General features: G+C 40.4%; 1 protein-coding gene across 5 annotated transcripts; it reads right to left on the reverse strand.

Annotated features, from left to right (window-relative positions):
• Nucleotides 1-821: 821 nt before the first annotated feature.
• LOC127620210 (protein CBFA2T1) lies at nt 822-95991 on the reverse strand. 5 transcript variants are annotated; one of them, XM_052093349.1, is made up of 12 exons: nt 95567-95991; nt 67038-67068; nt 33132-33269; nt 29843-30084; nt 28382-28471; nt 21782-21963; nt 17532-17782; nt 16204-16301; nt 15197-15398; nt 14537-14605; nt 8102-8292; nt 822-4747 (listed from the first exon to the last, which is right to left on the reverse strand). In XM_052093349.1, exons 3-12 carry the CDS (start codon nt 33244-33246, stop codon nt 4469-4471), a joined length of 1719 nt encoding a protein of 572 aa, XP_051949309.1. In that variant the 5' UTR covers nt 33247-33269; nt 67038-67068; nt 95567-95991; the 3' UTR covers nt 822-4468. The 5 variants fall into 5 exon arrangements, with proteins under 5 accessions (XP_051949309.1, XP_051949307.1, XP_051949306.1 ...); XM_052093347.1 differs by lacking the exon at nt 67038-67068 and having other exon boundaries at nt 16213-16301; XM_052093346.1 differs by lacking the exon at nt 67038-67068.
• Nucleotides 95992-144179: the final 48188 nt, after the last annotated feature.

A 144179-nucleotide genomic window follows, 5' to 3' on the forward strand; every position in this document is an offset into this window, starting at 1 on the left:
TGAGCAAGGCACTTAACTCCAGGTTGCTCCGGGGGGATTGTCCCTATAATAAGTGCACTGTAAGTCGCTTTGGATAAAAGCGTCTGCCAAATGCATAAATGTAAATGTACTTTTGTGATCTAGTTACTACCCAGAACCGAGTTTTAGTTCCGGCCACATTTGTGGTTAAAGCAGATCAGAATTAATTGAGCTTACAATGCTGAAATATGCATGATTTTGAAAAGGATAGTTCAATCAAAGATGACAATTCTGCCATTATTTACTAACCCTTATGTTGTTCCAAACCCATATGACTTCTGGAACACAAAAGAAGTAAAAAAAAAAAATATGCTACTCTCTTTCATACAATTAAAGTGGATGCAGACCAAAAAGAAAAAACTAAACAAAACAAAAAACAATTCAACAAGTCATCCATATGACTCATGGACAATATTTCAAGTCTACTGAAGCTATATGATAGCTTTGTGTAAATAATACCCTAAAGCCGATTATTTACTGAAAATCTTGCTTGACAATCAAAGTCACCTTTCAGTTTCATCATATGGAAAAGAGCAGCTTGGACATTCATCTTAAAAAAATTTCTTGGTGTTCCACATAGGAAGGAAATGCATTCGGATTTTGAAAGGAATAAGAGGGGAAATATGATTACAGAAATTTATCATTTTGGGTTAAAGACTTGATTTAAAATGTTCTTAATTTCCATAAATCTTCCATGACTGTAGGTAACCTAATTCAACAAATGGGCAGAGGTTTTTTTCCTTCACTGGATTTTTTTTTTTAAGTTTCTGCAATAACAACAAATTAACTGTCACCAATGCAGGTATGAACATATTTATTACACAGTAAAGAGAACAACAATACAAGAATCATACTGCAAAGATTCACAGACTGACAGATCATGTACTACAGCCCCCAAAAAGGAGAGAATAAAATAAAGAAAACAGATTAAACAAGAAACCACAGTTCTGACATTGTAGACTCAAAAAACCCTAGAGAATACTGAAAAAGTGTGATAGAGACCACACCCTCCCAGTCCACACCTTTAACCTGTGGTTCACGTTTCAGTTTAGTATTGCACAACGACTTTCATGAGTTTTATTTTCACAATAAAGATTTCAAAGAAGCCTATGACTGCCCTTCCCTACACCCAACCCACACAATTAATTTCACTTTGTGCTTACACTGTCCCTTTATAATCCCAAAGTTTTATTCACTTTACAAACTGGAAATGCAAGAACAAGAGGCAAGCTCAAATTCATCAGCTGTTCCTTTTTGCTCATGTTCTGCATGAATCCCCCATAAACATGAACCTTAATGACATTAAACAGCCAAGAAGGTCTCAGAACCGAGGAAAAGGGGGTGTAGGAGAAGAAGATGGCAATAGGAATATATCACGTCTCATCTTTGACAATTAATTGAATTATAGTGTGTCAAATGGAGTCAACTCTCTAAAATCATCATCATCATCATCATCATCATATAATTTTTTTAAATTAGAGTTGTGACACTCAAAATGATCTTGTACAAGCGACAAACTTAAAGGAATGTAAATTTTTTTTTCCCCGCTTTTTTATCTTACGTATTATATTAATTCCGTTTTTTTTATTTTCTCATGAGGTCTGCATTGTTACCAAGTAGTGATATGGTTTGCAGCTGTATGAGCTTTTACCTTTGGGTTAAAGTCCTGTTCTCTTGTGCCCATTTGGTTTGACTAGACCAGTGTCCGCTCAGCGACTGGTGCTCCTAACATGCTGTCAGAGGTAGAGTGAGACTTTTTGCCACCGAGGAAAAAGATTGTAGCAAAACAGACGTACTAGTAGTGGGAAAAGAGGAGAAAGAGCCTTTATTGAGTTTCTTAATGCTTTGCCCATGCTTATTTTATTCAGGTTGCCCTGATCAAACTCACTACACTAATTGTATACATTTTTCAAAAATAGTACACTAGTGTTTCAAGACAGCTTAGCTGGCAGGTTCTGTGGAGTTGTAGACAGGTGTCTTACACCTTTTTTTTTTTTTTCTTTTTTTTTCTTATTTAACCATAGCATCCTAAGTGGTCAAATGTGCAGTGTTTAGCACCATGGTTTGGGAATTGTGAGCCGTAAGTCTGTAGCTAAGTGCTCATTTAGTCCCCTCTTTCTCTTAAACATTGACAAGGTTGTTTTGTTTAGTTTGTTAACAATAGTTTTAGAAACAACACATTTGTTTCTATCTTAGATGGCTTTATATCATGAGCAGAAGGTTTGGTTATGCATTGTTTATGAACACGAACAGCTTCGACTGGGCTATTCTGAGTACAGCATTTTGGGGTGACATTCTTTCGAAGAATGGTACGTAAAGAAAACAAAACAAAGATGAAATTGTCGTAAAATATACTTCACAGAAAACCTTGCCCTGAAGGATCGAGATATCAGATCCACCTTCGATTATTGCTCAATCCTTCAAGACCAAATCATTCATACGTGAACCGTCTTTCAACAGGAACTGCTACATGGTTTTTAGGTGGCTTCTCCTCCCTATGAGCTGAACAGGGCTGGTATTGGCTCTGGACAGGGGAGAATTAAAGGTTTTCAAATGGAAACATTGCTCAATGTGGCTTCCCCTGATAAACACTTAAATAAAACAAGAATGCATTTGAGTGAATATCTTTTGTCAGGTTTTGGTCCTTCGTGTCTGTCTTTGGCTGTCTTCCATGTTAATTCATTTGTAATACTGTGTATCCTGGTGCTCTGCGGTGTTAAAGCTGTCTGTTTGTAACCTCTGCATTTGGAAAGTTAGTTTCTTAGTCTTTTTTGTACATTTTTCAAATTTTCTGTATAAAACAAAAACAGCATATACCATAGCGTTCAGTATGCATGTGCATGCACTATCCTTAACTATTCAAAGCAAAAGTTATGACTTTTTGCCATTATCTTTAGAAAAAATGTTAACAAAAGCAGATAGTGATACCTCTGTTTTGTATTTTTTCCATTTTCTTCTTTTTTTTTTTCAAATTTTTTTTTTTCAATTTTTTACAAGAAATGAAAATCACAGACATGTAACGAAGCACTCCAAAGATAACCCATGAAGTGAGGCTCCCTACGGGAAAAACATGAAAAAAAGCATGCCGTGAGAAACCATGACAGTGCAAATACATTTATGTACGTCCCATGTACAAACACATTTATGTTAGCATTCCATGTAACATGCTAGATCTCAGAAAAAGATCTGAATGGGAATGAAGTAGCAGCTCTGAGAGATAGCGTTTGTATTCTTCTGAGGACAATGGGGAAAAAAAGCATTTGCCTTCTTCTTTGAAAACTACAAGGAGACTACCACAAACACATACCTATAGAAAAGCAGCTTGCAAGAGCGTGTGAGAGAGAAAGAGAGAAAACAAGAGAAAATATGTTGTTGCACCTAGAAAGTCTAGAAAGTTGTCACTGTGGTTTAAACTATTATGCATTGTTACAATTGTCCAGCACATATACAATAAATAACCATTGGTGACGGCACAGGACATGAGTGTTTAACACAATGAGATCAAGTAGGGGGAAAAAAGAAGCAAATAACAAGAATTGATGGCAGAGTTTGAGATAGGTAGGCTATCTCAAACTGGCTCCAATGGCGAGGAACTCGCCTTTGATTTATGGATAATTTCAGCGGCTGTCATAGTGAGGCTCTGACAGTCCTGCTCTGGTAGGCTGATGACTACACTTCCTTTTTGGGAGCTGATGGAGTGCATTGGGGATCCGGGCTCAGAGCGCATCCTTCATTATGTCGTGTGGTACTCAATGTCCAACAAAGGCAGGCTCACTTTCCTCCTTGCCCTTTACATTCCTCAGAGAAACGGCTTTGTATTTCTCAGACTCAATGACCTGGATATTATGTTGCAGAAGTATGATAAAAATAAATAAAAATAAAGCAAGAGGGATAAGCATCTGCACATCTGCATTCTGCGCTGAAGGTCTGCAGAGTTCGTCCATTGTCTACTCCACTATGTCCAACACAGATGCCCTTCATGGCATGTTTTTTTTCGCAACAACTATTTTTTGTCTTTACAAGGAATCATATTTTGTGTCTTTGCTTACATCTGTTTGTATGAAGTATTTCCTTGGTTTTGTTGTTTGATAAAGTGTCTTTTAATGAGGTCAATAGCATGTATAAGGAGCTTAGAGAACCTAACAAGACTCATCGAGAGGTCTCAGCTGTCTACTCCATTTCTTTTTTCATCGTATTTACAAGAATGTACGAGAGCCACAACAATAAACAACATAACCAACAGTAATCGATAATAGCTGAAGTAACAACAAAGAACAATAAGCATTTAAAAACAAAGAATATATTTGCGTTCTCTATCATGGCAAGTCAATATGACCTGATATGGACTTCCTGTGGGTGATCGCTCTAAATACTTCTTTCTTTGCCAGCATCAGTATTTTTGAGCGAGTGAGGCAGGTGAGTCAGTCTCTGGTAGGCTTAAGCATCTGTTCTAGCGCGGCGTGGTCTCTATGGTGGAGGGCGTGCCGGGCGTGGCCGAGCGGGGAGTGGCGGTGGAGGGCGTATCCACAGGGCTGCCGGTGCCACTGCTGGGGGTCGCTGAGGAGCTGACAGTGGCAGGGGTCTCACCCTGCTGCTGCGCCTGAAGAGTCTGGCCACATACGTGGTGGTGCTTTTCCCAGTCCTTGTGCTGGCAGAAGGAACCACAGTAACGCGCTGTGTTGCACCCGCTGCAGGTCTCGCTCGCCTTGCGCCCGCAATTCCAGCAACTCTGCACAGAAAAATGGGGGAGGTTTAAGGTACAAAAATAATTAAAACAATCACCCACTGAAGATCACTTGAGTCGACATGTGCATCAAAAGTGTCATAGAAACACCAATAGCTTCATCAACTGCGTTTTCTGATGTGAAACTAGCTTTTTATGACACTTTTGGTTAGGTTTAGGTTTAAGGTAGGGAGGTAGGTAGGTTTTCTTGATTTAAAACTCATTAGAGCAATAACCTAAAAAACTTGTAAAAATCTATTTTGTAATTATAATTTTTTTAAACGCTTTTAGCACCACTCAGTGGACATTTCACTTCACAATTGTCGCAATATGCGAAAAAGAGCCACGTAATATCACTTTGCCAAAATGTCACCCCAGTCACATTTATTTTTCAAGACTCCAAACAGTTCTCTCTCTCAATCTGTGTGCTCGTTTCCATGGGAATTTTCACAATTAAGAAACAATAGATGTACAGACCTTTGAGACAACCAAGAGAAAGTCTCGGCTTATTAGCAGCAAACATTTCCCATTTGATTTCAAGTCTAAATAGAGAATTCTGGTTTATTTCTCTTTGGATACCTCTGCTTTCAAAACATGGAAATAATGAGCTAGCTGGGGAAAAGTAACATTAAATGGAGTCATTTTACTGAGCTCCACATGGCGCTATGTGAGAACACATTTGTAACAGGTTAACTCCAAAACGTTCAAAGATCACACATACACTCAAGTTACCACTGTGGCCTCTTTGTGTTTGTCTCCAGGCCAAATAAGAGCAATTATCGCGAAGTCCTGAATGTGTACCATGAGACGGGAAGCCGGAGTTAAAAACGGCTACCGACGCAATCCTCCGGGGAGACGTGTGCATAAACATGGCTCGTGCAATTAAACTCAGATGCGTGCCGCATTTCTCTGCTAACTGATTAAACAAGCCGTCCCCCCGTGGTGCACAGACAATCTGCGCTCCCTTCCCAATTTCCCTCATCCAAATCAGTACCACCTTAACTGTCCACATGTTTCATTTAAAGGAAAAGCACGTCTCTGCCTGAGGTGATAAATGCAATGCTATTCCTCTGCTCCACATGGCACCGGCCTGCATGAGGAATTATCTGGGACACCCTTTCTCTTCCCCCTGTTCTTTTCATATTTTCATTCATTCTCTGTGTTTTCCTTAGGATAGAGTTTAAGGAGATAAGAATATGCTACAGGAATAAAACAACCAAACGTACTAAATCAAGATATGTTAACATAAATGGAATGGACATGTTCAGTGGCCACAAAAGCATTTTGACACTTAAACCACACCTGTACACAGTAAATGTATGAACGTCATTGCATTAGATAGGAAAATACCGAACCAAGCAACTATGCCACAAAAAAAGTTTGTTAGATTTTAAATAATAAATAACTTCAGAATTAAGATAAAAAAGTATTTTGACTCTTTCTTTTAGTCAGACTTGTGGTTTGGACACCCGTGTGAAATTACTTAATACGTCAACTAAGTATTAACTTGAAACCAGTTTGTTAAAAGTAATTATGGAAGTTTAAGTAGTTCTGAGCAGTGGTGAATTCTCAGGGCCAACCCTTCTCTGCTGACCTAACATGCCAAATAAATAAATAATTTTCATCCTTTCATTCTCAATCATCTTTTTGCCTATGTATTTTTAATCACTTTCCACTCTTAATTAATCTACAAACAAATAGGGAAAATGAAAAGTTTATCCAGTCAGAATATATTCCTTGATGCAAGGTGCGATAACTGTTTCACAAATCACTGCCTGAAGTAGAGAGTGAGTTTGAGATCCACCCCATCAGGTCTTCAGAATTTCTTCAGAATCTCTCGACAGTCCAAATGAATGAGCAACTAAATTCAGATTTTCAGATTCATCAGCCAATCAGATTGATTAATTTGTTCTTGGTGGGTGTGATCTTGAGTGACGCAATCACACTTTGAGTGATGGACATAATTCAAGAGCGTAAAGCGTAAAATCAAGCTGTCTGACGAGTCAGCTATCATCACTGCCACATCACCACTGAGAAAGAGATACTTATGGATTTAAAAACACGAGATGTTCTGAATGATTGTGCGATTGATTAATTGAACAGGAAAGGAGGACTGATTTTCACTCCAAAGTAAATAGGTAAGTGCTTTTTGCATTGTTATAGCAACATCAGGAGTTCTCTAAGTGTAAACAAGGCTGCTTGAGCATTCATTATCAGATCAAGTTTTGAAAAGTAGTGCTGCGCTCCATTCAACTCGGAAAGTCGGATTTTACAACTTCCTACTAGGAAAAGTGCAATGAAATGCATCTTTAAGTCAGAATTACAACTTGTAGGCTTATGCAGAAATTTTAAACTCCGAGATATACAAAGTAAGTGATAAACATTCACTTTATTAAGTAATATCGATAAATGAGTTAGTTTCCACATTACATTATATTTTAAAGCTTGTTTAAAAAACGCCTACAGAAACAGGTGTATAAAACATTATAATCTCTTTTGATAATCATACACCTTTAGCACAAATGCTAGCGCTGCAGCATTGTTTATCAGTTGGGTTGCTAGGAGACATCGCTAATGAGAGTGAAACCCCTGTTAAGCTAACAGAAGCATTGCAGTTCTCAATAACGGGAAATGGAATGTATTTATGGTGGGAGATATCAAGTATGAATATCCCACATCCAACTTGAATGGAACACAGCATAACCGTGTACCCTGACAAAATGAAATTTAAATCGTAAATATTATTAGATAGATTTTTTCCAGGTATTATAGACCTCCTTGGTAGATTCATAAGAAAAATCATGATATATGAATGTCTGTTCGGGTGAAGTTCATTTCACAAAACAGTCATGCTGCAGTTAAAATTAGGCTTCCTTGAGCATTATGTGTCATTTCAAGTTCTGGCTTTCATGCATGGACATGTTTATAAATGTCAATTGATAATACTAGTTAGCTGCGACATAATGTATGATGCCCAAAGACAATGGGTGTCTTAATCATTGTGAAACTGTGTTTTCTTAATGGCATAAATCACACTGAAGGCTTAGACTTTTAATGCACGCCCCACCACTGGTTCTGAGTAAAGCTCTTTAGCATAACTTTGTTTGCAAATCCCACTAATTTTTATATTTAGTTATTTTATGCAATGACATTCATACATTTTACTGTGTGACTTAAGCGTTGTTGGGGCTGCTGTATATTTTAAAATAAAATAAAGAAAATCCACCAAACCCCAAGACAATATGTAATCCAAAACAATAATAATAAATGGAATATATTACCATCCAAATGAATCAATGTAGAGTGTATGAATGTTACAGCTGTTCAGTAATATAATGCAGTAAGCATACAAGCTGTTACCTCACTAGAGTCCTCCTGCTGGTTGATGACTGATAGCGCATCCTCCGCTGCTTGTCTTTTGGCCTCGGCCACTGTGCGTTCCATCTTGGCTCGCTCAGTGCTGATCATCTCATGAGCCTTGCGCTCAGCCTCTGACACGGCTTTCTGCAGCTCAGACATGGCCTGCCTCTTCACTTCATTAACAGCCTCTTCTGAAAGAAAGGCTACAATGAATTTACAAGCCTCCCACATGGTAATTTATTTTATTTTTTATTTTTTTGTCAGGTAACCTAACAATGAGAATTTATCTAAATGAAATGGTTTTTATTTAAAGGTCAAATGTGTAATTTGTTTTCCAGTGTTTCATATTTTCTTGCATATGCAGAGACAACAATAAGTAAGCCATTTATATGTTGATTCCCTGAAAAGTGTAAACACGGCTGCTCTGAGGCACAATCAAAATATTGCTATGTGTTTGAGCAGTCTGACCAGTTTAACACAGCAACTTTGGATCAATCAATGGTGTGAGTTGGGGCATTTGTTTGACCAATAGAAGACAGGGGGAGTGTTCGGGAAACCTTTTTGAAAACAATCATTATTTGTACAATTCTGTTTGGTGATGTTAATGGAGCAGAAATAACTTAAAATTTAAGTAAAAAACATGTAAAACATTAAGTTTGTCAATTACATGTTTGACAAAGTTTTGACAAGTTTGCCAAAGCTCTGAATTCAAGATTTCAATTATCGGCCATGCAATTCAGTTTCAAAGGTTAAAATAATCAGTTAAAAACAATATGATTTTTTATCTAATAGGCTAATGAGAAAGTAACCCAATTGCTAATTAATGCACATTTTAAAAACTATTTCTACTATGTATGATCCAAGATGGCCGCGCGGTAGCACGCAGCGGCCGCTCCGGATCCAAAATGGTGCTATTGTTGTTAGTTAGCCCGACTTTTATGGCCCATGGACATCGGAGCAATCAGTGTTCGTGTTTACCATCGCCAGACACTACTAAAATATAAGATTCATGCAACAACCAAGCTGCATGATGATCTGCAGGAGAAGCTGGCGTCGTCTGATGCCGGTGACCGGGGAGAGGATGTCGTAAGCGGTGTGCGAGGAAGCGGAAGTGCAGCAAGAGGGCGGGCGTCCATGCTATGTTAAAAATAAACCCTAGCTGGCCGGCTCTCCCGTCTATCCTGCTCTCAAATGTTTGCTCCCTGGACAATAAACTAGACTACATCTGACTCCAGCAGACTATGCAGCGTGAGTTTAGAGACTGCTGTGTCTTTGTTTTCACAGAGACGTGGCTCAGCGACAGAGTTCCGGATGCCACCATTCAGCTAGATGGGCTCGCCTCGTTTCGTGCCGAAATGCAGCTCTGTGCGGTAAGACTTGCGGTTGTGGCTTGTGTGTTTACATCAACATGGAATGGTGCAAGAACTCTGTGCTAGACTCTAGCTACTGTTCATCGCTGTTGGAGCTTGTGACTGTTAGATGCAGAACTTTTTATTTACCACAGGATTTCAGCACAGTCATAATAACTGGAGTTTACATTCCCCCCAGCGCTAATGTTATGGAAGTTATGGAACTATATAGGGCTATTAGTGAACTGCAGAACGCTCACCCTGACAGACTGTTTATTGTCGCCGGAGATTTCAACCATGCGTATCTCAAAACAGTGCTCCCTAAATTCCATCAGTATCTGGACTTTGCAACGAGGGGCGAACACGCTTGATCTTGTTTACACAAACATCCCAGGCGCTTACCGGGTGGAGCCCCGCCCCCACCTCCTCTACTCAGACCACATCTCTGTTATGCTAATTCCAGCATACAGACAGCTCGTCAGATACACAAAACCGCTCCAGAAGCAGGTGAAAACCTGGCCAGCAGGAGCCATCTCTGCTCTTCAGGACTGTTTGGAGTGTACTGACTGGAACAAGGAGTTCAGGGAGGCTGCAACATATGGTGACTCTACCAACTTGGAGGAATAGACAGCATCAGTGATCAGCTACATCAGCAAGTGCATTGATGATGTCACTTTCTCCAAGACCATCACCACACGCTTCAACCAGAAGCCATGGATGACTGCGGAGGTGCGTGTGTTGCTGAGGACCCGAGACTCCACCTTCAGAGCAGGTGACAAGGCAGCCCTAAGAACATCGAGGGCCAAACTGTCCCGGGCCATCAGGGAAGCAAAGCGCGCACATGCACAGAGAATCCATAGTCGCTTCCAGGACAGCGGCGACACGTGGCGCATGTGGCAGGGCATCCAGGCCATCACCAACTACAGGACAACATCAGTTGGCTGTGACAAAAATGCCTCCCTTCCAGATGCGCTGAATGACTTTTACGCTCGGTTTGAGGCGCAGAACAACGTGGTGGCGAGGAAGACCACCCCTCCTCCCAACGACCAGGTGCTGTTACCACGGCTGATGTGAGGAAAACTCTACCGTCCCATCGCACGCACACCCATCATCATGAAGTGCTTCGAGAGGGTCGTCATGAGGCACATTAAGACCCAGCCGACCCCTCTCTAGACCCACTGCAGTTTGCGTATCGTCACAACTGTTCAACAGACGACGCCATCGCCACCACCCTCCATCTGGCCCTCACCCACCTAGATAAAAAGGACTCATACGTTCGAATGCTGTTCATAGACTTCAGCTCAGCATTCAACACAATCATTCCTCAGCACCTGATTGGAAAGCTGAACCTGCTGGGCCTGGACACCTCCCTCTGCAACTGGATCCTGGACTTCCTGACTGGAAGACCTCAGTCAGTCCGGATTGGTAACAGCATCTCCACCACCACCACACTGAACACTGGGCCCCCCCAGGACTGTGTGCTCAGTCCACTGCTGTTCACTCTGCTGACTCACGACTGTGCAGCAATGCACAGCTCGAACCACATAGTGAAGTTCGCCGATGACACGACCATGGTGGGTCTCATCAGCAAAAACGACGAGTCAGCATACAGAGAGGAGGTGCAGCGGCTAACGGACTGGTGTAGAGCCAACAACCTGTCTCTGAATGTGGCCAAAACAAAAGAGATGGTTGTTGATTTCAGGAGAGCACATAGTGAACACTCTCCGCTGAACATCGACGGCTTCTCTGTGGAGATTGTCAAGAGCACCAAATTCCTTGAGGGACTATTGAGAGCATCCTGAGCAGCTGCATCACTGCCTGGTTTGGGACTTGCACCGTTTCGGACCACAAAGCCCTGAAGAGGATAGTGAGAACAGCTGAGAAGATCATAGGGGTCTCTTCCCTCCATCAAAGACATTTATATAAAACGCTGCATCTGCAACGCAACCAGCATTGTGGATGACCCCACACACCCCTCACACAAACTCTTCACCCTCCTGCTGTCTGGCAAGAGGTACTGAAGCATTCGGGCCCTCACGGCCAGACTGTGTAACAGCTTCTTCCCCCAAGCCATCAGACTCCTCAATACTCAGGGACTGGACTGACACGCACGCACGCACGCGCGCACACACACACACACACACACACACACACACACACAAACACACACCATTATTGTTAGAATAGACTTTAGATTATTTTCTGTGAACAAAAATAAACAAGCAAAAATGCCCCACAAACCAAAAACTTGACTGTAGTGCACAAGACAGATTTCACATAATCCTTGATATTTTTCCATCTGAAGAAGAAATTTATTTCCTTGGACTCTTTATCTATATTCTTTATATTGTTATCCCATTAACCGTAAACACTTCTGGCTTGAAAACTCATCTCAAGAACAGAGTAGGGCATTTTTTTTGTTTGTTTGTTTTCATTGTTTAAGGCTGCAGCCTGACTAATTGCATATGCAAATCGGGCAATTTATATTTAAATTATGCATTTCAATTGCACCCCCAAAGGCCCATGCAGATCGGAATATGGCACAGTGCAAGAAAAGGGCTTGAATATTCATGACCTACTGTACCCAAGTTTCTAAAAAAAGGATATTCACCCCTTATTGCATTGCTGCCACTTACTAAGAGGCAATTCTGAATCTTTAGTGAAAAAAGCACCATTATTTTGCTCTTAGCTTGGGTTGCGTAACCATCAAGGCTTAAAGGGAAACAGTAGTTCCCCCCAAAAATGAAAATGCTAAAATTCTGTCATCATTTACTTACCCTTATGTTGTTCTAAACCTGTATGACTTTCTTTCTTCCATGGAGCACTTTAATTGCATTGGACAAAGATGCAATGAAAATAAATGGTGACTGAGGTTAACATTCAGCCTCACATCTCTTTTTGTGTTTCATAGAAGACAGTAGGTCATACAGTTTTGGAACAACATGAGGGTGAGTAAATTCTAACAATATTTTTTGGTGAACTATTCTTTTTAAACATTTGAAATAGACCAAGCTGTTATGCCTGATAGTGCAGCACCCTGTTGTTATGAAAACATGGATGGTTGCGGCCACAAAACCCCTTCTCCCCTGACTTAAATATAAAGGATTATAGCCAGGGACATTTTCATCAGGACTGGACTGAATTGTGAAACCATTGTGGTTTGGTACATAGAGTCTTCCTCTTGATGGGCTGAGGTTACGGAAAATGCACCGTGTTCCCTTATATGTTTAACTTCATTTATATTCCTCTATTCAGATGGAATTTCAATCTGCAGTGATTTGTTTAGGGTGGTACTGCAGATGTGTTGCGGTGGCAATGCCTCATCTGAAACAAATGGTCTAAGAGCATCTTTTGTAGCAATTTTCACGGTGAAAGGTGTGTTTGCTCTAATAAAGCCCTTAGGTAAGAGCACACAGACAAACTGCTTTAACAGATGCATATGTCATGTATTAGTGAGCAGAGGCCAAAGTAAACAATCTGCTATAATAGAATCCATCACTTGTCATATTTCACACATATCAGCTGCTCTTTAAACAAAGCCTTTTAATATCTTTATCCATCCTTTAAACAGCTCCTCTACTGTAAAAAATAAATAAATAAATTTGCTGTGAAGAGCCAGCCAGTTCTTGTTGCACAGCTAATGACAGGAGTGCTAAAGTGCTGTAAAGGCTGGGAGGACTTATATGTCCTGTTCAGCCAGAGCAATAAAAGAGCTTTATTTACGACCTTACATTACTGTTGGAATGTGTAGAGGTGCTTCCAGTGAAAGCCACTCACTGAACTGACCACTGCTGAGCTCAAAGAATATTCTAGAACTCATAGAATGTTCCACAAAAACAAAAAAACACTTCAAAGCTCATTCCTGGACTCAAAGACTTCCACAATAAACAAACAACCCTTTCAAATCTTGTTCTAGAACTCAAAAAATATTCTGCAAAAACAAACATTTTCAAAGCTCATTCAAGAACTTGACACAAAAACAGACAAACTTTTCAAATCTCATTCTAGGACTCAAAGGACATTCCACAAAAACAAACAGACTTTTCAAAGCTCATTCTAGAACTCAAGAATATTCTGCAAAAAACAACAAAAAAAAACATTTCATTACTTACTAAAGCAGACATTAGGCCTACTACAACTAATGCAATCGTTAGATTTATAGACATGAATAACTCAAATTGTGTGGCTTATTGGAAGTTCAGATTAACATACAATTTTGTCTGCTGGACAACATGCAATAAACATTAAAGGTCAGACCCAAGCTATATCAAGGAATGAGAAGATCATAGATATATGAAGGTAAGCTCTTTTGACTTTCAGTAAAAAAACCTAGCAATGCTCTAGCAACCACCCAGAACACCCTAGCAACCACGTTGCAATGCCCTGCTAGCCCCCCACTACCATCTAATGTTGTGGTGATGAGACTATATATTGTTAAGATCACAAAACTTTTCACAAGAAAAATAAGTTGTGACCTCAGTACATGGAATTACTTGATCACAAAGAAAGTTGTGATCTTGAGACAACAAAACCGGTGAGTGGTGGTGGCATAGTGGCTAAAGCACAGGGCTGTTAATCAGAAGGTCGCAGGTTCGAATCCCACAGCCACCACCATTGTGCCCTTGAGCAAGGCACTTAACTCCAGGTTGTTCCGGGGGGATTGTCCCTGTAATATGTACACTGTAAGTCGCTTTGGATAAAAGCGTCTGCCAAATGCATAAATGTAAATGTAAAACCAAAAAATAATAGGCGACATGGACATGGCCTTTGTGGGCTTCTACAAATCTCATAATGCAATGATCCTTTTGAACCAAGCAAGCAACAATACCAAGATGCACAGAATATTCTAGGACCTCAGATTGACAATATGCCAGTGTTTGGTGTGACACTAACCAAGTTCTCAGCTGACTCCGCAGTCCTGCATACAAATAGCTAACTGACTGACTGATTGAATTTCAGAGAGCTTTTAAATTACAGACAGGCTTTGAAAGTGCTCTGTCTGAATACATTTGCTTTGATTTTCCACCTGTGCTTCTGAGTGTGTTTGTGCATGTTTTAAAAAATGGGACATAAAGAGCATGCTAACCAGCTTTCTTCCAGATCTCTTCAGGTACGTATCCAGATGCTGGCCTGTGAAGGAGCTCTCTATGGATGTCTGGAGGAGAGAGAAGAAAGGTTACTTCATTTAAAATGAACTAAACTCAATAAATTGTACAACAAAAATGTCCACATAAATTATTACATCCATTGCCAGGAGTGTGTTTTCATGCAGACCAGGGGTTCACAAACTTTTTTGTTAGTCAAACCCCTGTGACCTAAATGTACTTGAAGTAACCTACTGAGATTTCAAGAAATGTTGATAAAATGTTAAAAATATAGATTAAATCTATAGATAAAATATAGATTATGTATATAAAATCAGAATAATATGATACATTTTATTCGTTTTAATGTTACACATTTTATTTAAAAAAGTATGCACTTTTATTCAATTAAATTTGGTATTGGCCCCCCAAAAGCCTAAGGGTTCATTGTTTACGTGTTGTTAGAATGTTTGTGAATCTACTCTTTTTAAGATCTTTGTAGACAAATGATAAGCATATTATAGAACAAAATGCTTTTACAGATGTTTTGGCTATGTACATGTGCTTACATGGGAAGTTTGTTATGTATCCCATCTTATTTGAATTCTGTGCTGCAGTAATAAATTACACAGTGCATATGCTGAGTGTGTTATATACAGTACCTAAAGCATTGTTTTCCGGGCCGGCGGGGCTCTGCTGCCTGGACTGACTGCTGCTAGAGCTGCTGGTCTTCTTAAGGTCCTCTGCATCACTGTAACGACGGATCCAGTAGTTGAGCTCCTCCCGGTCAGCCTCCTGGCACCTCCGCAACACCGTCAGGGAGCGACGTGTCTTCTCCACCATGTCCATGATGCAGTTCAGCAGCTGGGGAGGAGACCAAGATAGAGTGTGACCAAAATCGCTCTGAATTAACCAATATAGATATAAAATACAGAACTCACTTCATATATTTAAAGTTACTAAAACACTAATACCAACCCAGAGAAAATTTTTAATGGTCAGGGATTGATTGCTCTTTATTTTTTTTATATATCTCTAAAAAGATTACTTCATCTCCAGGGTATTCAGTGGAGTTCTTAGTTATGTTTCTTTCAACAATCAACTTTGTCTCAGATATTTGTCCAAAAACAACTTGGGAGAAATTAAAATCACTGTTGACATACAGTAAGTGTATAGTGTTATAAAATGAAGACAACAGATCATTTGTATTTGGAAGAATTTAATGAGAAATGTTCTCATTAAATGTTTAATGAGTTTATTTAGAAATATCTGACTTTTAATTTCAGACTTCAGACTTCACTTCAGACTTCAAACAAAATCTGAGCAACGTTTTTGAAATTGATGAGATCTCTTCTGAAACTCTAGAGAAGACACATGTGAGATTACCGGGGTGTTTTTCTCAGGAGCAAAATCTGAAAAGTGGGAGACTTGAGCGAAAGTCCCCATTTAATCTCATGGCTGCCTAGGAGAAACAATCGAGATATTACAGAGATCTCCTTTTTGATTTTTCTTTCCTAAGACAATAAACATGCAAACACAGAAATGTAATTGCAAACAAACTTTTCATGTTATATTCTCTCTCTCTCTCTCTCTCTCTCTCTCTCTCTCTCTCACTTGCTCGCACACACAAACACACATAAACTTTGGATAGTAATAAAAATGTTATTACTTTTCTTACATGGTCAAGGTGCTTCCACTCTTCTGCCCATTCTCTGTCTGTGAGTCTGTGATCTATGACCTCCTCCTGGCGTGTGCCGCCGTGCATCCCTGAAACACAAGACAGCAAGAGAGAGAGAGAGAGTTAAATGTGTTACTATTTGGGCCCCGGTTTCTCCATTTCTCTTGCTTGCCCTCATGGCGTGTCGTGCCCGTCTGTTTCACAGCCATAGCTCACCAGATTCCTGACACCATCCATCACTCACACACTCTTCATTCCTCACACGCTCTCATTGCTCACTCCGCTTTCCCGAACTGCCTGCGGGCACACTCTCTCCCTCTCTACATGCCGCACCAGACAGAGCTGCCAGGCTCGTACGTATCTTGTGCATATATCACCGGCTAATGCGCTTCAGTATTTTTAGCAAATTTAAGCCTGTTATGGTGAATTGGTTTTATGTAAACCTCAAATCATTTTTAAAGGAGTTTATGTTCCTGATCCAACTGAGGCTTGCCTGATTTAACTTCTAAGAGTCTGAGTGGCACGCAAAAGACTTGAGAGGACTTGAGGCGCTGGTGACTACAGCCATGAAGAAAGCAGCTTTGTATGTGTTTTTCCTCTTAATCATGTTTTCCATGCAGAAAACATGCATTTTTATCCTCAATCAAATGAATTTGCCCCATGATATAATTTTAATTTATTATTCATTTATAAAGATATAATGTATGAATATATAAATTATTAGATATTTTATAATATATTTATTATATATTATTTTATTGTTATAATATGTACAATATTTTTATAGTGATAATATTTTTATATAAATACTTACAAATTATAATAATAATATTTAATACCCTTTCTTCCCAAAAATAAATAAATAAATAAAATTGTGACATCATTTATTCCAAACAACAACTGTATGACTTTATTTATTCCATAAAATACAAAAAAGGAGCTGTTAAGGCAGAATGTTAGCCTAAGCCACAATTAACTTTCATTGCATTTTTTTTCATACTATAAAAATGAATAGTGAGTGAGGCTGTCAGTCCCTAACATTTTGCCTGTATTCCACGGGAGAAAAAACTACATACATGTATGCAACAAGAGGGTGAGTAAATGATGAGAGAATTTTTATTTTTCAGTTAAGTAGCCCTATAAACTTTTTTTTATTACTTTCCAAATATATCATATTTATTTAAAACTTGAAGATCTAAGCCATTGACGACCGCAGCGAAGGAGAAAATAACTCATATTGCATGTCTGCGGCTCAAATAATCATTCACAGCAGAGTAACACTTTCATTAATTATACTTATGTAATGTGCCCTCTCTTACCCAGAGGCCGAGGGCGGTCGCGGAGCTCACGGTGATTAGGGTTGCGGTATGAGTCTCTGTAGTGGTGTGCAATGGCCATATCATCCAGGCGGTAGTGCTGTGGAGGGGGCTGAGTAGGGTGCTGTAGGCCGTTGGGCTGGTAGGAGAGCCCATTGGAGGGGCTGAAGCGCTGGCCTGGGCTCATAGTGCACGGCCTTTTACTGGGGTGCTCGGGGTGGAGTGGCTCCCGCTCAAAGCCGTTCTCTTTGGTTCTGAAAAGAAAGAGAATAATCCAGAGTGAGGAACATAAGGAAACAAGGAGGGAAAAACCTTTTTCATGCCATCTCCATCATGTTTTTCAAGCTCCAAACAAGTCTTTGTTTTCAGTTTCCTCAATCAAATACATTTCCTGTAATGATCATTTTTATTATTTACCTTTATTTATGTCATTTACATTTTTACTAAAGTAAAATAAAATAATAACAGAATAATTGATTCTGATTGCAAGGGCCTGTAATGTAGTGATGCCCTATTTGGAAAACTGTTTGTAAATCACTCAGCTGAAAGTGAGAACTTGGTTTGGGAGTAAAAATGTGAGGTTAGTAAACCATTAAAACCATAAACATCACAGGTTTAGATTCTACAAAAATGAAATGTGAGTGATGACTCAAAGTAATCTGTGAATTTCTTTGTTGAAAAAGTTAATTGACTTGAACCTTCCAAACAAACATATTCTCTAAGCATTTACAGCAAACTCTACATCTTAATATAAAACATACATTTGTTATATATATTTTTTAAATAAGCATGTATGTTACTACAAAAATTTGACAGAAAATACTGCACAGGGACTTCTGGGAACACATTTGTGTGATGACTAATAACCATTTAAATAAATCATCCAAATGATAATATTCTCTAAGCACTCAAATTAATCTCTTTAACTTAAAAAGAAAACACAGCACAAAAATAGCAAATACATAACTAAAAATATATTAAACTACAAAAATGAAACATATGGGTATCTACCATATGGGGATTTCTGGGAACACTTCTGAGTGATGACTCAAATAAATTAGTGAATTGTTTGGTTGTATGGTTTATGTTTTTTTTTAAACCTATTTGAAAGAATTGTGAACTATTGCAATATTTAAAGAAGCATGCATGTTCCCACAAAAATGAAACGTAAAATGGTGCACAGGCACTTCTTAACTGCCCAAACGAACATATTATCTAAGCACTTAAAGCAATCTCTATAACCTAAATCAACATTGCAAAATATAGCAATAACTACACATGTATTTATCTACAAAAATGAAACCCTTCTAAATAGGAACACTTCTGAGTAATGCCTCAAATGAATCTGCAAACTGTTTGTTGAACAAGTTCATTGAACTGAATCATCCAAATGAACTGAATCTCTAAAATGAATCAGACTTCCCAATGTTACTCTAATATACTTTCTCTCTGCTATGGGTCGGGAGTGAAACTACTCCTGGTTCATTAAGAGACTGTCATCTCATTTGCTAAGTACAAAAGCAGTTACAATGCCTCCATCAAGTATGGTGTTGTCAGTAAAGGGAGGTCTTGAAAGAGCACACATGATGACCATAAGAGATGTGCTTTACACAACAGTCAGTGCACCCAACCCCTCTCACACTGCTCTGTACTTCACTTTCATGTGTCATGGGTCCAGGTGTTCACAGATGCTGGTACTCGAGTGTGTGCATGTGTGTGTGTGTGTGTGTGTATGTGCGTGTTCCTTGGTAACCTCTGAAAGAGACTGAACTTCCTAATGAGCTGCTTTTATGAGTTGCTAATGCGCATCCATCACCGTCCATATGCTCCTCAAAGCAACAACCTCTCTCCTCCACCCACACCTCCAAAACACAACTGCCTTTATTTTACCCCAGTCTCATGCATTTTAATACCAATTCTAATTCTATACACTTTTGCAAAATACCCCTTAGGCTGATACATGACCCTTTTGTGCCGCACATTTTGCAATAATGACTTACTGACTGTACACTGAAAAAAGAGGTACTCTAAAAAATATGCTTCATGTGGTCAAATCTAAATTGGTTTCATTCAAGTCAAAATATTTCATTCAAGTCATAATATTATGTCTGACTCAACTTGAATATATTAGGTTACACCAAAAATACTAGTTTTAAGGGTAAGATCAAGTAGAAATAGCTCAGGGTAACAATTGCAGGTTACCACTTTTTAGTGTACATATCCCTGCTTAAATTCAACATTTCCTCCCAAAAAGCCTCTTTTACCTCAACTATCAAAATGTTTGGGGTACACTGAGAAACATAAGTTGAATTGAATCCTCATTTTATTCACCTTTTTTATTTGCAAATATACACTGTAGGGGTTGTGCAGCACAATGGAATATTTTATTCAAATAAGTCTCTGCACACATTTCTCTTCTAAATGAGATGAACGCTACTAAGCATGCATTCTCAGGTTCGCTCATCTCTGTAGCCGTAGCTATCCGATCCTTTGATATTAATCAGACTGAACTGACCATACATTGTGCTCTGTGATTAAGGACAGCAAAGCTCCCTTTCAAATTCCAATATTGCTTTCTTTCTCACTCTCTTTCACCTCCTCATTCTGACAGCAGAGAAGCCGAGCTTAGCAGAAACAGAAGCGCTTAGCCAGCTGTATCTGAGCTGAGGTTCATCTGTATGTGTTATCAGCCATGTCCCCAAGCTCACCCAGCAATGCTTTAGAGCTCATGCAAAATATGCAGGTATTACATAAAATAAAAAGATCGAAAGAGAGAAAAAAAGAAGACTGTATACTTGCCTTTAATAACCACAAGGATCTGAGCTGATATCTTTGATATAAGATCCTATACTCCAAAATTATATTTCCACACTGAAAAGGGGAAATGCAGAGCTATTGGGAGTGCTTTTATTTATAACAGCTTTTATTTCTCTTCTCTTGTTCTCTTGTGGAAATCCACTGAGCTTTCTGCAGAATTCTGAGGGTGTAGATTCCGTGTGGGCCAACTCATGTCCATTTCAGTTGACTGAGTACCAAATGTCTACAAGAACAGGTTTATAATTCCCTCTCTTTCTTGCTCTGTCTCCAAAGTATTTATCTGCATTCTCCAGATGTGTCTGGTTCTTTCAGGTTCTGCTCCATTTAAGGAACCACAGAGAACCCAAATGATGCATGACAATATAGACACTCATAACCTGCTGACACATTTCCATTAGCCCTCCGGCTGTTTTAAAAGTATCTATTCCTAAAGTTTGAACGCACCTACTTAATCCTTATTTTACTATTTTCCACATTATAGAATAATAGTAAAGTCAGCAAAACTATGAAATAACACAAATGAAAATATGGTGGTTATATAGTCCAAGTCATTGAAAAATGTCAATCAGATCAAAAACGATCTTATATTTTAGCTTCAAAATACCCATTATTTGCCTAGATTACAGCTCTGAACACTAAGGGTATTCTCTCAACTAACTGAAGTATCATGAATTATCCTCCTGAGATGCTTTTTTTCCTCTCCTTTTCTCCTCAATTTAGAGTGCCCAATTCTCAAGGCACTCTAGGTCCTCATGGTGGCGTAGTGATTTGCCTTAATCTGGGAGGCGGAGGACGAATCTCAGTTGCATATCTGCGCAACTTATCACGTTGCTTGTTGAGCGCGTAAGCACTTAGACATAGCGTGTGTGGAGGCTTCCTACTATTCTCTGCAGCATCCATGCACAATACACAACGTGCCCCACTGGGAACAAGAATCACGTTATAACGAGCATGAGGAGGTTACCCCATGTGACTCAACCCTCCCTAGCCAAATTAGTTGCTAAGGAGACCTGGAGTCACTCAACATGCTCTCCTCAGATGCTTTTTAAACAGTATTAAAGGAGTTCCCATGTACCTGGATACCTATTGGCTGATTTTACTCCACTCTCCATTATAACTCACCCATTAAAAAAATATAAAAAAGAAAATATTACTTTTATTAAGAAATGTATACGTAAGCACAATCTACATTTGTCTACAAAACTAATTTCAAGCATTTAAGCATGTGTATTTAGATAAAGTTTTTATCTTAAAAAACGAATTCAGTCAAGTGTGTCCAAACTCTTAACTGGTTGTGAATGTTTATCGCTAACCTCATCTGAGAATTGAACTACTATGAGCACTTGTTAGACTAGCATTTATTTGATCCAGCTAATTACCCACCAAATGTAAATCAATACGATTGTTAAAACCATGAATGTTCAGTTCACGCTCACCTGTCTGGCGTCCTCCTCTTGCCATTCTCATTGACATCCATTAAGAGTTCGGATGAGTCGACGGGTGAAGTGGTGCTGGTGTCTAGCAGGAGCTGCTCATGTTGGGCAAGATACTGTGCCGGGTTCTGCTTGGCCAGCCGTGCACAGTGCACCAGTTCCCTCTGCAGTAGTGGCAGGTTGGCCTGTAGGGAGAGATAGAGGTCAGGCTGTTCTAAGTAAGCGCACAACTACAAAGTTGTCGAAGCATAAGTGGCTCTAAACACTGCTTTTTGTTTACTCATTGTTATCATTACAGGTACATTCTTCCGAAATAAAGACACTCTTTCACTGTTTCGAGCAGCACTTTATTTTGACCCGAAACATGCATTAGTGCCCTGGGCCCTTGATATGAGCAATCATGGTCAACATGGAAAGTGCCATCTTCAAAGCAGATGGTTTTGGGGGGGAAGCAACGTTCGCTTTCATTCTCTCTCATTTCCCTCTTCGTCTCACTCGTGATTACTAGCTGGCCTGGCTTTCTCCGAAAGCACTTGGAGGCCTCTGCACTTCAAAGACACACTGAGGAGCATTTTCATGGCAGATGAAAGGTTTTTGTGAATCTCCATGCAGCAACAGTCGGACTATTGCAGCATCTAAACAGCAAAGGTGTTAGTACTGGCCTATTTTCTCTCTCTGTGCTTTTCTTTCTCTGTCTCTTTGTTTTCTTTCTTTCTGCCTGGCCCTGTGACTCTGATCTAAGACTATAATCAGACATCTTTTCAGATCGGGAATATTCTTTAGTCCGCTCTCACAATGTGCCATTTCAGTGATGTAATGGCTAAAATTAGAAGCAGTGTGTTGTTTGAATATCGAGTGAAAGCAGAACTAAAGCAGAACTAAAGCACGAACATTCTTAAAGTGTGTCAAAAACATTTGCCACTTGTTATGAACAAAAATAATTTAAAAAGGAAAAAATTATTTTAGATTTTGATCAATTTTAATGATGAAAATGAGGATTGTTTAACCTGTTGAATCGCACCCCCTTTTTGAGCACAAACCATGAAAATGACATACCTCAACTTAAATGGTTGTATTTTCTGAATCCTTTGGAGTATGGACGCAGTTGTAGTATCTTTTGAAAGAAGAAACTTTGGGCTTTATTTACCAAAAGTTATTTTTTTAAAGTTATTTTTTTAAAGTTAGAGAAGCTTAAGTTCATAGTATTGGAAATATTTTGTGCTGAACATGTATTTATAATGTAAAAAAACAATAATAAAAGTGCCAAGACAACCCAGAAATACAATGTTCTCAAGGCCACACGTCTAAAGAAGTTATGTTTCAAATTTTAAAGATGATCTATCAAAAAATGAGGTTCCTGCAAGCTTTTTTCTCTGAAAATCGCTGCTGGTGTACAGAGTAAAATTAATGCTCCACGTTTCAAGACTATGAAGATTATGAATAAAACTATGCCGCATTTTATAATAGACTTTGGAGACAGGCTCATTTTGTTTACAGGACTCTAATATATAAGATCATATACAGTTTTACAACATGAATGCTGCTCATAGTTTGTTGAAGAACGATGACAAAGTGTAATTCTTTCAGGCGAGATCGCAAAGTGCTATTGGATGTTTTTCAATGAACGCTTGACATAGACAATTAACCCAAGTGTGCTGAACTGGATTCATCTGGCTATCGCGTTTTCATAACAAAGGTATGAAGTCCCGTTTTGATATTGCATGTTTTCATTTGTACTCCTGGTACAAATAACTAAATTGCTGTTTCTGGAGCATTGCTATCATGAAACAGAGATCAGATATCAATGTTGAAACCTTAGACCTTTGAAAAGATGTATAATTTGTTAACATTAATTACATTTATAGACGGTAAATTACATTGTACCACGGGCGTCGGACTGGGGGGGGTAAAGTGTACCGAGTACCCAGGGCCCGAGGCAGGGTGGGCCCCTTAGAAGTCAGTTTTCTATACATACATATTTGGTACGGGGGCCCAGCAGTGCCGTCACTCCCGAGTGCGGTGAAATAGCGTATCAACAGGTTAAAAAAGGACCTCCTGGTTGCTAACTGTATTATGTAATGGTCTGTTGCTATTTTATGAGGGCAGTGAAATTACTTTGACCCCCAGTGACCTCAGAATATTATTATTATTTTTGTATTATTTTCTCCCCTTTTTTCCCCAATTTGGTGTGCCAAATTCCTAATGTGCTCAAGGTCCTCGTGGTGGTGCAGTGACTCGCCTCCGGGTGGTGGAGGACGAATCTTAGTTGACACTGCGTCTGAGACCGTCAATCCACGCATCTTATCACGTGGCATGTTGAGCGATTTACCGTGGAGACATAGAGCCTGTGGAAGCTCATGCTATTCTCCGCGGCATTCAAGCACAACTCTCCACGTGCCCCACTGAGAGCGAGAACCACATTATATTGACTATGAGGAGGTTAACCCAATGTGACACTACCCACCCTAGCAACCGGTCCAACTGGTTGCTTAGGAAGCCTGACTGGATTCACTCAGCACGCCCTGTATTCTAACTTGATCCATCTACACTGGTCGCTTATTTCATTAATATGGAAAGGAAGATAGCGAGAGTAAGAGATGGGGGTGGGGGGGGTGTTAGACAAAGAGGCGGGGGAACGGTTAGGCTGGTGTGCCGTGTGTAAAGGCTGTCATTTATGAGGCTGTCAGATGACTACCTCATAAATGTTTAGATGTTTAGAAGGACCTCCTGGTTGCTAACTGTATTATGTAATGGTCTGTTGCTATTTTATGAGGGCAGTGAAATTACCCCAGTGACCTCAGAATATTATTATAATTTTTTTATTATTTTCTCCCCTTTTTTCCACAATTTGGTGTGCCCAATTCCTAATGTGCTCTTGGTCCTCGTGGTGGCGCAGTGACTCGCCTCCGGGTGGTAGAGGACGAATCTAAGTTGACTCTGCGTCTGAGTCCGTCAATCCACGCATCTTATCACGTGGCATGTTGAGCGATTATTTATTAAACTGGAAAAGCTAGCGCAATGTAAAATCATCCAATTTAGGTTGTTCATAACCATTCTTATATACATTTTTATATACAATTCCATTTGACAATTTACAGTACACATAATGCTTTTACAATATGCAGAAATTCATTCTGCTTGTGCTTCATGAAGGAGGTCTTGTATTTATTTTAATATAATTCCATAAACAAATACTAGGGGTACGCCTTACCGTACGTTCACACCAGAGGCGGCGAGAGCGTCAAATCGACCGGAAATCATTCTTTTTCAATGACAGCCAGCGTCTCTCTGCGGCGAGTCTTGGGCGGCGTGGGCGTCAGATGGAAGTTCAAGTGCAGTCAACATTATGGTAATGAGCTGTGACGCGGTTCGGCGGCAACCAATTGGAATATAGAAGTGCTCCGCTCTAGCGAAGTCGAGAACACAACCGTGTAAACTTTGGTTCCCACCAAACATTCGTTCCGAAGATAAAATGTAGAAACGAATTATTGCCGTGACGGGTTTCCCTGTAATATATGACCAAGACCACAGTTATTATTACAAAAGTATTTTATATTAATAACAAACAACTGTAATTTTAATTACTTTCTGCCATCGATCGATTTCTTATTTTCACATTTTAAAGAGTTCATGAGGATATACGCTACTTGTGATCGGTCGGCAAAATGTAAATGGTCGACATGTCTGAATGTTTAAACTGCGGCCCCTTTAAATATAGTTCACAAAACAAAGCATTCTGAACAAACGTTGCCGCTTATTTCAACTACGTCAGAGCGTCCACGAGCATCCTTGAGCGTCGAAGGCAGGGCAGCCAGAGCGAATTTTGACGCTCTCGCCGCTTCTGGTGTGAACGTACAGTTATGGTGTGACACTATAATCTAAAACCATTTCAAACAGCATTTTGCCAATTCTTTTATAATTACTACACATACAGCTTATGATCTTAAGTTAATTGAGAGATTATATGGAATATTTTTCACAGAGCAGGGCCACATTAATGAACTAGTGAAGGCATAAAGTTGAATAAAATGATGAAAAACATAGTTCAATTATACATACATACATACATATATATATATATATATATATATATATATATATATATATATATATATATATATATATATACACACACACACACTCACACACACACAGATTAGGAATGTAAAAAATTGATTATTGATTATTGTTTGGCACGTTACTTTATCTATATATTTTTGAGGGCATGCTTTCAAATTCACAGATGGTCTTCTGTTTATATAGTATGGCGTAATATAGTTGGGAGACCACAATGGGGTGATATACCATTTACTGATGAAGCTAGGAAAGGCACAGGTACAGTATCACACAAACTGTATTGTAGAGCTCCTTGAAACACAGGAGGAGCAGATGGGGTGCAGCAGATGGCAGTCCAAAGTTACGAAGATATTTGTACTTCTCCAAGAATTAACAAAGTGACGTAAATGAGTTTGCAGGTCAGTGTATGAAACTGGTGTAACTGCGCAAACTGAACGATTAGAAATGGTGATGTTAATTATGCCTTATGCAATAACTCTGCATGTAGAACTGAATAGGTCTTTCACTCAAGCTGCCAAACCACAAAACTACTTTCTTGTAATTGAAAATACATTGTGTAGGCTATATGACAGATACATAGACACAATATCATCCAGTGATGGCTAGAGTAAATAATCTTTGTCCTTTGATAATGATTTGGGTCGAATTCAATGGAAAACTATGCGAGTGGCGCTCTGTGGCGCTGCAGAATTTTGAAGCTGAGCATTGGTGGTGTGCACACCTTTGTAGAAAATAATTGTTATGAAATTTAGATGTCATCCACCAGAAATGTCTGGTAAGAACCCCACTTTAATTAACCCTGCAGCTCACAAAGTTGTGTTGAGAAATATGTTGGAAAAGACAAAGACTATTGTGCAAAGAGCAACCTTATTTACATATGAAAATAAATCCCAATAAATGATATATCGATAATCATCAGAAAAATATTCCAATTATCAATGCATGAAAAAGATCCCAAGCTTAATGGATATACATTTATAGTTAATTTCCCTTACACATTGATATAAAGTTTAACTTAAAATCTTGATAAAATGTTGCTAAAAAAGTCCATGGACGGTTATGCGTCAACTACCGTAAACATATGCAATGACTTGACAATTGTACAGAGCGGATGATTTGGTAATGTCAACGTGCATTCTCCAGCCCTTTGTTCCTGTGTGGTCCATTAGCACACAGCTAGTTGGAAAGTTATCAAACACAAGCCGCAAAGTAGTTTGCCACGTATCTCTAATCCTTACTTCCTCTGCACGGCTAGCATGTGGTGAAGCACTGACTATGTCATGCTGAGTATGTCTCAGAGCAATGAGGCACAGAGCCATAGAGGAACGCATGTGATTACAGGCTTTATGGAGCCTGCTCAACAAAACTGGTGAAATATTAAAAGTTTATCTGACCAGAAATCCATTTAGAGATCTTAAACAAAAGACATCAACACAAAGGCGTTGAGTCCAGATTACATCATTAGCATGGCACACACTGCCCTTCCTGTAAACACTTCCCCGCAAACCCAACTCTGACGGGAGAGTTGCTAGACAATATTAGCCTAATGAAAAAACGCTGCTAATGCATATTGTTGCAGCTGCACTTCTGCACACTTACAAAAGCCCCTGTTCCCACAGCCATATGGTATTTGTCATTAAAGGCTCCTTTGAGGAAAACCACTAAAATTAGACAAGAGGGAGAGAGGGAGTGAGAGAGGCAAAAAAACACAAGTTGCATCTTTGATACCACCCCTCCTGACTGGATGAAACAGTAACCATATGGCGCAGAGCTGCGAGAGAGAAAGCCGGGGAAGTGTCCCTGTATGCTTCTCTGTATCCGTCAGCGGCTGCCACAAGCCCTAATGGGACTAATTTCTGCAACGCACAGCCGCCCAGGACAAGCAGTGGACAAGATGAAATGCCTGAGAAAGCTAGTCCGTGAGAATGGGGCCACATTCAGACCACATAAACTGGAGAGACCTCATTCCATCATGTTCTAATGGAGTAAACAACACAGATTTGATCCATCTATCCTGGTCGCTTATTTAATTATTATGGAAAAGAAGATAAAGATTGTAAGAGATGGGGGGTGTTAGACAAAGAGGCAGGGGAACGGTTAGGCTGGTGTGCCATGTGTAAAGGCTGTCATTTATGAGGCTGTCAGATGACTACAACAGCTCCTCTTACTGTGGTAATGGTTTCAGATGTGCCCTGCCCTCTGGAATTTAGGCGTCCATCAATGCATATGAATAAACAGAGATGATGGGTGCTGTAGGATGGGCCCATACAGCACTTTTATACTGAACAGGGTTATGAGGGTTCACGTCATGTTCCCACATTTAAAATATTACCAAAAAAATAAATACAAATAATGAATTAAATATGGTCCCAGTAAACAGGAAACCTGATGCCTTGCTGTTCATGGGGAAACCAATGTATCCATTTACCCCTTGCTTGTGCTTTAGAAGTCGAGGGCTGGGAGAACTATGCACATCTGTGCCTCAGTTGTTTAAATGTTTTCCAGATTGCTTTGTTTGTGCAATACCTTCAGAAACGGGATGACAAAAGGTCGGAGAGGGAAGTTGGTCGCTTCTTGCAGTTTGGAGTGGAATTCCTCAATTGTTAAAGTGGAGTTCTGCGGGGAAAGGGAAAAAAGACATACACCGATGAATACATGTGGAAAACTTTATGTGATAGTATTACTTATTGGAAGCAAAACTATATCCAGCAGCAGATTGAATGATTTGAAGACTTTAATAGGCGGCATATGGACGACTGTGGTAAAAGGCCACATTTGGGGAAGTTTGATCTGCGTTTACATGTGCCAAAGCTGACCGCATCATCACAAATACAAACAAATACACACACAAACACAAACACACACACACACACACACACGCATACACAATTACAGCTCAATTATTACACCACACAGATAAAACATGGCATAAACATCATAACATATACATATCAAATGCAAAGCACATGATGATGGAAGATATTCAGCTTGATCAGTTTAAAAAACATTTCTTGTTCGCTGCCGAACTGGCATGTACAGTGTCTCACCCCCTTTAAACTCAACACTCATCTGGCAGTGTAAACACATTTCTATCTACCCTCCTCTCTGCTCCATCAACTTTTAACAGACTGATTTGATGGTGACACTATTTTAAATTTTCTAGATGTTATTTCCGAGAGAGGAAAAGAGAGCGGGGAGTTGTATATTTCAGAAAAAATACACAGCCTTTTTTTCTCCCCTCATTTCCCAGACCTGAATTTTGTTACATTAGACTTACATCTGTTCGTCCAGATTGCGGCGGACTGTTTTGACAGCCAGAAAGCCTCCTGAGCTTTTCTCCAGCATCGGCGGTGCTAATTAAGTGTGTCACTCTTTTCAATAAAGCAGAGTTGGGAGCGAATTAAAGAGAGCCACGGAAACCAAGGGGACACAAAAAAGCCTCTGCGTGTAGACACAGCAAAAAATAAACAAATGCCCACCTAAAAAAAAAAAAAGCTTTCTTTTAGAATGCTAATTTAAGCAGCCCTCTTCTAGTACTGGCAGGTATTTTGCCATTGTTTATTCCATAACTACATATTAACGCTGTTACAGCTCATGCTTCATGTCTTGTTGTTTGAATTTTATTTCAATGCAGGTTATGTCTTAGCAACAGATGTGTTCATTTTATTTATTGTTGTTGTACAAGCCTTTATTCTCTCCAACAGCTTTTTGATGAAGACCAAACAAGATCCTTTTTGGTGGTCAGAAAGCAAAACAAATCCATTTCTTTTGTCTGTACGGGGAGCAATTTTATAGGTGACACAATAATCACTTGTCTCCTGGCAGAGAAATTTTGAGTCAGGATACTTTAATACTAGGATATCTATCCCCTTTCCAATTAAGAAGACAGCACTTTAATTTGCGGCAAAGGTCAATGAACCTAAACGTACAATTAATGTGGGCCAAAATTCTACATTTTCATCACAGATTCATTGATAACAGACTTACCACAAGCCCCAACACCAGCGTGCGCACACGTTCTCCTATCTCAGGTGAGATGTCATTGCCGAACTGCTGCAACGTCGTGAGGAAGCGTTTCAGCTTGCTGAGCTGCCTTGCACCACATGCCGGTGGGAGCTGCTGATTGGCCAGTGAGGAAGAAGAGGAAGATGAAGGTCCATTGCTGAAGCCATTGGGTGGAGATGGAGCTCCGTTTAGCGCGGTGGGAGAGAGACTGGTGCCGTTTGTTACTGAAAAGCAGAAAATAAATTATTTTATTTACCATGGATACGTCACCATGGGAAATTATTTTTAAAGGAATGTTTCATGTTCAGTACAAGTTAAACTCAATTAACAGCATTTGTGGTATAATGTTGATTTCTAAAAAAAAAATATTTTGACTTGTCCCCTACTTTACTTACAAAAGCGGTTACAGTAAGGCCCTTACAATGGACCCTGCTGAAAAGACCAGCTTAACCAGCATGAAATTCCCATGCTGGTCTTGGCTGGTTTATGCTGGTTAGTGCTGGTTTGGTGCTGGTCTAGCTGGTTGACTAGCATAGCCATGCTTTTCACAAGCTAAACCTTGCTGGTGAAGCTTGTTGACCAGCATGTTCTTTCTGATGAAGCTGGTTAAGCTATTTAAAAGCCTGGGGGGAGGGACACAGCACACCAGCATCCCATGCTGATCTTTCAGCAGGGGAAGTGAATATGGGCAGTCCATAAACCTTGACACATCTTTTCAGAAGTACACAACAAGACGAATGATTTTAGTGTGATTAAATCACTTACTGACCTTATCTGTATTAAGTTATAGCCAATATTACTAACTTTGTTATAATGACAATGAAACCCTATAATTCCGACATTGGACAAAAATGAAAACAGATTATGTTTTTTTTACATGTTTATATATGCTAATAATAACACAGTGTGCTTTGCTTTAGTTGTAAAATAGCTAGCATTGTAAAATGCTCTCTGAATTGTTGTATCTTTAAATTAATTTCCTATTGCATTAGTTGTATTTTTAAAAACGTATCACAAGACCTCAGCATTCTGTTCCATGCTGTTGGGCTCCGTCTAGCTGTATTTGAATGGAAGAACGCATTTTACAAAAACAACCTAGAAAACATGTCCAGTCAGTTTCCGATGAAACTAGCCTAATTATCTTATATAAATGATTATGATTTGTTGAGTCGTAATAAAGGCAACCCAACGACCAGTCCATTTTGAAAATCTGTGGTTTTGCACATTGCTAATTTTTAACTCAAGTGTATGTATTTACAGTGAATCATTTAAATCCCAAATATCTCTATAATGCACTGCCAGGAAAAGCCCTCAAAAATAAGCACCAACAGGAGCCTTTTTCAAAAATGACATTGCTGTTCTCAGTATGGCTGTGAATGACAGTACTTGAACGAGGCTCTTGTGACTGTTGAACATTTGTTTTGAATCAGCCATGGCAGCTTTGAGAAGGAAGCTATGCATTCTTGCTTCCATACATCAGACTTAAGTCCAGAGAAGAAGAATACATGTGGTCGAATGCGCCCCGTACCATGATGAGAAATAAATGCGGTGGAGGGATGCTTGGAATCAATGTCTCTCTAATGAAATTAGGCTGCATAATAGCCTAGTTTGCCTGGCATCCCTCCAACAGACCAGAAACGAGATACTTGAGCTGCATCTGGTAACAATTACATGGAGGGGAAATCAAAGCACTTGCTTTGTTAAACCTTCAGAATGTATAATTAGAGCGTGCCTTTAAAAAAATGCTTCAGATTGCTTCAGACCCCGCTTGCCTTTTGTCTTTTTTTTTTTTCTTTCCATAAGCGCTAATTGCAGAGTCCAACTGATCTGCTTTTAGGGATGTAACATCAGAGAGAGGAATGTGTTACTGCTGTTGACAGCACACCAATGCTCAATTACACAGACATGTTGCTGGGAGGCTGTTGCACGGATGGCTTTGATACTGAACAACTCTAGATGTCCGCTGAGTTGGCATGTGTGATGATGCTCTTGGAAGCATTAGCCAGTGGGCATACAGAAAAATCTGCAGGTTAGAGAGAATAGTGGCCAGCAGAGCAACAATAGGAATGTTAGGAATTTTTACTGTAATTAGGGATGGGTAAAACTATATATAAGTCTTAAAGTTTATATGCTGGGTTTAATATTTGTTGCATAATGTTGATTACCACAAAACATAATTTCAACTCCTCGAGTTAAACTCATGTATCATGTGAGCTGTAAAGTTTAAATCAGTGTTTTTCAACTGTTGGGCCACAGGTCAGTTCATGTAGGTTCACAGGTCTGTTCAGATAGGGTAATGGACAGCAGCGAATGAACAAGGTCAGGGTTATCCCTCCAATGGAAATTTTACCGGCACTTTATACATGCTAAATATGCTTCTCATCTGTAATGCGCTATTTTTGGGGTGTGATTTAAGCCTTGTTTTTAGTAAAAGTCGATACATGATCTGCTCTGCTCTGAACCTACTGTATCTGTGGAGTGCTTGTGAATCAATTGCCTTGCCTCAATTTCACAGTGCAGATCACAAAACTGATGCAACCCTTTTGAATTCTAGTGAGAAATTTGGAGGAAGTCAAACCTATCAAACAGTAGACAGCCCAGAAATATTAAACAGCACTGAAAAGAAAAAGATACAACTCTGTCCCATGTGCAAAAATAAAGTTTTTTTTTTTTTTTTTACAAATTACACATAATCATCCTTACTATTTATCAAAATTTGACAGCAGTGATATATAATTCTTACTATGTTGGCTTGCCACTTTATGTCCAATGGGAAATCTGGGTCCAGAAGCAAAATCTAGTAAAAAATGAAGTAAACCACTACTTTAAATCATCATTTTAGGGTTTTAGGGTTTACAGTGTTATTTCATCATGGCAGCAAAATTTTAAAATTTGATAGAAATGTACATAAAAAAGGTTATTAAGTTATTTTATCACACTAAAATCATGTTAACACATATTGTTTACATCTTGTGGTTTATGTTTAAAACAGTGAGAATTTTAATGTTTACGGATCGCTCCATTTACTTCCATTGTAAATAAAATTTTCTTTATTTCGTGGAACACAAAATGAGTTGTTAGGTAGAATGTTAATGTCAGTAACTATTCACTTTCAAATCAGAAAGTCAGCCATACAGTACAGGGTAAGTGAATGATGACAGAATTATTATTTTTGGGTAAACTATCCCTTTAAGGCTGAAAACTTGTGTACATATTCTTCTTTTGCATTGTTTTTTTTTTAAGTGTAGGCCTAAGTTTGATGTGTACTTACATGCGGTGGGGGTGAAGGAGCTTGTCCGGGGAGCTCCCTGTGTGGTGGGGGGAGGAGGCATGGTGGGCGGAGTTAACCTGGACTGTGTTTTCACATCAGCAGGTGAGTCGGGCATGGTGGAGCGCTTCTCAGTGCGATCTGTAGGTGAAAAAGTAGAACAGTTCTTGTGAGACCTCAGTGATATCCAAACAGCTGCCTTTTCTACAACACATGAGCTCCTGTAACATTTAAACTCACATACCTACATACACTATATATGCCTTTAGAGAGGTCTTTGATCGTAACAGTGGTCAAATTCCAGCTGTCATCATCTTTGCCCTAATACTCAAAGACACCAGCAGAACTCTCTTTAAGAACAGCTTCTCTAGCTAGCTTCTTCCACTATGTACGTAGGAAAATGTGAGTGATGCTAGGGTGTTATAGGTGGGTGCCAGGGTGTTGCAATTCTGTTGCAAAGGTGTTTCTTTTTCAGCTCGATGCTATGCAGTTGCAAGAGTGTTTTGGGTGGTTGCTACATGGCTGCTAAGTAGCACGAGTCAAAACAGCAAAGAGCAATCCCCCAAGTTTCTGTAATATTCTGGTGCCTTGATATGGCTCAGTTCCCTTATCAAATTTTTTTGCAGTTGAAAATCGTAAAGGAATATTTCGTGTTCAATACAAGCTAAACTCAATTGACAGCATTTGTGGCGTAATATTGATTGCCAAAAAATATATATTTCCCTCAAATCTGGGTTACAATGAGGCACTTACAATGGAAGTGAATGGGCCCAATCAGTAAACGTTAAAATACTCACTATTTCAAAAGTATAGATACAAGGCGTAAACAATATGTATTAAATTATGTAAGTGTGATAAAATTGCTTACAAACCTTTTCTGTGTAAAGTTATATTACATTTTACAAATAAAACTTTACAGATAAAATAATACACAAGTTTTAACAGAAAAATGTATGTACATTAAGTGCTTATATAAAATTATAAGCTTCACATTTCTGCCTTTAAATTCTCTAAAAACTGGCCCCATTCACTTCCATTCTAAGTAACTTACTGTCACCTGGATTTTTGCTTTTTTTAAAGAAGGGAATGGATGGGGTAAGCCAGGAGCCCCTACTGCTATCAGAGTCAAGGGACACCCAGGACAGCTGTAATCCGGAAGGTGATGATACACATCCCCGGCACAGGGCGGCTGTTCCCCCTACACACAATGTTCCCACAGCTGGTACAATGTGTACATGTCTATCTGTGTGTAAGAAACAGAGAAACTGGGGATGCGTATGGTAAAGTACAATATTGTATCAGACATTGAAAGTGTACTAGGGTGATTGTGATATTGAAAGTAATTGTGCTATTGTAAGTCTGTTATATTAGCAGGGATTTTAAAAGATCACCGCGAAAGCAGCAAAAGGACAATGTGACCCTGACCCCTGTCTTAGTCATAACCTTCTGAAGCAAACCTATCTACCTAGATGTCATGGTGTGTGCTGTCATATTTACATTTATATTTATGCATTTGGCAGACACTTTTATCCAAAGCAATTTACAGTGCACTTCTTACAGGGACAATCCCCCCGGAGCAACCTGAAGTTAAGTGCCTTGCTAAAGGACACAATGGTGGTGGCTGTGGGGATCGAACCAGCGACTTTCTGATTACCATTTATGTGCTTTAGCCCACTACGCCACCACCACCACTCATAGTCATATCTATGGTTTGACCCTGGTCTTGACCTCTGAGTCAACCCTGACCCTTTTCTTTCTCTTATGTGTTTTATGCATTTTATTTCTTTTAACATTTCTTCTGTTCTTTCTTTTAACTCGATTTTTATCAATTATCTTATTTTTTAGTGTTTAATTTATTCTAAGTATATGACATTTATGTTTTTATGTTTTCTGATTCTTAAACCAAAGACTTCTAGTAGATTTTATAACAGTATAACGTCTATAAATAATCAACTCGTTATGAAATATCTACATTCTAAATATTCCTAAACCTGTAGTAAAAGGAAAAAAGTTTTGTGAATGGAGAAATACAAATAATAATAAAAAAATGGGTGATGAGTGTTATTTCCCCAATTGATCACTAGTTTTATTATCTGCCAGGTAAAAAAATAATAAGTGTGATTGCTTAGAATAGCACAACTCTCTTCAAGCATTTGAGGTATCATTCATGTCTGCAGCACAAATGGTGCAGGGCAAGTTATTTGTCAAAGTTCAATACAAAGGATTTGTTCAGATATGAGCAATAGTAATGGTAATGCTAGCCAAAGCAAACACCTCTAATTCATGTTCTCTGACATGTATGTTCAGTGGTGGTCTTACACTAAAGAAGATCTCAGTTTGACAGAGGTCCCAGTACAGAGCCCTGGGGGATACCCACAAAATCATTCTAGAAGAAAGGTGGTTCCCCTTTGAAAACCAGAGTATGACAGAGAAGCAGAAGAGATAAAATAGGGTGGAAATTTCAGCTCTGTATGGCATCCATTCCCTAGGTACCTCTGTGGCTGTGAGTGTGTATGTAAAAGATCATAAACATACAGTATGTGTCTGTGCAGGCTTAATCTGAGCCATACATGCTCGCCATGCACTCTTAATCCTCTCCCCAATTTATAACAGACTCAAACGGGCAGCCAGCTCTCAGACTAAAAACTTATGCAGTACAAAGCCACAGAGCCATCCAGCCCTACTCGAGCAAGCTATTTTATCAGATGAATAAAATACAGAATAATCAGTGGGAGTCTTTAATCTTACACCTTTACTGATCAACCATTCTATATCTTCATTGTCAAAAAAGGCCTTTAAATAAAGAATGGTGAGATGATGGAAGCTGGACCAGACCGAAAAACAAAAACAAAACAATGCTGGTAATTTCAATGCGAGATATAATTATTTCAGTGGAAAAAAATAGTAAGAAGACAACTGTTTTCTGCTTATGATATTCAATCAAGAATACAATGATTATTTTCTTTTTTATCAAAGATTCTCAAGCTGGTGTAAGAGACATTGATTCAATATTAAAATCTCAGTATGGGGCCAGTTATTACCTTTGAAATGTTAACAATGTGACAAGTCCAGGCACTATAATTCACAAGAGCCACAGCAAGAGACTGAAATTAATAAAATAGTTCAAGTCCTCCATTAGGATGTTTCAGCACAGATGGGCAGGCATGACATATCCATTATATATATTTCCCTCACTGCATTCAGCTGTAATATTACACATCAGACAAATTAAAACCATTGCATTTCCACAGAGCATGTCATCCTGTGTTAGAGTGAAAAACTAATCACCATAATACATCTCACTTTTATACTAGCAGGCAACATGAATTCCATACAAAATTGAATTAACAACTGTAAAAAACCCAAGCAAAGCAAAGAAAGAATATATAAAACTGTTCTCTACTCTTTATATTGTAATTTCACTTCATAGACTACAAGTGAGTGTCTGAATAACAACTAGGTATTACAGACATGGAGAGTAGAGTGAAGATGTTCAGTCAAACCTTTATGTACTATCAGGCAAGACTAAAGGATAACCAATAAATGACATCACACCAGTGCATTAAACCCACCTAAAAGTGGTAGACTGCATGGTAAAAAGCAAAGCATAACTCAATTCAAATGAATTCACTCTTGCAGAAAAAGGTGTAATTTAGCATTTTTTAAACAGGCTCAAAAAACATACTAGAGTGCACATCCATCCTGCCCTGAATTCGTACATTTAATAGGTGCAGTTAATGCACAGAGTGCATTTCGGTTACCTTGCCTTTCAGTACGGGAAATTGGTGGAGGAGCGGCACAGATGAATATTAGGTGGGTCACCACGGATATTGATGCAGCAAGAGATTTAATGTGGCTCCCAGGAAGGACGATGAAGTGCTTTCCATTTTCCTGTTGGGCAAGGTCTTTTATTGCTTTTCAAAAGAGCTCTCGAGAAATATGGATCGCCATTAAATGGCATGTCAAACTGAGCATTAGAAAGCACAGACTCGCTCATCTTCACTCCACGTCTGGGCATTTTTCATGACCTGACAGTGGCAGTGAATATCTTTTCAGTATGTGACTGGCACTCCTACTTGCTTTCCTTATATTTGTTTTCCTTATATTGGCAATATGCATGCCTAGACACAGCAGAAGTCAAGGAGGAATTTTAAACTTTCATACTATTTTTAATGAGACCACCAAACCAGAAGCAGCAGAACTTGTGTAGTACTGAGTCACACCCTCACATTTATGGTCAAGTTAGTTAGCCTCTAGAATCAAAACTGTTAGTCATGCATGCTGTTAACATAAGATTTTTATGTTCACGACTGGTAAGGTGAATCAAAGAGCAGCTCGGCGGTCAGCTAGATATTGATCCTCCAAGTAGCACTTCTGTTGAATTATATTTACAGCATGGCCACTTTTCACAAACCAATCAATTCCAGATAGATAAAATATGCCTTTTTTTCATGTTTAATATATTTCTGTCACATTACAACAATAAAATGGTTTGAAAATGGTAAAATTCTAGTTCTTCTTCTTATTTTTGAATAAATATTGTGCACAAATATTGTGTATTGTGTGTGGTTAATTTAATATCAACAATTCTGTATGGCTTATATATCCCTTACATCACTCACTGCACAGGCGGCAATGTTCAGCTTATTCTTGGGTGGTGAAAATAGGCATCTGTGTGTACACAAGCTGCACATGAGAAAAAGGGTCAGAAGGTCAGAAATAATATATTTAATTTGTCTTTTTAGGGAATTACAATCCATGTAGGATGTTTCTGAAGAAACTTTCCCCACATTCAAATGCTTTGTGAATTTAATATCGGGATCTCTCCAGTGCATCTTTGCCTTTGTGTCATTTTAAGACGATAAAGTTGAAACTTGATTCATCCTCCTACACAGCAGATAGAGCTTCTAGTTGAGTTAGTTTAGGAGAAGCTTTGTGAAATCTAATCTGCTGTGATAATTAAGCCTTATATCAGACTCAACTATTTCAGACTATTTCTGTAATGCCTGTGGTAATGCAGAAATCCACACAGTTATTTGATTTCAGGATTTTTAGCTTGCTGAAAAGACCAACATGGCATATGTTGTATTTTGGATGCTGGTCCCAACTTGGGATGCTGGTATGCTTTGAAAGTGAACAGTCAGTGAGTCGTTCTGCCTTACTATTTCTTTAATAACTTATGAATTTTGTTTCTAAAGTATATTTCTCTTATTTTTAAAGATGCAGTCCACCAGAAAGACCATGGTCAACCAGCTTTACCAGCTACATTTTGTTGTTTCACTGGCTAGACCAGAACCAAACCAGCATTAATCAGCACATTAGTCCGCCTGGACAAGCATTGAATTCATGCTAGTGTCAATTCACAAACACATAGGAATGTGCCTTGGAGTGAAGTAGACACTCTGCTCTTTAGAGAAAAGCTGTGCCCACTAATGTGACGCATGATGTGCCATAGCCACAGGAAGCAAATCAGCTGCATGCTAATGCTGAAAAGACAGCTGCTTTTAGCCTGCTCCCCCTCAGAGGTGGCCAAGACTCTTCATTTACTTATCAGACTGAGGGTTGTGAGGTGATGTAAGCAAGATAAGAGTGCAAATTTCACGTGAAGCCATCTAACTGGACAGACAGCAGTGTGAAAAGCGATGGCGACGGTGGCTGTTCACACCAAATAGAATATTGAGCTAAGAAAAGATAAATGCAGCACAATGAATGGAACAGAATGCAGGTGTCTTAAGACGCATTTTAAAACTTTTAGTTCTGCGCGACGTGCAGAATAAACAGTGACATGCGGCAAAATTGTCAAAGACATCCGTCCAGCACGTTTACAAAGAAAAATAATGGAAAACAGCAGACGGACACACACACACACACACACACACGTGTTAAGTGTGAACGGCCCGTTAGTAATGTGGCGAGTAAGAGACAACATTGACTCTTCGTATAATTGGAATTCAGATGGTGTCGCAGGTAACCGAGGCTGAGGGTGAACGGGGGGAGGGAGAGAGCTTTGCATCGGCATGAATACATTATGAACTTGTGTGCGCTGATGCACCATGCAATCATCTCCACCAGATGGAAAGGTGCACTGAGCGTGGCCCATCAAACCCTGCTTGCTTGTCAGGGAAGATGTATGGATGCCCCCACCCTCCTGGACCTAATTTCCGGCACTTATTCTGCTCATTCTCCCAGCAACACAGCCTGTCCCTTTGGACTGCTTTTTTACTCTCCGTCTCATTCTCTCCCTCACTCACTCTCCCCCCCAGCCCTCAGTTTTCAAGGTCTCTCCCCAAGCGCAGTTGTTTTCCAGGCCAAATCAGGTGGTGTGCCAACGTTCCATTCCATTCCATCAAATGAAGCGCATACTGAAGGGACCTGCATCAGTCTGTGCTTACTCAAGAGTTACCAAACCACCCACCCACCAGTCGCTGCTGTGCACAGCAACCTGTGCAATCTGATATTTAAAGAGAATGCTCTTTTCAGTCAGCTCATTCCTCACCATTATTCCCCCTCTTGAAGGTTCCCATAAATTACATTTTAGGTTACCAACAGTGTTATAGTCAATATTAGACTCTCCAATATCCAAACCAATACCAGACCCCCTAAGAGCCAGATCCAGACAAAGACAAGACCCTTCAAGACCCCTCAGGCTACTCAACAAGAAAACAAGACCCATATTTGTCTTATCGCATTGGCAAATAATTTTTTCTTGTTTATAGCACAATCATCACAAAATTGGCCAGATTCCTTTAAAAATAAGACTTTATATCATGTTGCTTGTCAAGTATATTTATCTTGTTTTAAGGATATTTAGATATTTTTACTGGAAAACAAGACAAAAACACTTTTTGCATTGTGTCTTGTTAAAACATCTAAAATAATGCCCCATTGGCATAAGGCCATCAAGACCAGCCCCTTTAAGATGCAGACCAATACTAGACCACCTAAAAGCCATATACAGACCAAAACAAGGACCCTTTAAACCCAGATTCTGACTAAGACTAGACCATCCAAGGCGCAGATGCATACAAAGATCTAAAGAGACTAAAGAGACACAGACCCAGATCAAGACCAGTAATGAGACCACAAATCTGGTTACCAACAGTGGTAACCTTTAAAAGAAAGTAATTTCACACTATAGCTACCCACTTTGATGACAGTTGTGTTGGTCTAAGTGGATACTGTTACTTTTACAGTTTGCCAATAATGTGGTATAATGCGTTCCCAGTGTAGGCATACAAAACATTTCAGCAGTAAATACGGTGGACTGGGAGCCATCTGCTGATCAATTTCAAAATATGGTCTTGCGTCAAGAAATAAGACTGACCAATAAAACAGTGTTTAAGGGCTGAAGACTCTTTTTTCCTCTTCTCCTTCAAAATGGATTTATCTTAATGTCTGTTTTAACCATCTGTTGAAATAAGGCCCTGTCAGCATGAAGAACAGAGGAAGAAAACAAGTGAGGAGGAACAATAAAAGTGATTCACTGCTGCAGTTATGCAGCGGTTGAAAATGCACAGATTTGTGCTGTGTCTTATTGCCAGGCTTAAAAAAGGTAAAGAAAAAAATTAAATGCTGTGAAAGAGTAAGACCTCATATGGGATCTCACAAAAATGAAAATTTAAAAAAGCACTTGTAATCTCCACTCCTGCCTCATCTACAAACAGATGATCATAATTGAAATGGTAACATAGAAGGTTTTGCAATTACACTACGAGCATAACTGCAATTTCCAGCATCTTTTGAACAAACAGTAAATAATTATTTACCAACTTCTTATCTAGAGAGGCAGAATTACAGTATTTTTCTATAAAAGGCCTATTATACTGAGATTAGTGCTCTCAAGCACTAGTATGAAGCTCTTCCAACTCTCAAGTCAATGACTCACTCAGCTTCCTGGCATGAGCAGATGCCAGCTGAAAAGTGGGGAGAAAGAGAGAGATAGGAATAGAGAAAGATGCAATATGGCTCAGCACCTAGACACATGGCTTTAACTGGCTATTCACCAACACGTCTGTGTTTTTTTTCACTGTGTCCCTCATTAGCAGCGTGTAGGTTAAAGTCACACATTGAATAAAGTTTGTTAGGTGAAAACAATAGCACATAAATAGAATGTCACATGGCCAGAAAAAGAAGCCATTAACTAGAGATGCACCAATAGATTGGCCACCGATCGCAATTAGCTGATCTTAAATCTGTGATCGTTGATCGTGCCTAGATTTTAATTGACGGATGCACAAATTCACACTTTGGGCAAATTCCAATCGAAGTTATCATCCCTATGCCCTATTCAATCTGAAAGACAGAGCTCTGTATGAATGCGCCCTTCGCTAACAGTCTTGTGGAAGGGCCCTTCGTGAAAATGTTTTATCTGGAATGACCCTTCGAGTGGCGTGCACTTACTGCAGTGACCTTCAAGGTTGGAAAAATACTGTTTGGAAAATGGCCATACACTGCTACGCTAATATTTAGCATTTGCTAATTTAACAGTTTTAAAATATCATTGATATGTATCGATCTACAATTTCCTTATCAGTGCATCACAGAGCCCCAGACTGCAACAAACACAGTGTGAGCCATGATATTTAGATATCCCAGGAGATCAGTAGTTACAGAAATATTCAAACCAGCCCATCTGGCACCAACAATAATGCCATGGTCGAAATGACTAAGATAAAAAATTTTCCCCATCCTAATGGTTGATGTGAACATTAACTGAAGCTACTGACCCATATCTGTATGATTATTGTAGTTAACAATTGGCTGATTAGATAATCACATAAATAAGTAGGTGTACAGGTGTACCTAATAAAGTGGACGGTGAGCGTATGTTTATGTGTACCCTGTATAGTCAAGTCAAGTCAATTTTATTTGTATAGCGCCTTTCACAACACACATCGTTTCAAAGCAGCTTTACAGAATATCAGCATTAACAGACGATAAAACTGTAATGTCTATAAAGTCGATTAATAATCATTGTGTAATTTAGATAAAATACGATTTTTAATAGTGTTTAAAAATAATTAAATGATAATTGTATTAATAATAAGTATTAGTATATATTTATATATATACATACTGCATATACACACACTTCATATACTGTATATAATATAGGTGAGCTGTCCCATCATTTTGGGTCACTTCTGGGACAAAGTGACTCAAAATGATGGAGCAGGTCACATACATAGATTTTTTAAAACCATTGGCGGCTTAATCAGATATCAGCTGTCTTTTATTATTCTTCGACTTATTGGCAACTTAATTTGGCAACTAAAAACAGCCATTTGGCTCCTAAATATTTCAGTTTTGGAGCAGAGGTTTCTCCTAATGTTCCTTAAGAGAAATAAAATAGGCACAAATGACAGTTGTTGACATACAATAAGATTACAAAGCAATACAATGAATGCATAAGATAGCTCAGATACTTTGTTCTTGGAAAAATTTGATGTCAAATCAAATTAATTTTAAAATCTCTGACTTTTGATCACAGACAGATCAAGTATCTTGGAAGATTTGAGCACAGTTTGAGATATTTCAGTTTAGCAATTTTGTGTAGCAATTTCACTTGCCATCATTGAATTGTATATACAGTATATCAGTCACTTGCCACCCTGTTCTCTTTAAAAAAATAAAAATAAAAGCCCATATCGGTCAAGCACTATTTACACCTAAAAGTCAAAATTGAAAACCATTGAAAGATCCCACATCACAACGTACTCATGAGAATACTGAGAATCATTTGAATTCAAATGTCAAGTTATTCTACCATTACAAGAACCAACAATAAACCTGAGTGAACAGAAAGAACATACATTAGATACTTCAACCATATCCATATACAGCTCCTGTCCTCTCCTCCAACTCAAGCAGACTGCAATTACCTCTGCTCTCTGCTCATTGCCCTTAGCACCACTCAAACCTGCAAATTGCAGGCCTTTATCAATTTATTCACTTTATTCATTTCAGCCACTTATTCTCACTGGCTGCCGCAGCTATGAATAGACGTCTCTCCACGCTTGGCATCAATCGCTTGGCGAAGTCTCTGATGCTAGGACGAGTCGAGCCCATGGCGATGGATGCCAAATCAATTTTCAGCAGATAATAAAGAGGCTCATGTTTAACATTAACATAACGCTGTTTTACTACACTCAAAAATGTGAGCTAATAATATATCGCTCTCTCTAAATGAAAACACAGCTACGTGATGACGGAATAACTGACAGGCAACGATGAGGGGGGGAGGAGGGTTCGAGAAAAAGACAGACCTGGCGGCAAGATGACAGTTTATTTCTGCTGGGACCTCTGTCTGCAGTGTTTTGAAAATATCACATGACAGAAGCCATGTGTTCAAAATTAGAGTGAGTTAAGTCCACTGCGCAGAAAAATATGTCGATAATTTATGAAACACAGTTCTGGATAGAGATTTACTAAGTAGAACCAGATTTAAAAAACAACTAGCCTAAGCCTTCCCCTTCCCAATTACTGTGCAGATACACAAAACTCTCTCTCTCTTTCTCCCTTCCCCTCCGAGAGACCTTAAAATGGTTTGAGTCACATCTGGCAGGCAGGAGATGCAGAAGTTAGTGGTGAATGACCTAACATCAGGGCACTTCCACCCATTCTGTGTGTGTGTGTGTGTGTGTGTGTGTGTGTTTGCGTGCATTATTGTGGCACTGGCCGCAGTTTGCTAATGGCTTTCAGTACAGGGAACCGAGGCGTAGCTCCAGGCAATGACTGCACCCTCAACCGACTGGCTGCCATCACTGAGTGGCTCCTTAATGACTAAATACACTCTGGAGAGCCTGTCTTTAATGCTTAAACTTAGGTCAAAGGTTTACATACTATCCAAAAGAGAACAACCTTTATTCTTGTTACAGGCAAATAAGCTGCAAGTGAAATACAGATAGATAAATGCAGAGTTAGAAACACGGTGTTTGAAAACTTGAGATGATTGAGAGTCATATTTCCATACAGTAATACCCAAGAAAACAACAATAAAGTAGCACAATCTGCAAACAACATATTGCTAACTTAGATGCGTTAAAAACGTATTGTACAAAAATAACTACTCTTCTTAACAAGCATGCAACAAAATGGAGAGCCTTGCTTCCATACTGCTCAAGAGAATTACCTTATCTCTTTACAGTAGCATAACCTGCAAGCAAAATATTGTGAATGGAGAAAGTGCATTAGAAATGTTTAGATCGATAACACTCGCCCTAACAGAAAAGTGACAAACTGCAGACGGAGAGGAACGAGCCAAGCTCTGCTCTGCGTCGAGAGCTCCAGTCCCTGTCACAGATGGACGGCACAGTGTTTGGCACGCTGCCAGTGAGTGAACAGATTGTCTGTGGCGGCTGCCTGGAGGAACGGTAGCTCCAGTGAAGATGGGTGTCCGAAATAACCCAGTGTCAGTTCTGCTCAAGTGTCCCTGACCTGGCACACGTGTCTGCTTAAAGCTGCTTCTTCCACGGCTTCCCAGAACAATTATACACATACTCACACAATGTATAAACACAAACTTTACACAAAGCCACATATTAACAAACACGTTTTAAGCACCCATTTGAAAAGTAAACATTGTGAAACCAGACCACCACCACATTGAAACCAGACCACCAGCTGCCATGCATTGAATAAAAATAAATTAAAACTGTCATCATTTACTCAGCCTCATGTTGGGAAAGGTGAAATGTTTGGGACTGACAACCTCAGTCCCCATTCACTTTCAAGGCATCTTTTTTCCATACAATGAAAGTAAACTGTTATTTTGTCCATCATCTTCTTTTTGTGCTCTATGGAATTCATAAGGGTTTTCAACAGCATGAGGGTAAGTAAATTATGACCGAAATTACATTTTTGGGTGAACTATAACTTTAACACATAGGGAGCACAAATTCAGAACTGAAGAACTTACAGTAAAAGTAACAAGTCAAAAAGAAACAACAGTAGCATAGTTCCATACACAATGTTACATGTGCAAATTTAGATGCAAACAGAAAGAGAAACAAGGAGTGGATGGATGGAGAGGGGAAGACGGAGAGCTGGGCACCAGACGGGTAGGCTGGCGGAGAGGTAGTGGCCAAGGCACACAGGAGAGCAGCAGTGCCAACAGAGCTTGCCTCACAACACCATCTGTGAAGAGGAGCACTGCAGCCTGCACACACACAGCATGCCAGCTGCCCTCTGCAACTCTTCTCTCATACTTTCTCTCTTTCAGTCTGTTTTCTTCACTCCTATTTTTCTCTACTTTAATTTTTTTCTTCCAAAAACAGACCTCTGATGTTCCTTAGAAACCACTTTACAGTTAGACAGGTAGAGATTGCGTTCCTCTAGCCAATCAGAGAGAGGCCTCAGCTGTATATGGATTGTTCACATGAAATACTTTTGGGACTGTTTACATGTGTGACATGCTAAAATCCATCTAAAAGTATTTAACCAGCATTTTGCATTTTGTTTATGACCTCATATTAAAGTAACTGAAAGACTACATGGAATATGTTTTATATATATATATATATATATATATATATATATATATATATATATATATATATATATATATATATAATTTTTTTTTTTTGTACATTTAAAATGACCTATGCAAGGCAAACATTTATTAAAAATGGTAATGTGCATGGTGACCAGTTACAGGTCCTAAATTATACATGTTCCCTTATACATTTGTATACAATTTAAACTAACATCTTGATATTGATTAAAAAGAAAGTTCATGGACATGTTATGTCAACTAACCACATACAAAACTTCAGCGGATCTCACACAACTCATAATCAAATCACAAATGCAAACAAGGAAAAACAACAACAAAACAGCACATTATTGGAATATGTTTTCTGCAGATTTGCTTCTTTTTCCCATCAGCAGCCAACAAAAGCAACAACAGCATTAAGAGTTGTAACAATGTTCATTTGGTTCAGCATTTAACATTGTATAGTATTATTTTGTACTTCCACATACTTGCATCTAAACATACATGTGTACACAATTTCCCTCAGTCTTACCCTTTCAAAGCTTTCCAATCTCACCTGGCATCATAGATGATGGGACCAAACCAGATATCACAGAATTCCGGTTATTCTCTCTATTTCTGCCTGTTTTCTTGTAACTTCATCTTTTTCCGTCTTTCTCTGCTATGTGACCAATTCAAAATGTGGGAGAAAGTCAAGCCGCCTGTCTGCCTGCCTTGAGAGCCGGAGAGGGGCCAGATGGAGACCTGCCTCTCGCTCTGCTCTGCTCTGCTTCCAGGGATGCCCTGCACTAACGAGGGCACGTGTGGCCGCTGGGGCCTCGCGCAATCCTGCACACTTACTCACGAAGCCTGTGGACTGAGACAATGACAGCTAGACCTCATGCAAATGTGCACACATGCTCCACGCCTCCTCTGCTGACCCCTCCCAGCTGACGTGCGGCAGCCACACACAACACAGCATGCATAAGAGAGCAAGAGGGTTTGCAGGATAGATAGACATACAGACAGACAGGAAGGTAGACAGACAGACAGACAGACAAATAGATAGATTAATGTATGGTGTAGGTCAATGTGCTATGAATGTCTCGTCTCATATGTTCTGAATTAAGAATGCTCTTGCAAAAACAACTCACTTCTGGTCACCTGGCCAATCTGAGTTCAAACACATCTGTTTCTGCTTAACCAGTTTCAGTTCTTACTTTACTACTCCATTTAGATCAAATGAGAAAATTTTTATCTGAGGTTGACAGTGTGTTTGCTCATGTTTGAGATTATCAGCTTCACTTAACAACCTCCTGATTTATCTATCTAAACATTCACCATGTTGATGCTCGAATGCTTTATATTCTTCCAAAATAATGGCATCCGGCAGCCCTGCCTGCATCCATCACCCTCCCTCCATCCTCTTTGTGCAAGAAACGGCGGGAACAACCTCATTAAAAACAATAAAAATCAATTTGGAGAATCCAACAAAGGCATGCATCTGTGCTGCTGTGTTTTAAGTCTCTAGAGTAGCGATCTTCCCCCCTCCCTACTCTCACACTAGTTCTTATTCTGCTGTCTTTCTCAGATTTGCTGTTTCTCTCTCCCCTCCCAGACTGTCATCACCGCATGTGACTAACATATGTCTGGGCTTTCAGGCCCTGTCAGGTTGGTGGCATTTCTCCCAGCCTCCTTAAACAGCAGATGAGCTCCATGTGGAGGAAACACTTCGGAGAGTGAAAGGAGGAGGATGAGGACGAGGGGTGGAGAGACAGATTTTCCCTCTTTAATGGCGAACCTTCTCTGTCTTTCTGCATCTGCCACCAACCCATCTATCCACACTGGGGGCTGGACTAAGTGTGGCTTTAACATAAAAAGCGTTCGCAAAGATGCATTTTGTCTCACAGAGATGGACAATAACACAATACTCAGATTACTTATAATTAAAAAAAATGTGTCTACCTTCAATAAAGAATTCTTACTGGTTCTGTCAAACAAAGTTGATTTGTTTAACTGGTTAATTACAAATGTTACCAAATCTCTAACAATGCATCATTTTCTCATTAGCTTTCTTCCTGGAGCTTTAAAAACTGAAGTTAAATGCAGTGCAGTTATCAAAATGATAGAAGTTATATTGAGCTACAAGGTCTAAGGACAACAACTCTGCAATACAGACTGATACTTTCAAATGCATATTATTTGCCCTGCTACAAATCCAGGCTGGTCTATGCTGGTTAGTGCTGGTTTGGTGCTGGTCTAGCTGGTAGACCAGCATAGCCATGCTTTTCGCCAGCAAAAACCTGTTAGAGTCATCACCAGAGCAGCATCCCTTGCTGGGGGACAAGCACCCAAAACCCAACATAAGCTGGTGATCAGCAATGCTGGTCTTTTCAGCAGAATTATGCTCACTATTCTTTCAAGAGCATAAACATAATTGAACAATTCTAGAACTATCACTAAAAGCTTGGGCCACATCTACACTAATTCATTTTCATTTGAAAACATTTCAGTTTTGTTACGTCGTTTACCAAAGTATGCGTTAATGGAGAGCATTTCCAAATGTTTTGATGGAGGAAAACAACGTTTTAGTGTCAATGAGATGGTGTAAACGACCTGAAACGGTCTTCAAACTACATTTTTTGACGTGGACATTTATCTTAGTACAGCAAAAGTGGTGATGGGCTTACGGTGGTGAAAAATTTCCATGCGCAAATTTTATATGGGGTTCAAGTTTGGTGAACTCTGACAAGCAAATTTGTAGCATTGAACAATGGTAATTGCTTGGCTTGGCAGTGACCTTTGTGTTGGCAGTGTTATGTAGCTACACTGAATCTTCACAATGGATGAGCAGATCATTGTAGCGATGAGGTTCTTTGTAACTTGACTCTTCCATTGTATAAAGTGCATAATAAAAAAGGCTGCTTAACAAGTAGTTTTTGAGGGTTTTCAGGGTTTTCAATAAAGCCAATCCCTGTCTATTCCGCTTGCATCTTAGCAAGTACATTTCCGAAGAGCTGCTACATCCATGATTTTATTGAGAGGCACATAGCAAACTAAATATTCAGGCTTTTCTGGGATTCTCTTCCATCCCCTCCCTCCTCTTAAACCAATCTGACAAGCCTTTCAGAGTCAGTGTGAAGAGAATATATTTTCATCCCTGCTTTAAGAGTTGGCTGCATTAACAGACTGAAAGAGTCGAAAGAAGACAATGCGAAAGAGCGTGTTGAGGGGATTCCATTGGAACAACTGTTTTTGTTTAGCATTGGAGGAGCAAGCAAAGGAGCTAGCCAGCAGCACCAGAATATGTGACATCTTCGAAAGCTCCATGAAAAGCTAATAATCTGCAGGTTTATTCAGCAGGGTATTTTCCTACAAGGTGAAGGTCCCAATGGGAAGGGCGACAGAGTTGGAGACATGTAGTGTCCCCACTCACCCAGCACTTTGACCTATTCTGGGAGTTGACAATGGGGGAACCGATGTCTTTTTTAGAACACTGACGCTGAAAATAAATCTCAAATTATTCTTGTTTTTCTTGTGCATTGTCTAATCCTCAACCCAACCTAAAGGGCTTGATTTTTCACACAGCTGGAAGCCATTAGAGCTCTCTGATGATCAGTTCATAAGCAGGGTGGCTGAGCTGCAGAGGCAGAAATGAGCCCGAAAAATAGAAAGAGAGAGAGGGAGAGAGAGGCAGAACGAGGACGCAAAGGAACTGTGGAAGGAGAGATGGTCATTAGACCAGCCAGTATGTTGCTGTCTCTCACAGAAACCCCAAAGGTCACAACTGCCCAGTAAGAGGGTACGAATTGATAGAGTAAATTGTTAAATTACTGTCATAGCCGCAACACACTCAGACAGCAGAAAACACATGAAAATATTAAATTCAGGAATGAAACACAGGAAACATATAGCGTTCAGAGGTGAAACATTCAGATTTCATCATGTTTGATATGAAAGTGGTTACAGTATGTTTTCATCTCATGTTGACTGTACTTGTTGTCAACATGCCAGAATCTTCCATGGTAACTTCCTCATCTTGGTGCTATTCCCAAAAGCAAGTTCAGCAACTAAACCTGGTAAGTTTACTCAGAATGAGTGGTAAGGATGTCAAAAGTACCAGTATTTCGGTTCAAAGTAGATCCTAAAATAAAAAAAGTTGTCACAATACCAGTGTTTATGCAGTACCAGTAGTACTGAACACCGACTCAATACGATACCGGCATGCTGTCTGACAGACACAAGACTACTTTCAAATGCTTACACACGTATTTGAAATATTTGGGGAAAAATGTCTGCACCATTAATCAATTAAAATCTTGATAGGTCCTAGTTTGACTATCAAACCACAAAAGAATGCAATTTAATTAAATATTCTGTCGGCATGTGCTGCGTGCTTTACAGTGAATGTGTGAAGCCGCTAAAATTACTGCATTAAAATTATCAGTTGTGCTGTGCGTGTTGTACAAGGTGACAGGACAGAGCCCTTATTCACTGTGAAGTGTGTAGTGCATGAAGAGTATGTTTATATAATTAAATTGCAGCAATTTCCACGTTGATAATCACTGGCCCATTTCAACAACTGCTTATCCGGAGGATTGAAGCTACCACCAAAAACACACAAACTGAAAAGCTTGATTCAACTTGTGATATAAATAGAGTATGCTAATACTGTATAGTAAAATGTATTATTCACATATATTTAAAATAATTTATATATTTAAAATAATAATCATTATAATAATAATGTTTAAGCAGTTTCTCAAAAGCAAGAGTGCCGTTGAACTAAATAAAAGTTTTATCAATGCTTTAATTTATTCTGTTGAATTTAACTTTAAAACAAAAAATAAAAAAACGTAAGATTTGGGGAAGAAATCACATTTATTTAAATGCTTTTTATTGGTACCTGACCTCTGATTTTATGATATATGTACATAATCCAATATAATTTTATATGAGCAAAAACCGGCACATGCAATTATTATGGCCTCTTCTCCCGTTTCATATTGCCTGTAAACTTTACCAGTGTTGTATCGAATTATGTTCCCCCATCGGAATCTGTTCCACCCTAGCCCCGATGAATTATGGGGTTATGGTAGGTAGGGTAGTGTAGGTTAGGTTTAGGATAGGGTAGGGAAGGGTTATGCTTAGGTTTATGCATGGGGGAACACATTCTGACAGTGGAGAATGTTACCGTCAGATACTGTTCTCCCTACACAGGGGGAAACAGAGTTCAACACAACATCAGCGTTATTACCAGCATATAACAAGTGTTGTGCTCATACTGGTTACATTTCGACATTAAACCAGAGAATAATAAGCATGTTTTTGTTACTTATGAGCATTTTGCTCAATTTGCTCATGCTCTGTGTTGTCTGGGAGAGGCTGGATGTTAAATACAACTTTGATGCTGCTGTTTCTGAATCGCAAATCCAACGATTTGTGCGATGATGTCAGCGTAAATAAAATGGCTTGTTTGATGTACTGTAGCGCTAGGACATGACACCGTTGTTTAGCAAATTCAGCACACTGTAATGCTACTTGCCGTTTTGGAGAGGATATTGATGACAACTGTCGGAGATCCTACGTATAATTGAAAGAGGGTCTATTAAAACAAAACTCCTTCAGCAACTGTGGGAAATGGAACATGATATGATGCTTAGTTTTTAGAAACCCAAATGTTAAACTGGTTACATCAAATGGTATTAAAAATGAAAGAACTGTGGGAAAATAAAAGCACAGTACACGGTAAAATACCAGAACATTTTTCCTTAAAATAAAACAAATAATGTAAACCTATCTAGGCTTTTATTATATTAATAGAATATTAAGTTTAATACCTATTATGAAGTGCAAACAAATAATATAATGGCCAACCTATTCAACAATAATGTGGGCGAGAGAGGTCTAACATAAATGTTGAATTAGGCTTTTACAAGTACTGTAAAATGTTTATAGTTTTAAGTATTTAAAAACTCACTCATTGATTCAGTATGCTTTCCGCCAAACAAACTCTCAGCCCTAAACCGATGCAGCCCTTATCACTATTAATGCTCATTGGCAGTAATTTTAAACTTCAAGTTCTGCGTAACTGCAATATTTCTTCTTAAAGTCTGTTTCAATGGTGACTCATGGATTCTGCATCTGCTGAGAATACCTTTCTGAGTGAATATGCACAAACTTTGAGTTTCAAACTCAGGGTTGAGTGAACTAACCCAAAACTGGTATTCTGGAACCAGTAACCAATGCTTGGTTTAATAAACCTAGAGTTCAGAGTTTGTGTCAGGATATGCTAAACTTGCTTTCTGGAACAGCCTCCTGCTTAACATCTTAGAGAGTTTCTTCTTGCCACTGTTGCCTTTATTTTGCTCACATTTTGTAAGACACTATTCTTTCAAATGCAGCTCTAGAACAATATATTCTTTAAAGTGCTATAATAATTAAAAGAAACAAATTAAGGTGAAATGTGTAATTTTACTGTATTAGCATCACCAAATAAAATTACAAAAATAAACATTGTTTCCTATGTTACGAACCTTAAAAGGTCTAGGGCAGATACCGTAACATTTATATATTGACGTACTGCTGAAGGTGAGATGTGGTGGAAAAATACATGACAGGGTCTTATTGAAGGAAAAGATAAACTGGACTTAATTTACAACAAGCCGAAGCCACTGAATCCAGTCAAAGGAACAACAATAAGGTGTGCTATGTACAAAATAAGTAGGTGAACAAATAAACAATAAATGAGAAAAGAACGAAATGTAACAAAACAATCCCTAATCTAAACCTGATCTATCCAAAGAAAAGGGTAGAAAATAAACCGAAAACTTCGGTGCACACGGCACCCTAGTTAAACTACCTAACAAAACAAAAATACAGGGGTTGGTGCTCACGTCTTACCTGGTGTGTCTAGACAGTCATTTGCTACGGGTGCAGTGTATATCGCGATATACTGACCTGCGTTCTCTTCCCACAATGTCCGTTGTTAAACGATATCTCAAGCAAATGAAAAGGTAGACATACACATCAGAACTAAGCTCACATAACATGTCTAGTACTAAAAGTACAAAGAACAAAACACATAGCACACCACTCAAGTCACAGGCAGAGCCATACACATACTCATTTCGCTACAGAGAGAGCATGAATGAACGCGCCATCCTTTTAAAACCAGCCAGCGGCCTCCAATTAGTTCTCAAGTGCCGCCTTAACGATGACTGACGTTCGACTCAGCCAATTACAGCAACCTGCGAGCAGAAAGAGGGAGCTAGAGACAGAGAGAAGACAATGAGCACAACAACCAACACGTGCAAAGTACACTAACGTGCACAGAACAATGAAAACGAACACAAAACATGCGTGGAACATAACACCTAATACACCCTCCATCTGCCATTGGTTGCTCAAACAGATAAACTCACACTATGTGTTAAGCCAATGGTGCTGTGTCGAGGTGGCCTGGATCGTTCAAACAAACAGATCAATATTTAAAAGCGCCACAGAGAGCACATGCCAATCACAGTGTTTACAATTTTTGGGGAAATCTACCTATGAATGGTTTACTTCTAGTAGTCTCTCAATATTAAGGAATAGGAGAATGTATTTTAACATTAATAGAAAAAATTACACTTTAAATTTAAAACAAATATTTCCAGGCAAGTCACATGAGCAACTTGCCAATTGTGAGAGCTCAAAACTCAAAAGAAATGTCTCTGTTGATCAATTACTCCCACTCGTGATTAATGTTTGCACTTGTAATCTAAAGCCATGGTGAAATCTTCCATAAACTGGAGACAGCAAAGTAAGAATATGTTGTATGATTATAAATGGACATGTATGTGGAAACAGGGTTATGCATAAGCTAATGTTCCATCCGGTTTTCCGTATGTGAACCAATATTTTGTGTGTTTTAATATTTGTAGCAAATGGTGCATGTAGGCACCATCACTTTTGAACTACCTTAGTGTTGTAGGTCTGCATCATGAAGAAAAGAAAAAAAGCAAAGCAAGAGTGTGTGTGAGTGTGTGTATGTGTGTCCAATCCAGGGCCATCTGTCCATTCTGCTGTACCTGAGTCCCAGAGCAAGCTGTGGCTGAGGCCGGGGCCAGATCTGTGTACCGCAGCTATTCATGACTTTCCCAATTCACCTTTTCAGCATGGCAGCTCCACAGAGTACATGCCAATCAAGCTCAATGGTCCCCCTTCGAGCCCCCCATGATGGCAAAATGATCCCCCTCTCCAAAGACCAGACCTAACGTCCTTTAAAGGGTGCTACTATCATCCATATTGGTTCACCTATACGTTATTTTTAATAGCTAATCTAAAGAGCACGGTGGCCAATGGCCAAAATAGGCTATAAATAAAATTTAATGACAGCAGTTAAGATGTACACAATTGTTTTATTTATTTAAATAAACATTAATTTATCTATAAATTTATCGATAAACTGTCTTTGACATTGACATTGATGTTAGTAGATTTGGAACTGACCACTTTTGTCAATTGGCCACTGGGACACAGTTACGCCAATAATGCCAAATGGACAAAAATCGGGCAATTAATTGGCCTGGCTAATACTGTATATCAATCTATAACTGAATTTGTGGCTTGTTTGAATTGTATTGCAGTATAGAGTGACACAGGGAGTTGTGCTGATTCATGAAAAGCATGTCGTCACTCACAAATCAGCCCTTTCATTTGGACCAGTGCCAAGCCTTGCTCTCAGCCCAGTCCACAGCTGTCTGACAGCCAAGCTGCTTTTCCTCACTGCAGAACAGAGCATGTTTCACTAGGCACATTGTATATTGTAAAGTTTGATGATATTTTTAATTCTGTATCATCTCATGAATAAAACAGAGATGGATGTGAAGATGTTGGTGCTTGGCCAATCCCTTAGTTTTTGCACACTAGGTGGTGCTAGTAATACATACTTCAGTTATTACACCCTAATAATATGCAAAATACAAAAACACATAGCGAGTGACAGATTCATTGTGTCTGTCTGGTTAGACATTTCGATAACGAACAAGAACTCCCGCACACCTACATCTCTGTCTAGCACGTTTCTAAATCCTGATCAGGAGCTGTTCAAATTTCAGAAGAAAGTCCAGATGCTCAAACTGACAGATCCAACAGCAAACACTGAAGAAAAAAAAAAGATGTTTCTGCTTTAGAAGGGTTTTGTCTCCTTTTTCAAAAGGGAGGACACCAGCTGTCCCAGCATATGTTAGATTATGTAATGCAAACATATTGTAGATACAACAAAATAAAAAATACAAATGTATTTGCATTTGCTCACAGAAATACTAGTGCTTGCAAGTCTGGAAAAATATAGGTCCCACTTTATATAAGGTGTCTTTAACTACTATATACTAACATTAAAATCCATACAATACAATGTACTTAATGTGTAACTTTGTGTTGTTGTACAAAATTCTTACAAGATTCACATTTTCTGTCACTGAGGTTGAGGAACAGGTAGATTTAGGGTAGAGTAAAGGGTTTATATTAGGGTTAGTGTTAAGGGTAATGGTTGGGTTTCACCTAATATAAAGTGGATCCAATATATGTTTAACTTTTAGGTAAATTCACCATCCCCTGGAGTTGCGAGTTTGAATCCAAAGTGTGCTGAGTGAATCCAACCAGGTCTCCTAAGCAACCAAATTGGCCCGGTTGCTAGGGAGGGTAGAGTCACATGGGGTAACCTTCTTCATGGTCACTATAATGTGGTTCTCGCTCTCGGTGGGGCACGTGGTGAGTTGTGCGTGGATGCCGCGGAGAATAGTGTGAAGCGTCCACACGAGCTATGTCTCCACAAAGTTGAGATACATTTTCAGATTTTTCAGAAACTTTTAATGTTAAGTGCCTTAAAGAGTAGAATGTTTACAAAAACAAAATAGATAGCACACATATGGATAAAATTATCTACAACAAAAAGTTAGAATGGACTCTGTACAGTATGTTGTTGCTGAATTAACTGCAGAAGTTTCATTCTTCTGCATGTTAAAACTTACATTGGTTTAGAACAATCCCTAACCAGAAAGTTTGAGAAATATACCAATTCAGTGCTGCCTTGCAAGCATGATAAAAACAATGCACTCTCATTAATTTTGTTGTTACTTTTGGTATCCTTATGACTGAATAGTACAAAGAGAGAGAGAGAGAGAGAGAGAGAGAGAGAGAGAGAGAGAGAGAGAGAGAGAGAGAGAGAGAGAGAGGGAGAGGGAGGGAGTGAGAGCAAAACAAAACAGGAGGAATTTGTCAGTGGGACCGGAGCTGGCTGAGCGAGAGATCGAGCCCAACAGGAACCAGTCATTCCTGGCCCAGCCCTTTTCCACACAATGGCCTTTAGAATGGAAGGAACCACAGGCCCGGCAGAGATAGCCCACTGTCAGGAACCAGGACGGACAGGGCCCGGCCTCCCCGGGCAGGATGTCGCTGCCATGGTGCCTTTGCGGCCCTGGTATCCACGTTCACACACTCTCCCCCCTCCAGTGGGCCGGGAAGTCAGAAGCCCTTAGGGTAGACAAGCTTACGGTCTGACCTCCACTGTCCTGGTTCAGAGGCCGGACCCACTATCAGGCTTCTGCAGGATCCGGCAAAGGAATCAACAGGCCGCCGCTAAACATCACACTCTTTCCCTTCACTGAGGAACACCCAACAGTCAAATTAACTGATCTGAGATCAGACAAGCATGCTAGTGGACTTAAAAACACAACACATTTTTAATGGCTGATACTAGGACTGATACTATTAAATTTGGCTGACGATTAATTGTGAAACAAATAATTGTGTCTATGATGATTAATTGTCTGTATTAGGGCTGTGACAATTAATTGTCTCATCAAGGGCTTTCATATAAATTAAAAACTTTCGAAAATGAATGTTTTAAAAATCAAAATATTTCTAAATACTTAAAATATGTCTCTCTTTTTGGTCAACTTTAGTTTAGGTCAATTTTACATTTACGCTTGTTTTTTGAACTCGTATATTTTGAAATTGTTTAAATAAAAATTAAATATATATATATATATATATATATATATATATATATATATATATATATATATATATATATTATTATTATTATTATTATATTCATATTACATTTTTAATATACTATGCAATAGTAAAATATTTCTTTCTGATATGAAGAGCAGGGTGGCCACTGGCCAACATAATACAGATTTATATATTAAGATATATCAGGGTTCCCATACACTTGGAACCATGAATTTCATTACTTTTCCAAAATTTCTCCCCTTTTTGCTTGTGATTACTTTATAAGGATTTTTGAAAATCATTTAATAGGGATTGCACTCACAGAGAACAATATGTAGTCAATGAAATTTATTAAAGCTGAGCACAATCAGAAAACATTTATTTAATACAGAAATGTCATGATTTTTTTCATGACTTTTTAAGATTTTATTAATTTCCATGACTTTTCAAAGCCCCAAATCATAATTTTTTAATTGCCTGATATGTTTTACATGACCATGGTAATCCTGACATATAATAAAGATGTTGTACTTGCACATGAGATACACACACAAAATTGCTGACATTAAATGTAAAAATGTACATAATTTTAACAAAAAATTAACTAATTGTTTTTTTTAAACAAATCATGTGCATTCTGAAGACCAGACTGACCAACCAGGCACTCACAGGGTGACAGGAAGTCTTCTAAACACCACTTACATCTGTCTTCTAAACAATACTGTACACAGTCCCTGGAGGAGTCGAGCATGGATTTCACAAATGTCATGCTGTTAATGAAGCCACACTCTACCGATTAAATGGATAAAACACTCCCAGCATCCTCATTAAATATTCACTCGCCTGGAGGAGGAGAAAGGTGAGGACGGACCAAGCTGTGATTCACTTTGTGTCCCAAGTAGACCCCAAGCATCTCTCTGGTCAACACCGCTCTACTTCAGCACACCTTCGACCACCAAGTACCACCAGCAGCCCCCGGCAGTTGCTATGACAACGGGCACTGCAGATATGAGGTGAGCAGCCCCGTCAAACCGCAGAGGCACTCAGAGCAGAACATATTGTGTATGTACTACATGCTAAATAAAGTTACCATCACTACTAGAAAGAGAAAAAATAGAGAGGACAGCATAGACAGAAGAGAAAGAGAGACTCTTTGCTATTAATAAAATACATAGCGAGCTGCTATATATAGTGCTGGATGAATTATGTTCAGCCTTTCCTGAATCAAAATGGTCTTATGTCAGAGTCGTAAAACTAAAACAGTCCTCTGGCATATGTGCACTATTAACATCACTTGTCCATTGCACAGAAAGCCTCTAAGCCACTAAATAAAACCCACATATGGCATAAAGGCTGAGTCTGGAAAGGAGAGAGGGGGCTAAGAGACCACGCTACTCAATTCAGGTTTCACATTCTCCTCTCAGCTGAAGGAAGCAAGCGATATAACACCCTTTGTCAACAGACAAAAGAAATGCAAATAATCAAATGAAAAAAGAAAAAAGGGAAAGAGCTTTACCTCACTTTGTATATTTATTGCAGGTCAAAATTTTGCAATAACAAGGCACATTCTTGTTCCCACTAACTATATATATATATATATATATATATATATATATATATATATATATATATATATATATATATATCAGTCTAATTAATCAATTAACAGACGTGGTAATTTCTGGTTTTGTTTTTTCCAAAATCTACCAACAGCTTTATGATTAAATAACTTTATTTATGCCGAAATGTAGATGTATCAGATAATAATAATTTTATGGATGCATTGATATGGAATGTCTGGGCCGATACCGCTAACCAATAATTCACAGCTCATTGTGGCCAATACCTAAAATAGAAAAAGTAAGAATTTGTAATCCTTTATCCTGGAACTGCTAGCTAATTCATTAAATGCTTCTCATGTGAAAAATACGTGTACTTTAAAAGCTAGCAATTTGGACATGCTGCTATTTAAGGTTTGGCAGATGTAACATGAACCAGAAATGTTCCTATAAAACAAAAGTATGACGATTTCAATTAGAAATAAATGAAACTGCACTTGCATATATTGTATGGTGCCTATTTATATGAGTGTTTCCGGTAGGGATGGGCACGAGTACTCGAGTACTCGGGTACTTGGACGTGGCCGCAATGATCGATCATGAAAATGATGATCGATCGTGATCACGCATGATGTGACTTTTCACTTAATTCGAAATTCAGTGACAATTACCTGACAACTAAACACAAACGTGTCAAACAGGGAGCTTATTTTTTATTTTGAGATTGATTACGTTGTGATTTTGAGGGTCCATTGATTGTCAGAGACGTCTCATAGCAACCAAACTGATATATGATGCTGCAATGCTATCGTTCGATAATCAAAAGAGAGTGTAATTAACTGTGTTTTGAACACCTGTCTCTTTGTCACATACACTCACCTAAAGGATTATTAGGAACACCATAATAATACTGTGTTTGACCACCTTTCGCCTTCAGAACTGCCTTAATTCTACGTGGCATTGATTCAACAAGGTGCTGAAAGCATTCTTTAGAAATGTTGGCCCATATTGATAGGATAGCATCTTGCAGTTGTTGGAGATTTGTGGGATGCACATCCAGGGCACGAAGCTCCCGTTCCACCACATCCCAAAGATGCTCTATTGGGTTGAGATCTGGTGACTGTGGGGGCCATTTTAGAACAGTGAACTCATTGTCATGTTCAAGAAACCAATTTGAAATGATTCGAGCTTTGTGACATGGTGCATTATCCTGCTGGAAGTAGCCATCAGAGGATGGGTACATGGTGGCCATAAAGGGATGGACATGGTCAGAAACAATGCTCAGGTAGGCCGTGGCATTTAAACGATGCCCAATTGGCACTAAGGGGCCTAAAGTGTGCCAAGAAAACATCCCCACACCATTACACCACCACCACCAGCCTGCACAGTGGTAACAAGGCATGATGGATCCATGTTCTCATTCTGTTTACGCCAAATTCTGACTCTACCATCTGAATGTCTCAACAGAAATCGAGACTCATCAGACCAGGCAACATTTTCCAGTCTTCAACTGTCCAATTTTGGTGAGCTCTTGCAAATTGTAGCCTCTTTTTCCTATTTGTAGTGGAGATGAGTGGTACCCGGTGGGGTCTTCTGCTGTTGTAGCCCATCCGCCTCAAGGTTGTGCGTGTTGTGGCTTCACAAATGCTTTGCTGCATACCTCGGTTGTAACGAGTGGTTATTTCAGGCAAAGTTGCTCTTCTATCAGCTTGAATCAGTCGGCCCATTCTCCTCTGACCTCTAGCATCAACAAGGCATTTTCAGCCCACAGGACTGCCGCATACTGGATATTTTTCCCTTTTCACACCATTCTTTGTAAACCCTAGAAATGGTTGTGCATGAAAATCCCAGTAACTGAGCAGATTGTGAAATACTCAGACCGGCCCGTCTGGCACCAACAACCATGCCACGCTCAAAATTGCTTAAATCACCTTTCTTTCCCACTCTGACATTCAGTTTGGAGTTCAGGAGATTGTCTTGACCAGGACCACACCCCTAAATGCATTGAAGCAACTGCCATGTGATTGGTTGATTAGATAATTGCATTAATGAGAAATTGAACAGGTGTTCCTAATAATCCTTTAGGTGAGTGTATTTTAAACGTCCTTGCCCTGTGTGCCGAAATGTTTGCGTGATGTAACACACACCTGCATCTTGATGAAATTAATGAAGATTTCCACACGAGATTCCAAGTTAGAAGTCGACATAAAGTGTCATTCTGTTGGAATTTCCCAAGTTGAAAGGTGGAAATTTCGACTCTACGGGTTGGATGGAATGCTTCTTGAATCATTACAGCACCAACAATACAGAGCATCACGGCTTTCCTCACAGGAGCTAACACATACACACAGACATACACTCGCATGCGCGCGTACACACACATACGCATGCACACACACACATGCACACACACGCATGCACAAACACACACCAGGCACGTGTGGCAGTGAACTTGACTCTTCAGCCAAAGATGTTTGTCAGATGTCATTGCCCCTCGAGTACTCGATTAGTCCGAGTACTTGAGTACCGTAATTTCCGGACTATTGAGCGCACCTGAATATAAGCCGCACCCACTGATTTTTAAATAAAATATTATTTTGAACATAAATAAGCCGCACCTGTCTATAAGCCGCAGGTGCCTACCGGTACATTGAAACAAATGAACTTTACTCAGGCTTTAACGAAACACGGCTTGTAACAAAAATAAATAGGCTTTAACGAAACACGGTGTGGCAGCGGGGGCGTGGTCAAGCGCCCGTCCGGAGAGAAAAGCGGTAAGGCGCTTACACCTGAGCTAAATTATGTCTAACACCGGTGTCTAATTTCAGTAAGCATGGGGAGAGCGGCATAAAAAGGCAGCAGCCACAGAGCTGAGAGAGTGACGTCAGTCTAGTGTTGGCGCATAGAAGAATTGAGAAACTTTATAAAATTGATTGTAAACATTGCTGTGGCCATTAAAAGCCTTACCTGGAACGTCAAGTGCCCTGCTGAAAACTGTCACACTGGTGCCCGTGTGACAGTTTTCCCAAGAAGGACACGTGAAGCAGGGCACTTGAAATTAGACACCGGTGTTAGACATAATTTAGCGCGGTGTAAGCGCCCTTACAGCTTTTCTCTCCGGACGGGCGCTTGACCACGCCCGCTGCCACACATGGCTTGTAATAAAACATTTGCAGTAAACAGTAGCCTACCAAGAAAGTCATTGGTCACTATCTTCCTCGTCCTGTGCACTGAAACCACTGAAGTCATCTCCTTCGGTGTCGGAGTTGAATAGCCTCAGATAGTTGTCTTTTTGCACTGAATCAATTCCTCACGCTGCTGTTTCCAACATCTTATCATCGACTCATTAAGACCAAGCTCCCGTGCAGCAGCCAGATCAATCGCCTTCAACTTGAAAGCAGAATCATATGCGTTTCTCCATGTCTTTGCCATGGTGAGGGTGACAAAATTACTACCGTAATCAGAATGATGGGAAGTTTGAGCGCTTCGATTTAATCTAAACAGTAAACAAAAAAGTTGTTTTGACCTTAACCCGTTCAGCAATTTCATTGGTCTAATGAAAGCTTCACGCCGGCAAAAAACTGAGCACGTCACAGAATGTTTTTTTTTTTTTTTTTTATAAAATTTGAAAGCGGGAAAAATCCATATATTAGCCGCGTCATTGTATAAGCCGCGAGGTTCAAAGCGTGGGAAAAAGTTGCGGCTTATAGTCCGGAAATTACGGTAGATAAAATGGTCAAAATGTCCATCCCTAGTTTCCTTTTATACTGATGACTCTCTAACAAAGAAAGATAAAATTAACTTCAAACAGCCATGATATTAAACCAAAATGAGGCAATAAACAGCATGCAACAAAAATTAAACTACAAAACATACAATACAAACCCTAAACTCTGTATACACAGTGTAATATCAATGATAGCAGCCAGACTGGGTGCAATGGTGTTTTGTGTGTGGAATGGAAGCGCATTCACTAACGCTTATAGCGCGCATCTGTGACATTTCCAATGTATAATTTATGAAACGTGTACACAACAATCATAATGGGAATAGGTACCATCATACAGATTGAAGAGTCACAAGTCACAACGATAAAAAAGTCTCAACTTGTAAAATACAACAAACAGATTCGTTTCACTTACAAAGTAGTGTTTTTATCCATCTCAAGTCACTCTGTGAAACTTTTTTCAAGATCTATGATCTGTGTTAGGTTGTTTTGGGGCTTGTTTTAATCACAATGCTTTGTTGCAAGTATTGATGGGCAATGTATTAAGCGAAAATGATTGCCCCCCAAGTAGCATACATACATGTTTTTGTTTATTGCCTCATGAAACATAAACAGAATATGGGAAATGGCATATCATTACTTGTAGCAGATGATCCCAAATTAAAACCAGACCCAAATCAACGTAACAAGGTGCAGAGATGTTAAAATAATCCACACAGAGCATTATGAGCTTGGCTTTCATTCACACAGGCACGTTGTGTGTGCACACTAGCATTGTCGCTTGCTGCGAGTCCCTGCCTGAATGAAAGACACTGCATGCAGTCAGAGATTCTCAGCCTGCAAGCAAATAAACCATAACAAATTATCTGCGAAAATATCAGCGGTAATTCCATTATCGGCAAGATAATAATATTTAGAATTTCCCAGTTATCGAATTGCCATTGGGGCTACATTGAAAAACCCATACAATTTTTTGGCTCCTAAATGTTTCATGTTCTTTCGTTATTTTTTGTTCTGGAACACAGCTCTAAAAAAAAAAAGTAGACCACTAAAACAGACAAATGTAAATCTTAATCGACAGGAGAGAAAAAAAATAACAACAAAAAAACAAAATATACATCAAACTTGCTTTCATTTACACACACTGTGCTGAAACTTAAGAGATCAAAATGCAGAAAGCAGATCAATTAGTCTGCCAGACAGGGCTGCGACTAATGATTATTTTGATAATCGATTAAATCGAACAATTATTACAACAATTATTCGACTATTCTGCGATTATTGCAACAATTAATTATTAGCTCTTAACCGATTATTCAGCTTGTACCCTGACTTATAAGGTTGTATTAAATGTGCTTATATTGTTAGATATAAAAATAAAGAGGACAAAATCATCTTTTAAAAATACCTCTAAAGGGCATTCACTGAATTAAGGGAAAAAACTTTTTATTAAGCTTTATTTAGTTAAGAAATAAACTGCAAATCATCCTATTGTTATCAAGTATTTTTGTCTTGTCTCTTTTTCAAATGAATGTGCCAGATAATTTAAAATTGTCTAAAAATTCTTAAAACAAGATACACATAAAAAAAACTTAAATATAAGTGTATTTTGTATATATATGTATTTTTCACTTGGTTTTAACTTCTGTGAGTTCAGTAAAGACAAAATATACTTATATCCAAGATCTATTCTCTAAAAGCAAGTGTAAATATCTTAAATGCTGCTTCTCAGGTGAATGCATATTTTTTAAAGGATTTTTAGATATTTTAAAATATTTGTATTTTTAATATTATATTCAACATTCTCAGATAATATATATATATATTCTGCAGTAAAGCTGCTAAATAAAATGTACGTTGTTTTAAAGGAGTTTTAGATATTTATATTGGAAAAAAAACACATTTTATTGCAGTGTATAAAGGGGTGAAGACTACCCTCTCTCACCTTTCTGTTCACTTCAATCCATCTTTAACTCACAAAAAAACAGACTCTCTCTTATTAATAAAGCTGCGTATTCTTATTTTCTTCACGATAAGAAATGCACAGTGACAAATATTATGAATCAATAAGTCACGAGCCATCACGTTATAATCTAGCTGCATTAAGCGTCTGTGCTTGAGGGACGATTGCCCCCACATCAGAGTGTGCCTCAGCCGGGTGCAGTTTCAATCTCTCCCACTTAGATCGAGACACTTCAAGCAACTCATAGAAGAGGCGCTGACCGCACAGAGAAATGCCAGTTTTGGAGTTTGTAGTTATTTACATTATCTGCTTCCGTATTATTTGAACTTTAATAAAGCTATAACGCATTAAATATAATGCATTTAAGATGTAACACCGGGGTGTTTCCTTTAAAGAACTTTGACTCTGCTTATTCCCCAACGAGAGTGCTGCTGTATTATTTTGTATTTTTTGCATTATAATGCCCTCATACTTTGCGATCTACATAAGCTGAAGCTGTGAATGTTTGGAGTGCATCTGGACTGTGAGCAGTGTAATTATTCCTCTCCTCAGTCAGGTGCGAGCTGCAGTGCTGCTATCATCATTAGAGTTTAATCTGATCTCATGTTACGTTAAATGAGATCAAATGATTATTCGACAAAGAAACTTTTTGTCATCAATTTTTTATTGTCGACATTGTCAATAATGTCGACTAATCGTTTCAGCCCTACTGCCAAACATTCCAAAGTCAGCGTTTGAAATGAATGGCATTCAGATGCAGATGCCTTTGAACAAGTAAGATCTGCAAGAATGAGGACAGCGGGAGTTAATCAAACTCAAGAAAAGCCTCCAGCTATCCAGCACAACTGCAAATGTAACATTTCAACCAAAATGTTCAGATCTACAAAAATACTTTGCACTGTTTTGCACCTTCACACTAATAGCAAACAATAAAAGAGGATTTGAATGATGTTATTTTTGATATATAACATTATCGTCTGCATTTTCCATGAATGAGGCAATCTGATAACGCCATTATTCCAAACCCCATCAAAAATAAAGTTGGTGATTATGGGCGAACAATCCCAACCTCATCTACGCAGCAAATCCACATATTAAAACATGATAGTTGTATATGATCTTTTGGAATCTTCTGCAATTTAGACCAACTCCTCCCGTTTCATTCCTCCTTTTCCTCTTTCACTTCTTCCTGCTTCTATATTTTGTGGCATCTGGCACAGAGTCTGCATGTCTGTTTAAAAGTTCTGTGCTTCAATCTCTCTCACAGAAACACACTAAATTTTCTCTCTCTCCCTTCTCTTACAGGGCTCCCTGCTCTTCTCCTCCCTTTGGTTTCCTCTGCTGTGTCTAGACCTGGTCCTGCTCAATGCTGATATAGTCTTGGCCTGCAGCCCTACCTATCAATCCTCAACCAGTGGCATCAAAAGGATAGAGGAAGACCCCACCCTGACAAATGCCTGTGAAAAGTTTATTCCATCCCAGTCCTGTTCTCTTTGTTAACATCTCTCTCCTTAAAATCTCAGGATGGACAGGGGCCTTTAGGTCAGCTGTGGCCCCGGCTGGGATAGTTCACCCAAAATGAAGATTCTGTCATCACTTATTCACCCTCATGTTATTCTAAACCCACGTGACTTATGTTCAACAGGAGAAACAACATGAAGGTGACAGAGTGATGACAGCTTTTATTTTTGAGTAAACTATCCCTTTAAAACTCATCTTGGTGCCATCCAATTCTGTCAGATCAATCAGACAGATGGCAAAAACGCGCTGAGGCATATCCAATAATTGCGCAAACTGTGAGTCTAGCATTGGAATTCTGGTCTATTTTCATTCTGTTTCACTGTTATCGACCTTCTGCATTATCCATAATCCACTCTATGGCTTAACTCCATTTTCATCTCATCATGACTGATAGCAAATTCCCAGAGGCCCTCAGGTTGTGTTGGGAAAAAAAAAAAAATCACTTTTGTTTTCATGGCTCTGTATACCACCCCTCCCTCCCCCTGCGATCAACACCCACCTCCGCCTCTCCCCTTCCTCCCCCCTCCCATAATGTGGATAAATAATTGAAAACAAGTGCAGGGATTTGCCAGATTGTAAGCTTCCTTTCATATGTTAATTATTCACAAACAGTTGTTTTGAATAAAGGCATTCTCCTCTCTCTCCTCCTCTTTGGGGTCCAAATCCTGCGTGAAGAGAAATATGGTGCCAATCACAGATAAATCCAACTCTCTGTTTATAGCAATAATCCATCTTGTGCACACACACACATACACACAAATAGATGCCTCAAGCACTCAACTGATGCAGGGGGCCTTTTAAGAGAGTCGTACTTGGTGCAGAGTGATGGGGAGCACCAGACTGGAGCCAAAAGTGAGATCTGAATAAGCATGCTGTGTGCGTGCACGCTCTTTAATGAGCAGAAGACTTTTCCGTTTACGCTGTCATTAAAAGCTATAGCTAGAGGCTGTGCATGACAAGTCATCTCTTTGGCAATAAGTGCTTTGGGAGGCTGCGTCCAAAAGGACTTCCTTGTCAGCGATGAGTGCGATCTTCATCACTTCATATCCAGGATCTCTACAGATGCTATCGTCCAAAATATTTTTTGCAAAAATGCAAACCATTTCTAGCCCGAATTGCTCAGCATGGTTAGCCAACTGTACTCAAATGTGCTGGTGGAACACATGGCGATTCACGATTAGTCACTTGCTCAGTCCGTCCATTTCGTCCAAATCTGATTCTGCAGCCTCATATTGGGAAAAAGAAACCATAACCAGCAAGCACGGATCGATCAGAACTGCATGTTTCTGCAATGAGAACCATTTTATTTAGTTTTATTATAAACTATTATTTATATTGTCAAGCCGGTTCTCGCCTCCTCTTTTCCAATGAACAGTTTTACACTGACTATTTGATAATACATATTTGGCTGGACAATCAAAACGCTTTAAAGCCATTTGTCCCAGTTTCAATGTTGGAGTAGTTAATGCGTTTTGGCTTTGTAGCATACAGATTCTAGCTGCAATTATGTCTTCAGGGGAATGAGATATTTGGAATTATGTGTCTCGGGTGAATGAAACCACGACAAGCTCGAAATCCCTCAACTGAGACAGCATACTACACCGTCCGTCACTGCAACATAATCTTGCCATCCGAGATGGCTTTTACTGCACACATCACTTACCATATCCGACGCACAAACCCCCTTCATTCAACTGTAGCGACATCTCCCATATGGTGCAGGGAGGAGGTGGGGTGGAGAGAGAGACAAAAAGAAAGACAGAAAAAAACATTTAAAATCCCAAAACATAGAATGTTTTTTGTTTCACCATTATGTTTGAACGCAGTGCTGCTATTAATTATTATGTGGACAATTTAATACTGCCAAATAGGAAATAGCAGATTAAGATCATATCTTTGCATCGCTGCCAAAGTGTGCGCCATTCCTGAGCCCCAATTCTCAGAGGAGGGGAATGGCTCATTACAGACGCATCTCCTTTCATGTGCCGAATGAGACGGCTTTATCTGTCTCTCTCTCTCGCTTTCTCTGTTTGCAAGGTATGTATGGAGGTGCAGACAGGGCTGCGCTTTGGGGGATGAGCCATTCTTGTTTCATTTATGCACCCTGAACAGCCTGCGAGCCAGCAATTTGTCCAGTCACCAGGGGAACAATAAAGCCAGACCGAAATAATTTTTAACAGTTATGGAAAAAGTGAAGAGAAGAAGAAAAACAGTCACATCTTTACCCCTGAAAAGTTATTACATTTTGTGAATGGTATGGAATAATGACAAGCATATGTGGAGCGGTAGTCAAGGCTAAGCTAATTGTGCTAGCAGGACTGGGAACCCTTGACACATAATGGAGACTAGTTACAAAAGTATAGCTTACAAAACCAGATGTTGATAAAGACACATAAAGACAGATGGGAGAGCAATTACTGGCACGCACAACTGTCCTGATACAACTTAAAACGTTTCTGACCTTATAAGGCAAGCTGGATTTATAAGCACTGCCATATTTTTGCTCCATGAGACCCCTTCCCATTCGGGGACTGGTCTCAATCCTGCCATAGCCATAGCTGTGCTGTTCACCACAATGTGCAGCTATTTAAAACTATGGCGCTGAAGTGTATTTTGGAAGGAAATAAATCAAAAAGAGACCACAGTGCCATGAAATACCACATGGTGCCATTCCAATCTTTATGTATCCCTTAATAAAGTTGGATACATTGGTCAGCAACATTTCAAAGAGCCAATGGTTCTGCAAAACTGAAAAATGCCAAAAAGCACCACTTTATCTGGAATTATTAAAGAATGGTCCCATTACAAACCTTTAAACATCTTTCAGTCATTATTGCCAATTTTAGTTATCTACTGTTATGTTCAATGGCCGATGCCAGCACCAGTATCTACAGACCAGGGTGGCCAATGACAAAACATATGCTAAAATATAGATATTAGAGGTTGACAATTTATTGTTTTTGCTGATCAATTAAATGAAAACACAAAATTAAATGAAAATTATTTACAAAACATTTACAAAAAATGAAAATGGAATAGTTTATACATTGATGAGGCTGTCGGTACATTGATGTGGGAGGCAACATATCTGTCATTTGCAAAATAGCCAAATATCCAATGATTAAAAATATATTGTTATATCACTAGTTAATTTTATTATCCACCCATGTCCATATTTTTAAATTGCTGGATCTTTAAATAAAGGCAGCAGAGAGAACCTCAGGTCCTTAACAGCTATGCCATGTTCATAAAGGTTAATGATACACAAATACTCTGCACAAATCAAAGTGGCATGGATCACTGGCCGCCTCTCTCAACCACCCCAACTCACACGCTACAGTACTGATCCATAATGATCCACCCTTGCACACCACAAAACACAGAAACAAGTCACGTAATAACCATGAATGCTGCTTCAACTAGCCGTAACCTTACATAGGACCAAGAGAAGATGTGCTCTGATGACCTATTGTAGACTTCTGTATTTAATTTTGGAGGGGGTTGAGAATGTAACTCATAGACTAGAATGAAAAGCAGAGACATGTTGAAGGTCTGTGGCAACTGAGGCAAGTGCCCATCTGTGAGTTCAGTCTCTGGTCATATGTGTGCAGTTGAGCCGTTCTGCTAATGGCGGAAGTCCTTAGTGACCAAGAATGGCTCCTGGCAGTGTGAATTCCTACTCAGCTGATTAAAAAATATGCTCACATTCATATGGAATAAACAGGATCTGAGACAAGGTTCATTCTTACTTTATGTATTCTATGAGGTCTGTATACAAGTATGGATTCTTATCAATGGTACCTCATTTGTCAGGAAATGATCACTGGTGTAACTCGCTTTCCTGCCGTAATTCAGCATTAGTAGTCAACCGATAAATCACTTAGTCCGATAAATCACTTTCTGATATTCTGACTTTTTCAATATTGGCATTGGCCGATACATTTTACCCTTTGAAAGATTTTTTTCTTGAGGGCGCCAAAAATCGCCTGCTTGCCTGTGAAGCAACTGAGACATGTAAACGACCAGTCACGGTTCATTTTGTCGTTATATGCTTTTAACAGTTAAAGGATGGGCAAGGAGGAGGCAGGAACTGGCAACGTAAAGTTCCTGCCCAACGTAAATGGTAAACTCAACATAAAAACAAAAATATACAACACACAAACATGCAGCGCAGCCATGCATGTCTCTCTGTCCCAAACCGGTGTCTCCGGCTGCCCTTTATCCCACTCTCCTGCTGATCAGCTGATTCAGCACCAGCTGTGCTCCATCACAGCCCAGCCATGCCCTCCTCGTCACACTCCTCCCCCGCCACTGGTCTGACTAACTCACCCCATCCAAGATGGAATCAATCTGGGATCCGGAATGCGGTGACCTGCGTAGTGGGGGCCAGAGCCATATAAAGGAGAGTTGCGACAACGGAAGTTCTAAATGCTTGATCGTCACGTGATTAACGTAGACTTCAGATAGTTCCAGGAAGTGCTTTTGCGGTCATTCCAAACTGTTAGAGTAGAGTGACAGAACTGCGATTTCTGGTAATTAGTAGTCAATAAATGCATTTATTTTATATATTTATGTAACACACCGACATATGTATGTAGCATGAGTATGTTGTTACAGCGATGTTGTTTTTTAAAGATCAAATCAGCTAATATTTGAGGATTAGTGTTCAGCTACCGTTATTTGCCTCAACTTATTTCAGGCTAGGGTTTCTGTTGCCTTTTTATGTTACCTCATGTTCATTGTTTTCACTAATCTCATGGTAACTAATGTCATATTTATGACTTTTCAGATAGTACAGAGACAGGCTGGTGACAGGTGATTTCCAGCTCGCACCGCACAATGGGTCAATGAACTATTAACTATTAGCAGCAGTTACGTAAATGTAAAATTTAGTGAAATGAAGCTTATTGTTTACAATTCTTACAATTCTATATATAGTAATATAATTATTTATGTATTATAAATATTATATATCTAATGTATAATTCTTACAATACTTATTCATATACACAATATATTCAGCTTTAAAACAACTTAAGCATACTCGTATGTAAACTGCCGTTCAAAAGTAATGAGGCTGAAAATTCAGCTTGGCATCACAGGAGTAAATTACATTTTAAAATACATTAAAATAGAAAACAGTTATTTTAAATTGTAATAATATATTACTGATATTACTTTTTTGTATTTTTATTCAAATAAATGCAATAACTATTTACAGCAATTCATGAATACATTTCTAATAAATTAAATAGCATGCCAAGCATTTTGTATGTGTCCTTTCTTTCATGTTGTCGTTGCATAGTCTTCACCATGGTTTGCTGTGCTGCATGGGGATGCTCCAATCAGCTCAGAGAAAGGTGTGTGAATGTATGGCTTCCCCACTGACATGGAGAGGAGAAAAAAATTGTTGGCTCAAGTCAGCAGGAGCAATCTAAATATAAATAAAAATTACAACAACAAAAAAATGTGTGAGGTATTTGCAAAGATTTTACAATTAATAGGGTGTTCGTTACTAACTTTATCCAGCTCCAATCCTTGCCTAATCTGTTAGTTATCCGATAACATCCCTTATCTCCTAATTTAATGAGTAATACTCAACTATAAGGTTTTAATTTACAAGTTATTTTTATTTAGATGTACTGATAATATACAGAATAAGATAATATTATTCTTTAAACGTCTCACCTTTTAAAAGTGCGTCGCAAACTGTTTGTTCTGATGCATCTCTACGGTGTTTGCTGCTACTTCCGGGAACTATTGAGAGGCTCCACGAGCCGCCATTGCTGTAAAAAAAAACGTTCCATTGGAGTCAATGGAGTTGTCGCAACTCTCTCTATATATGGCTCTGGTGGGGGCAATTGCAACTTCATTCAGTCTGAGGCTGCATTTCCACTGACGTGGAAGAAAATGTGTGCACACTCACATTCCACTGGAAGGAATTGAAAGCGCTCGCTCACATTGTGCCAGGGAAACATACGATAAGCAAGCCAAACTGCTAGCGTTTTTAGCAACACGCATGTCTAGATGTAGAACACAGGCTAAATATCGGAAATTACTCATAAGCTTATCGTCTATATCATGGAGTTTTTTTATCGCAATAAATACTGATATCGTTTTATCGCCCAGCCCTAATAGTATACATCGTGATACTGGCGGCTGCCACTTTAACTGCAGTTCTCTTATGAGAGGTTCTCTCGTATTGCGTAAGCTAGCTTACGCTACGGGAAAGATTCATCTTTTCTGAGATATTGAAGCCAAAAAATTATCCTTAATTTTTGTATCCATTGTCAGCGCAGTCGCGGCAGCTGCAGACCTTGAGCGAGCTAGCTAGCGAGCTCATAGGTTGCTCTGCGGCAACTGCTGCAGCCTATAGGCGAGCTTGGGCGAACTCGCATCCAATGAGAGGCGTCCGGCGCTCACTGCATCAAAGCCCGCCAAAATGGGCGTGACTAGAGTGCATATAAGCGTAGTTCAGTAGGCTGGAACCCTGATTTTCATCTCTTCAGCGAAGCTCTCCGCATCGCTGACCTGGAAGCCGCGTCGCCGTTTGAGGGGCATCTAGCAAGCGTGGACAGCGCTAGAAGAAGCCGGCCGTCTCAGCCACCTTCAGCCATCCTGCGAGCTACGCCATCCGGCGGCGTATCCTTTTATTCAGCAAGCTAGTTCTCACGAACTATTCACAAAAAGTACTGGCGTCTTTTTCAAGATGCCTCGCTCCACTTGCGCCTCATGTCGCGCCCTTCTCAGCACAGGAGACCGCCACATCATCTGCGCTCTCTGCCTGGGACTGGGGCACGCAGAGCTCGCCCTCACTGAGGCGGATCGCGATTTCTGCGAGGAGCTACCGATGTCGACCCTGCGGGCTCGACTCGAAGCGATCAAAGCAGAAACCGCCCGCGCCTACCTACCCTCAGCAGCGCAGGAAGAAGCGCCCGCTCACAAAGGCTGCGGAAACTGTGGTTGAAGCGACTGCCTCGCCGGAGCCTCTCCCTCGAGCATCGCTTTCACCCTCCCGCCCCCGGGACGCGCGCAGTTGCCGCCCGGCGGCCGCACTGCTGCCATCTCGGATGACGAGCGGAGGATAAGGGCCGCTGTTCCATCATGGCTCGGACAGCGGAGTGGACAGGCTCCCAAGCCTCCTCCTCAGCCCAGGAATCCAGCAGGACCCGCGCCGGGTCGAAGGGAGTTAACACGCCTCCTCACACAGGCCGTCGACCGCCTCGGGCTCAGTGGTCACCGCCCCTGAGCAGGCACCCAACAGACTTCGGCGGCTGCTTTCTTCAAAGCCATCGCCGCTCTACACCCGCGGCCGGGCGCTCCCTTCCTGCGGAATTACATCACGGAGCTTGCAAAGTCGTGGAGCAGCTCCTTTTTCAGCCAGGACCCGTTCACCGTCTCCACCTCTCTCGCGTCGGTGGGCGGCGCCACTGAGAGAGGCTACTCCTCCATCCCCGGTCGAGGACTCGGTAGCAGCACACCTTTGTCCGCCCTCCAGCGAGATGGCGTTCCAAGCCTGTGCTCCCGTCTAAGGCCTGCAGAGCGACTTCCGCCTATGTTGGCGGCGCCTATTCCGCCGCCCGGCCAAGCCGCATCTGCTCTGCACTCAATGGCCGTTTTACAGATCCTACAAGCAGACCTTCTTCGGAGTGGGATGAGAAAGGCAGGCACCCAGAGGCTGTTACTGATCTCTGGCGCGACAGACCTGCGCCCTTGCGCTACCAAAGCTGCAGCCCAAGCTCTAGGGAAGTGCATGGCCTCGCTGACTGTGACCGAGAGACACTTATGGCTAACACTAGCCGACATGGGAGAAGCAGAGGCTCCACGTTCCTCAACGCACGCTCTCTCCAACCGGTCTCTTCGGCTCCGCGGTGAGTGGCATTGTTGACCGCTTCTCAGAAGTCCAGAAAGCCACCCAAGCCATGAACCTCTTCCTGCGGCGTCGCGCTAAGCTCCTCTGCAGGCGCTCACGTGATCAGCCTCCTGCACGAGCCTCTTCACAGCGCCCAGTTCAACAATCTCAGACTTCTCAGCGTCGACAGGGCGGCCGCCCTCGTCAGCGCTCAGACAGCCGCCGCGAGACCGCCGCCCCAGCGGGCCTCGATCTAAGGTAGCGCTGAAACCCGAGCAGCGAAGTCTTCCTAACTGTGTTGAACAAGCGGCGGCTCAGTCCGCCGCGGCGGACCACTGTCAAAGCTTTACCCCTGTCAGTCCCCTTCTCTCAGGCTACTACAGTGGTGAATTTAGCAGCCAACAAGCCGGTGACACTGCCGGCTTGCCTGCACTCAAGCGCCGTTTTCACGGCGACCCAAATAAATCTTGTAAAGAGCAAACATGTCTTATGTGTAGAAAAAGTGCCCACAACCCAGTGTTAGCCCCTACACACAAGCATAACACATCCGTGCCCCTATCAGAGCACGCTCTCATAAAGCGATTCTACGAACGGCTCGGCGTCAGAGTCAATGAAAGCGCCCACAAATGCGTCGTAGCGCCCATTCTCTGCCCGCTCTGTCACACGACCAGCCCTATGTGTAGAAAATGTGCCCACAATCCAGTGTTCACTTCTGCACACAAGCACTGCATGTCTCGTGTCCCCACCAGAGCACGCTCACATAAAGCGATTACTGAACCGCTCGGCGCTAGAGTCAATAAATGCGCCCACAAATGCGTCGCGTGCGCCCATTCTCTGCCGGCTCTGTTACCACGGCCAGCAACCATTCCTCTGTGTGTAAGTCCGTGCCCATGACTATGCTTGCGCATCACGTAACAGATGTGACTCTTTCCCCATTCATTCCAATCGGAAGTCACTCACAAAACAGCCTGTTCATGCTGTCTGCGAGCAATCATGCATGAACACACTAACGCAGCTCACACATTTTGTTCAAGCTCTGTGTGCGACAATCAGAGCGAATTGGCCATTCACCCTCTAGCGTTACGCTTCAAAGCGTGGGAAGCTATTCAGGGATATCCAAGTGGGTGTTAAGCACAATACAACAGGGCTATTTGCTACAGTTCGATCGCCGCCCCCTCGCTTCAGAGCTGGCTCGAAACCACTGTGAACACGGAAGCAGCGTGCATGCTTCGTTCAGAAATAACAAGCCTTCTGTGCAAAGGGCCATAGAAAAAGTGCCACCCTCTCTGAGCGAGTCGGGGCTTTACAGCCGTTATTTTCTTGTTCCCAAGAAAGGCGGCGACCTCAGACCCATATTAGATCTCAGGGTTTTGAACAAGGTGCTTGCAAAAGACCGTTCAAAATGCTTACAATCAGGAAACTCCTCGGCGCATATGCGCCAGGGGACTGGTTTATTTCTCTCGATCTGAAAGATGCATACTTTCAGATTCAGATAAATCCCGTCACAGGCCATTCTTGAGATTCAGCCTGACGGCCAGGTTTATCAATACACCGTCCTTCCGTTCGGCCTGTCCTTAGCACCCCGTACTTTCACGAAGTGCATGGATCGCGGCGCTCGCACCCCTCGCGGAGTCAGGGTTTGCGAATTCTGAACTATTTGGACGACTGGCTGATTATGGCTCAGTCACATATGGAGCTTCTGTCTCACAGAGCAGTTCTCCTCAGCCATCTGAACAGTTTGGGTCTTGCAGTCAATTGGACCAAGAGCTCACTACAGCCCAGTCAGACCATTTCCTTCCTGGGAATAGAACTAGACTCCGTGGCAATGGCGGCTCGCTTATCTACACAGCTGCGCGCCGTGTTCAGCGACTAGCCGCATCTTTTCAGATGAACAGCCTCACGCCTCTGAAGAAATTCCAGAGAGTGCTAGGTTACATGGCCTCAGCCGCAGCAGTACTTCAGCTGGGTTTACTGCACATCGCCGCTTCAGCATTGGCTAAACACCGCAGCGTCTCGCCGGGCTTGGGCCACAGGCCGCCAGCCCATCAAGGTGACTCAGACCTGCATATCAGCTCTGCAGCCCTGGACAGTGGCGAATGGTATCAGCGGGGAGTGACAATGGGAGCTGTATCTCGCCGAAAAGTCATCTCGACAGGCAGCGTCCAACATGGGTTGGGGCGCGGTCTCGCGAGGGCTCTCCGATTTTGGCCTATGGTCAGTTCAGGAAAAGCTCCTTCACATAAATTGTCTGGAAATGATAGCGGTCGAGTACGCGCTGCGTCGCTTTCTCCCGGTCATTCAGGGTCACCGCGTCCTGGTCCGTTCGGACAACAGATCTGTGGTATCCTACCTAAACCGTCAGGGCGGTGTCAGATCCAGGAACCTCTTCCATCTGACAAAGCGCATACTGAGTTGGTCCCAGTGCCACCTTCGCTGAGGGCGACGCGCGTGCCAGGCCACCTGAGCGGCGGCCCGGACAGACTGTCCAGAGACAATATTCCCCAGGGGAATGGTCCCTGCACGCTCAAACAGTCCAGGCGTTATGGCACCTATTCGGCAGAGCAGAGATAGACCTCTTTGCGTCCAAAGAGAACTCTCACTGCCCAATATTTTTCTCGAGCGAGGGCAGCTGGCCCAGGACTGGCCCAGGCGCCCGCTTTACGCCTTCCCTCCGTCTCGCTATTGCCACAGGTAATGCAGAGGATCAGGGAAGCAGCGTCACTCGGTGCTCCTCATAGCCCCACGTTGGGAGAATCAGACATGGTTCCCGGAGCTTACGCAGCTGTCACTGACAGCGCCGTGGCCCATCCCAGTGAGAGTAGATCTCCTCTCTCAAGCTCGCGGCACAATCTGGCATCCCCACCCAGAGCTGGGGCTGCATGCGTGGGTGATCAGCGACTACCCGTCGCTCTGCCAGAAGGAGTAATAAACACCATCATACACGCTACAGCCCCTTCCACGAGAAGACTCTATGCGTCAAAATGGTCTGTGTTCTCAAAATGGTGCACCGACAGAGACCTGGACTCACGGACATGTGGGGTGTCAGTCAGCTGCTCGTATTTCTACAAGAGCTGCTGGATAAGGGCAGATCCCCATCCACGCTCAAAGTGTATGTGGCGGCCGTTGCGGCGTTCGCTGAACCCCTGCACGGCCAGTCATGGGGTAAAAGCGAGCTGGTCATCCGCTTCCTCAGGGAGCTAGAAGGATGAACCCCAGCGCCCCCATCGGTTCCTATCTGGGATCTTTCTATAGTTCTCGAAACTATGAAAGCCCCCTTTCGATCCACTTCAATCCGTGGATTTGAAATACCTTTCACTCAAAACCGTTTTCTGACTGCCCTGTCATCAGTCAAGCGTGTGGGAGACCTTCACGCACTGTCTGTCAGCGCTGCGTGTCTTAAGTTTGGACCAAGTGACTCCAAGGTCATTTTAAAGCCTAGACACGGCTATGTTCCCAAGGTGATCGGTACTCCTTTCAGAGCACAGGTCATTTCCCTATCGGGCTGCCAGCACCGGATAGCGAATGCGGCGCCAATCTCCTTTGCCCGGTCAGAGCACTGAGATTGTATACTGCGCGCTCCGCTGCTTTCAGATGCTCCGAGCAGCTTTTCGTTTCGTTCGGAGGGCGCACAAAGGTCTCGCCGCCTCGAAACAGACACTATCTAGATGGATAGTGGGCGCTATTGCTGCTGCATACGGCGTCAAAAGACCTGCCATGCCCGTTGGGCATTAGGGCTCACTCCACTAGAGGCATGGCATCCTCGTGGGCATGGTCCAGCGGAATTTCCATTCACGACATATGTGTGGCAGCGGGATGGACTTCCCCTCCACCTTTGTCAGATTTTACAATATGGAAGTGCCCGCTCTGCAGTCAAAACTACTAGCGGTTTAATACGCTACAGCTCCCCTGGTGAGCTGCACTGATGGGACACATTCCACACAGACCGGCACCGCCGCTCTGTCGTTCCCGTCCTACTATGTGCTTATGTATTACACAATCAATGACCCGCATTCTTGCCCGGCCAAATATTATTTCCCCCACTCATAAGGGCTCCCCGGGTCCCCCTTAATTCCCTGGGGCTCATACAGTGGATGCTTGGCACGCACGGCGTTGACAATGGGTTCCGTAGCGTAAGCTAGCTTACGCAATACGAGAGAACCTCTCGTAAGAGAACGTATCGGTTACCTAACGTAACCTCGGTTCTCTCTAGATGAGGGAACGAGTATTGCGTAGCCGGCCGTGCTTCGCGCCACGGCGACTTTTCGCTTCAGTCAATGAAAACCAGGGTTCCAGGCTCACGAACTACGCTTATATGCACTCTAGTCACGCCCATTTTGGCGGGCTTTGATGCAGTGAGCGCGCGGACGCCTCTCATTGGATGCGAGTTCAGCCCAAGCTCGTCTATAGGCTGCAGCAGTTGCCGCAGAGCAACCTATGAGCTCGCTAGCTAGCTCGCTCAAGGTCTGCAGCTGCCGCACTGCATTGACAATGGATACAAAAATTAAGGATAATTTTTTGGCTTCAATATCTCAGAAAAGATGAATCTTTCCCGTAGCGTAAGCTAGCTTACGCAATACTCGTTCCCTCATCTAGAGAGAACCGAGGTTACGTTAGGTAACCGATATGTTTTCACCAATATTACATCCAGCAGGTGTCTGCAAGAGCCCAATTAAATTCCTTCTGCTGGACTGTATGCAGGTTTGCCTTTCGCTTTCTCTATCTAGGTGTCTTTCCAAGACTTCACCATTACCTCCCGAGGACCCAAAAGATGGCAAACATTTTAGGTGTTAGAAGGAACAACTGTGGTGCTAAACACCTTTGAGCAGCAGAAATGTGCTCTCCAGGTGCCGCAACTGTGCCGTCTTTTGGGCTGTCCGACTAAACCTCCCACTACACCGCAAAACAGCACAAATGCGCTGTCCAAGCGCCATAACAATGACATCTTTTGGGCCATGTGACAAACTCCCACGACACTGAAAAGCAGCGCAAATGTGCTGTCCAGGTGCCATAATGTCATGTTCTCCCGTTCGGACGCAGTGTGAGCCTACGCAATTTGGCCACAGGTTGTCAGCCGGTGGTCAACCCTGCCTCCTGCGAAACTGGGGGAGATACAAGGGGAGGCGTGGTGAGGGGGATTTCATGTCATTCACTCCGTGGGCTCTCCCATCCAAAACGCAGTATGAGTTCTCCCGTTCGAGTGCAGTGGTGGTACAGTAATCTTAAGAGCCTTTTAACATTTCCTGTTAGCCTTCACATTGGCATTTTTTCGCTCTTGGTTAAAATTAACCCAACACATAATAATTAGAGCTTGATATAACCTCCAAAATATGTTTTTTTCTTTTCTTACAGTTGTGTATAATGTAATGCCATGCGTGCCCCACTTGATACTACCACAGCAATGCCCCACTTGATACTGCCACAGCAGTGCCCCATTTGGTACTGCCGCAGCAGTACCCACCTACACTCGATAATGCCACAGCAATACCCCTTTCATGTTTTGATACTGGCGCAGTAGTGCCCCACATGACAAACGTAATAAAGTTATGTATTCTTAACTAACCATTTGATTTCCTTAGAGCTGTGTATAAATGTAACTGACATGTTTTCATAACTAACATTTTGCTTCCCTTACAGGAGTTTTTTTTATTTTACCTATATTTTTCCAGGAAGCCCCATTAAGATCAAAAATCTCTTTTACAAGAGAGACCTGACCAAGTGGTCTTTAACATATTAAAATGCAACCTATAAACATCAACATGAACTGCTATTTAAACACATGCCTCCTTTACCATATTCTTTATGATGCCCTTAAATTCACCATTGGATATAAATACGTTTAATTTGAGATCTTTCTGTAGATTATTCCATTTCCAAGGAGCATAGTAGGAAAATGCATTTTTCCCCAGATATGTCACAACCCATGCATGGTACATTAAAAAGCAACCACTTGGAAGAGCGTGGTTGGTAATTATCAATGCTGAGGCAGAGAAGGGTACAGAGGTAGGCTGGAGGTTTACCTAGTAAAGCTTTATAGATAAAAATATACCAATACTGTTGTCTGCGATTGATCAATGATGTCCAACTCACTAAATCATAAAGAATACAACGGTGAGTAAGAGACTTTGCATTTGAAATGAAATGTTGAGATGCATGGTAATATATTTACGTATTCCTAACTAATCATTTGCTTCCCCTACAGGGGTTTTTAAATGTAATAATGTCATCTGTGCCCTACTTGATACTGCCGCAACAGTGCCCTGCTCATGCCAAATGTAATAAAGTTATGTATTCCTAACTAACCTTTTGCTTCCCTTGCAGGTGTGTATAAATGTAATGGTTATGTTTTCTTAACTAACATTTTGCTTCCTTACAGGTGTGAACACAGAGTTATTTCTATTTTCTCCACAGGCCCTTTTAATTTTTAAGTTCCATACTTTTATAGAAGTGCATCTACAGCAATGGAAACACTTCAGCGCTCCTACACTATGCCCCCAAATACTCAATCCACTGCCGCAGCAGTACTTTAAACTCTGCTATCGCAGGAGCACCCTGCACTGACATTTCTCCCTAAAACTCAAACTTAACGTCAGAATCAGCACGATCGGTGATTGTTGTAAAATGCTACTGTTGCTAAATTGCGTGAAGCGTTTAATAATAAAAAGAGCGCAAGAGATACCGTTCCCAAGGCGGCGCGCGCTCCGATACAGACCACAACGAGACAAGCAAAGTATAGGCTACTTTGGGTTTCATGTGCGCGTCTAAACGATCAAATATACACAAAAATATGTCAAAACGACCGGCTTGGAGATTCACTTAAACACAGTTTATGTCTTAAATGGACGTAGTTATGGAAATAGTTGGGAGAAAACATGGCGCATCAGGAGTCTATTAGACTCTGTCTTAAAGGGGAAGCTGTCTAATAATGACGATTGAATGCTGACGATTGAGCCATTACTGCGAATCAAACAACAAAAGGCAAAGAGAAAATCACTTACAGCTCTTGAATGAATAACTTCTGCATTAATAAGCATTAATCTATCTATGATAAACTATGCAGTGTTATTTTACAATTGATTACTTTATTAGATTTCTTTTTAGATCACACCTGAACAGTAATGTTAGTAGACCTTCCTGAAATTAAATCACTGTGCCTATATAACGTTTATCTTTGTTTAATATATATATATATATATATATATATATATATATATATATATATAACAAAAAGAACCGTTAAGAATACCGCTGAAGTACCGGATCGATAAGCAGTATCGGTAAGAGTAGTAATACCATTAAAGCCTTAACGATACCCATCCCTAGTTATGCCTGTGCTTCTCTTGGATGCTCTGAATATTGGATTACGTGTCTGGATTGCCCCTTAATTAAAGCTGCATTTGGATCTCAACCTTCGTGTCTTGGAGCAGTTCGTAACACCTGCTTTGTTTATTTAATATATTTGTTATACATTATTTATACAATATGTTTTTACATTATACATTTTTAATTTAAGTGTACAAGTGCAGATTGGTCAAGTGTTCAATAAATGTATTTGTTGAGAAATTTTGTCTATCTTAAGTAATTATTTGTGTTTCAAATAAAAGGTTCAAATAAGAGGTTAAAAACAAGCACATATCGGCCAAATATCGGCCAAAATAAATCGACAGCATTAATCGGCCATCGGCCGACCCGGATTTCAAAAGATCGGCATCGGCCTGAAAAAAAAAACAATATCGGTCAACCTCTAACGCTTACCCTTTATCACTCAAAGATTATATGGGCAGATGAACTCGTAAAATGGAGTTACTAAACGAAAGTTCAGAAGGAGCTGGCTCATCTAATCTGCCAATCAACCTGCAGGCTGCTGAGTAAATAAACCGCTGCTTACCTCACTCTTGTAACAGTGTTTCCGGCATCCCTCCACCACCCCATCTCCTTCCTCAATCTTCTAATAGTTACTGCCCATAGATTCCTAAATATAAAGTAGTCCCATGGGGGGGGTAAATTTAGAACTCGAGTTGAGCCTCTTCCTCGAGCCCCTCCTTTGCGGACAGCAAGCCACATACGTTTACCATTTATCACTCAAAAATTACATGGGCATGCAAACTCATGAATTCTCAATTCGTTTTGCAGCTACAAACACTTTTAATGTGCCAGGGGTGCACCCTCCATTCATCTGTAACAAAAGCTTGCAGCGGACGTTTAACAAAATGACTCTTTTATGCAAAGCCGCATAGAAAATGAAAGGTTCATGCACCCCATCCTACGCTATTCTTTACCTGCTCCCCCATGTCTTCCTCCTCTCAAACACTTTAGCCCTGCCTTGTGAATCACCTCTTATAGACATAATTGACACTGAACATTTATCTCGAAGGCACCTGCTGATCATTCAGCTACAACACAATCTTCTAGTGTGCTACACCATTATTGTCTCACTACAGTGTCTGTGACACTAACTGCCAACAAAGAAAGCCCAAACTACAGCCTCAACACAATTTAAACTAATCCAGAGACAAGAATAAAAGACACACACACACATGCTTAGTCACACAAAATAGTCTATATACTCTATTGAATACCAGGTGTTATTTTCTCTAGCTCTGTAAGAACCTATAGACTCTAAAATGAATGGATGCCATATGGCATTGTGTGCTTTGGAAAATCACTGTGTTACACAATTGTACACTACCTTATTTTTCATTTATTCAGACGGTGTGTGAGATGAGTACAATTTCATTAATCCATCTTGTTCTCACCATCTTTCTGCTTGCTTGCTCGCTCCTCTTCCTGGGAGTTCTAATTGACTGAGCGTGTCAATATGTGTAGTGTATACACAGGGGTCTACTGTCTCTGACTATTGATCCATAGCTCTTGAAGGAGTTAATTACACTCCTCATTACTAGGCCACAAGACTGCACTCCAGTGGGTGCCCTTTTCATAAATACATATCAGAATCCATAAATCACAATTAATGGACTGAACAGATATGGTTGACAGATTCACATTCTGATGAAATGTAACCATCCTTAGTGCATATGTGTGCCATGTAAAATGTTAAAGCAGTTATAGATGTAAATACAGATAGGCATTATGACAGCATAGGTACAGTGCAATGGTAGAGATTTTGCTATACTGTTTATACCATATAGTTGAAATATTATTGTGACTTTCAATGGACAGGACAGCTCTTCGTTTTCACTTTTGCAAAGCTGCAATGTTGGAGCATAATTATAGAATTCAAAATTTGTGTGGTCACAAGTGTTCTTATCTCAAATCTAGCTATTTTAAACTGGCTCCAAATTTGGCTCATCCAATCAGAATAGAAAGTCAGAACATTTTGTTTTCTATTGTTTTATTTAGCTGTTTTTGTACTGACACCAGACTTATCATCATTTAATTGTTATGAATCATATCTTTTAGTTTGCATCCATCAAGTAACAAATAAAAAGTGAATTTAACAGCGTTTCCTGCATCGCTTTCTAGCACAGCTACTGAATTCACAGCAAAATAAATTACCTTGTAAATTAATTTATTCGTAACCTTTCAGTCTATGTTTAATGCAAATGGATAAAAAAGACGTGTACTGCAAAATATTGGCAAGAATTATTTCTATTAAGGGGCTGCACTCAAAAACATTGCAATCATTCTAGTCAGATCCATGAGCAAATCATTCTTTTAAAACCAATTATTTTAACAAATAGTTTAAAAGATGCACTCTTGTGAGCACAACTACACAACCGTAAGGGGTCCAGACATCCACAGTGCGGCGGTGTGGGTATTCTCGTTGCCAAAGCGCTAAATCAAAGTGTAGCTTTTTGACAGGGAATGTCTCGGGTTACTTAACTGTAACCCCTGTTCCCTGATAAAAGCGGAACAAGATGCTGCGATGATTTAGTGCTTTGGGAACAACTTTAGGTGTGACCAGCTGTGAATATGTGTGCAACACATCAATGAAATTGACCAGAATTTATAGCCTCTTCTGGTTACATCATTGGATGCACCTGTAGCAGGGCTATATATAGATGCGTCACAGGTGCATCGTCAGGTATTTTGTCTGAAGAGCAGTCCTGGGGCTTCCCAGTGCGACACTGAAGCGCAGCAGCTCGTTCCTCTTTTATCAGGGAACAGGGGTTAGAGTTAAGTAACCCGAGACATTCCCTGTAAAAAAGCTACACTTTCATTTAGCGCTTTGGCAACGAGAATACCCACACCGCCACACTGTGGATGTCTGGACCCCTTACGGTTGTGTAGTTGTGCTCACAAGAGAGAGAGGTCTCAGACATGAGCTTGTGATGTTGACTTAATCTTATGAATGTATGCGGAGAGGACCAGCCTGCCGCATCACAAACATGCTGCAAAGGGACACCTCTAGCCTTTAGAGGAGGCGACCCCTCTGGTAGAGTGAGCCCTGATACCTACTGGCGAAGCGCGCCTCGTAGGCCAGGGCAATAGCGTCCCTCACCCAATTGGTGGCGGCCGCCCCACTGTTGCGGCCCCCATGGCAAACGAATAGCTGCCCTGACTTACACCACTAGCTAGTGCGGTGGACATAAGTCTGAAGGGCACGGACTGGACAAAGTCCGTGAAGTCTTTCCTGCTCTGGCGTTGTAAACGGCAGGGAGCAGAAGGCTTTGAGATTGACCGGATGTACAGTCAAGAAAAGAACCTTAGGCAGGTAGTCAGGATGAGGGTGCATAATTGCTTTAGCCATTCCTGGGGCAAAATCTAAGCAGGTTGGCAAGACAGACAGAGCCTGTAGATCCCCAATTCTTTTTAGAGAAGTTATTGCTATAAGAAAAACCATCTTGAGAGTCAGAAGTTTATCAGACGCTGACTCTAGAGGTTCAAAGGGGGTCTCAACCAGACCCTCAAGGACTATTGCTAAGTCCCATGAAGGGATCCTGGTCCTAGCAGGAGGTCTCAGTCGCATGGCTCCAAGAACAAAGCGAGCGAGCAGAGGATGTCTCCCCAACGGCACCCCGTCAATCAAGGCATGGCAAGCCGATAGAGCGGCCACGTAAACCCTGAGAGTGGCGGGGCACATGCCTGCTGACAATTTTTCCTGCAGAAAGTCCAGAACTGAAGCAATCTGGCAGTTAACTGAATTTGCATTATGTGCACTGCACCATCTTTCAAAGACACCCCATTTTTTGTATAACTTCTTCTTGTAGAGGGATTCCTAGCATTTAGAATGGTCTGAATAACTTCAGGTGAAAGCCCAGTGTCCCTCAGTTGGTCCCCTTCAGGGGTCAAACATGAAGGTTCCACAGCTCGGGATTAAATATTGTCCCCTGCACCTGAGACAGAAGGTCCCTCCTGTCCGGAATCGCCCAAGGCTAGCCGTCGAAGAGAGACATTATCTCCGAGAACCATACCCTGTTTGGCCAGCGTGGCGCTATCAGTAAGAGGCAAGATCCTTGCTGGCAAACTCTGGTCAAGACTCCCAGGAGCAAAGAACAGGGGGAAAGTAAGGAGCTGGGGTCTGAACCACATAGAAAGGGTACGAAGCGAGCGGCGCGTAACCCTTATTAGCCTTAGGGGACTGGCCCTTGGATGAAATCCCCTGGCTTTGAGCCACAACTGAAACAGATGCTATGAGACCTAGTTTTCGTTGATACTGACAAACAGTGCAACCTTGGACTAGCCTGACTTTGCTCAGGGTGTTCTGAATGGACACGATTCGAGCCAGAGACAATTGTGCCAACATCGTGATCGAATTCCATACAATGCCCAGAGTGGGAGAGAGAACGCTCTTTTTGACGTTTAGTCTCAGACCCAGAGAAACCAGATGAGCTAAGACGATATTCCTATGGTGAATCGACTGTGCTAGTATCAGCCAGTCGTCTATGTAATTCAGAATGCGGATTCCCTGGAGTCGCAAAGGAGCCAGTGCTGCATCCATGCATTTCGTGAATACGCGGGGTGATAGAGCTAGGCCGAATGGAAGAACCCGATATTGGAAGGCTTCGCCCGTGAAAGCGAACCTCAGGAACTTCCTGTGTTGCGGCAGAATTTATATATGAAAGTATGCGTCCATGAGATTGATCGTGACCAACCAATCGTGATGTTGGATTTGGGACATGACCGTCTTGATAGATAGCATCTTCAACTTGAATGCCCCGACCGAGCAATTCAAGCCTCGAAGATCTAAGATCGGACACAACCCCCCACCCTTCTTGGGAACCAGGAAGTATCTGCTGTAATAACCTGACTCTTTCTCTGAAAGGGGAACATGTTCTATGGCCCCTTTGGCCAAGAGATTTCAGTTTTTTCCACAGTAGAAATGCTTGCTCCAGTTTCACGGTCGTGGAAACCATGCCGTTGAAACGCAGAGGACTGCGAACAAATTAAATTCTGTAGCCTTTTTCTACTGTTCTTAGGACCCACATAGAAATACCTGGCAGAGGTTTCCATGCTGCCAGGTTCTCTGAGATGGGTATTCATTTTGACACTTCCTGTTGAGGGGATGTCAAGTGTTCCGTGTCCTGGACTAAGGCAGGAAAAAACGGTACACCCAATGTTTTGCTGGAAGCCTCTAACTCCCGAAACACCAGAGGTGGCGGGAATGGAGAGGTTTCGTGGGGGTATCGGGAGGGTCAAAGTGGATGATACACGCACCCCGTCCCAAGGGGGCTACCCCCACAAGGCTGGGCGCAAGACCGTGAGGGATTTTTCCTCTTAGAAATTACTGCCCTGAGGTCTTGCTTTGGGGGCTGCTAATGGTGACAAGCCAGTCCCCAGTCTCTACGAGGGGGAGCATGACTAGCCACGCTTTGTCCTTCTAGAAGGACCGGGGCGGGGCTGGGTGGCCAACGGCCCCTCCCCCCTAGTGAAGCGAGGAAGGAATTGCCCGAAGGCTTCCTAGTGACTTTTCACATCCTGGAAACTGGTGATAACTACATTCATAGCGTCACCAAATAAGCCAGAAGGCGAAACCGGGGCATCAAGAAGGAAAACTTTGTCCTTGTCTCTGATGCCCGACAGGTTGAGCCATAAGTATCTCTATGTGCTGACTAAAGCCGACATAGACCAGCCAATGGTGTGGGCTGTCTGCTTGGTTGCGCAGAGAGACAGATCTGTGGCTCGACGAAGCTCAGAGAAAGCCTCTTCGTCGACCGTGGTGCCTGCACTCAGGTCCTTCAACAGATCAGACTGGTATGCCTGTAACACTGCCATAGTGTGCAGGGCAGCACCAGCCTGACCTGCTGCCTGATAAGCCTTCCCCACAAGCGAACCACATGGGTTGTCAAGCCACAGGTGGGAGTGGAGTTGTGGTAGGTCCTACCTGATGAGGCAGGAGGTGTGAAAACACAGCGACCGGGAGCAGAGAGACTGCCCAATGGATACATGGGTCCGCCGTCAGGGGGACCGTACCACGTTGGACTGTGCCATGCCGAACCGGTCCCAAATCAGCTGGACCACCTGGGGGTGGAGCCTCCTCACTCCGCTGGGCGAAACCTGTTGCAACAGCACGTCCGCTGCCGGGGATATGAGTGAAGTGTTGACTCCAAAGGAGGGGATGGTGGGCGAGTTGTGACATATTACGAGAGCACACGCTACCTTGGCGATTTATGTACGCTACTGTCACGGTGCTGTCTGAATTGATCAAGACGTGCTTGCCCCGGATCAGTCAGAGAAACCTCAGCAGGGCAAGGAATACAGCCAGCAACTCTAGGCAGTTGATGTGCCAATGCAGCTGGGGCCCTGTCCAGGAGCCAGCGGCTGTGTGCCTGTTGCACACCGAGCCTCAAACCAGTTTACTAGCATCTGTGGTGATCACGACACGTCTGAACACGTACTGTAGGGGGACTCCAGAGGCTCTATGGAGTCCTTAAGGCACTGGCGTTCTCGCCGAGCATCGAGGTGGAGTGAATACCGCTGAAATGAGGCGGATGGTCCTGGTCAACCAATGCGACGGGTTGGACAGCGAAAGCCATGCGTCCAGACTCTGCATGAGGTACACTAGAGGGTTGATTGTTTTCGACGTACCGGATGGGGCATTGCGGCAGGGGGGGGGAGCAAATAATAGCGCGTCGGGAGGCAAAAGCGTGTGGACGAGTGAAGTGGTCGGTTCCGGGCAGTAAAAAGTAAAAGGTGCCCTCCACAACCTCGTCAGCTTATCACGCACTTCCGGGAACAAAGGTTGGGAGCGGCGCCCTGATCCAAGATACAAATTGTCAAGCCGTGAAGGCTGTGGGGAGGATGGAGGGTTCCAGCCCACGCTCACAGCAGTCCGGTCAAGCATGTCGGCCATTTTAAAAATACCTCTAAATAACATTCACTAAATTAAAGGGGGAAAATACTTTTTATTATGTTTAATTAAGTAAAGAAATACACTACAAAAATTGTTTTATCAAATTGCTATTGTAATCAAAAGTTTTTTCCATTTAAATTTGTCTAAAAATCCTTAAAACAAGATACATTTTCTTGAGAAGCAACATATAAGATATTTAGACTTGCTTTATGACAATGTATCTTAAATATAAGTGTATTTTTTACTTGGTTATACTTCGGCAAGTGCAGTAAAGACAAAATATACTTATTCATGATCTATTCTCTAAAAGCAAGTCTAAATATAGTATATGCTGCTTCTCAGGTGAATGCATCTTTTTTAAAGGATTTTTAGATATATTAAAATATATGTATTTTTAATATTATATTCAACATTCTCAGATAACAATGTTTTCTTCTGCAGTATGGTTCCTAAAGTAAATGTACATTGTTTTAAATTAGTTTTAGATATTTTTATTGGAAATCAAGCCAAAACAAATCCAAAAAAAAATTTGTTGCAGTGTATAATGGGGCGAATACTACCCTCTCTCACCTTTGTTCACTTCAATCCATCTTTAACTCACACAAAAAAAAATGTCTCTCTTATTAATAAGCAAAGGTCAAGGAAGGCTCCAGGACCAGATGGCATCTCACCAGCTTGCCTTCGTTCCTGTGCTAACCAACTGGCCCCATCTTCACTCAGATCTTCAATAGATCACTGGAGCAGTGTGAAGTCCCATGCTGCTTCAAACGCTCAGTTATTATCCCTGTCCCTAAGAAACCTAAAATCACAGGACTTAATGACTACAGACCTGTCGCCCTGACATCTGTGGTCATGAAGTCATTTGAGAGACTGGTGTTGGCCCACCTGAAGGACATCACTGGACCCTTTCTGGACCCCCTTCAATTTGCTTATCGAGCAAACAAGTCTGTGGATGATGCAGTCAACATGGGTTTGCATCATATCCTGCAACATCTGGACAGACCGGGGACATACGTAAGGATCCTTTTTGTGGACTTAAGCTCGGCTTTCAACACAATCATACCAGATATACTCCGGACTAAGTTAAACCAACTCCCTGTTCCCACCTCTACCTGTCAGTGGATTACCAGCTTTCTGAGGCAGCTTGTGAGGCAGGGAAAATTCACTTCCACCACCTGTACCATCAGCACTGGTGCCCCCCAGGGATGTGTGCTCTCCCCACTACTCTTCTCCCTGTACACCAATGACTGCACCACCTGAAGTTTGCAGACGACACCACTGTCATCGGCCTCATCCGAGATGATGATGAGTCTGCATATAGAAAGGACGTTGAACGGCTGGCTTTCAAAACAACCTGGAGCTGAACACGCTCAAAACAGTGGAGATGATTGTGGACTTTAGGAGGAACACCCCAACATTGTCCCCCCTCACCATTCTAAACAGCACTGTGGTAGCAGTGGCGTTATTCAGGTTCCTGGGCACTACCATCTCACAGGACCTGAAGTGGGAGATACACATCGACTCCATTGTGAAAAAGGCCCAGCAAAGGTTGTACTTCCTTCGCCAGCTGAGGAAGTTCAACCTGCCACCAGTGCCTGCTGAAACAGTTCTACTCAGCAGTCACTGAGTCTGTCCTCTGCACTTCAATAACTGTCTGGTTTGGTGCAGCTACGAAATCAGACATCAGAAGACTACAAAGGACAGTTCGGTCTGCTGAGAGGATTATTGGTTGCCCCCTGCCCCCCCCTTCAAGAACTATACACTTCCAGAGTGAGGAAAAAGGCTGGTAATATCACTCTGGACCCCACTTACCCTGCCTACTACCTTTTTGAACTGTTGCCTTCTGGCCGGTGCTTCAGAGCTCTGAACACCAGAACCATCAGACACAGGAACAGTTTTTTCCCTCAGGCCATCCATCTAATGAACAATTAAATTGCCCCATTGAGCAATAATTATGTGCAATACACAGTTTAATTTTAATTTATATTATCCAACATATCCACTTCTGCCATTACTTACATTGCTCTGTACATAATATACAGTTTTTTGTTCTTTATATAACAGATTGTATTAGATTTGCACTACGTGTGTGTGTATGTGGGTATGTATGAAGGTGAGTGTATGTACGTATATGTATAATTATTTATTTTGTGTTCTTTTTTGTTTTTAATTACCTATGTCTTGCTGCTGTTTTTGGTATTGTTTGTATTGTTGTTGACTGGAAGCTCCTGTCACCTAGACAAATTCCTTGTATGTGTAAGCATACTTGGCAATAAAGCTGATTCTGATTCTGAATAAAGCTACATATTGTCAATTTTCTTCACAATAAGAAATGCACAGTGAAATATATTATGAGCCATCGTGTTATAATCTAGCAGCAGCAAGTGCACGCACGAGGGAAGAGCATCCCTGCGACAGAGTGCGCATCAGCCAGGCGCAGTGTCAATCTCTCCCCCTTAGATCGGGACATTCGCGCAACTCATAGAAGAGGTGTTGACCACGCAAATAAATTCCAGTTTTGGAGTTTGTAGTTTTTTACATGATCTGCTTCCTTATTATTTGAACTTTAATAAAGTGAAAACACATTCAAACTGCATATAAGATGTAACACTTGGGTGTTTCCTTTAAAGAGCTCCAACTCCACTTATTCCACAACTAGAGTGCTTCTGTATTTACTTATTTGGTATTTTTGTATAATTTCCTTGTACTTTGTGATCTACATAAGCTGAAGCTGTTTGGAAAGTTTGGAGTGCATCTGGACTGTGAGCTGTGTAATTGTTCCTCTCCTTAGTCAGGCGCGAGCTGCAGTGCTGCTCTCATCATTAGAGTTTCATGTGATCTCATGTTACGTTAAATGAGATCAAATTACTTTTCGACAATTTTATTGTCGATGTTGTCGATAACGTTTCAGCCCTAATTCCAAGTAAAAATAACTAATTGTATATACATAATTACACTGTAATATAAAATTACATTTACTTTGATATAGGATTTTTGTCAAACCACCATCCATAACTGCAAGTAAACTAAATGAAAGGGAGATAAACATCATTCAAAATTACTTTTCTGTCTCTTTTGCAGTTCATCACTGACCATTGCACAAGCACAAAAACACTAGTTTTATGGAGGAGTTTTATAGACTTCTTGCAAGGGCCGAGTCCATTCCTCAGCAATTGTTACCTCATAAAGAGAAGTAAATCCTAATGAAGCCATTACACAGTCCATATTCCCCATCAATTATGCCTTTACACTGATATGCCAATACTCAGTGTTGGTCATATGCCATTCTCGCCTTCTCCTTGGCAAAAGCAATGCCTGAATCCACAGACAAAACCCAATTACAGATAACAGTGTGATAATCTTTGTTCCTAGGGAGCAGAGAGTCGGCCTGGAGAGAGATAGCGTTGCCGCGAGGCTGAAATTCAGACCAGATACAGCCTATGACAGACCGCTTTTTCTTCTTCTTCACTTCTTCCTGCTAAAGTCTTGCTCCCTTCCTCTTTCCACACACACACACACACACACACACACACGTGCACACACATCCTCACACCTTCACCACCCTAAATCTTTTACCCTTATACTGCTAATCTTTAAATGTAAATTCTGTGATGAGAAAAAAGAGGCGCAAGATAACAGGTTACATCTTCACTCCTGTGCCGCTATCGTCTTATGCATCACTGAAAAGCACCTATTCAATAAGATTATCTTCTGGCAGAGTGCACGGCGACACACCACGAAATACACTTTGTATTCATTAAACACACATCCCTGGCTTATCTGAAATATAAAGGGGCTTGTCAGGATGGCACATTGTGTGTGTGTGTCTAAGGGGAAGGCAACGTGCATTAGGGCGATTACAATATCAGCCTTGTCCAGATGGAGGCAGGAAAATAAACAGAGGGAGAAAGAGAGAGAGAGAGAGAGCAGAGTGAGAAAGAGACACAAGAATGAGAGGTAGTTAAGTGTGTGTGACTCTGTATGTGTGGCTGGTGGATATGTGTGAAAAGGAGTGTGTGTTGGAGTAAGACGGAGAGAGAAAAATAAGTTAATTGGTAACTGAATCTTAAATTAACAGAGAAAGAAAGTGAAAGAGAAAGACAGAGAGAAAGAGGTAGACAGATATTGCGCAAGGCTGCATGGCGGACTGGACACCTGTCAGCTGGAGCTGTGGTTTGTTTAGGTAACCCTGGACCACATTGCCTGCTCATTGCCAGATAGACCATTTAACCACCAGCAAATTTAGATCCATGCTTACTAAATTTATAGAAATACTCTGTCTCATACTGAATATGAGGTTTCATATTCATATTTCAGTGCTTTGAATGAGGGCATGGCAGGCACAAAGTAATTTCCCTAGCAGGAGAATATTCAACAAATATTGTGATAATGATCTAAAACTTATATAAAGTAATGTAATAAACTTCATGGTTTACAGTAGTAAAAAATATGTCTTGGGTAAAGAAATGACAAAGTAAATTCTTACACATCCCCTTTCACATTATATTGCCTCTTGTATTCAGCCCCACAACAAAATAAAAACCACTCATCCTCTCCTCTCACATTATACTTTCATGATTTATGAAATTCAATAACCACAAGATTCTCAGTCGTCTCAATCATTCATGGCCAGCCCTCCGCAGAGTATCACGTCGAGTTAAATATATAGCCCTCGCGAATAAGGGGCTTTCTACACCCTGACAACTAATGTTGCTTATTTACGGCCCAAGATCAAGTGTGTCAGCAAGTCCAACAGTTGCCCTTAATGAATATAAAGAGCCTTATACATGATATAGCTGTTAAGATAGATGCAAGTAAAATAACACTAATGTATTTTGGGAATGTGCCCCTTAAGAGTTGGAACATTAAGAGCGCGTATAATACACTTGGCTGATGTCATTATTACTTGATTTTCTTCCCTTTTGTTATTGTAGTTTTTATTCACTCAGAAAAATTATATGACGGCTTGAACTGTTTTGTGCACACAAGCAAATGGTTGCTCACTGCAGAATTTACAAAAAGAGTTCCTGTATCCTTGTGTACAAAGGGTGTGTTTTTGATTTAAAACGCATAAAGAAAAATATTGGGTATTTGTGCAAGTGTCTGGTGAGAATATCTGTCAGTTTATGTATGGGGTTAATGACATCACTAATGAAATGAGTTACACACTGTCACGATAAAACACTTGGCTTTCAGCCACGAGCGTCTGCAGTTCATCATTTAAAATACACAATAAGCACTTCACTACAAATGTTTTTACGGTGCTCTGCATATCAGGTAAATGAGAAACACATTTACCATTAAAAGAACATTTGTCTTTGATGAATGTGACACAAACAGATTAATATTTTCCCTTACATGGATGTTAGAATGTCATGGTTAATTTGTAGTAATGACCTAAAGTGAGCATTGAAATGTATAGATAATTCTTAAAACTGACAGAATATTGTTATTAAAATGAAAGCAGAGAGCAATATGAGTACATTTCCAACATGGGAAATTAATAAAGGGAAAATGTAGAACACATTCTCTGATATACTCGAAAATAATGGTTGTATATTTCCATGTCTCTCTCTCTCTCTCTGGTGGGGGCAGCCGAGTCATCTCTTCATTATGCTGTGGCAGTGTCTGGTTTCATGCGTTTGACCCGTGTGAGGCCAGTGGGAGAGGAGGATAGGGGAACAGGTGTGAGGCAGGCAGGCTGGTGGCTGTGCAGATGGCCTCAGCCAGAGGATGCTGCCGCCTGCTAATGTTGGTTTCACACATACACAAACAAACACAGTGCTTATCGCTCACCGAACCCTCACCTCCAGTCACCATGCACCGTGTTTGCCTTTAATCAAGGTACACTCACTGCCTGCACTGTCCCTTGGTCTCCAATTCAAATCTCATGTTGACAGAAGCAGTGAGCAAATACTTTAATGAGGTGATGACCAGATCACACTGGAGCACGGCCGGCCAGTGGGTTTGTGGGGCCCTAGGTGAAATCATGAAAATGGGTCCCCGGTGTGAAAATTGTCATAACTTTTAAACACCCATAGAACAACTGCAAACATGATGAGCATATTTTTTTTTTAGATAGAAAGCACTAAAAAAGAAGAACTATCCTGTATTGCTCGGTAGATAACAAATAACATGCCCAATAGCTTTTTTTTTTCCAAAAATGATGTTAGGTTAACATGCATGCGTAAGGAAATATGTGTATTTTAGGTGCTGCGAGAAGTCACCATTTTATCACCTTATTTTGATCGCCTTTAAATCTTTTTCTAGAAGTACAAATAAACTAGTGTCTCAGTTAATATGAGGTCATGGAAACTGCAAGTAAAAATAATTACTGGGTAACATTTTACAACAAGGTTTGCATTAGGTATCATTAACAATGTATATTACAATTTTCCAGCATTTATTAAACTTGGCTAATGTCAATTTATAATGATTTGTGTCATGAATAAATTATGCAGATTAGTGTTTACAGTTTAGCTTTATTTCTTGTCGATTTTAGATATAATAATGTTATTTTATTTATTGAAACTTTCAGTTATTTGTGTTTTTGTGATTATTCAGAGCTCATTTTATACATAATATGATGTGACAGAAACTATTGGACTGTGGAAAATTTCTAAGTAAAAGTAATAGATGTTTCTTGATCTTGTGACTGGTTCATAAACTTTGCACAATGTTCTCAAGCCATGAGAATTAGCATATTTCGACAGAGAACAGCAGTTCTCCAAAATCCCATTTTGTTTTTGCCTGAAAAACACACACTGACAGCCACTGAGAGCAAAGAGCTACAGAGCAATAAAAAAATCGACCCTTTACTATCGGCCTCAACCCTCCGAAAACTCTCACTTAAACTGAAGACCCAACTCTTCTGTTACGAGGTAATTTAAGCATCGAGAAAAAACATCAACATGTCTTTGATAAGATGCGTTTCACAATTGTGCCAGGTGCAACTTGTCACAATTGTCGAAAGCAACTTCTCATTTCATGCTGATGTAACTATTGTCAGTGCAGCTTCTCAAATCACTGTGATGGCACAACCGTCAATGAATCTTCTCAATCAATTGTGATGCCACAAATGTTAAACACTTTCTCAATCCATGGTGTTGTCACAAGCAAAACTGTCAAACGCTTCTTAATCCGATGTGACATCAGAATTGCAAAATCTTCTCCATCCACAGTGGAGTCACAATTGCATTGCCTCACACCTGGTTTACCTTAAATCTGTTCCATTAAAACAAAAATAAAACTTGTTAGAAAGCTCACAAACTGGCCAACAACAATTCCCATGCCCATTAGAACAATTTCTGTCTGTTATTGTGTATTTATAGACTGAGGTGACATTAAATAACAGCTGACATGCAGACAGTGTTAATATTTGACTTTTAAAACGATTCGGTTGAATTTTATGACGAATACCATTTACAGTACAAACAAGAAAAATGTCCATTCATGCAAAATATTGTTCATTGTAAATAAATCAAAAGATGAATTATGTAGAGGCTGAGAGGCTGAACTGTTGTATTGGACTGTCAAGACTATTGATTTATAATAGAGAATTTACTTGACACATGATAGTAAATCCAGAATAATCCGTACTAATTTATAATATGTAAAGTGCACTTATTTTTCTTTAGTCAGAGGAAAATAATACATCAAAAAATCATAAAAAGAAAGGTTTTGAAATTATATAATCAGAGTACGTTAATGCGCATTCAAATCTTACATGGTGTCAAAGTTATTTATGTATTGCTTACAAATTAGGGAGATAAATGGTGAAAGCATGGACAAAATTTTGTTAAGCGGTAGATCAGTAAAGCATTTCAGCAATAAGTGAGCAATTTACTGACTAAGACTAAATGTAATAAACAGCATATAGTAACGTTTTAGAAATATTTTTATAAACAAAAAATGCTTTACATTTTGAATAGGCAAAACGTTATAGTAGACGTAGGCTATGCGTCTTTGTCAGTTGCCTAAATGTGTAATAAAACATCCTTATATTACTGAACATGTTAAAAATGTACGGACAACTAAAAGCATCTAACATTAGCAGAAAACAGGTAAAGATATTAACTGAGCGACTTACACTGAAAAGAGGTAGAAATTCCCACCATGCGTAACGGCGTTGTGAGAGAAAAAAATATTTCCTATCCTCGACTCCTGTCGAATCGATATAGTAGTGCTGGTTCTCAGTCCTATACGATTACTTCCAAGAAGCAGAATTCAAATGCGACCATCAAACTCCAGTGCACAGCTCTAAAAAGGCTCAAGTCTGCTGAACGGCAGAGAGCTTTAGGCTCGGATGAAGCTCAACCTGACAAGAGGATGCCGTGCGCGTCTCGCGCTCAACTCATTTAGCGCGGTGTTTTCTTTAAATTTCAAAGTAAATAAATACGAAAGACACTGAAATGCCCAATCCCGGTGTGTTGAGACAGTCAGAAACGTTTAGTGACACTACAATTAGCAATAAAACGGTTTCCTTCTAAGAGCCTCTAGCGTCCGGCTGCTACGAGAAGCTGTGGTACTTTACCTCTAGTCGGCGAGCTTCGGCGGGAAACCCAGGTGGAGAGTGGGTGGGGCTTTCTCTAGCGGTGGGCGGAGACTAAGATAACAGGCATCTGGACAGGTTTGTGGAATAAACTCTAAAAATTAAAGAAATGAGATTGTGAAAGAAGACGGGGACGGTTTGTCGTTGCGCTTTAGTGCTTTGCGCTCTCTCTCTCTCTCTCTCTCTCTCTCTCTCTCTGTCTCTCTCAGCCTGCAGCAACTCAAGGCAAACACTTCCACGACCATCTGGACTTCATCTCGGCCAGCAGAGCCATGAAAAGCAGAAGCATCGTTTACAGACCCATGATAACAGCCTCTATCACACAGACGCCGTTCATGAAGTTAATGCGTCGCAGACTCCCTCTCTCAAATCTCACTTTTAACCCCAACTCGACCCATAAATTGTATGCTTAAAGTGAGATAATATACAGGTTTGCATCAAGATTATGCAATCATTCTGGCAACCAACATTAACTTGGCCACATTCCAAATATGATGTCAAATACTGGACTTGGTTTAACAATGTTTTCCTTTTGTTTCGGGGGTTCAAATGAGGATTTATCTGTGTAATTGCGACCGTTGAGCGTATTTCTACATATTTATTTTCTCATTTGAGTGCTAGCCAATTATGGTTTCTCCAAAACCATGAAGAAAACCTATCTCAGACTCTCTCTCTCTCTCTCTCTCTCTCTCTCTCCATAGTTCTTGATGTGCAGGTCCGACTCTTTGTTCCTCTCAGACAAAGACTCCTCTCAAACTCTGTGAGACTCCTCTCAATTTGGGATCCTACAAGCTGCTGGCTGAATGGAACACGCTCCTGTCAGATCAACACAAGCAGGCACAACCCTCTGTTATCACAAGGACTCAATGCGATCTCTTTTGTGCCCAGCGTGCGTTAGAGAAAAGCTTCTTGTGGCAATCACAGGGCAACATCTTGACACCGGAGGCAAAAGGATGGTGGTTTAGGAAACCTGCAGGGGCACGAGCGGGTGTCGTGTCCACTGATAACAGCACAAGAGACCAGGAAACACACAGTGCTGTTTTTGCCGCTGAGGTTCCTGAAAGTCGGCCCCCCTGGACGACAGGCTGCACACACACAGGATACCTCGCCTCTGCTGAGGGAAAAACATGCTGGGTCTGATACACACACACACGGCCACACAGACTTCCTGCATTTCCCCACCTACCAGTCAGCCACCTGTGGCATGCATGCAAACACACACACAATTAAGCCACTGTGTAGGGGCTCTAAAACAACAGCAAAACACAGCCACTAATGGGGTGTGTTGACAAAAATTGTAACTCATATAAAGAAGTCCTTCATTAGACCAATTACAGTTGCACTGCATTGTCTTTATATCTGCATATCACAAGTCTTTAACATTTAAAGGGATAGTTCACCTAAAAATGAAAATTATGTCATAATTTACTCCCCCTTATGCTGTACCCATATGACTTTCTTTTTTCAGTAGAACACAAAAAGGAGATTTTAGACAACATTTTTAGCATCAGTCACCATTCACTTTCCTATTAAAAGATCATGTAGAGGTGGGTAGTAACGTACTACATTTACTCTGTTACATTTACTTGAGTTACTTTTTGGGGGGAAATTTACTTTTAGAGTAGGTTTAAATGTGGGTACTTTTTACTCTCACTCAAGTAAATTTCTAATGGAAAAAAGGTACTTTTACTTCATTATAATGGGCAATGATAGTGCAGGCTTTTCTGTGTCATGGTGATGGTCATTTTCAGGGTGGTTCTGTAAATATGGGCTCTTATGACATCAGTTTTAAAGCTGATAACAACTAAAAGCTATGAAATATTGAAAGAAGGCATTAATAAAACATGATCTTGCTTGGGACACTGTTCACGTTTTCACTCTAATAATTACTAGAAAGATTTCCAAACCTCTCTTCTTATTGACAAATTCATTCAGATCTGACAAGAGCCCTTAAAGGGATAGTTCAGCAAAAAATATTTTATAATTTGCTCACCCTTATGCCATTCCAGATGTGTATGACTTCTTTTCTTCTGCAGAGCACAAATTATGATTTTTTGAAGAATTTCTCAGCTCTGTATGTTCATACAATGCAAGTGAATGGGTGCCAACATTTTAAAGTTAAGCATATAAGTAATCCATAAAAATCAAGTGGTTAAATTCATATCTTCAGAAGCAATATGATAGGTATGGATGAGAAAAAGATCACTTTCACATTCTTCTTATTGTGTTTTTGGTGATTCACATTATTCTCTGCATATCATCCCCTGCTGGGCTGGGAGAAGAACTTCTAGCAAAAAAAACTACTTTAATATTGATCTGTTTTTAACCCACACCTATTATATCACTTCTGAAGATATGGATTTAACTACTTGAGTTGTATGGATTACTATTATGGTGCCTGCATTTGCTTTTTGGAGCATGAACATTTTTGGCACCCATTCACTTGCATTGTATGGACCTACAGAGCTGAAATATTCTTCTAAAAATCTTAATTTGTGTTCTGCAGAAGCAAGGAAGTCATACATATCTGGGATGGCATGTAAATGATGAGAGAATTTTCATTTTTGGGTGAACTACCCCTTTAAAGAGATATAATTTAAGTGTCACTAAACGTTTCTGATTGTCTCAACACACCGGGATTGACATAATTTAATAATCCGTCATCATTTCGCTACCCTCATGTTGTTCCAAACCCATATGACCTTCTGTATTCTGTGGAACCCAAAAGGTGTTAGACAGAATGTTAGAGACTGACAGTCTCAGTCACCATTCACTTTCAAAATATACAGAAAAAAAAAGCACATTCACTGAAAGTAAATGGTGACCAAGACTAACATTCTGTCTAAAGTCTTATTGTGTTGTATGTAAGAAAGAAATTCATACGGGTTTGGAACAATATGATGGTGAATGATGACAGAATTTCCATTAATAATAATAATAACAATAATAATTATAATTCTGTAATATGTGTTAAATGTGTATTATGTAATGGAATATATGGGTGTTAACATCCATTATGTCATGTGTGAAAGTAGTGAGTTACTCACTACTTGAGTACTCTTTTAATTGGATACTTTCTTACTCTTTCTCAAGTTATTATTTTTTTTAGCACTTTTACTTCTACTTTAGTAATTCTTTTTTTCTTTTTTCTTAAGTAAATGTACTTTTACTTGAGTACAGTTTATGACTACTCTACCCACCTATGAAAATTATGCACTCAAGGTGAATGGTGACCGAGGTTAACATTTGGCATAAAAAGTCATACAGGTTTGAAACAACATGAGTGTGAATAAATTATTAATTAATAAACAATCCCTCTAACAATTTCAAGAAATAAAAGGATACTTGCAGTTTTATGAATTCCTGGGTTCTGATAAGAACATTTTGAATAAAAATTCATATTTCCTGTAAAACTTTTTCTTTATTATTTTGTTGGTTTCAAGGTATCTTTAAGAAATGTATGAGTCTTAGTCAAAAAAGAAAAGGATAAAAGGGGAGTAAACTCAAGGAAACATTTGCTCTTTTAAACCTTCAAACTCCAAAATGCCAGATGAAGTGTACTCCTGATGTAGCATAAAAACTTCCTTCAGAGTCGCCAATAGCAACCGAAATAACGTTAATAGCAACTGAAAGTGCACACTTTGTTGTTTTTTGCTTTTGCTCATTTAGAGTTATGTTCTGTATGGTACAATGTATTGAGATTAAATGATGGAATTTGCCAAAATATGGTAAAACCGATGCACATTTTACCCCTCCAACAACACTAAAAAAAGAAACGCATTTGGCCCAAAATGTCATCAGCTCTACTAGCCTATCATAAGATATTTTTCCCTGATCCACAGTGGTGCAGGATCTGTATGGCGAGCCCATGGTTCACTTTGTATATTAATTAATTCAAATGCCGTCTGGCAGCTCCCTCTTTCTGAGAGTGAGGGGGAAAAGCTAAGTGGGAAGAAATTGACAAGTGCTTCTACCTCTGCAATAATGTAATTAGGGGGCCCTTCTCCAGAGCTTCGTCTAATTCTCCAAACAAGTTCGCCACATATAACTGGGCGATTTTACACACCTTCCTTTTTTCCACCCTAACACAAATGCACAAATCACACTGCTCTTGCTATTACATTTACTGCTTGTTTTTTTAATTCCCTCAGACAATTTTCAGATAAATCAAGCAACAGACCTCTCTTTGTGTAAATGAAAATATGAAGGAAAGCAAGACAGTACAGTCTTGCCAATGGGTATATTGTAAGGCAGATCAGTCCAAAGTGGCAGATAAATATGTCTCTCAATGCTGGAGTTTGAGGACCCAGGGTTATCCTCTGAGTGCTGGGCTCTATCCCTTTTGAAGTGTGCACATGTGAAAAATACATCTCAGTGCCTTCCACCAGCCCAGCTCCCATTGGCAATAAAAGTTGACAGACAATACATATGAAGTGTAATTTTGCCCTGTCTGTCAGCCATAGATATACAGTATAAACACACATATATACTCACACACAACCTTACACAGTCTTTTTGAACCATGCTTCTTGAAATATGTCCTAGTCGTTGTGCCATGAGAATAAAAGACAGTGTATTGATTCGCCCAGACCTGTCTTGTTTCAACAACTGCAAGTACTCTCAGTTAAATGGATTTCCCACACATCGTGAAAAGCCTACCGTCCATGAAGCCAGAAAGAAAAAGCATTCAAATTCTAGCATACAGTACATATGAGGACACTCAATGCACACACATAAAAAAAAAAATATTAAAGCTATAGTCTACTGTTGGAACAGAAGTGTTTGTTTGCATCAGGAGAAGACGTCGACATAAAAACTGAATCATTGAAAAGGAATATCAGCGAATAATCTGACATTTTTTTAACAAGGGATCATTTCAAGCTTGTGTTTACAGTCTTAGCTTACCTTCACATTAACTAAATGCAAATTGTTATGGAATTCTCAATGGAAATGCGATGAAACATCGTCCACAAGCCGTTTTACATTACATCCATAATCTCATGTATTTCAAAGTGAAACAGGTTATTCAGTGAGGAAAATTTGAAGGGCGGAATTTGATTTTATCCATCTGTTTGATTGGATTACGACAAGTGGGTATTATAACAGTATGGAACCAGGTGACTGCAGGGGAGTGGCTGAAGTTTGGAGATTGTCGAAGAGATTGGTTGCATCAGCCAAAATATTTCTGAGATATTACAGAGCAAGATATTACATATAATTAAAAAATATATATTATTATAATTTCTTTAAAAAACATTCACAGATACATACAAAACAAGAGCAGGAATGTTAATTCAGTAAATAGGGTATATTTTGATTTCAAAGTGACTTAACAGTGTCCAAACCAGGAACACGTTTACATTCACAATCTTACGCCGATTATGCTTAATAAGCTGACAACATATGTAGTCATGTAAACACCTTGTATTGTCAGATTTAAAATAAATAGGCTGATTTTGGTAGTTTTCAGCATTTTGATGTAAACACGCTCAGTGTGACATAATCCTAGCAAAATACATTTCAGGTTAAATATCGAGCTATATGGAGCAGAAGTGGGCGGGGCTACCCTGCGTGACATCACAGGATTGAAAAGCAAGTAACCAACAGAATGTTCTGGTGTTACTCGCTCCTGAATATTATAGCTTGCCACTTTATTGCATCACAAATGGTTAGGACACGGTGTTAGAAGCATACAATTTGTCTAGTCCTAATTGAGTGTAATTATGACAGCAGATTTCTGACCATTCTGACACAATTCTGACATGGCTACAAGACAGAACTAGCCCTGGATGACTCTAATCGGATGCTAATTATTCACAATAGCTGTCAGGACATCATGAGCTCTGCAAACGATTAATGTGCTAAGCACATCAGACTCTCAAACTGATTGTCCTGGAGAACCACAATAGTACTTTAACTTAAACTGGGTTCTAAAACAAATACAGAAAAAGAGAGAGAAAAAAAGAGATGTTGGTGGGGAGACGAGCGCAGGATATGGCTTAGGAATAAAAGAAAAGAAAAGAAAAGAAAAGAAAAGAAAAGAAAAGAAAAGAAAAGAGAGAGAAGTGAGACAGCAGAGGAGCGAGCAACACTGCCAAAGGTAGGGCTGATTGGCAGCATCACTTCTCACCATTCATCACGCTGGAACTCCAGACTTCCCAAATCCTTCAGCAGATGGAGTGGCCACTGGGTTTAAACACCTGATATGAAGCCATCCGTCATGCTGTAATGCAGTTGGGTCTGCAGCTGGGCCCCCGATAAGGTTCGGCACGGCTCTGGTGGGCTTGGAAAGTAGCCTGAGTGCACCCGTGATGGACTAGAGCCAGGCAGGCTGCATCGCACCATGCTCTCCCCTGATAGCATTCACAGCCCTACACTGGACCATGGAACGGGTGGAAGAGAGAGAGAGAGAGAGAGAGAGAGAGAGAGAGAGATAGAGAGATTGGAAGAGAGAGAGAGAGAGACAGAGACAGACAGACAGACTTCATGCGTGGTGGAGAGGGGGAACGTTTAAAGCAAAGCTGAGGATAGACTCTTACTTACACAGCTTACTGTGTTGAATACCAATGACTCCGGAACCTCATGAGCTAAGCTCTCCACACAAATATACAGTGGGTACGGAAAGTATTCAGACCCCCTTAAATTTTTCACTCTTTGTTATATTGCAGCCATTTGCTAAAATCATTTAAGTTCATTTTTTTCCTCATTATTGTACACACAGCATATTGACAGAAAAACACAGAATTGTTGTCATTTTTGCACATTTATTAAAAAAGAAAAACTGAAATATCACATGGTCCTAAGTATTCAGGCACTTTGTTCAGTATTTAGTAGAAGCACCCTTTTGATCTAATACAGTCTTTTTGGGAAAGATGCAACAAGTTTTTCACATCTGAATTTGGGTATCCTCTGCCATTTCTCCTTGCAGATCCTCTCCAGTTCTGTCAGGTTGGATGGTAAACATTGGTGGACAGCCATTTTCAGGTCTCTCCAGAGATGCTCAATTGGGTTTAAGTCAGGGCTCTGGCTGGGCCATTCAAGAACAGTCACGGAGTTGTTGTGAAGCCACTCCTTCGTTATTTTAGCGGTGTGCTTAGGGTCATTGTCTTGTTGGAAGGTGAACCTTCGGCCCAGTCTGAGGTCCAGAGCACTCTGGAGAAGGTTTTCGTCCAGGATATCCCTGTACTTGGCCGCATTCATCTTTCCCTCGATTGCGACCAGTCGTCCTGTCCCTGCAGCTGAAAAACACCCCCACAGCATGATGCTGCCACCACCATGCTTCACTGTTGAGACTGTTTGGGACAGGTGATGAGCAGTGCCTGGTTTTCTCCACACATACCGCTTAGAATTAAGGCCAAAAAGTTCTATCTTGGTCTCATCAGACCAGAGAATCTTATTTATCACCATCTTGGAGTCCTTCAGGTGTTTTTTAGCAAACTCCATGCGGGCTTTCATGTGTCTTGCACTGAGGAGATGCTTCCCCGACTGGTGGATGGCTGCAGTGATGGTTGACTTACTACAACTTTCTCCCATCTCCCGACTGCATCTCTGGAGCTCAACCACAGTGATCTTTGGGTTCTTCTTTACCTCTCTCACCAAGGCTCTTCTCCCCCGATAGCTCAGTTTGGCTGGACGGCCAGCTCTAGGAAGGGTTCTGGTCGTCCCAAACATCTTCCATTTAAGGATTGTGGAGGCCACTGTGCTCTTATGAACCTTAATTGCAGCAGAAATATTTTTGTAACTTTTTGCCTTGCCACAATTCTGTCTCTGAGCTCTTCAGGCAGTTCCTTTGACCTCATGATTCTCATTTGCTCTGACATGCACTGTGAGTTGTAAGGTCTTATATAGACAGGTGTGTGGCTTTCCTAATCAAGTCCAATCAGTATAATCAAACACAGCTGGACTCAATTGAAGGTGTAGAACCATCTCAAGGATGATCAGAAGAAATGGACAGCACCTGAGTTAAATATATGAGTGTCACAGCAAAGGGTCTGAATACTTAGGACCATGTGATATTTCAGTTTTTCTTTTTTAATAAATGTGCAAAAATGTCAACAATTCTGTGTTTTTCTGTCAATATGGGGTGCTGTGTGTACAATAATGAGGAAAAAAATGAACTTAAATGATTTTAGCAAATGGCTGCAATATAACAAAGAGTGAAAAATTTAAGGGGGTCTGAATAATTTCCGTACCCACTGTATGTCAGCACAGGAGTAACTAAAAACAGTGACACTACTATCAAAACAAGATTTTTTTTAATAGCATAGCAGTAGTTCTGTTTTCAAAATAGTGTCGCTTTTTTTCCCAACAAGTAGCTTTGTGACATGACAAAACGCTAGTACATCTCCATTTTTAACATCATATTGAATAACTTGCACAGCTTAATGCTGCCTTCATATGCTATCTGAATTATTGTAACTTACTTCTTGGAAATTGCAATCATGCTTTTACTGATTTTTACTGAATGAGTAATGATCAGTGACTATTTGATGCACATTTTACACTAAGCAATAACTCAATTACGCATTCAGAAATGGGAAGTGGGATAATCACTAGCACATTTAGGCAGCAATACAGCAGATTTTGCATCTTTGCTTTTTTTTTTTGTATTTATTGTAAATGTATTGATTCAAGTTTAATGATGTCACGCTAATAAAGATTGATTTATAAAAAAAAAAGAATTTAATAAATCAAGATTGATTTATTAAAAACAATTTAAGTCAGAAATATTTCTGAACACATTCTGAATTATATACTTAATCTGAAGATTATATATGTTTAAGTATGTCCTCTTAAATAGCTTCATTGTCTTTTTCTCTCTTTCATTTGCCCACACACACAGAAAATTCTCACGTAAACAGAGGATTGCTCATTAGCTACATGCTCTGTCAAAGCCTCGAGTCTGAGGACAACTTTGTCAACAAAAATAATTAGTGGGAATGATCTGTTAATCCGTTATAATGAGCACAGTCAAGTCACCACACTAAAAGTGGCAATGAGAGGTCATCATGGCATCACTCAGGTAACCAGCGTAACAAAGAGCATGTTTAGATGCAAGGGCGTAGCAGCCACAGGGGACGTGGGGGGGACGTTCCCCACACTATTTAAAAAGGTGATTTTTGTCCCCCACACTTTTCAAACATAAACCCATACGGAGTACAAATGGTAGATTTGTATACAGTATTCTTTGCGTTTTGTTACTTTGGGCTCATTGAGCGACCATCCAGCCAATCACAGGTGAAATTCATGAGCCGAAACAACCCTTACGTAATAGGCTGTCAGTCAGACAGTCTAATCAATGCAACTCAGTTAATTTCTTCAAAGTTTCTTTCAACAATGCGCATTTATCCATGTTTTTCATTGATGTTGATCTTATTTAATAATCTAGAACTGAGGAACACACAAATGAGAGATATTTAAAAGGCATATCGTTCTTTATTGGCAGCATTATGTGAAATGCACTGCAGAAAAAAAAATAAAGGACAATTCTTCTTTAAGCACACATTGTAAGTGCAGTTTATTTCAGCGCATCAGTCTTCATTAAGTTATGCTTTTTACATTATGTTTGTGAGGTAATAGTTTGATCGGTTGTTTTTGCTAATTTAAGCAAATAACTAGATCTATATTAGCTATTTTAATATCAGCTCCTAATTTTGGTGTGCAGTTGACAAACTATAGGAAAAAAGACAGACCTGCTGTGTTCTTCGAACACTTTTTTACATGCTTTTACAGCATTTTACTGAAGTGAATATATATGTAGACTCACTTTTTTATACTTACATGAAAATATACAGACATTATTGAAATTCATTATAATTATTATAAGACTATTGTTGTTGTTTTTTGATAAAAGTCATACTCAGCAGCTCACAAACTGTAGGGAAATTATAGATTTGATTTGTTCTAATAACGCTTAAAACCTCTACTAAAGTCTCTTTATAAGTCTGTAGACATACACATTTTAAAGGATTCAAATTTTCTTTTGATTGTTGATTCAGTGACAAACTAATTTCACACAAGACACTCATTTGTCACCACCTTATCACTAGAAATGGTCACTGAATCATTAAATGGATCTGATCGAATTTTGGTGAATGTAGCCAAAACATCACTTGGATATGTTTAAATCCCAAAATGCACAAGCACAGAGTAAAAACAAGGTAACGCTTTAGATTACAGCCCACAATTTACAGTGTAAGTACACCGAATTTACAGTGTACCTTTTTGTATTAATAGTGTAACTACACAGTACATACTTGTAGGTATAAGGGAACAATATGCAAAGTTTGAGGATTAAAGCACCACTTCAATTCACAGCCGGCAAATGTTGCACTTACCCTGTAACTACATGGAAAAAGGGGGTAACAAGTTGGACTTATACTGTAACAACACAGAACAATGGTATATGTACACAGTAACTACAGAATTTTTTTGCAATAGTTCTAATTTTGCTTGCCTTGATTTCCCTAGTTGCCTTGGCTAGTTTTAAGTTGCTAGTTGCTAGCATGACTCACAGCTGAGATGGACTGTAGGCAATACACTTTCATAAGTCATTATTCTAATTGATTAAATAATTTATTCTAGACCAGCTTGTGCTCAGTCTTTTATTGCCATGTGTGAAATAGAATAAAGTGCTCCAAATGATGCCCTTTATTTTTGCAGATAATTTAGCTACATTTTGCAATTATCTTGCAATACCTGAATCTTTAAAATGTTAAAGGTAATATATATATATATATATATATATATATATATATATATATATATATATATATATATATATATTTATGCAATATCTTACAACGTGTGTGGTTTAAACAAATCTGATCGGCACACATAGATTTTTGCCCATTACTAAGATTTTTGCGTTGCATGTATTTTACTTTATCGACCTTCACAACAAGTGGGTGTTGTGTGTATTACAATTTATTTATTTTTTTCAAAGGACTGTTTATGTTTTGACAACAAAAGCAGAGAATAAGTTTATAGATTTTAAGAATCGATTTTTGATAGTTGAGGGGCAGTGGTGGCTCAGTGGTTGAGGCTCAGGGTTACTGACCAGAAGGTTGGGGGTTCAAGCCCCAGCACCACCAAGATGCCACTGTTGGGCCCTTGAGCAAGGCCCTTAACCCTATCTGCTCCAGGGGTGCCGTATCATGGCTGACCCTGCACTCTGACCCCAGCTTAGCTGGGATATGTGAAAACTAATACATTTCACTGTATATATGCAAAAAAAAAACTGTGTGTATAATGTGTGACCAAAATAAAGGATTCTATTCTATTAAAAAAAAAAAAAAAAAAAAAAGAAATATTCAGAATATTGAAAATAAATTAATATTCTTCATTTTCTAACTTTGATCCCCCCAATATTAAATATTTGGTAACATGTTTAGGTATCAGCCCACCAAACAGATAACCACATATTGATATACCCATATCAACTAAACAAGCTATTTTTGAAAACCATAATTGTTCAGAAAAAATAACTTATGTGATAACCGTGATAACACAGCATGGATATGGATGTCTGAATGTTCGTAAAGACACAATTTTAGTGATGAATTGCTCAGAGAAAAATTGCTATCTGTTGTTTTTCATCATTGAGTAATCACAAACATTTTATCTGAGAGCTTTGTTTATTTCTGTGACCTTGGTGAGGCCTTAGTGGATATCTAATAGAGACAGCGGTTGCTGTAGCTATGGTAACTGTGACTACCATTGTGGATGATTCTAAATTTTGTTCAATATGAATGGTAATATTTTGACCCAGTTAAACTTGGCATCACTTCAAGTGTGCTGAGAGCAACAATGTCTACAAATGGAATGAGTGTTTTAAGTTCAATTAGTAAAGTACAGTTAATTTAAAACTCCAATTAATAGAATGTGTGTGCTTTATTCACTGCAACCTTTTCTGCTAAATGTAAATTACTTAGAATAATAGATTATTTGATCAGCTTTGGTCTGCTTTCCAGAACACAATATCATTAGCCTTTTAATCAACAAATCAACAAATGATGTATACATGCTCATTTAAGCCCATTTCATCAAAGTTCCAACTGATGTTGTTCAATATTGTATTAATTACAATTAGGTATGTGAATCAATTACATTTTTACAGTTTTCTGTAATTATCCATGGTTAATCATGGTATATTGTACATTAAAACATTAAAATATAATCATAAATACAGTATATTTTTAGTATATGATTATCAGTATATGATTAGTCAACATTCATTTGAAAAATGGAAATATGTGAATGTTTTGTGCAGATAGAGTTAATTAGACAAATTTTTACAGGTATAAATCAATGGACATGCTGTAATTAAAAGTTGGGCAAAATATTTTTCATTGGCATTTTCCTGTGGACTTTTAAAATAATAAGATCAAATGGGCAGTTTCAATTAATTTCAAGCTTTATTGGCAAGATAAACTTCAGTGAACATTGCCAATGCATTATTAGACACTATAGATACAGAAATAAAACAAATTAAATAATGTAGTTTAAATCTGCTGAAGTTTAAACGTTCATAACTATTATTTTCTCAGGTTGCCGTTCAGTCTCTATCGCACACATGCTGGGTCACAGGTGACATGACAGTGAATGAGCATTTTCAGGTGATGCAAAGAGATACAGCAGCTTACCCATATCTTTCCCACACTTGTCTCACCACTTTTGGGTGAAGTCTCCATTCTCCGTAGTAAATCCACTCCCGTGTTTATAATGCATATAATGAACAAGTGTGCACTGAATACGTTTCTGTGCTAGGATGAGCAGTGGAGTCGAGTATGTACCTCCTGGAGATTTATATACAGTAGGCCTATACCAATTTTAGCCATAAGAAGTGGGGGAAAACATTAGTGAAGTTTCAGCAAGTGAAAAAATGGATAGACCTACTGCATTAATTCAGAGGTAATATAGCAGAGATAGGCCACTTCTATTAAAAGGAATGTGAGAAATTGGAACGCCCAATGGTAGCTAACCGTCAACGAATGTAGAAAGAAAGTCCCGCCTTACAGGTAAAAGTAACCACCTTTTAGATACAGACATAGCCTTTCAATCAACTTGACAATGCACATGCTCATTAGATATTCAAGCCAAGAAAATAGCATTTTTTTTAGTATAATCTTTGGAAAAGAAGCACAATTTATGATACCAGTGTTGTAAGATTTGAATGCTGTTATGAAATGTCCTTTGATAGTAATCTTGACCAGCCGTTTAGGAGATTTTTTTCCCATTCGGGTAGACAGGACTTGCTTGGACTAAACACTGGCCTCCCGAGAGCATTCCAAAGATGGCCAACAGTGGACTGACTTGCTAAAAAGACTTATTGATTAATTGTGTTAATATTTTTAACACGTTAAGTATTAATTGCAGAAATTAATGCGTCTAATTTCCCAGGCTAAGTACAATGGAGGGAAATTGGGTTTTGTGTGTGATTGTACAGAGACCCTGTTTTTAGTACCATTTCCACCCCCACCCCCACCCCCATTCTAATGTAAGCTAATTTTGCTCTCAGAAATGGGGACACTTCCCACAGCTGAATGTTTCTCCCTGTCCTTGTCCCTCCATTAACTGATGTCAGGCTTTAACTATGTAGAAAAGAGCTTTTTTGTTACGGATCATTGCTTAACCTTTACAAATGCTTCATCTCCACCACATCACAGTCCTTCATCTTCTGTCGGCTTGTCTAGATGCAGAAATGGCTCAACCTTCCCCCCACTTGTATGCAATTCATTTGAAAGCAGCTAAAAGTGGGCAGACAGACTATTGGTCTGAAGGTTAAATGTGTACTATAGGACTGTTGATAGTTTGACCTCTGTTAGTTCCTGTTGCGAAAATGTTTGGAGGAGACAGTATGAGTCAGAGAAAGTGGGTGCTGTTTACAGACTGATGGTCAACAAAACAACTACAAATAGCCCTGTAGTCTAAAATAGGTCTATATGCTATTGAAGTGAATAAACCTGCCTCACAGTGGCCCCAGAAGTTCACTTTAAGGCAGATGTAAAATAAAGCCTCTAAAAAAAACTCTTCCAAATTATGCTAACTAGACCATTTCTGAGAGCTAATTTCACTTTTCTTAAGTCACTTGTTTGCATTTCTTTTAGCCAACTGGTTCATTTTTAGTGGATGTATGGAATCAGTTCCCCTCAAGTACACACAGGTGTCCTATCAAAGTAACCACAGGCATACTGTAGTTCATCTCGTTTACTATGGACTTGTTCCACCAAGTCTGACAGCTAGAAAGAGTTAAAATAATTTTGGTCTTAATTTTGAACTGTATATTTATTATTATATCATTTTAAACCAACAAATGTCTTTTTGTGTAATGTGCTTGACCAATTATTATTATTATTTTTTTAATAATGCAATGGCATTCATACATTTTCAGTGTGGCTTAAATGTCCATTTTCTTTTTGGGGCTATTGTATGTAAATGAGAGCAACGAGAGAGATGTGTCCATGTGTTAATACTTTAATTTTAGTAGAATCATGATATATTGTGAATATACTCTGATTTAAATTGGATTTTCAAATTAACCATTTTAGATGGGTTGTTTCATGGGCATAATTTAGTGGAAAAATATCTTTCTGCAGTATGACTTAGCAATGCTACTGGCAGTGCAGTGCAGAAAGGTTGCCTGAGTGTATGATGGTGTTGCAATTAAGGCATGGCTGATTTGTCTGATCATGCCTGTGAGCAGAGAGACTGGAGCTGTCAAAGACAGGCTGAGCAATTTCTGGAGGTGCAGCCACCTATGAAAGGAAATGTCATCAGAATCAGTGAAAAGCCATTACATTAGAAGAGTGGAAAATGCTTTGAAGGTAATAATGCACTCAGTAATTAAACGAATATGAATGCCAAGTGTCCGTGCCACTTTTGAGAGAGTCCTTTTCTTGAAGAGATAATTCTCTTATTGTCCAATCAATTGGGGGAGGGCGGAATTGAGTGAAAAATGAACTCTTCCCATCATCAAGTGTGTCTTGTCATCCGAGGCTTTTCCCAATACAGATCTGGGCATTTGTACAGTATACAGCCACATGTGGAGTAATCTTGCGTAATCAGACTTTAGCCAATGTTAGTTAGTTATTTGTAATCCAAGTCATGTATTAATTGAGTCAGTTAACTTTTTTGGTAGGAAAAGTTTAAAAGTAAACATCAGAAATATGTACATTATAGACTTTGTGATCAGAATTTCGGTCTGTCTTAAAGTAATAAGCACAGTTTCAAAGACATAACTCAGAAACCAAAGCGGAATATACAGGTCTGCTAGTGAATATCTTATTTACTTCTAAGTGCCTCAAGCAAAAGTCTGAATATCTTTAAAAAATGTGATGCCATGAACCTGGCAAATTAGTTCTTCCTCAAAAGGGCTCATTGTATCAACTCAGCACCTTGCAAACATAACGTTATTTCCAGGTGGACTGATTAAATTTGTGTTAATCAAGCAAATTAGAGGTGTGTTTCCCAAAAGCATTGCCAGCCAACTATGTTAGTAAGTTCCATCGTTACCAACATAGTTCAACGATTTGATGTTTCCTAAATATTCGCAAACTGCATCACAAATTTGTGTGGTTGAAACTACAGCTCTTTACCTGTGGTTAAAAGTAAAGTTTGCTGTGTGAACATAATTCAACTTTGCTGAGGCTTCTACATCTTTCATGCCATATATATCTTTCATTCTATCAAGATTTTGACCATGTTTACATTCACTTCAGAAAACAGCTTATTCCAGTGTTTTGCAGAAAACAGTGTTCTGAAATGTCACGTAAATGCAATGCAGCCGTTTGTCACGTAAATGTCACGTAAATGCAAAACAGCCAAGGCTGTTAAGAGAAAGTGCTACAGTATATTCTTATTAATATAAGAGCTATATTAATGCATAAGTGAAGTTCTTAAATGTTTTTGAAGAGCGTGAATGTACATATGTGCTCAAGTGTGTCGTGGGAACCCTGAAGTCTGATGTAAAGGGAAACCCCACTATTGCAGCTCAATTTACCTGTTGCGTTACATAGTTGACACAGCTTTCATGTCTTCAACAGCTTTTGCACATTAAATACCTTTCTGGAGTATGTGTAAATTATCTATTATAATTTCACATCTGCAGAAGTTATTATTCCACCCCCTGCATTACATCATTAAGGACAGCTCTATATTGTTGAACCAGTGTGGTTCAAACGATGGATGTGCAACATAGATTACTGTGGTTTGGGAAACAGTCTTGGCAAGCTAGTTCATTTCTCCAACGAAGTATCGAACTATTTGTTTCCCTTTCCTTGTTTTCCCTTTTCTTGTGTTTTCTGTTTGTATTTTGTTAACCCTCCTGTTTGTTTGTGATTTGTTCTGGGCATGGTGCTCCACCCGGCTCCTCATGATTGTATCAGCCAACTCACCTGTTCATCATCTTCTCATCAGCCTGCAAGTACTTAAACCCCAATTCTCCAGTCACTCTTAACCAGATCGTTCAGTCAGCCAGTGTGATACTAACGTTTGGGCCTTCTAGTGATTTCTGCTCATCTCTACCTACCTAGAGTTGAGTGTGTAACACCCAGTCTCTCCTATATTCCAGGACCATGACTCAGCCTGCCTGCCTGCAGCTCTGCTCAGCCACTCATCTACCTTCGCTTTCGTCAGCCAGTATTACACTGCCTGTGTCTACAAACATCTTGTAATAAACCCGTTGAAACAACTTCTTTCATGTCTGTGTTCTGCTTTTGGGTTCAGAACTGTCATTCATCATAACAGGTGCAGTGAGTTACGTAGTTGTATGGGAAATGCACCCTTAATTGGAACCGGTTATTTCAGCCAGTGTTTTTTTTCTCTTCACAATTCGCATCAGACATCAGTGAACATCAGCATTGCTACAGCTGCACAGTATGAATGAATTGAGAAGGAGGCATTCTGACTCTATCTGATAGCTTTTATTCTCTGGTCTGGTAAATCAAGCCATTTTATGCAGTGACAGATTTGCAGAGGGGAGATAAGGAAAGAGCTTCTACAAAGAGCTCAATTTATGAATGTGGTCAATATCCGAGGCGTGCAAAAGATAGTCACATCTTCATGCCTCTACAGCTGGATGTTATCAGAGTCTGACTAGGACAAAAAAAAAAAAAAAAAAAGGGGGAGCAGAAAGCAAAGAGAAAGATTGTATTAATGTGAACAGTATAACAGTTGGACAATGCTGGTTTCTCCTCAGAATGGCAACTCAACAGCTCCTAGGTTTTAGTTTCTACCAGTACATCTTTTTTTTTTTTCATTCAAAATGCCCTGTCAAATCATAAGTATTGAAGTTAAATGATAAATTTGAAGGATGCTGAACAGAGGGCGTTTTTAATTTCGGGAACAATAAACATACTTCAAAGCCTTTTAGCACAAAACTAACAGTCTACATAAAAAATGGTCTGGAACAAATATTGAACAGACCCTGTTCAATCATTATTCTGGTTACTTATGAAAACAGAAATAAGACATTTTCCATTTTCATTATTGTTGTGAACACAATTTAAGTTTTGTCTAGCTTTATTTGAGGTTCATCATGCAGTTATATTGGAGGTTATAGAAAATCCTCAGAGGAAAATATTATTGTTGAATGTTGATCTTTTACAGAGACTGATTTCAGAAGTGATTGGAAAACATAGTTATTTTTGCATTATTTAACATGAAATGGCATTCACAACCAATTTGTATGCCGTAATATGGTGTATTTCCACTCTCTTTGAGTGTATTAAATAGGAAAATTAAAAAACATTTATTTTATCCATCAGAAATTAATTGGACCATGAAAACCGTGTGTTCCATACTAGAATTGTCTAGCACAGTTGGGTGAGCATGCTATCAACAGTATATTACAAGTTCTTTCAAAGGCAGATGGATTCTTTGGAATAACATGCACCAATGAAGAGTACACTATACGACCAGAAAGGTGTCTCAAGAAAGTAAATTGTATAAATGATTTAAAGTTGAATTTAAGTATCATCTTCGTCTAAAATTCCTTTGGAGAAATAAAAATAGACACAAATACTGACTTGCAGTGAGACCATAGGGCTATAAACTTAATCTGGATAGCATAGCTCAAATAATTTGAAGAGAAATGAGAATTCCAATTGAAATCTCTGATGTTTGTGTGCAGATTTAGGTCTTAATAAACATCACAGAATGTACTGTGTGAGACCTTGTTGAGATCTCTTCTGAAACTCTAGAGACACATATGAGATTACTGTACATTTGCATACTACATGCTACTCATACCATTTCTGCCATAGACACATATGGCAAAAGTAGTAAGAGTATGCCATTCCGAACTCAGCCTTAAGTCGGTCACACACTGGACAAGACCCATTGTGGAGCCACTGAACAAAAGATTACTGTGCAATGTAAACTCTGCCTTCCAAAATGTAATATCCTGACCACTGCAAATTATTCCACACCAAATCTAAAGAAGCATTAAAGGTGCATGTTTTCTCAAATTTACATTGCATTTCTAATCAACTCTGGATGACCACATATTTATTATTATTTAAAGTATCACACTGTGTGTTATATAAACAAATTGCTATGTATTTAGAAGATTTTTGCTCAAATACAAGTGAAACGTCCTTATATATTCACAATGTAATCACACATAAATGTCAAACCGACTGAATTGGTGTGTTTTAGTTTCACAAATATATTTTGTTGTTTTTAAATATGTACTATCGCTTTTGTGATAACTTTTGAGACTGTTTTCATGACAATGATTCACAAATTTAATTGGTCTGCTCTATTTGCAAACATAAGCCTCATTCACACATGCAACCAGGTAAATTGCAGGAAAATCATTGAATTGCCTTTACTGGTAAATGTACCAAATGTGCTGTTCACACATACAGTGCATCTGGAAATTATTCACAGCACTTTTTCCACATTTTGTTATATTACAGCCTTATTCCAAAATGGATTAAATTTATTATTTTCCTTAAAATTCTACAAACAATACCCCATAATGACAATGTGAAAGAAGTTTGTTTGAAATCTTTCAAATTTATAAAAAAGCCTTTGCCATGACACTCAAAATTGAGCTCAGGTGCATCCTGTTTCCACTGATCATCCTTGAGATGTTTCTACAACTTGATTGTAGTCCACCTGTGGTATATTCAGTTGATTGGACATGATTTGGAAAGGCACACACCTGTATATAAGATCCCACAGTTAACAGTGCATGTCAGAGCACTAACCAAGCCATGAAGTCCAAGGAATTGTCTGTAGACCTCCGAGACAGGATTGTATTTAGGCACAGATCTGGGGTAGAGTACAGAAATATTTCTGCAGCATTGAAGGTCCCAATGAGCACAGTGGCCTCCATCATCCGTAAATAAAATAAGTTTGGAACCACCAGGACTCTTCCTAGAGCTGGCCGCCTGGCCAAACTGAGTGATCGGGGGAGAAGGGCCTTAGTCATGGAGGTGACCAAGAACCTGATGGTCACTCTGACTGAGCTCCAGCGTTTCTCTGTGGAGAGAGGAGAACCTTCCAGAAGAACAACCATCTATGCAACACTCCACCAATCAGGCCTATATGGTAAAGTGGCCAGACGGAAGCCACTCCTCAGAAAAAGGCACATGTCAGCCCATCTGGAGTTTGCCAAAAGGCACCTGAAGGACTCTCAGACCATGAGAAACCAAATTCTCTGTTCTGATGAAACAAATATTGAACTCTTTGGCCTGAATAGCAAGCATCATGTCTGGAGGAAACCAGGCACCGCTTATCACCTGGCCAATACCATCCCTACAGTGAAGCATGGTGGTGGCAGCATCCTGCTGTGGGGATTTTTTTCAACGGCAGGAACTGGGAGACTAGTCAGGATTGAGGGAAAGATGAATGCAGCAATGTACAGAGACATACTTGATGAAAACCTGCTCCAGAGCGCTCTGGACCTCAGACTGGGGCGAAGGTTCATCTTCCAACAGGACAACAACCCTAAGCACACAACCAAGATAACAAAGGAGTGGCCCAGCCAGAGCCCAGTATTGAACCCGAATTAACATCTCTGGAGAGATCTGAAAATGGCTGTGCACCGACGCTCCCCATCCAACCTGAAGGAGCTTGAGTGGTCCTGCAAAGAAGAATGGAAGAAACTGCCCAAAAAAAGGTGTGCCAAGTTTATAGCATCATATACAAAAAGACTTGAGACTGTAATTGGTGCCAAAGGTGCTTCAACAAAGTATTGAGCAAAGGCTGTGAATACTCATGTACATGTGTTTTCTTTCTTGTTTTTTTTTATTTTTAATAAATTTGCAAAGATTTAAAACAAACTTCTTTCACGATGTCATTATGGGGTATTGTTTGTAGAATTTTTAGGAAAATAATGAATTTAATCAATTTTGGAATAAGGCTGCAACATAACAAAATGTGGAAAAAGTGAAGCGCTGTGAATACTTTCCGGACGCACTGTACCATCAAAAGGGAAATTTACTGGTAATGATACAACTTTACAATAAGGAAAATTGGCAGAACAAAATTTACTAGTATTTTCAATAGGGCCGTGTTCACACACGACCTCTAAACTGGTAATTGTAGGTAATTTTCTGGAAAAGACTGTATGTGTGAACGTGACTGTTGATGGTATTTGTAATGCCGAAATTCCTGGAGAAATAATTTTCTCTGCCTTATTTGACGAAACATGCATATCATATTTTTTTTTTTTGTCTTTTGTGACTCTGTAAGTGCCTATTATATTTAACTCAGTAACAGAAGAATATCAAATAAACAAAAATAGCAACTCTCATATTTTGATAACATTTTTCTTAAATGCATTTAAGCAACATTGTGTCAATATTATATACTGTAGATAATCCTACTCAAATGCTTTTGACATCAAGAAAGTTAGGCCAGAGGTAATCCAAAAGTAATCAGAATAGATTACTGTGGCAGCGGGGGCGTGGTCAAGCGCCCGTCCGGGAGAGAAAAGCGGTAAGGGCGCTCACACCTGAGCTAAATGATGACTAACACCTGTGTCTAATTTCAGTAACATGAGGAGAGCGGCATAAAAAGGGCAGCAGTGACAGAGCAGAGGAGAGAGAACCCGAGCAAGAAAAAAGGAAAAAACCTACAATAGTGTTGTTAAAAAGAAAAATAAACAAAAGCTTACCCCTTAAGCTGACACCTGTTTCCGTCCCTTCAATCATAGCATACGTTACATTGGTGCCGAAACCCGGGACATTTTTTTTTGTTGTTATGGAGCAAGGTCGTCCCATAGAGTCCTCCCAGCTGGCGGAAATCCTCCAGTCCCTCGCTACTCTCCATCAAGGCCACCAACAATCCCTGCTTGAGCTCCGGCAGGATCAAGATCGGCGGTTCTTCGAGGTCATGCGGGCTCAGGCAGAGGACCGACTCGCTATCCGGAGCCTCCTCAGCCAGGAGGCTGCGTCAGCCCCAGCCGCGACCCCGGACACCCACGCTGCGCTGCCCCCGCCCATGCTACAGAAGATGGGGGTGGCAGATGATCCTGAGGCCTTCCTCGACCTGTTTGAGAGAACGGCTGAAATCTGGGGCTGGCCGCCCGAACAGTGGGCAGCCCGTCTGATTCCTCTCCTGTCCGGGAAGCACAGCTCAGCGGCACAACAACTACCAGCGACGAACCTCCTGGCTTACTCCGACCTGAAGAGGGCCATTCTGCAGCGGGTTGGTCGGAGCCTGGAAGAGAATCGCCAGCTCTTCCGAAGCATGAAGCTGGAGAAGTCCGACCGCCCGTTTGCGTTTGTTCAACGGCTCCGGGACGCTTGTCGGCGGTGGCTGCTCGCGGGGGACCGCGACGTCGAGGGAGTTATCGATCAGGTGGTACTGGAGCAATTTACGCAAAGACTGCCCAGGAGAACGGCGGAATGGGTCCAGTGCCACCGCCCGGCATCGCTGGAGGCAGCTGTTCAGCTCGCGGAGGACCACCTGGCGGCGATGCCGAGGGCAGATGAGCCCTCTCTCTCTCTCTCTCTCCTTCCCCTGTGTCTTCCCCTGTTTCCCCCCCCCTGTTCCCTCTCGCTCTGCTCTCTCCCCAGGGCCCGTTCCTGCCCCCCGCAGGCGTGGAGGATACATCAGACCAACTTCCCGGCTGTGGGAGAACCCGCCTAACCCTTCCCCGTCCTTCAGCCGCTCTCCTCCTCAGGTGGTGGCGCCCGCCAGCACGGGTGCGGCCGTGGCGCCTGGGCCGGTCTGTTGGAGATGCGGAGACCCGGACCACTTCCGGGATCAGTGTCCGCTGATGGAGGTGGGGACGGTGGTGCGGGTCTCCGATGTCCCGCAGGCTGCCCCCGGTCGGGCTGGAGCGTACCGGGTCCCGGTAAGGATCCAGGGGGGTACATACCAAGCATTGATGGATACCGGCTGTAATCAGACCACCATCCACCAACGCTTGGTTCAACCCGGGGCTTTGGGCACAGCTAAACGGGTGAGGGAGAGGTGTGTGCATGGGGATATTCACAAGTACCCCATGGTGACTTTAACAATCAAATTCCGGGGAGAAAAACATAGTGTGGAGGCAGCGGTTAGTTCCCGTCTCACCCATCCGCTAATCTTGGGTACTGATTGGCCGAATTTTAGAAATGTGTTAGAGGGAGTTTGTGCGGATGGGTCCTGCATGAAAGTGAGGAGGTGTGTGATGTGCGATGCTCTGGCAGGGAGGCGGAGCCGGGGCCGCCCTCGGCTGCTCCGAGTGACGAGGGAAGGGGCGAGGGGTCACCCTCCTCTCAGGGAGTTCCCTGAGGAGGACTTCCCCTTGGAGCAGTCGCGGGATGAAACCCTTAAGCACGCCTTTGACCAAGTGAGAGTAATCGATGGTCAACAACTCCGGCCGGTGTCGCCATTACATATCCGTATTTTTCGCTTATTAAAGATCGGTTGTATAGAGTGACGCAGGACGCTCAAACAAAGGAGGAGGTGACACAATTGTTGATCCCACGGAGCCGCCGGAAATGGTTTTCCAGGCGGCTCACTATAATCCTATGGCCGGTCACCTAGGGGAACGGAAAACACTTTTCCGCCTAATAGCCCGCTTCTATTGGCCGGGCATTGGCGGCGACGTCCGCAGGTGGTGTGCGGCGTGCCGCGAATGTCAGCTGGTAAACCCACCGGCCACCCCAAAAGCGCCTTTGCGCCCCTTCCATTGATCGAGGTTCCCTTCGAGAGAATTGGTATGGACCTCGCCGGGCCATTAGAACGGACGTCACGCGGACATCGCTTTGTGTTAGTCCTGGTGGATTACGCAACGCGATATCCGGAAGCAGTGCCTCTGAGCAACATCTCAGCACGCAGTGTTGCCGGGCACTCTTCAAGATAATCTCCGGGTGGGGGTTCCGAAAGAAATCCTCACCGATCAAGGCACTACGTTTATGTCACGAACACTTCGCGAACTTTACGAATTGTTGGGCATTAAGTCGATTCGCACTAGCGTGTACCATCCGCAGACGGATGGGCTGGTGGAACGATTTAATAAAACATTAAAAAATATGATTCAGTAAATTCGTGCACGAAGACGCTAGGAATTGGGATAAATGGCTGGACCCCTGTTATTCGCGGTACGAGAGGTTCCGCAAGCCTCCACGGGATTTTCCCCATTTGAGCTGCTATACGGACGACGCCCACGCTGGGTCCTCGACGTCATCCGTGAAACTTGGGAGGAGGGGCCTTCCAATGCCAAAAATGAAATTCAATACGTTCTTGATCTTAGAGCAAAACTCCACACACTGGGGCAGTTAACACAGGAGAATTTGCTCCAGGCTCAAGAACGCCAACGCCGGCTGTATGACAGGGGTGCTCAGCTACGGGAATTTGCACCGGAGATAAAGTACTTGTATTACTCCCAACATCGAAGCTCAAAATTACTCGCCAAGTGGCAAGGACCCTTTGAGGTCACACGACGAGTAGGGGACCTCGATTATGAAGTTAAACGTACCGATAGAGGGGGCGCGCGTCAAATATATCACCTCAACCTCCTGAAATTGTGGAGGGAAGAGGCGGCCTCTGTGACGTTGGCAACGGTAGTTCCGAGAGGGCGGAGCTCGGACCGGAGGTAAACAAAGCCTGCGATCCTAACACCCCGGTTCCTTGTGGAGACCACCTCTCACCACGCCAACTCGCAGAGGTTTCCGAACTACAAAAGGAATTTGCAGACGTGTTCTCTCCTCTACCGGGCCGTACAGACATCATACAACACCACATCGAGACCGAGCCGGGTGTAGTGGTACGTTGCCGCTCTTATCGCTTGCCCGAACATAAAAAGAAAATAGTTCGGAAGAATTGGACGCGATGCTGGACATGGGAGTAATAGAAGAGTCTCACAGCGATTGGTCCAGCCCGGTCGTCCTTGTTCCCAAGAACGACGGGTCTGTACGCTTCTGTGTAGATTATAGAAAAGTCAATGCGGTGTCTAAATTTGACGCGTACCCAATGCCCCGTGTTGATGAACTGCTCGATCGGTTAGGTTCTGCTCGGTTTTATTCGACCTTGGATCTAACGAAGGGCTATTGGCAGATACCCTTGACACCAATATCCCGTGAAAAACGGCCTTCACCACGCCGTTCGGATTACACCAATTCGTGACGCTTCCTTTCGGTTTGTTCGGGCACCAGCCACGCTTCAGCGACTCATGGATCGGATCCTCAGACCGCATACTGCGTACGCCGCTGCTTATCTAGATGATATCATCATTTATAGCAATGATTGGCAGCGGCACTTACAACATCTGAGGGCCGTCCTGAGATCGCTGCGGCGGGCGGGCTCACGGCAAACCCGAAAAGTCGCGCGGTTGGGCGTGTGGAGGTACGGTATCTGGGGTTCCACTTGGGTCATGGCCAGGTGCGACCCCAAATTGACAAGACCGCGGCGATTGCGACTTGCCCTAGACCCAAGACCAAAAAGGGGGTGAGGCAGTTCCTGGGGCTGGCTGGCTATTACAGACGGTTTGTACCTAATTATTCGGATGTCACCAGCCCGCTGACTGACCTTACTAAAAGGGGGCTCCAGATCCGGTCCAGTGGTCAGAGCAGTGCCAACAGGCGTTTACAGAGATTAAAGCTGCACTTTGTGGGGGGCCGCTTTTGCATTCACCTGACTTCTCTCTCCCTTTTGTTTTGCAGACGGACGCTTCAGACAGAGGGCTGGGGGCCGTACTCTCGCAGGTGGTGGAGGGAGAGGAACGTCCGGTGCTGTACATTAGCCGGAAGCTCTCCTTGAGGGAGACTAAGTACAGCACCGTAGAGAAGGAGTGTTTGGCCATCAAGTGGGCGGTCCTCACCCTCCGATACTACCTGCTGGGGCGGGCCTTCACCCTCTGCTCGGATCATGCCCCACTGCAGTGGCTCCACCGCATGAAAGATACTAACGCCCGGATCACCCGTTGGTATCTCGCTCTCCAGCCTTTTAAGTTCAAGGTGGTCCACAGACCGGGGTGCAGATGGCTGCCGCCGACTTCCTCTCCAGAAATGGGGGAGTGGTAGGCAGGCGGATGACGCCCGGCCTGAGTCGGGCGGTGGGGGTATGTGGCAGCGGGGCGTGGTCAAGCGCCCGTCCGGGAGAGAAAAGCGGTAAGGGCGCTCACACCTAAGCTAAATGATGACTAACACCTGTGTCTAATTTCAGTAACATGAGGAGAGCGGCATAAAAAGGGCAGCAGTGACAGAGCAGAGGAGAGAGAACCCGAGCAAGAAAAAAGGAAAAAACCTACAATAGTGTTGTTAAAAAGAAAAATAAACAAAAGCTTACCCCTTAAGCTGACACCTGTTTCCGTCCCTTCAATCATAGCATACGTTACAATTACATTACTGTCAATTTAATCACATAATTTGTATTCATTACCCGATTACAATTCAGGAGTAATCTACCCAGCACTGGATACAGAACAGATAGATTTTTATTTCCTATGGGCCCATACTGTATTTTTGAATACAGCAGATACAACTCACACTACACAACAAATACATGCAAGAAGTGTGTTTTGTACAATAACATAACAGGAGCCATGCATGTAAACTTTGCTTCAAAACCCAAAACGTCATGGTTACTGTTGTAACCTCCGTTCCCTGATGGAGGGAATGAGATGTTGTGTCGAATGGTGTGCCGTTTACAGTGGTAGGTCTAATGTCGTGGCAAGGGGGACACAACGTCTCGTTCCCTCCATCAGGATGTAGGGAATGTAGGGACACAAGGGGTCCCATTTAAAAACGCCATGCACTAGACCGTGTTACGTGAACTGCTGACACAGGTGCAAGCAAGCTACTGTGTGCTAGAAACAACTGTATCAGCACACGTAACCCTCCCCAACGCCCCCAAAAAGTGTAATATACAGTTCTTAGGTTCCCAGCACCCCTGAGGGGGGAACAAGTGACATAAATATCATGGGAGCAAGCCGGCCAGCCGCGGCCTTTTCTCTCTCTATATTTCTTGTCATAGAGCAGAAAGCACTATATCTTAATGATATAAAACTTTTCGGGGAAGGCATTCTTTTCTGTTCCTATTTCTTCCAAAATCTTTTGGTTCGTGGGGATTTACCCTGCAAAACCGAGCCTGTTGCTCTCCCCAAATCGCCTTCATCGCCTTAAACCTTAGGAAGAAGGCGCGGCACGGGGGGGGGGTAGCTGAAGTGGCTTTCTCTCGTAAGGAAGAATGCCATGATCACAACGTTGCAATGGCTATGTTCTTGCAATGAGAACATAAACATTCATAAATGCTGACTCTGTGTGATCGCAGCCCAGACACGCGAGGCAGCACTTATGACCATCAGAAGTGGAGAGAAAACAGCCACATCCAGGAACTACACAGAGGTGGAAAGACATCTTCAAAAGACGTGTCCTGAAAAGGACGTTCAACGCCTGCTGTGTATTGCTCTTTTATGAATGAAAATACTCCTCTTTTAGAGGTATACACTCTTTACAGAAGCCCTGTTGAAGCGCACAGGGGCATGGACTGCACAGCATGCAGAGAGGGAAAAAGCTGCTGAAAACGCACTGTTGATCCAACAGCAATGCTCTGATAAAGGTGAGTGGAGCAGTAGTGAAACTCAGCTTGCAGCTCCACCACTGCTCGGCTCCGAAAAAAAAAATCCACTTCCCCTTATACCCGCATGTCCGGGGTGGGGACATGCAAATTCTGTCTGCCAATTTCTCATTGGCCTTTTCTCAAATCTCAAACGCGAGGCTCTCAAGAAAGACCCATTTTGTCACTACATTCGACACAATGTCGAGTGAGTGACAGAAGGGGAACCAACAATAAAGCAGGTGCAGTTTTCATTCCTACACAAAAATACCTCAAGATTTCCATAATGTCTCTGTTTTTACTGTCTGTCTCCTCTGAAGTGACACCAGGACTATACTTTTGCAGGAAAAGAAGTCTTCAGACACTGAGTTTGTATCAGCTGGTGAATTTGTCATAATTACTTGATTGTAGGGGACGTCTAGGAAAGGTCTAATCAATCTGATTTAATTTAGTACAGTCAGACAGTTGAAATGAGCAGAATGGAAGTAATAAGCACATTTAAATCTGCATATTTAAGCCTGACTAACAACAGCAAATCAATGCACTTACCCATTTACTATTCTCCACAAAAAAAAAGAAAATCGGAAAAAAGTAAAATTGGAATTTTATTTTCAAGACACATCACAGAAAATATCATAAATACAAAATGGTGTTGTTTTTTTATTTTATTCATTTTGAAAGATTTACAAATGTATTGCTGTTATCTGCAGTTGTGTCCTACAGAACTGAACTGCCCTGTTTTCAAGGAAAAAGGTAGGTCAGGTAAATTGATGGGATGGTTCACCCAAAAATTTTAATTGTGTCATCATTTCCTCATGCTGTTCCAAAACTGTATGAATTTCCTTCTACTTTGGAACACAAACAAAGATGTAAGGCAGAAAATTAGTGACTGACAGCCTTAGTCTCCATTCACTGTAATTGCTTCTTTTTTTCATACAATGACTGTGAATGGTGACTGAGGTAATTCTGCCTCACATCTCCTTTTCTGTTGCACGGAAGAATTAGTCTATGGTTTTGAACGGTGAGTAAATGATGACAGAATATTTTTTTTGGGGTGAAATATCCCTTTAAGTTTGTAATGGAGCTAAGGAGGGGTGCAGACAACATGAAATACTAGAAGAGACAGAAGATCATTAGGTTTCCCCCAGGCCAAACACAGGCACTCATGGAGAAAGGAAATGCTCACTAGCTCCTGAAAGGAGAGACAAGGTGACTGGTACAAAAGATCCAGTGTGTGACAGCCACTCAAACCAGCATCTACCTCACTGTCATGGGTTTCAGCAAAAGGTGACATTGAGAGTGTTTAAGGGGCAGTGGAGTTCATACACCATTCTGTCTGCACATCTGACAACACACGATGGAAGACTCTACAGCTTCAGCATTTTCATGTCTTACCACCTGGTCAGCAATGTTTTTAATGCAAAACAGGTTGACACTAACCAAAGCATAGCATACAATATCTGACTGCAGTATTATAACAATGGATACGGAGACACTGTTATCAGTCATGTTTGAAAGGTAAAGTGTGTCATTTCTGCGTCACTAACATCAGCAAACGGAATTGCAACAATAATGATAATGATGAACACTCCCCCTGTTTTACTGTATACAAATGGATAGTCACGCATACCCACGCCACTGGTTGAGCCAATGTTGCCGTGTTGCGCTGGTTAATATGTCAATGCACCACAGTTCCACAGTGTTTACACTTTTCTGTAAACCAATCTACTAGTTGCTTACATATTGCTGTCTCTGCATAAGTTGGGATGGGAGAAATAATTTAATCAAAAAGACTCACAAAGCAAAAAATTAAAAAAATTACCTCGAAAGTGAAATTATAAAGCCACTATGTACCAATAACATGTTCAGCAAGCACTGAAGGGAATGTTCCCCCAAAATGAACATTTTCTTATAATTTACCCTCGTGCCATCCCAGTGGTGTATGACTTTCTTTTTCTGCTGAACACAAACAATGAATTTTAGAAGACTAGCTCAGCTCTGTTAGTCTTTACAATGCAACTGAATGGTGACCAGACATTTCAAGCTCCAGAAATCACATAAAGGCAACATAGAAGTAATCCATAAGACTCCAGTGGTTAAATCCATGCCACCTGAATTGATATGAGAGGCATGGGTGAGAAACAGATCAATATTTAAGTATAAAATATTTTTTACCATTAATCTCCACTTTCACTGTCACTTTGTGATGTTTTCATGTTTTCATTCATTTCATATTTTTATATTAATAATTTTACATTAAAAACAATACAATGGCAGTGGCTAGTGCCTCACTTTCCAGCTTAAAAAAGAGCCAAAAGTATCATTAAAGTAGTCCATGCGATTTCTGCACGAGTCCTGTGACAAATGCTCTTTCACAGTTGCGTGAACGTGCATTGTTTTAAGTGCTAAACATTTTATAAGCATGTTTTTTTTTTTTTTTAAGTTGGGCATTTGACAATCTTAGGCAGACTCATTGTAATAATGTACACTGCAAGTTTCAAGTTAGGGTGATGTGTTTCTGAACATCAGCAACCTGTCAGTATTAGTTACTTTTCCTAAGGCTGGCATATGGCTATTGTCTTGTCTTATCCATTTACGCAGTAGCCAGCATTTATATTTACCAAGATAAATGAGGTGTACATTGATAATGAAAATAAAAAAAAAAGATCTGTCATAATTCAGATTTGCTCTTATTTGAAAGCATGACGGTTTACTTATGAAGCGTTAATTTCCCCCCCTGATATTTCTGTCTCAGTTTCACACAAGAGCCCTGTTCCAGCTGCAGTCAACAATCTCATCGAAGCCAAAACCCATGTGTTATTATTGTGAAAAAGTAAGCAATCTGTAACAATCTCCAAATGACATGCTCACTTATTTCTCTCATGTGGCTATAAAGGATACAATTTGATTACTTACATTTCCATAGTTGATAATACATTTCTCCTACCAAAACCATAAAAAATCCAATAAACTAAAGAGCTTGTTTCCTCCACCACGGGAGCTCTCATTGGCTGTCTGTTTGCAGTCATGTGTGGCCTCCTCCCTTCCCAAACCAGCGTAAGATGAATATGAGGTGATTACCCCCAAAGTCCTGCTGGGGAGGCCCTTCTCTATGTGCTGCTTATTAAACACAAGTACCATGTAACCTCCCTGCACTAAATCAAGAACGTGTTATTGGTCCCTGGTGAGAATGCTGTGGTCAAAGGGTGCTGGAGATGGGTTCTGCTGTGCTGATCTCATCATGGGGAGACACCAGCTGACAGCTGTCACAACCCTGACACACACACACACACACACACACACACACACACACACACACACACACACACACACACACACACACACACACACACACACACACACACACTCACTCACATTGCTGCAGCTATCCTCATGAGGACTCTCCATACACATTATGATTGTTATACTGTACGAATTATAGATCACCTAACCCTCCAAAAACTTTCTGCATTTTTTTTTATTTAAAAAAAAAAACATTGTTTAGTATGATTTTTAAGTGATTTGAATTATGGGGACACTAGAAATGTCCTCATTAAAAACATTTATAGCATAATACTCTTGTAATTACCAGTCTGTTACCTACAAAATGTCCTTGTAAACCACCCAAACCAGCCCATGCACACACTCACACAAGCCTGTCAGCTTAAGGTGCACACAACATGGCAAATATAGCCCAATCAATACTCATTGGAAGTAAGAGGATGGATAGAATAGTAAAGAGGGAAAACTAGGTGGAAGACTCTCTCTCTCTCTCTCATTTTCATAGTCAACTGAGGGATTTTAAGATTGTATATGGTGGATAAATAAATACATATATAAATATAGAAATCAAATCAAACATTGCCCTCTTTTTTTCTTCGAGATAAATTGTTTCATATATTAGAATTTTCCCCTTAATAGCCAAATGAATAAATTGACAAACTATTGATTTGAGTTTAAATTATTGAATTACATTTAAAGTGGCATAGCAATGCAGTAAATCGGTTGGGACATTGGTCAATTATACAGTTTAGCGGTCATTACAAAAACTAATATTTGACCACAGAATGCCATGACCAATCAAGTATTCCACAGTGCCATGTAAAAATTAAAGATCATTTTTAGAGAATTATACATTTATACTATATGTACACAGAATTTTTTAACAAAAGTTATAATTCAACTAAGGCAAAATTCACGTTACATGCTGTTTTTTTTTTTATTATTCAAGAGATTAAGATTCAGATCATACCAGTCCTTTGTCCTATTGCATTCTCATTTTGGTAAATGTTTTATGGATGATGGTTAAGCGATAGTGGAGATGAATGTTTTTTTTAATGTGCTGCTATAGTCATTTGAAAGAAATGACAGAGCACTAGACTCTTTATAACTTTACTGTTCACACTCATTTAATTAATATTTAGTTCTCTGTCTGCACTGTCCTAGCCCTCCAGGCCATTGCTTGTTGTAATAATTGGCTAGGCTTGTAGCATCTGAAGGACATGCATTAATATTTGAGAGCATTTCAACCCATTAGGCTGTTTGTGGGAGAGAGGAGAACATGTTTTTAACTCTGCTGAGAGACAGTGTGGTAAGAGGTTATCATCTGCTAAGTAAATAAATGAGCGCACAGAGTGTTTCATTCTTGTGATTCCTGGAAGCAGTCTAAAATGTGGCGAGCAGGATCTAGATTTAACGAGAGAGTGATGCTCTTTATTAGACAGCAGCACATTGTTATTATCATTTCCTAAATTAATTATTCAAAATGAAGGATTGCTCCAGAAATTCTCAGTGCCTCGTGTGTTTGCGCATTCATGTGAATGTGTGTTTCTGAGGTCCTAAGCTTTATCTTGGCATCTAAGCGTACGCATCTGCAGTCAAGGCTTCACATCTGGTTCTCACATTTTCCCCTTGCGTTGCTGAGAGGGAGCAAACGAGAATGAGAGAGAGAGTAAAAGAGAGAGAAAAGGAGGCAGGGTAGGAGACAGCCACAGAAGCAACGAGAAAGCAATCATTCCACTTGAAGAGATTATTCTTTTTTCTGTTTCTGCACCACCCCATCACTTTCTTTCTCCTTGGCTGTGTCCAAATTTGAAGGCAGCTGCCTTATTGTCCACTACACTTTTCCACTATTGGACCAAGCAGTTACCTTTGCTGAACCATACCTTTCCGCACTGATCTTGGCTTGTTGACACGGTTACGGTTTCTTTTTCCACTATGGTGCTGCAAAATCAGGATTTGTATGGACTGATTGAGCAAGTGACCAGTCCTGAGTTGCCACAACAGTAAAGCCATTCTACAAATGGTTCTCTGTCCTGAGTACGGTTTCTTAACCATGCTGAGAAATCCGGGCCAAGAACAGTTTGTAATTCAGGAAACCTTCCAAGGCACCATATCATATCTAATGACAGAACAAATTCAAGTGAGCATTTAAGATAAAAAATTTAATATTTAGTAACTACAATGCTTACTTCTTGCTAGAAAGAAGAGAGTCATGAGTTTAAAAAAAAATTATTACATCTATAAATTAAGCTAATCCTTTTAACTGCCATTTGTGTTTATGTTTATATGTAGTTTTTTGGATTACATGCAGTGAAGGATACATCTATGCTGCCTTTAAAAGATGACCAGATAAGGGAAGTATATTGTTGCCTTCCTTCCTATAGCAAAATCGCACACAAACTGGCTTTAGAATATATAGTCATAATATTTTTTATTTTATTTGGAGAGGTATATATATATATATATATATATATATATATATATATATATATATATATATTTCCTTTTAGCACATTATTGACATTGTTTTTTTCCCATCTCTGGAGCTTGCGCCAATCCTGGGCTTTCCTCATTCGCTCTCACAGTTGAAAAAGTCAAGCTTGACCACTGCTTTCTACCTATATACTTCCTGTGAAGGCAACATTTTTCAGCTGTCGGACACAGCCCATAGGTGCGTCCCATTTCACACACTTCTGCACAATCGTATGCCATTTTCTATACCCGCTTATCCTATGTAGGGTCAAAGGCTGGAAAATACCCTGAACAGACAGACACATTCACAAGCTCATTGAATATGGCCAATGTAGTTTTTCCAATTCACCTGAATGGGAGAAACAGGAGCACCAGGAAACCAATCCAAACACTACACAGAAATGCCCAGGGTCGTCCAGGACTTGAAACCATGATCTTCTTGCTGTGAGGTGACCTCCTGCAATTATTGTGTTCACACTTGAAAATCCAACAAGACATATTACACAGTACCAGCATAATGTTTTGATTGCAGTTTCCATACACAGAAAAAGGGGCTAAACACCCACCCAACAGTTTCCATGCTAAAGCTAGTGGCAAAACATAATGTGCATTTGAAATGGGGAAAACCGAAAATACTTCTGTGTAGTAAACAAAAATGCAAGTACACATTGAGACAAATGCTGTGTCTGAATATCCATACATCCATACTCTATATAGTATGCCAAAAAGAGTATGCCAATGGAGTAGCATGTCTGAAGTTGTTTCTTGTGCTTAAATACTGCTTGTTTAACAAAACCAAAATTTATTATTTCAGTGGCAGTTGTTATTGCGTCACATTTTCAGGTCACGGAACAATGCCCATGTTTGCAGATGATGTATGTCTGAAATCTATTCAAACTACTCACATGCATGTCTAAGGAACATGCTGTTTTACTGGCAGAAAATTGTGTCCTTCATCAAATACAGTTCATTCTGCGACAGTATGCAGTTTTGGACGTAGGGACAGTCTTAAACATGATTTGAGACACAGTTCTTGTCTTTTCTTTCTTTAGATCCCTCCTTCTCTCACCTGGAATCAAAATCTGTCTGTTCTGTCATTACTTTGGCAGATCCCCATCAGCTCTGATTTATCAGTTAAGAAGTCAAGCATCTTTATATGGGTTGGATGTTTAGCCAGGAAAAGCATCCAGCTCCTCTTCCACCCTTTACCCTCACAGCAGATGTTTTGAACCCCTCTCTGCACTGTTCGATCCATCCTGAATTCCACACTCCCTTCCAAGCTGTGCTGACCCTGGTGACCCTGTAATTGGTGGAATAATTTGCCCTGGTTTACATAAACACTCCCTGAAAGGCCGATTCTGTGGAGCTCTCTTGGAGGCGTCACAGATACACACTGTGGATGAGTGAACAAGGCCTCCAGTCACATCCTCATACTCAGACTGACGCAAAAACAACTGTATCCATCAGCACACAAGGCATAATGGTCTTCAAGCAACATTAAAGACAAAGAAACAAAGCCTGTTCTTAAGGGAGAATTTTTTTATGAAACAGGGTGATTTTTGGATAGATTGAGCTACTTGGGACAAAATAGGCTTTCAAGAGAGTTGTCAACTTAGTCAACTTATTATGCCGGCACTAAAGCGCCACAAGCTAACGTCAGTTCTTAAAGACTGTGTTAAATGTTTTTAAAAGCACAGTTTTCTTTCCTATGTTGATATCTTTTTCTATTAAAAGAGAAAGTTGGGGTGGGACATATCAGAGGGCTATTTTAGCATATGATGCTAGCAAATAGAGCCTCGAATTATACAGAGATGGACTACAATCACAAAACTTTAATTTGGATTTCTTTATGCAAGTGCTTCTTTCTCCACGTGTATGTACTGAACAACTTTCTTTGTAACCCAGAGATGATACTTGTGTGGTTCAGAATGTCAGACGACATCATCTTTCAATGTCAAGAATGAACAATCCTAAAGTGTGCTCCACTGTCCTGTCTACAATTACTATGAAAACCGCACAGTTGAGCCACTGTTTGCATGTGTGTTAGCCGGTTGGGTCTCTTGAACATGTGTTAACGTTTGAATCAATTTGATTCCATATTAGTTTTGACAAATTTTAGCAAATGGACGTAAGCATTTGTGAAGCACACAGGCATGGCGATGAAGGGATAGAATGGATTCCATATGGAGAAATGGGTCCTCGCCAGTACCTTGTTTGCTCTTTCCCTAATTACAGCAGTTACATGCGAGAAAAAAGCCCTCTTCTGGCAGCCTGGCTGAAGTGTTAGAAACATGGAAATGATTAGACTTTGGAAAAATAGAGGTAACACTTTAATATAAGGTTCCATTTGTTAACAATATTAAATGCATTAGCTATCATGAGTAAAAAATTAACACAATATTTGTTACTAATTAAGCATTTATTAATCTTTGTTAATGTTAGTTAATAAAAATAAAATTGTTAATTGTTTGTTAATGTTAGTTCATAGTGTATTAACTAATCTTAACTAATACAACTTTTTTATTTTATAATAGAACATGAATTAATATGAATAAATGCTTAATAAGTATTGTTCATTGTTAGTTCATGTTAACAAATGTTATTTACTAATGTTAGTAACTAGGTAATTCACCTTATAAGCTGTGCACTCATCCATCACTTTAAATACAGTAGTATGTATTAAGTGTTTTTTTGAACGAATATGCTGGTGAGAAAAGCATCTTAAACCAGTCTAATTTGTTTTGCTGGTCTTAGCCTGCGTTAAATGGGTTTTGGTCACTTGTCATACTTTTAGGCTTGGAGCTCAGCTAAACCAGCTAAAAACCATCTTGGCAAAGCTGAGAGACCAGCTAGACCATCTTAAACCAGCTAAGACAAACAAACTATCTTAAGCTGGTTAAAGCAGTTTTATAAGCAGGGGATACAGTATATATAGTTTAATCTTTTTTGCTGGTCTTAACTGGCTTTAAAGGGGTTTTGGTCACGTGTCACACTTTTAGGCTGGGAGAACAGCTAAACTAGCTAAAAACCATCTTGGCCAGGCAAAGAGACTAGCTAGACCATCTTAAACCAGCTAAGACTATCAAACTACCTTAAGATGGCTTAAACTGTTTTTTTAAGCAGGGCATACAGTATATATTGTTTAATCTACTTTGCTGATCTTAGCAGGTTTTAAAGGGGTTTTAAACTTTTAGGCTGGGAGATCAGCTAAACCAGCAAAAAAAAAAAAAAAACATCTTGGCCAAGCAGAGAGACCAGCTAGACCATCTTAAACTGGCTAAAACCAGCAAACTATATTAGGCTGGTTTAAGCTTTTATTAAGCAGGGTATACAGTATATACTGTATTGTTTCAGTTTCAAATTATGTGTGCGTTGCAAATTTTTTTATACTGGGTCATTGTCAAAAGGTTATCTGAAGAAAATATATATTTAATAAAAAATCTATTTAAAAATGTTGTGTCAAGTTAGTAGAAATGTAATCTTTGTGCCCAATTTGGTTTCAAAACGTTTTGAAATGTTTTATTGCATTTTCTGCCCCCAAAAATAAGATGACCAGAACAAAATGTGCCTTTTCATAAAAATGTTAAAATATCTTACAAAACTTCAAACACAGTTTTAAGGGTCTAGAGGGGTCCCCTTTTTCACATGACAACAAAATTGTCAAACTACATGCTGGTTACACCAAATTACTATAATCTAGTGGACAAATATTTTCAAGAATTTCAGCATTTAAGGAGAGTTTTTTTTTCTTTTACTGTCTTCAGACGGTTGGTTATACCACATACATTTTTTTTACAATAAGCCAAAGAAAAAATATCAAAAATGACTTTGAACTCAGTAATTGAAAACAAGTTTATAGAAGAGGTGTATTCAAGTATTTGTCTTGTGTGAATAGCATTTTTAATTTACTGTTGAATAACTTAATAGATCCAGAAAAAACTGCGTAACTTTGACCATACTACAATGCCAAAGCCATGTATAAATGTACAATTCAAGTAAAATCGTATGTGCCAAAATGTGTGTGTATGTGTAGCCTACATGTAGCTGTGTTTTCCATTTTATTTAGCCCTTTTTCCCTTGTCAGGATTAAATATGGTTGGCAAGATGACTCTCTCTCCTCTATTACCTTTTCCTTGATTACCCTTTTCTTTTTGTCGTTAGAAGGCCCAACCAGCCAGTTCATCAAATATTAAAGAACAGCAGTGTCTATTAATGCTGCCAGGGCAATTGAAATATGTGTGATGGATTTTTTACTGCTCTAGTTCAATGTGTTTCTCAGTGGCCACCTGGGATCCCCCTCCAGCTGTTTAATCCATAGCTCCATCACAAGCATGTGAGTAAGGGGCCGACCTCCACCAAATGTCTTAATTTCTCCCTGTTCCTTCCTCACCCCACCTCCCCCCTGGGATAATGGCTAACGAGCCCCTTTCGGTAATAACGTTGAAAGGCTCAGTCAGTACAGAAACTCTCGCAGGAAGGTCAGGGCCAATGTTACCGCGTTAGTAGAAAGCGTGATTGATAGAGGAACATCTCGCAAGAGAGCATCATGTCATTCGCTTTCCAATCACGTGTGCCCAGTAAAATCACATATGAATATTCTGTTCTATTAGTGGCTCGGGCTAATGAGATGAGAGGTTTTATGAGCACTATAATGTCTCAAGGAGCATTTTATTTGATTGCGCTCTGACGCAAGAGGATGTGCCAAACAGTGGTGTAGTCCTACCAAAAAAAGTAGTTTACTATCGCCCAGTCCTTGTTTGTCTGACGTGGGACAATGATGACTGCATAATCTGTGTATAGAGAGAGGTGAAACTGCAACTCTGTACATATCATAGATAGGTCATTCCAACAATTCGGTGAAATTCCGGCTTTGACATTTTTTAAAAATAAAACATACTTTTTAATTTCTTCATGTTTCATCATTACAGGGACATATTAAAGATTGTATAAGTCCTACTGGTCAAGCTAAATTACTAAAAAATTCAGATGTCCATCCAGTTAAACGGCGCATAAGGGTGGAAAATAACAGGGTTGACATTCAGTGGATAAATGAGCCACTACATGGTCTGTGATTGATATCTAGGAAGCATATTTGTGAACTAATATTTATGATTTTTTTTCTGTTAACATATACTGTAGGCTGAAATTTTTAATTATGTTAATTTCCCATATATCTTCCCATAACAGGGTGGACAGGTTATGCTTGACCACATATGATTAACACCAAAGAAATAAAGGAAAACATAAATAAAACAATAGAGTTATAAAATTCAAATAACTCAAAGTCATTTTGCAGAATGGGTGATGTCCACCTCCAGTGTGTCTGTTGTAATTTTCTAACAAACTGTATATCTTCAGTGAAATATCATAGTATCATGACATAACAGGGTGTGCAATAAATCAAGGGACACACAAAAAACCTCTACTATCAGTGTAAAAATTACACATTTACCACAAATGAATACATGTTAGTGAGATAATGTAACAATAAACTATGTGGGGAAACATTTCAATCCAACGTTTTAGCATTTATTTTTGTCAAAGATGTTTGACGTGCAGATTTTGTGACATGAGAAAATGACACAAAATAAATTACAAATAAAATGTAACTTTTAAGCCCACAGAAGTGTGAAACTTTATAAAATGTCTTTATTCTTTTTAACAAGCCTATCAAAATGGTTATTGGGTGAAAATAAACAATATAAATACCACACAAACTTGTAACAGGGACTTAAAATATCACTGAATTGTAGGAATGACCCATATTTACAGACTTTCCTGTGGAAAAACAGTGTGGACGGACGCATAACATGTTCAGTGTTAATGTCCCCTATTAAACTTTAAATGAAATGCTTTAACACAATGACCAGGAAGAAGAGAGAAATGGAGAGAAAAGGCTTAACATGAAAATAGTGTATTTCTCCTTGGATTAGTGTCGCTGTTTTGGCAGTAAATAGCGTTTATAATAAGGTAAATGAAAGAAAATCACGTTACGTTTTTTAACTACACCTGTAATACTGTACTTTTATTTTGAATTAATGCAATAATGCAGTTTTTCTTACCTCTCACTCTAACAAAACAAGCCATGACATATGCAATGAAATGTAATGGCATGTAATGAATAGATGCATTTACTTGTGTTTTAAAATCCCAAAGGTGGGAACAATTAATGTGCATTCGAATGTTATATAATTTTAACTAAATGTTCTTGCTTCTGAAAGAAAACACATGCTGATTGTCACTGATCTTTTCCCCAGCCGTTTCTGTGTCAAGTGTAGCATCCGTGTAAAGCAACATCCAATATCTCATACAATTCATGTGAAAGGTGTGTGTTTCAGGTCAATTTCTCTCGATTTGTGAAACATTCTCAGCAGTTTGGGTGTGTGACACTAAAATATGGGACAAGTCATCACATATGGATTTCAAATGGAACGCAATGTTTCCCCTTAATTATTTTCCTTATTTTACAGGAAGTTTGGCATATTTTGTTAATTAATTTTAGCTGATAGTGCTTCGGCGTGAGGGTGACGCTCTCTCTCTCCACTCACTGTCATAAATCCCCTCAGTCGATGATGGTGGCGACAATGGTTGTCAGGGCAGGGAATGGAAGAATTCAAGTGATAATGCACCTAATACAACACAGAATATCCAGTTTCACAAAACAGCATCTAATATAGTAAATGGGAAATTAGCGACAGTAGTTTATGGACTATTGATGCAGGAAAACAAGTGGGTATACCGTATATGCAGGTTATTTGCAAATATTGATCCTTAGAAGTCATTATATGCAAATAGCCCTGGGAAAAAGTAAGCATATAGCGTATACGTGCTTGTGGCCCTGACTACACCACTGGCAATGAATGAATGAATCATAGGTCAAGGGGATTTATAAATACATCTTATTTGTACGGTGACCAGATTCCTGCTTGTGGAAAACAGGACAGCCTCCTCCCAGCAAAAATGAAAATGACATATCCATATCTAGGTGCAGATCAATGAGAAGTAGAGGGTGCATCCACATCTGTAACTGTTGTCACCTGTACATTTTGCTGGCAGAAGAAGTGCGCTTATCTTTCAAGAGTTTATCGTAAAATGCAGAGCAGTCCAAAATTAAGACGTAAGAAAAGCATTGTTTTCATGACAGTTACAATGAGTCGAGATTTAACCGGTGTCCGTGCTGCGTTCATTGAAGAGAACACGTGCTCCACAGATGCAGATGTCCCAAGCAGGCATAAAACAAACTCCACAAACATCCGAAGTTGATGGTCTTGCTCTCCAGCTCACGAAAAATGTCTGTCCATCTCTCCGACACTGCCGTCTTGTTCATGTTCCACATTCAGATCATACAATTTCTTGATCAATTTGAAAACTATGGCCGTGCACAACAGAATGATAAGCAAAATGTCCTTCACTTGCGGGCACATTGTCAGATGCGGAACTTTGCTTCACAAAAAAATTGCAAACACTTGGTGTAGCATTCTTTCTTTTAGCAGCATCCACATGCTTTTCTGTATGAACATGCTGCTCAATGTTGGTACGGCCTCCATGGGCGATGGAAATGTGAGCTCCACAAATATCACACCTCACTTTAGTAGGCTCTGTCTGTGATCCTCATTAAATGTAATTTTTCCAACCGCAATTTCATCTGTGTGCTCTTTCAAACTGACACTACTTACACAGTTTACTAACTGGATGTCTATTGATAGGGGATTGTGATTGGATAATTTAATCCAAATATGTACTTCAAATAACACAGTGTGATTTTATTGGTTTTTTACAAGCAGTATCCTTGGCTACCTTTGATTAAAATACTCAAGTGACTGAGGAAGCCGAATAGGCGATAGAGACATTTTAGGAGAGGGGGAAAACAACATAAGAGGCTTGGTAGATGATGACAGAAATGTCTGTTAAAAGGAAATGAAATGTGAAAGATGTGTATTAATTGGTCTGACTAAATTTAGGTGTGTAAATGGGTGATTTCTACACCAAAATTTTAGAAAAGATAAATTTTTTACCTGCAATAATCATGCAACTTAATTATCAAATATACAAAATGTATATAATTTATTATGTTCACTTGGCTCAAAAATCTGAAGGTGCAATCTTGAATGCACATGACGCTTGTATGAATCATGTTCGATGGGTCAGTTATACATTCCATAAATATCCGCTGATGATTCACTCAGCAAGGTATGGCATGATCATCTGTTCTCCTCTTCATACTTCCTGTTGTGTTTTTATTTTATAACTTACAAATGCATACATGTTTGTTGCTGATGCGCTGACTGCAGACATCTCGAGTAACAGTAAGCATGTGAAAATGACATTACTGCAGTCATGCAGCATGCAAACGATTAAACGTGCAGGCAGAAAACATTTCTTCATTGAAACTTTACTACAGCATCAATGTAGCGCTCACTGCAGGATTCTGGCTTGGGCTTTATTGATGATAAAACCATTCCTCGCTCCGGGTGCGCTTAGGATTGAACGAGCACAATTGATCATTAGACTAAGTGACAGAGCAGCCCAGCCTTCAAGGAAACTGAGATGGAGTCATAGTTTCAGACTGCAACATGCCAATAAATTTTGCTTCACACATGTTATGGTGGCCCATTTTTCAAAGCGGTGATTCTCAATTGGTTGTGCTTCAAGACTCAGATGTAACAAAAATGCACAAAAGTAAACCAAAATATACTCAAACTTAAAAATAATATGTATAAATTTATAATTTTATTTAGCTGCCCCAGCTACGACCCTGGACACCAGCACCCGTTTGACCCCACCCGTGTTACAGAAGATGGGGGCGGCGGACGATCCAGAAGCGTTCCTCGACCTCTTCAAGCACACCACCGAGATCTGGGGCTGGCTGCGCGGCTAATGGGTGGCCCGACTCATTCTGTTGATTCCCCGCTGTTGTCCATGGAAGCCCAGCTCACGGATTAACAACTGTCGGTAACGAGTCTCCTGGCTTATGTCGAGCTCAAGAGGGCCATCTTGCAACAAGTTGGTCGGAGTCTGTAAGAGAATCAAAAACTCTTCTGGAGCCTGAAGCTAAAGAAGGCTGACCGCCCGTTTGTCTTCGCCCAACGTCTCCGGGACGCCTGCCAGAGATGGCTGCTGACGGAGGACCGTGATGTCGAGGGGATCATCAACCAGGTGGTACTGGAACAGCTTATATATGACTGCCAAGAGGGATAGCAGAGTGGGTCCAGTGCCACCGCCCAGTGTCGCTGGAGGAAGCCGTCCGGCTTGCAGAAAACCATATGGCAGTGATCCCGAGGGCGGAAGAGCCCACTCTCTCTCTCTCTCTCTCTCTTCCCCCCTGTGTTTTCCCCTGTCTCATCCCCCTCCACTCTTTCCTCTTGTTCTGCTCTCTCCCCAGGGCCAGTTCCTGCCCCACGCAGACAAGGAGGATTTCCTCCACCGAGACCAGTTCCCCGGGTATGGGAGGCAACACCTTTCCCTGCCCCGGTGCCCTGGCACCCTCCCCCTCAGGTGGGGGTGCCCGCCGATGCAAGTGTGGGCGTATTGCCTGGGCCAGCATGCTGGAGGTGTGGAGACCCGGGCTGTTTCTGGTATCAGTGCCCTCTGATGGAGCTGGGGAAGGTGGTACGAGTCTCCGACATCCCGACTGGGCCGGAGCATACTGGATACCGGTAAGTGTAAGGGGTTAAGGGAAACGAGGAGACGAGAACCGGCTTGACAATATAAATAATAGTTTAATGAAGAAATAATTGAAAAACACACTAACATAAACACACAGAGCAGCTGCCTGTCATTCTCTCTCTCTCTGGAACTGTTGTCACCAGCCGCCTTTATCCCTCGGCCACCCCCATCAGGCTGATTGGGGACCGGGCATGCATTGTTCCAGCCCGGCCCTGCCCTCCTCTGCTCTACAGCCTATTTTTGTATTCTCCTAAATATGCAAGATTATAGAGTTAGTTGCATTTTTATTATTTGTAGTTAGCATTTTTTTACCCAGCTGTCCACGACCCTATCAGATCAAACCTGTGACCCAGTTTTGAGTCGCGGCCAACCAGTTGAGACACTGATTCAAAGGATATATGATGTGGTAAAATACAACACCCTCTCTGACCACTGTCCACGGCAGAACGTAGAAGGTCACTGCAATGAGGTGGCCAGCTGTGTGTAGCATCAAGTTAATTATGTGTGTGTGCGCGTGCTAACAGTATTCCTCTTTACTGTACACTGCAGATGCGTGCACTTAATCACACAGGGTATTAATTCTGCTCCTCCATCCTCTTGTCCCACCAACCTGCCTCCCATCGCCTAGTCGCAAGTTGGCCCACGCTTCCTCCTAGGGCCACTCGCCTCTATCTGCAAAGGAGGGCAGACACATGCAGCAAGCAGCAAGCAGCAAGCAGCAAGAAGCAAGCAGCAAGCAGCTCTCTAATCACAGGTGTGTAGATGGGAACATCACTCCTCTCCTTCAACTCGCACTTTTACCCAACAATTAAGACCCCATTTTAAATGTCATTAATCAGCAGGTTGCAAGGCAAGATCCAATTCATATTTGTCAGATGCACTGGGCAGAAATTAACAAGGGAGAAATTAGGCTACATGAAAGGTGCCCCACATGGCAGAGATGTCTATGACAGTGTATTTTAATACAACGAGCTTACAGTATTGGAAGAACTGACGCCAAGACTGTGTTAGTTGTCTCTCTCCCAAGAGAACACAATGGAAGCAAGCAGAAACCTTCATGAATAACAGGAGAATAAAACGGATCAAGATGTTTTCAGTACTAAGACAATGTCCAAAATCAGTCAAAATAGAGAGGGAAAACAGCTGTGCATTAGAGCAGATTTGAAACTCTACTGAAGTAGATAATGCTCTCTCTGTGAATTTTCCTGCAAAAAGTAACACAAACCAGATTTCTAAAAGAAAAACAGCTTTTGAGGGGGTAAGGGGTGCTTTACTAGCGATCAATTGAGATATATGTGTTTGTTTTTTGTCTCTAAGTCACTCTGGGAGACAGCATCAGCAATGCACGTTGCATATGGTGTCAATGATGTACTTAAATGATGCAACTTATAAGATGAGCTTTGCACTGGGAGAGGGATGAAATATAATACAGTGTTGAGAAAGGATCCCATTACAAATAAACAGGCAGCATGACTCAGGCCCCACACTGGTGAGTGCTGGTTTTCTTGGAAAAACAAATAAATAATCCAAAAGTTTCTCCCATTCTTGGCAAGTGCACAGATAGCAGAGTGTGGTTTTTATTAGTGTCACTGAAGAACAACATAAAAAGTTTCTCTTCCTCTAAACCATGAGCCTGGAAAAAAGATACATGGTGAAAAAGAAGATGTGCATTTACATTCAGACATAACAAACCAATGTTTTGCGTTACTATTTTATTTTACTGTCATTATTTAGTTTGAATCCATCCATTTAATCATTTAAAGCTGCTACATTTTTACTGTACTATGTGACATATGTCATTAGAGAATTAGGAAACATGCTAAGTTGAAATTCTGGCTTCTCCGATAACAGTGTCAGCATATTCTACTTTGAAGCTTCCATTCCGAGCCTGAATTTATGTTTATGTTTTTGCCTGTGTGATCCTGACCACTGCCCACTCACAATAGTATTTGGACACCGCTGGGTAGCCAGATTTGAACAAGTTTGTAGGCAAACAACACTGCGTGCTGCAGCCATGGAAGAGATAACAGATATAACAGATTCAGAGATAACAGATTCCACCTGACATAAAAAGCCTCACCATCCATCTAAAACCACCATGAACAGAGGCATAGTAAAACCAGGAAAAATATTGGAGATGCCTTTGGAAGATGGATACAGCTTAAAGCCCAGAAATCCTTTAAAACGGATGCTGATTTGGCTAATTGAGCGTCACCTAAAATTAGCTATCGAATTTATCTCAGCTACAAGTAGGGATGGACATTTTGAGTAAATTCAACATTTGAGTACTCGCATTCATACTCAGTGTTTCATGTGCAGCCTGGTTTCAATGCAGCGAGACATAGCCAGTGAAGTGACTAATGCGGCGGAGTGGACATGGAACGGCTGTTTACTACCTCGGCAACAACTATCGTAAGAGAAAAATACAACAGAAACCACAAGCTTGACTCAAAATTTACTCAATTTACCGAATACTTATTTGTTTAACTCTATTTGTTTAATTTGTTAATACTGACCTCCATATTGAGTAACGTTACTCATGCCCATACCTAGCTACATGCTACATGCTACAGTTTTTATCTATCTAATTTAATGTAAAACTTACATCTGTTTTAGAAGAATTTATTGTATTTTGTGACTGAATCAATGAATGTGCTGAAATGTCACTAGCGTTAGATTGTTAGGTAGACATTTTAGTTCAATGTTGTACAATTGTATGTGCACATTGGTTGATTATGGCATATTCTTTTTAGCTATGAGGGTTCAAGCACCTCCACCTCTAGCAAGAAAGCATCACTTGATGGCCCGGCACTGTACAAAATTGGATATCTATCAAGTGGAACACTTTCAGGTCAGTCAGTATCTGCATCGATATTCATTTACAACCCCCATTGTGAAGGGCATATCCTAATATGAATACATAAGTATGTAGCTGAAGCAACTTGCGTGTCCTCATTCTGGCAACCCACATGAGCTCCACTATTTTGAATTTGGACTGCAGTACCCATTTCAAATGCTGTTGTCAATCTTATACATAGCACCTTTTCATTCAAAACTTAGCTTATTTAGCTATATTAATTAATATGTGCAGGCTTTTAAATGCACCTTATCCTCAATTAACAGATTTGATTTACCCAAGAGTTTCCTTTGAGTAATTCAAGGCTATTAGAATATTTCTTTAACTTCACATGCTGTTAAATGCACTGTGATATTTGGCCTTCACTGGCTTAGACACTTAGTTTGACAGAACTTTGTCACTCTTGCTTTTGTGCAGGCGGTCTTAAATGATTTCACTCCAAAGCTTCAAACTTCATATTTTCTCCTTTATGAAGACAATTATCCACTCTGAAAGAGCCTTTAATACACATCAGCCTTGAAAGAAAAAAAAAGTGATAAGAAAAAAGAAACTATATGAATATAGCAGAAACATTCACGGCTTCCTCATTAAAAACAGAGCTTGTTCTTATTTGCTTAGTATTATTAGACTTTAATAATAGAAAGTAAATTACAGTGATCCTTTTGAGGATGGACAGGTTAATGGTATTATGAAGAGTGGGAGAACAAAATAGAAAAGTGGATGGGAAAATAGATGAAAGGTCATCAGTAGCACATGTAGACTCTGGAAAAACAAATGGAGACAGCAAATGGACACCACTGACTATCTCACAAATATTATACACACATACACTCAAAAATATTCCTTCCTTTTTGCTGTCTAATAGCTTTTATGTTTTAATTATCCATACATTAGGTAATCACAGTCATTAATTAAACCATCTTAATGTTAAAGTCATAAATGTAGCCCTAAATGTTATGTTAAAGTCAAAATAATGTAGCAGCATTCACTTTCATAGTGTAACATATTTTGAAGTGAAACATAATATTCAATAAGACAAAATGTAGGGCACAATTAGATTTTATCAATCAGAAATTGATTGGATTGTAAAGAGTGGTCTCTATTGCAGGTGATTGGAGTTGTTGGAAAAATAAGAGCACTTGATGAGGAAAGATTATGAAGTTAAATATGCTTTTTTTTCTTTGGAAACTGTGCCATGAGAAATTGTTCACAATATGTCCAGGAACGTATTGATAAAGTAAATAGGGTTGATTTTGATATTTATGTTGACTTTACAGGTAATGGAAGCATAAGCGTATGCTGTAAAAGCAAATAGTATACCTAACTATAAAAATCATAATGACTTTACTTGATTTTAACCAAAATGTTGTGTTTACTATAGATTTTCAACATTTGTTAAAATATTAGATAAATAGCTGGCAGAACTAACGTCCTGGTTACTTCTGTAACCTCCGTTCCCTGATGGAGGGAACGAGACATTGTGTCGATGTAGTGACACTAGGGGTCACACTTGAGAGCCCGAGACACCTCTGATCTTTGAGAAAAGCCAATGGGAATTGGCGAGTGGTATTTGCATACCCCTCCCCCGGATATACGGGTATAAAAGGAGGGGACGTGTATAGGTTTTTTGCTGAGGAGTCGAGAAAAATGTCCCGGCCATTTCAACGGGTAGTTCAGCGTAGGGGTCCCCTACAAAAGCGCCACAACTAGCTGTACTGGGTTATGTCTGATAACACTGTATTCAACACAAACTGGGCTACAATAATATGTGAGCAACATGTGTGTACAGGTTTGTATTTTTGAGAAAATAACATTTATGCATGTTTTCTTTATTTTATTAAAATGTTAAGTCATTGAAATAAGGCCATATAACAAATACTCAGCATTTGTCCACAAGACCTTTGAGAACTGGATCTTGTAGCCTAGAATTTTTGCTGCAAAATGATGTGAAAACCATTCTGATCACTCATTCATACAAAACAATATAGTAATTTAACTTTTGCAAGACACTTTTAGTGTTACTATCATGAATATGGATGTATTTCACACTGGAGGAGACAAAGACCCCTCCCCTGGACCCATCAATGAGGAATGTGACAGAAAGACTTAATTATCAAAATAAAGTTTTAAGTTAAAAGAAGTAATATGACTTTACATTTTCTTTACATAAATGGATGGATGGATGGACTACCATTTAAAAGAAGTCTCTTTTGCTCACCAAGACTGCATTTATTTGATCCAAAATACAGAAAAAAAAATTGATATTGTGAACTCTTTTTACAATTTAAAAGAACAGTTTTCTATTTGAATATATTGTAAAATGCTATTTGTGATCAAAGCTGAATTTTCAGCATCATTACTGCAGTCTTCAGTGTCACATGATCCTTCAGAAATCATTAAAATATGCTGATTTTCTAATATGGGCATATATAAAGTGCATTTTACTCATTTAACCTGAACACATATTTGCAAGTACAAGCTTTGTTGATGATATTAGGCAGCATAAACACTAGATAAAATATAATCTAAACATTCATAAAATTGTGTCCTCGGCTGGATCAAGTCTCTCTTCAAAATACAAACGTTCAACAGAGTCCTGCTCTTCTTCTGAGGAAAATGTTAACTCTTCGTCACTATCCAGGAGATTCCTCACATGTATATCTTGTGATTTTTCAAACACGCAGAAAAGTGAATGAACTAGATGTTTTCATTGCACAGTCGGGGACGTTTACCATTTGCATTGATTGTCTCAGCACATTACCATATGAATAGCGCCCTCTGCCCGTGGATGTGATCATATTAGGGATAATTTGCTGAGCCATTTCATACAGATTACATTGCAGGAGAATATTTGTTTTAAATTTGAATTGTTGT

Source organism: Xyrauchen texanus, chromosome 26 (assembly GCF_025860055.1).
Source record: "Xyrauchen texanus isolate HMW12.3.18 chromosome 26, RBS_HiC_50CHRs, whole genome shotgun sequence".
Lineage (NCBI taxonomy): Eukaryota > Metazoa > Chordata > Actinopteri > Cypriniformes > Catostomidae > Xyrauchen > Xyrauchen texanus.

Bases quoted from the DNA above. Each gene is read 5' to 3' on its own strand.
- LOC127620210 (XM_052093346.1), bottom strand. From the start codon at position 95,594: ATGGTGGGAATTTCTACCTCTTTTCAGT. The intron at 15,399-16,203 runs GTAATAACATTT...TCTCCTCCCCAG, and splicing joins ACCTTGACCATGTAAGAAAA to CTGCTGAACTGCATCATGGA. The intron at 8,293-14,536 runs GTTAGCATGCTC...CCTTTCTTTCAG, and splicing joins AGAGATCTGGAAGAAAGCTG to AAGAGGCTGTTAATGAAGTG.